Source organism: Trachypithecus francoisi, unplaced genomic scaffold (assembly GCF_009764315.1).
Source record: "Trachypithecus francoisi isolate TF-2019V2 unplaced genomic scaffold, Tfra_2.0 Lachesis_group14, whole genome shotgun sequence".
Lineage (NCBI taxonomy): Eukaryota > Metazoa > Chordata > Mammalia > Primates > Cercopithecidae > Trachypithecus > Trachypithecus francoisi.
The window spans coordinates 51,248,294-51,389,120 of NW_022681459.1; the positions used below are offsets into that span (position 1 = coordinate 51,248,294).

The 140,827-nt window shown below is 51.8% G+C and overlaps 4 protein-coding genes and 1 non-coding gene across 30 annotated transcripts; 3 read left to right on the plus strand and 2 right to left on the minus strand.

Moving 5' to 3' along the window:
* The first annotated feature begins 2,131 nt into the window (after positions 1-2,131).
* RABL2B (RAB, member of RAS oncogene family like 2B) lies at positions 2,132-17,697 on the plus strand. Of its 13 annotated transcripts, XM_033233360.1 has the most exons (10): positions 2,134-2,381; positions 2,528-2,776; positions 4,359-4,522; positions 7,391-7,420; positions 8,957-9,036; positions 9,888-9,967; positions 15,170-15,281; positions 15,627-15,724; positions 16,052-16,135; positions 16,302-17,697. In XM_033233360.1, exons 3-10 carry the CDS (start codon positions 4,416-4,418, stop codon positions 16,398-16,400), a joined length of 690 nt encoding a protein of 229 aa, XP_033089251.1. In that variant the 5' UTR covers positions 2,134-2,381; positions 2,528-2,776; positions 4,359-4,415; the 3' UTR covers positions 16,401-17,697. The 13 variants fall into 13 exon arrangements, with proteins under 13 accessions (XP_033089259.1, XP_033089260.1, XP_033089258.1 ...); XM_033233368.1 differs by lacking the exon at positions 2,528-2,776 and having other exon boundaries at positions 2,132-2,331; positions 15,630-15,724; XM_033233369.1 differs by lacking the exon at positions 2,528-2,776 and having other exon boundaries at positions 2,132-2,331; positions 4,363-4,522; positions 15,630-15,724.
* Positions 17,698-28,862: 11,165 nt separating this feature from the next.
* On the minus strand, positions 28,863-36,789 carry ACR (acrosin). 2 transcript variants are annotated; one of them, XM_033233371.1, is made up of 5 exons: positions 36,672-36,789; positions 35,438-35,641; positions 34,934-35,217; positions 30,113-30,258; positions 28,863-29,666 (listed from the first exon to the last, which is right to left on the minus strand). In XM_033233371.1, exons 1-5 carry the CDS (start codon positions 36,746-36,748, stop codon positions 29,118-29,120), a joined length of 1,260 nt encoding a protein of 419 aa, XP_033089262.1. In that variant the 5' UTR covers positions 36,749-36,789; the 3' UTR covers positions 28,863-29,117. The 2 variants fall into 2 exon arrangements, with proteins under 2 accessions (XP_033089262.1, XP_033089264.1); XM_033233373.1 differs by having other exon boundaries at positions 36,676-36,756.
* A 5,277-nt stretch (positions 36,790-42,066) lies between these two features.
* SHANK3 (SH3 and multiple ankyrin repeat domains 3) lies at positions 42,067-102,421 on the minus strand. Of its 5 annotated transcripts, none has more exons than XM_033233377.1 (24): positions 102,267-102,421; positions 100,392-101,039; positions 99,845-100,048; positions 97,486-97,557; positions 95,503-95,611; positions 95,279-95,430; positions 95,029-95,196; positions 94,787-94,903; positions 94,214-94,291; positions 93,130-93,196; positions 83,880-84,153; positions 80,917-81,110; positions 79,839-79,952; positions 74,713-74,788; positions 74,374-74,456; positions 73,760-73,884; positions 73,525-73,657; positions 72,473-72,553; positions 63,708-63,731; positions 60,018-60,148; positions 59,355-59,439; positions 52,769-55,022; positions 44,538-44,554; positions 42,067-44,328 (listed from the first exon to the last, which is right to left on the minus strand). In XM_033233377.1, exons 2-24 carry the CDS (start codon positions 100,677-100,679, stop codon positions 44,081-44,083), a joined length of 5,094 nt encoding a protein of 1,697 aa, XP_033089268.1. In that variant the 5' UTR covers positions 100,680-101,039; positions 102,267-102,421; the 3' UTR covers positions 42,067-44,080. The 5 variants fall into 5 exon arrangements, with proteins under 5 accessions (XP_033089268.1, XP_033089267.1, XP_033089265.1 ...); XM_033233376.1 differs by having other exon boundaries at positions 44,473-44,554; XM_033233374.1 differs by having other exon boundaries at positions 42,067-44,554.
* LOC117096244 (cysteine-rich PAK1 inhibitor-like) lies at positions 64,948-67,347 on the plus strand. Of its 9 annotated transcripts, XM_033233387.1 has the most exons (5): positions 64,948-65,401; positions 65,728-65,951; positions 66,658-66,823; positions 66,877-66,911; positions 67,068-67,342. In XM_033233387.1, the coding sequence occupies exons 1-5, from the start codon at positions 64,975-64,977 to the stop codon at positions 67,317-67,319; spliced, it is 1,104 nt and encodes a 367-aa protein (XP_033089278.1). In that variant the 5' UTR covers positions 64,948-64,974; the 3' UTR covers positions 67,320-67,342. The 9 variants fall into 9 exon arrangements, with proteins under 9 accessions (XP_033089278.1, XP_033089279.1, XP_033089271.1 ...); XM_033233388.1 differs by having other exon boundaries at positions 66,658-66,911; positions 67,068-67,265; XM_033233384.1 differs by having other exon boundaries at positions 64,977-65,951; positions 67,068-67,347.
* LOC117096819 lies at positions 87,882-87,985 on the plus strand. The gene has a single exon (XR_004442655.1). It is a non-coding gene; the product is annotated as a U6 spliceosomal RNA (small nuclear RNA).
* Positions 102,422-140,827: the final 38,406 nt, after the last annotated feature.

The window sequence follows — 140,827 nt, forward strand, 5'->3', positions numbered from 1 at the left end:
TGGTGTCTCAACGAACTAAAACACTGCCTAGCACAGGTGCACCATCAACCTTATTCGCTAAATAAACCTCTGTATATTTTATTCATCTTTGATTGTGGAAATGATATAATGAACAAAAAGATGTTTTATAAATTGAACTAAAGACCTTTGAGGTGTCTTCACAGGATCCTATCTGGTGGACCCCCAAATCTGCCAACACAGAGAAGTCATTCGCAAACATGTGCAGGGCAGAGGCCAGACAAAACCATCTCTCAGCCTCAGAGTGGCCTGGCAGTCACAGGAACGGCCATGTGGGGTCTGGCCTGTACGAGGAAGTCAGGCTTTTGGTTTGAGGCACCCTACTGCACCACAAAACCAAGTTCTGCCTAACAAAGAAAAAACAGCCCACTCACTCTCCCTAATATCCCAGGAGGTAATCTAAGAACAATATCTGCTTGACACCCCTCCTCCTCCACCCTCCATATCCAAGCTATCACCAAGGTCCTGGCAATCCTACCTCCTAAATATCTCTCAAATCCACTTCTCTCCCTTCGGAGTCCAGGCCACCAGCATGACTTCTGCATGTGTGTAGCAGCCTCCTCGCAGGATCTAAAAATGCAAATCATAGGCTCTGTGAAAAGAAAATCTTGGGGCCCCAAAATTACTAAGCTAAAGGGAAAAGTCAAGCTGGGAACTGCTCAGGGCAAACCTGCCTCTCATTCTATTCCAAATCACCTATCTCCACACTAAGATAGGTGCACATCCAATCGCCTCCTTTGGAGAGGCTAACCAGAAACTCAAAACAACGCAACATTTGTCTCTCACCTACCTGTGACCTTGGAAGCCCCCTCCCTGCTTCCAGTTGTCCCCACCTTTCTGGATGGAACCAAGGCACTTCTGACATGTATTGACTGACGTCTCATGTCTCCCTAAAACCAAGCTGTGCCCTGACCACCTTGGGCACTTGTCGTCAGGATCTCCTGAGGCTGTCACGGGTGCACGTCCTCAACCTCGGCAAAATGAACTTTCTAAATCACCTGGAACCATCTCAGATACTCAGGGTTCACAGCTCCCTTTCCCGAATCCTCCCAGGAGCCCTTCGTGGGCGCCCAGGTCCTGCATGCTGTTGTGGCCGAGGCTCACCTGGAGCAACTCAACTCTTCCTTACAGCCTCATGAACTTTTCAGTTCCTAAAGCTGTTTAGCCTGTGAAAGGAAAATGAATCTGAGGGCCCAAAAATCACTAATCTAAAGGGAAAAAAGCTGGGAACTGCTTAGGGCAAACCTGCCTCCCCTTCTATTCAAAGTCACCCCTCTGCTCACTGAGATAAGTGCATATCTGATGGCCTCCTTTGGGAAGGCTATTCAGAAACCCAAAAGAATACAACAGTTTGTCTCTCACCTACCTGTGACCTGGAAGCCCCCTCCCTGCTTCAAGTTGTCCCGCCTTTCCCAACGGAACCAACGTTCATCTTACATATATTGATGTCTCCTGTCTCCCTTAAATGTATAAAACCAAGCTGTGTCCTGACCACCTTGGACACATGTCGTCAAGACCTCGTGAGGCTGTGTCACGGGCGTGCGTCCTCAACCTTGGCAAAATAAACTTTCTAAATTGACTGAGACCGTCTCAGATATTCGGGGTTCACAAGTCCATGCATGGGGACGTCCCCTGGGGTAGCGCCCCTCCTCCACTGAGCTCACTTGCGTCCTCCTCGTGCGTTTTCTTCACAAGAAATTTCACAGCTACTTGGTCCACACCTATCGGCCCTACAGGAACCGCTGTTCTCCACAGGCACATAGGCGGCGTACCTGCTGGGCTGTGTCGAGAGGACCAGGTTCCTCTCCTAATTCCCGCTCAGTTAATAGCAAATGTCGACAAGTCGAGAAATTTGCTCAAATTTACCCCATCAAATAAATAAAAAATGGAGAAAGCGGGACCTGCGCCCCCACCGCTGACGTGCTCACCCCTCCACTCCCTCTAGGAGGGCGGAACCCACTGAACTCTCAGTACCAACCACACCCACAGCCAGGAGACCCAGTACCGCACTTGGCCGCATGCGCACTCTCTGCGGCCCTCCCGCCAGGCGCCGCGCTGGGCAGCCCGCACCCCAGCGGGGTCCTTCAGGCCTTCTGCCGGGCAGCCTCCCTCGGGGTCCTTGCGCAGTTGCGTAGCAGCTGCGAGGACGCGGGCCGAGCCGGAAGCAGAGTGCGCTGCAGCGCGAGCTGGGCCGGCGGGCGTGGTTTGAGACCGCGCAAAGTCCAGGCGGGCGGCAGGGCCAGAGGGGCCGCTGGCCGCGGGCAGGCGACCTGCAGCGTCCCTGGTCTCTCCAGCCCTCACTCAGGACCGCACGTGAGGCTGGCTTAGCACGCGGGATCAGCCCCTCAGAGGCTGCCCTAGAGGTCTGGGCGGGAGGGCGTCCCGGTCGGGGGAAGGACGGAAAGGTGGCTTCGTGAGGCTGTTGTCGGGGGCGGGACAGGCAGCCTGGCGATGCCTGGACATGGTTGGTGCCCAGAAACATTTATCGAAAGATAGCTTGCCCACTTAGATCGCAAGGACAGCGACAACTAAATCCTCGCCCGTAAGCGGTAGCTCACGACTGTAGTCCCAGGGATGCCGAGGAGGGAGGATCGTTTGAGTCCAGGAGTTGAGGGCTGCAGTGAGCCGTGATCGCGCCACTGCACTCCAGCCTGGACGACAGAGTGAGACCCTGTCTCTAAACAAAAGAAAGAACCTCTTCAAGCATGGAGCCGTGCAGCTGGATTTGGCTTTCTGTCGCTGTCTCTACAGGGTACAGGTGAAAGGGGGCAGACCCCTCACCATGCTTTCCAAGCATCTGCCGCTTCCCAGGAATTGTGTCCCTGGATAAACAAGGCGAAGTCCCTGGCTGTGCAGAAGCAGTAGCTGTGTGGTGGCACAGTCAGGAAAACTTGGGGACCCTGTTGGTATTTTCTACCCCTGACCTGTGTGCATACTTCTGTCGTTGCTCTTACCACAGTAGACTCTGCTATCATTGTGTCTTACATCCCCTGAACCCTGTGCAACGTCTGCTCATGGTGAATGCTCAGTAAGGTTCACTTATTGCTGCTATCTCGTCATCATATCATTTCTATGTGCCCACTAGCTAAGAGTCTGGACTGTGATTACATTCTCAGGAATGTTTGCAAAGTCATATTTAGGTGTGAGGAGAGTAAAACAGAGCTAGAGATTATGTTGTACACAGCCTTTGGCACTGGATGCCTGGTGAATGTCTTGCGCAAATGGGTAATGTGAGGAGCAGCATTTGGGATGCACAGGACTTAAAGTATTTGTATATAACATGTTATTGATGCCTGTGTGTCCTACTCTGCTACTCCAAGTCTAGTAGTCAATTGCATACCATATCTGAGTCCAGCACTGAGGGAAGCAGTCTAGATGGAGGTACAGCGGGGTATAATCAGCATTTAGGAGATACTTGCAACTAATAAAGGTTGAAACACCACTGGAGAAGGGGGTTAGGGGAATTGCACGTGTTGAGAGACGGAGAGGCAGGTACAGATTACAGTAGGATGGAAAATGAAGGGGAGGTAAAAGGCATGAAGAAGGCAAAGGATCACAAGTGTGGGTCAGGCATATTTGACTGTGTGTCAGTGTCATTCAGTGGTGAGAGCTCAGGCTTTCTGGCAGACAGTGTCTCCTGTCAACCATGTGACTGGGCACTGTTTTTTTGTGGTTTTCTTTTTTTTTTTTTTTTTTTGTCACTGTTTCACAAGTAAGGAAACTTTTGTATGTTGAACTTGTAAATACAGGCCGGGCACGGTGGCTCATGCCTGTAATCCCAGCACTCTGGGAGGACGACATGGGCAGATCACTTGAGGTCAGGAGTTCGAGACCAGCCTGGCCAACATAGTAAAACCCTGTCTCTACTAAAAACACAAAAATTAGTTGGGCGTGATGGGAGGTGCCTGTAATCCCAGCTACTGGGGAGGCTGAGGCAGGAGAATCACTCAAACCTAGTAGGTGGAGTTTGCAGTGAGCCAAGATCGCGCCACTGCACTCCAGCCTGGGTGATAGAGCAAGACTCCATCTCAAAAAAAAAAAAAAAGAACTTGTAAATACAGAATACTGTCTCTCCAGGTGGTCATGGGAGGTGTGACCTTAAGCATACCTGCAATAGGAATATATCATAGGGAAAACCACCCTAAGAGAATCTTCTGGGTACAAGGTTACAACCCCAAGGCTCAGCATGTGGCAGGCAAGTTGGTGATGAATGGAGAAGGGGGTGAGCGTATTCTTGGGCCCCTCTCTCGTTGGCTCATTGTCTCTCCTGTCCAGGAAGAGGAGGAAATAAATTTGGTTGAGGGGACTTCTCTCTGACAACATCCTGTTGTTCTTCCCAGATAGTGACAAGACCCTCCCCTCCCCTGAGCTCGACCCCTCTCTACAGCTAGGAGCCAATGGCAGAAGACAGAACCAAACCCACTGAGCTGGACCAAGGGAAGTATGATGCTGATGACAACGTGAAGATCATCTGCCTGGGAGACAGCGCAGTGGGCAAATCCAAGTATGTTGAGAGATTAGGGAAGAAATATCAGCCCCAGAGAGGGTCTGGGTCATTTAAAAAGTCCTCCAGAGGCAGAGGAGCATGACTTCTTGGGGCTGGTGAAGGAGCAGTCTTGGCTGGAGTCCAGATGTTCACGGAGGAACGAGGGGAATCACGAGAGCAGTTGTGTGTGTTGGGTGGAGGGGGCAGGTCATAAGGACTGAGGAATTTGAGTGTTTCCTCTGAGCCCTGAGAGAACATGTGGAGCAACTGAGGACATTGTATGTGGTTTGTGGGCTGAGGGATGGCAAGGGCGGGGAGTGGGAATGGAAAGTGACTATGCCACCGTGACAGATTGGGTAAAGGTGGTGAAGATGCTTTCTTGGAGGGACTCTCTAAGATAGAGAAAACTGGGTAGAACTGACGATTGACTATAATCATTGTGAAGATTGGCTTATTCTTTGAATGAATTTCAGTGCCTACATGCCACCCGGAGAGGTGAAGGGAGGCTCTGCGGTGCTGGCGGATTGTCTCCATGAGATGTCCTATTTCTTATACCTAGGACTGGTGAGGGCACATGTCCATTTCTGCCTTCATAGCATGAGGGTACACTTGCCCCTGCCCAGAGAATTTGTTACGCTTATTTCCCAAGTACTCCAGGCCCACCTTGTTTTCTACCTTCATTTTTAGAAACATGTCCTTTGACTCAGGTAGCTGTGAATAGTTCTCTGGGGGCTTTGCTGGTTTTTAGGCCATCTCCATGAATTTGAATTCTTTCTCTCTCCCGCTCTCTCTCTCTCTTCCGCACCACACAATCACACACTGCAGCTCTGGTTTAGTTTTTTTGTTTGTTTGTTTGTTTTGAGATGGAGTCTCGCTCTGTCCCCCAGGCTGGAGTGCAGTGGTGTGATCTCAGCTCACTGCAACCTCTGCCTCCTGGTTTCACGCCATTCTCATGCCTCAGCCTCCTGAGTAGCTGGGATTACAGGCACCCGCCACCATGCCTAGCTAATTGTTTTGTATTTTTAGCACAGGTTTTGCCATGTTGGCCAGGCTGGTCTGGAATTCCTAACCTCAAGCGATCTGTCTGCCTTGGCCTCCCAAAATGCTGGGATTACAGGTGTGAGCTACCGCACCCGGCCAACAAGACGTGGCTTTCTGATTCCATCTTTAAGAGTAGTTAGGTCCACATGTGTTGTCTTTTTTCTTTGATAGCTGTATAACTTGACCTTTAGGGTCTTCCATTCCTGTTAATAATTGCCTATCATCGTTGTGCAAAGAGGGCACAGGCACACACCCCCACCCCCAACTAAGGCCGCATGGTGTGAGTACAGAGTAGGGTGATGGGGGAAATTTACAAGCAGAAAAGTCACAGCATATGACTCCGTGGGTCCCAAGCTCTCATTATCCTGAGGGAGTTGTGCTTAGGCCAATAGTAAACAGTGCCTACTCTAAATATTTTTGGGAAAAGAACACAGGGAACATCTGTATATGTGACAGAGACAGAGGCAGCTTCCTAGAGCCTCCGAAGATAGGCCTGCTCTGTTGTTAAGCTCAGGCCTGCCGAGCTGGTTCTCTGCTAAGCTGCAGAATGTCGGGAGGGAATGAGTCTCTGGGGCTTGTTTTTCTCTCCTTCATCCTGTCTTCCAGAGGCAACTTTTCCTTAAGAAAATCCCTCTGTGCCTGTGTTTTTATTCTTTCACTGCTTCTGCTTTGATGAGGCAAGTTTATGGATCTCTCCTCTTCCTCCTCCACTTCCTGAGCACGTGCCCTCTCAAGACAGTGTTCTGAGCTTGGATCTTTTTCATTTACCATCTTAACCTCTGGCTGCGGAAATTTCTTTGTGTAATTTTCTATGTAATCTAAGAAGATGGTGTGTTTTCTTTATAGTAAGGGTACTGTTTCTTTATAGTTACAAAATCAATCTATCTTCCTTTTACAATTGAAGCTGCAGTTTAAAGTCAGAAGTATAAAATCATGGTTAGAGTGTATTACACTGACAGACAGGCAAGCAGTGACCCTACAAAACATGAGGGAAAAATGTTGCAATGTAAAGAGAGTGGTCAGGGAAGGCCTAGTTGTAAAGGTAACATTGGGTCAAAGACTTGAAAAAAGCAAGGAGTACGCCTTGCAGATATCTGGCAGGAGCATTTCAACAACAAAAGGAGGAAATGGCCAGTGGCTAGAACAGAGGGAGAGAAAAAGAAATGGGAGAGTTTGAACTGAAAGAAATGGGGAACCACTGGATGGTTTTGCACAGAAGAGTGACAAAGTCTGCCTAATTTTTTAACAGAATAACTGACTGCATTCAGAATAGATAGTCCTCTCAATAACCAATAGATCAAGCAGGTTCTCTTGTCTCTGCCTCCCGAGTAGCTGGATTACAGGCATGTGCCACCACCCTGGCTAATTTTTTGTATTTTTAGTGGAGACAAGGGCTTCACCATGTTGACCAGGCTGGTCTTGAACTCCTGACCTCAAGTGGTCCACCCGCCTTGGCCTCCCAAAGTGCTGGGATTACAGGCGTGAGCCAGTGTGCCCGGCTGGGAAATGGCTTTTGAACGGAAGGCACAGCATTGGCCTGGCCTCTGTTTCTCTGTGCATAACACAAGGGTAATTGTATGTGCAGCGCTGTGCTGTGGTGAAAATAACAGATTTGAGAGCTTCACATGGACTGGTGTGTGTACTCTGAGTGACATGAGCTGTTTGGTTATGACGGGTTGGTAATGCTGATTCCCAGGTGCCAGACTTGACCTGGAAACTGTGTGACTGTGGAGCGAAAGGGGGGAAACACAGGTGGCTTCCAGCTTGTCAGCCTTAGGGTGATAAAGTTTGGGACAAGGGAGAGATGGAGACGCCATCTGACCACTTTTCCTGTTCTGCTTTCAGACTCATGGAGAGATTTCTCATGGATGGCTTGTATCCTTCAAGGTTTGAAATACCCCTTTTTCCTGTGGGTCTTCCCACGCTCATGTATCAGTGCCCCACTGCCCACCCCTTTGTAGCAGCAGCCCAGGAAGGAGGATTGGGTAAGTGAATGCACAGGTTTTGTTCCACACTTGTTTCTTGCCGATTGATCCACATGGCATTGTACAATCAGTGCTGTATATTTTGGAGCTTACTCATATTTGGATTTGTTTTATATTAAGAGGGCAGTACAATGGCAAACAGCAAATGGTTTGGATCTAATGCCTGGATTGAAACCCCAACTCCTCCTCCTCCTTAGTAGCTCTGACACTGGCCAAGTCATTTAACCTCAAAGCTTGGGCCCCCTACTGTTGAAAAACATCTCTGATATGAATGAACTTTGAAAAATAGGAGCTGCCAGCCCCACCTTCCTCCATGAATTATTCTATTGTATAGGTTTGGAGTGAGTTCCTCCCTGCAACTGGGAGATTTTTAAACAGCTTCGGCCGGGCGCGGTGGCTCAAGCCTGTAATCCCAGCACTTTGGGAGGCCGAGACGGGCGGATCACGAGGTCAGGAGATCGAGACCATCCTGGCTAACATGGTGAAACCCCGTCTCTACTAAAAATACAAAAAACTAGCCGGGCGACATGGCGGGCGCCTGTAGTCCCAGCTGCTTGGGAGGCTGAGGCAGGAGAATGGCGTAAACCAGGAGGCGGAGCTTGCAGTGAGCTGAGACCCGGCCACTGCACTCCAGCCTGGGCGGCAGAGCGAGACTCCGTCTCAAAAAAAAAAAAAAATAAAAATAAATAAATAAATAGATAAATAAATAAATAAACAGCTTCCCAAGTGGATCCACTGAAAAGCACAGGTGAGAAGAGCCCCTGGAGCCTGCTGCTCCCTGCCCTATGCTCTGCACCCCAGTGCTCAGTTGCCTTAGGATCTGAGTATGTGTTACTCCACCTTGTACCAAGTGCTTCTGCACACCCAGCCCACCTGCAACACTTGGCTCTGCTTTTTACACTGTCCAACTTCTTGCAGCCTCAGAAGGTGTTTATCCCCAGAGTTTAACCCTTTTTCTCAGGGTTTCACACATAGGCAGACTCCAAACTGATAGATGGCTTGTCAGCTGTAAGGCTTGTGGGAGCTTTTGTCCCTGGAATGGTCATGTTGCTACCTAGGGTCAGGGTTTCCTTTCTAGCCTGGGAAAGCTCCATCAATGATTGAGTTGGGGTTTCCGCATTTGCATTTTTCCAACTGCATGATGCCCTTTATGACACTTGTCTGTAAAATCCTGTTCTGCGTTTTACCTCAGACTTCGATGACCAGAACACACTCCCGTCTCCTCCCACCCCTCACTCTTCCATGGAGCTTGTACCAGTGATATGTGAAGCTGATCCTCTGTCTGCAACATTCGTTTGATTTAAAATCTCGGTAACTCCAAAGAGAAGAGGAGGGAGAGGATCCATTTCATCAAACCAAACACCCCTGCTCCCCACTCCTTCCTTACCTCCCCTTTTATTGATTTTGGTCCTTAACCTGAGTGCAGTCAGCCACAGCAGCTGTCCACGTACGCCCTGACCCTGTACAAGCACACTACCACGGTAGATGGCAAGACCATCCTTGTGGGTAAGTGGCACAGGGCCAAGCCATGCTGACCCTCAGGAAAGAGGAAATGGGAGACGAGGGGAGATGAGAGAATGTTCATAAGGAGAGAGTCCAGAGGGAGAAAATGAGACCCCAGGGAGGGATAAGGGGTGGTAGAGAGAACCCAGAGAGCCAGGAGCCTCGGGAGGCCATGGAAGGTGGAAGGAGGCACACAGGGGCCAAGTCCCAGCCCTCTGACCTGGCGTCCAGGGCGGCACCTGTGCAGGACAGGGTTCAGGAAAGGAGAAGTCAGGGGGCTGTACCCACCTCAGGGAAGAAGAACTTAAGAGGCCTTCGACAAGGCTGTAGTTTGCCTAGCTTCAGGGGTTCTTATTCAGCCAGTTTAAAAAAATAAATGTGGTCAGAACATTATCTACCACATCGGGCTTTGACCTTCCATCGGGTCATAATCCTCTCCACACAGCCTGCCTGACTCTGTCTACCATCTGTGGTCAGCGCACGTGAGAAGTTGGACTAGTTTAGAACTTAGAGGACCCTGCATATCATGTGGGAAACGGGGAACCTATCTTCTCCCTCCTTGGGCTTCCAGTGTGTGTTGTCCTTCCTCCTGGCCCCTAACCCACGGTCTTCCCATACAGACAGGTGAACACACACCTCTCTCATCACACTCAGGTACACTGTGTTGAAGACACACGTGTGGAGCTGTGTGGTCTCTGTTTCTCCCTGTGTTCCCCGTGTACACTCACACACGTGCTGTGGTTTGTGCCACATGTGTGTCGTATTTTAGTGACTTGCACAGAAATGTACCAGGCATGTGGGTCTCTGTGATCTCCAGCCCCCAACAGACAGTCAGAGCTGTGTTCACATTGCAGACTTTTGGGACACGGCAGGCCAGGAGCGGTTCCAGAGCATGCATGCCTCCTACTACCACAAGGCCCACGCCTGCATCATGGTATGAGACGGGGTGGAGGTGGACAAAGGCACTGGGCAAGTCTGGCCTGAGGGGTGAGGGGCCTAGCAGCCCTGGGCCCTCTTAACCAAGTCTGGGTGTTGTGGGAGGGGGTCTCAGGGTCACCCGGGGATGTTTCAAACCACACCTGCTCCCCAGAGCTTCTTAGTGAGAAGGTGCCAGGTGAGCTCTCTGGAGGTGGGGATGGGTGGAGAAAAGGTGGAACAGCAAGCTCTGGGCTTCACCATCAGGTGTAGCACCCAAGAGGCAAACGTGTGCCAGAGACAGGGCCACAGTCCCTCTGATGGACCCACCCTGTCAGACAAGCTCCCAAGGCCTCTCTCTACTGTTGCCTGCTGCTTTTCCCTAGGGGGCACATGCTGGGACTGAGTAGATGCTGCGGGTCCCAGAGAACCTTCTCTCTCAGGCCAGCCCCTTGCCTCCCTCCGAGCCTCCCGTTTTGTTGCCTAGGACGCAGTCCTTACGGTTCCACCCCAGTGGCCAGAGTGTGGTAAGTGCCTGAAATGCAGCCGAGGAAAAGGCTAAGAAAGGAAAAAGGAGCTCTGTAAACCTGTGTCCTATAGAAGTTCCTACCCGTGAATTCCCTGGCTTGGTTCTCAGGCCACCACTTTTAGATGCTGAAAAGGAGCATGTTTTTCTTTTGAGCCACTTAAAAAACATTTTCATGGCTGGGCATGGCGGCTCATGCCTGTAATCCCAACATTTTGGGAGGCCAAGGTGGGTGGATCACCTGAGGTCAGCAGTTTGAGACCAGCCTGGCCAACATGGTAAAACCCCGTCTCTACGAAAAATACAAAAAATTAGCCAGGCATGGTGGTAGGCACCTGTAATCCCAGCTACTTGGGAGGCTGAGGCACAAGAATCACTTGAACCCAGGAGGCAGAGGTTGCAGTGAGCCGAGATTGCGCCATTGCACTCCAGCCTGGGCAACAAGAGCAAAACTCCATAAAAAAAAAAAAAAAAAAAAAACCCACATTTTCATGAACATCATCCATCTACACTGCAGGAAGTAATACACTAGTCTTCTGAATTATGAACCTAGCAATTGTCACCAAGTGAAAACCTTAGTCACTAAAATTTCTTGGAATAGCATTCAAGGTCTCGCTTTAACACAAAACCCCAAAACTTGGTGGCACAAAACCACCATTTTCTGATGGATCGGGAATCCATAATGTCTGAAGTCTCAGCTAAGAAAACTCCAAGGCTGGGTTCCAGGCTGGAACTGCCTGGGGCATCTCCCCACGCACACACTGGTACTTGGCTGGACTACCAGCAGGTTCTGCTCCCCGTGTTTCTTCGCAGTTTGTCCGTTGGGCCAATTTGGGCTTGCTCACAGAGTGTCAGCCAAGATCCCAAGATCAAGCATCCAAAGAGAACCTGGTGGGACTTGTATTTCCCTTTGTGGCCTAGCCCTGGAAGTAACATGGCATCTCTCTGGCCATAGTCACAGAGGGAAGAAACAGATGGCATCTCTCAGTGGGGAATCAGAGTCACATGATTACAAGAACACATGGGATGGACAGGTTGCCACCATTGTTGGCATGTATTAATACAGTCTGCCATGGCACTCCATAGCATTTAGACACCCACCTTTCTAGCCCTACCTCCCACTTAGTGATTGTCTATAAGTATGCACAGCCTTACTTTGGCACTGAGAGGGATGCATGGCTGAGCAGGTGTCATCTCATCTGTAAGAAGCAATAGCAGAGGGAATCCAGAAGGAGCTGCTGTGTTCTGCTCATTGTCACCTGCTCCTCTGCACACCTTCCTTCATGCTCTTCCCTCAGCCTCTCCCCAGCTCACACCCCTTTACTTGAAACTCTGCTCATTTTTCAGGCCCTGCTTAAATGCCATCACCTCCATGCAGCCTCTTCTGATGTTTGTCATTAGAATTGTTCTTCCCTGTGTGCACCACCGATCACTTCCACAGTGTGGATTCTGTCTGTGATGCACATGTGCAGGAGGCCAGGAGTGCCAAGGCGGAAAGACACAATGCTTCCCCTAGGAACTTACTGACTGGTGGGCACAGTACAGATACCAGGGGTGAAGACAGTGAGGATTCTTCCCTTCTGACCCTTTGCAGATGGTAAAGGAAGGAGCTCATCAGCTGATTCCCCCCACTGCCCCTTAAGAACAAAATCCCTTGAAAAATTCCAAAAGCTTTAACTCTGATCACTGTTAAGGTACTAAACAAGAGGATAATGGGGTAAGGCAAATGGGGCTAGTGTAGTGCAGCAGTCTGACCCTCAAGAGCAGAGGAGCTTGGTTCTAGCCGGTTTGGTTTCGGGCCTACTCTGGCATTTGGTATTTTGAGCTCACCTCTCTTTTTCTTTTGGAGTGACTGCTTCCTGCATCTGATGCATCTCCATGGGCTCCCTTCAGACCCTCTTCTGAAGGCCTGGGGTGTCTCTCCTGCCACCATGCCTGTGTCTGCAGGTGCCTGCCACCAGCCCCAGTCTGTTGCACGGGCCCTGGCGGGTAGAAAGCACTCACCTTCTGACCACACGGGGAGCTGAGGGTCAGAGACGGAGGAAGGCTCGACCCTCCACCTTGAAACCTTGAGATGGGGATGCTGCTCATTCTAGCCAGCTCCTCCTCGGCTCTCCAAACAAGGAAAGGGTGCTCAGGAAACCAGACCTGGACAAAAGGCATCTGAGCCTGGTGTGAGGCAGATTCCGGAAGTTTCGTTACAGTCATCCTTTATAAGGAGTCTTCCTCGGGAATTCAAGACAACCTGGTGATTCATTGATATTGGCCTATGAAAGAGAATCCACATGGACTTCCTGCCGCCTCTTGAGGTGTGACAGCTGCTGACCCTCCCACCACCACACAGGGCGAGCCCCTAGCCCTGAGCTTGAACCATGTTCCTTGCACAAATAGCTGGGTGATTTAGAAGTGAGGTCAGCTGTGCCAGCAGTTACAGGGTGGTGGTTGTCTGTAACTTTAATCCACTGACTGTTGTGCTAGGGCAGTTCGGGCTGGACACTTGGGAGGAGCTCCCGTGAAGGGCACGAAGTTCACTGTAGCAGCAGCTCAGTTGTCTTTCAGAGTTCTGCCCTTAGAGCTGGTTTACAGTGCTCATCCTTCTTGCTGATATTTTAAAATAGGTAAAAACAGGCTGGGCACGGTGACTCATGCCTTTAATCCCAGCACTTTGGGAGGCTGAGGCGGGCAGATCACCTGCAGTCAGGCGTTCCAGACCAGCCTGACCAACATGGTGAAACCCTGTCTCTACTAAAAATACAAAAATTAGCCAGGCGTGGTGGTGCGCACCTGTAATCCAGCTACTCAGGAGGCTGAGACGGGAGAATCGCTTGAACCCAGGAGGTGGAGGTTGCAGTGAGCCAAGACAGCACCACTGCACTCCAGCCTGGGCAACAGCAAGACTCCATCTCAAAATAAATAAATAAATATAGGTAAAAACAATAAATTATAAAAACATAATACAATTATGAACTACAAATAATAAAACAAAAAATTTTAAAAAGGTTTAGAGAGCAGTCACAGTGGCTTCTGCCTGTGATCCCGGACAGTTGGGAGGCCGAAGCAGGAGCGTCACTTGAGCCCAGGAGTTGAAGACCAGCCTGGTTAATATAATGAGACCTCATCTCTACAAAAAATATACAAAATTAGCCAGGCATGGTGGCATGTTCCTGTAGTTCCAGCTACTCAGGAGGCTGAGGTAGGAGGCTCACCCGAGCCCAGGGAGTCCAGGGGGCAGTAAGCCAAGATTGTGCCACTGCACTCCAGCCTGGGGGACAGAGTAAGACCCTGTCAAAAAACAAAAACAAAAAGCAGAAAGAACAAAGAAGTAAACAAAAGCTTAAAATTAAATCAGCCAGGTGCAGTAGCTCATGCCGGTAATCCCAGTACTTTGGGAGGCCTAGGCAGACAGATCACTTGAGGTCAAGAATTCAAGACCAGCCTGCCCAACATGGCGAAACCCTGTCTCTACTGAAAACATAAAAATTAGCTAGACATGGTGGCGCACGCCTGTAGTCCCAGCTACTGAGGATGCTGAGACAAGAGAATCACTTGAGCACAGAAGTCAAAGGTTGCAGTGAGCTGAGATTATGCCACCACACTCCAGCCTGGATAACAGAGTGAAACTCCGTCTAAAAGAAAAAAGAAATCAAGGCCTGTTGTGGTGGCTAACACCTGTAACCCCAGCACCTTTAGAGAGCCAGGTGGGAGGATCCCTTGAGGCCAAAAGTTTGAGATGAGCCTGGGCAACATAGGGAGAGCCTGCCTCTACAAAAAAAATAATTTAAGAATTAATGGGTGCATGCTACTTGGGAGGCTGAAGTAGGAGGATCCCTTGAGCCCAGGAGTTTTGAGGTTCCAGTGAGCTGTGATTGAGCCACTACAGTCCAGCCTGGGTGACAGAGGGAAACTCTGTCTCTAAAAAGTAAAAAATAAAAGTAAATCAATAGTAACTAAAGTAAAACTCTAGAAACATTTACAGTTACTACAGAGGAACTTTAAAACAGTTTAAGCAATAAATATAAGAGTAGACTAAAAAACACGGAAGTTTACAATTTCTAACAGACTATATCAATTGGCAAATTGATTCAATTTATGATTGCTAAAATAGGTGAATAAGATTAGATGACAAGATAACAAAAAAGGAATACGTTATTTATTTATTTATTTATTTACTTATTTATTTATTTATTTATTTATTTTCAGATGGAGTTTTGCTCTTGTTGCCTGGGCCGGAGTGCAATGGCATGGTCTGGGCTCACTGCAACCTCTGTCTCCCTAGTTCAAGCAATTCTCCTGCCTCAGCCTCCCAAGTAGCTGAGATTATAGGCATGCACCACCGTGCCCAGCTAACTTTTTGCATTTTTAGTAGAGACAGAGTTTCACCATGTTGGCCAGGCTGGTCTCGAACTCCTGACCTCAGGTGATCAGCCCGCCTCAACCTCCCAAAGCGCTGGGTTTACAGATGTGAGCCACCACACCGAGCCAATAATAAGATTTTTAAAAATATTTTTGCATCTGGAGACCCCAGGGGGCTTCCCTGAGAAAGGAGAGCCTCTGTGGTCAGAGAGGCTGCAATTCAGAGCATTCCCACAGACAACGCCATGTGCTCATGCTCACCTGCTTAGGTGTGTGAGTCACCTGGAGATGCGGTGCAGAACATTGACACCTGAGCTATCTTTCTTCCTCTGCCCTTTGCAGGTGTTTGATGTACAGAGGAAAGTCACCTATAAGAACCTGAGCACCTGGTACATGGAGCTTCGGGAGTTCAGGCCAGAGATCCCATGCATCGTGGTGGCCAATAAAATTGATGGTGGGGCCATCCCTGCCCCTGGGTGTTAGCAATTCACTGGGGACCCACCACCACACGCTTCCTCCCCCATTCCTGGGCAGGCAGCCTTCAGTGACGGTCCTCCCTCCCACGATAAGATATGACCCTTGGTTACTTGCATTCTTCCCACCTTATAAAGAAGCCAGCTAAGCCAACCTGCCCTCTTCCCATGACACAGATCCCTAGTAACTGAACTCTTTCTAGGACATGTTTCCTAGTCATCCCTGCCTATCCCACTTTCTGGAATGAAGGCCTCCAGTGGCCCACCCTCCAAACCCTCTTCCCTTCCCTTGACAGACAGACCAATGTCCTACCTTCTCTCTACAGCAGACATAAACGCGACCCAAAAAAGCTTCAATTTTGCCAAGAAGTTCTCCCTGCCCCTGTATTTTGTCTCAGCTGCTGATGGTACTAATGTTGTGAAGGTATGGTCGGCTGCAGAGGTAACTAGCAAGGTCAGGGTGCTAGGTGGTAAAGGGAAGCTGTGAAGAGAAGGGCTTACTGCAGGTGTGATGGAGAGAATGGGAACAGTGCATGGGCATGGATGGCAGGGAGGGGAGAAGCTGATGAGCCTGGACTTGAGGCAGAAGTCCATTGACCATACATAGGTCAGGGTGACAGGGAGAGGCAAATGGCGGGGTAAGGTTGCTGATTTTAGGAATGGAGTATTGTGTAGTCTCACAGTGGGGCCAGTGGGGTGGACTGGGCAGAGTCCAAGGCACTCCCATCCACCATCTCTACCTCACCCGCAGCTCTTCAATGATGCAATTCGATTAGCTGTGTCTTACAAACAGAACTCCCAGGACTTCATGGATGAGATTTTTCAGGAGCTGGAGGTAGGTCAGGCCCACATTTCGGGTGGGGTGGAAGAAACGGCGTCTCTTCAGGGATAGGGACTACAACGCAGTAGAGTGGCTCTCGCCTAACTTTGCCCCACTAAATGTCCCAGACCTGCGGCTGAGCAAATGTAGGGCCAGGCCTCACCTGCAACCTTGTTCACAGAACTTCAAGTTGGAACAGGAAGAGGAGAATGTGCCGGACCAGGAGCAGAACAGCAGCATCGAGACCCCATCAGAGGAGGCGGCCTCTCCCCACAGCTGAGGGCCTGGGGCTAGGGGTGGGTGGAGCCTTTTTAAAATACCCTTCCCTTCAACAGCTCTCCAGCTCTGAATGGAGGAACTCTCTAGGCCATCCCCTTTTCTACCTCCTGCATCCCATCCATCCGATTAGCCTCCCACATTCAAGGCCCTTAATGCAGGGATGAGGTCAGCACTAGCAAACTCTGGACTGGTGGAAGAAGTCCTCACCAGATCTCCTTGAAGCAGAATTAGGGATCAGTATCATTAACACCTTCCCCACCCCCTCCCCCCAGGCGGGCAGTGAAGAGAATCAGAAAACATGATTATGTGCCACTTTAATAAAGGAAATTTAGGCGTTTTTTGTTTTTTTGTTTGTGTTTTTTTCCTTTCCAAAGCTCACCTCAGGGACAATTCCTTGTGCTTCTGCCAAGGTAATGATTAACCCCCACCCACAGCTGAATCTGTGAGACCTCATTCTTTCCCTATGTGGTCTCCCATCATTTTTCCTCTTCATTCTCCCAATCATCTGGTCGGTTGGTTGGTTTGTTCGTTTGGAGACAGAGTCTCACTCAGAGTCGCCAGGCTGGAGTTTTGTGGCGCAATCTCAGCTCACTGCAACCTGACTCCCTGGTTCAAATGATTCTCCTGCCTCAGCCTCCCGAGTAGCTGGCATCACCACACCCAGCTCCTTTTTGTATTTTTAGTAGAGTCGGGATTTCACCATGTTGCCCAGGATGGTCTTGATCTCCTGGCGTGATCTAGCCGCCTCGGCCTCCCAAAGGGCTGGGATTACAGGCGTGAGCCACTGCGCCCGGCCCCAATCGTCTGTTCTTAAACAAATATTTTTGAGCAGATAGCTATTCATTCCAGATTTCTGTGTGTACCCACGCTGTTTCAGGAGCTCTTCTAGGTAAAGCTGAGATCACAGGAACATTAGAGTTAAGTAAAAGCAGGTGACAGGCTTAGCTATAGTTAGGAATACACAAGCTTTGTTGGTGAAATCCAGAGTCCTTACAGCCACACCACAAGGTACATCCATTTGGACTATAAGAAGCGCTTCCTTTAAAGTTCTATTTCAGCATAAAGAGGCTGTCTTTTTTTTTTTTTTTTTTTTGAGGAATAGTTTTACCTCGTGCCTCCTGTGGGAGGCTGAGGACTGCAAGAGGAGAGCTAGCAGATATGCCTGTTCACCCCTCTCTGGTACTTGTGGCTTGCTAGTATGTTGTTATTATAATCTCGGGCATTCTTTGTATTGTGTTTATTAATAGGGTTTTGTTTTTATTGTTTCCTTTTTTACAGTAAAGGCTGAATTACATAAACATTGAGTAAATATATGTGCTTTGTGGCTCCGAAGTGTGTAGTGAGCAAAAAGACAAAAGAATTTTTTATAGAATTTACATACTATAACGTTCACCATCATATTGGTTTTATGTGACAATTTTGTATCAGGTTCCTTAGAAGCTGACCCTGAGAAGGCCATTGTTCAAATGACTTATTAGGGTCATTCTCAGAAGAGTGAGGCGGGCAAGAAGCAAGAAGCTCAGCAAGGTTGTGGTCTCAGCTGGAGGCCGGCTTCACCACCCCACCCCACCCCACCCCATCCCAGGGCAAATTGCCCTACAGAGTTAGTCCTACCTCAAGACCGGGGGACTTTTGTACCCTTCAGCCAAGGATGTGAGGTGGAAGGGGGCCTTCTGTTTCAGTAAGGTCAATTCTCTGGGGAGAAGGGCAACTGTGCGCTTCCTTCATCAACACTTAAAGCAATTGGAGGATGAATGTTTAGGCAGGGTGCCAGCAACATCCACAAGCCAGATCCACCTGTTTCTTAAAGTTCATTCCATCCAGGTAGAGCTGCTCCATGGTTCTAACTGGTCACCAGTCCTGGGGGAATGTACAAGAGAACAGTCAATGGGAAAGGACAAACCATAGCCCCTGCGATTATAGTTGGACCCCATGCAGAGACTGATACTTGTCACCTCTCATCCTCTGTCTGGCACTTTTGCTGGTCTAGGTTGTTTGCCTGGTGGGTGGATCCTGCTGCTCTTGTCTAAGGGGGTCTGAGCCTCTGCTTACTATGCCTTTATGAGGCAGTGGTTGTTACACTTACATAGTTATAGCTAGACATGCAGGTACCAAGAGATAGCATGAACCACCTGAGTACCAAATACATTGCTCCCTACAAGCAGGCATTGCTCATTGGGTGCAAAGCTTCAGTTATGCCAGAGGGAGAAGTCCTAGAGACCTCCGGTACAGCATGGTGACTCTAGTTAACAACACTGTATTCTATACTTAAACATCTACTGAAAATAGATCTTCTGTTAAGTGTCCTTATCACAAAACATAAGAATTAGAAATGAAGAGAGAGGGAGCAAACGTTTTGAAGTGATGAATATGTTTATGGCATTGATTGTGGTGATGTTTTTATGGGTATATACTTATTTCAAACTCATCAAGATGTGTACGTTAAATATGTATATCCATAAAATGGTTTTTAAAAATACATGAAGCAAATGCACATTTCTCCAAAGAAAATATACAAATGGCCGATACGTACATGGAAAGATGCTCAACATCATTAGTCGTGAGTGAAATGCAAATCAAAACCAGAACGAGATGCCACTTACTGATAATGAAAAAGATAATAGCAAGTGTTAATGAGGCCATGGAGAAATTGGAACCTTATACACTGCTGGGAAGGAAGTAAAATGGTGCAGGCACTTTGGAAAACAGTTTGGCAGTCCTCGAACGGTGAAACATCAAGTTAACCATATAATCCTGCAAATCTACTCCCAGGGTATACACTCAAGAGAAATGAGAAGATGTGCTCACAGAAAAGCTTGTGTATGCGTGGGCATAGCAGCACTATCCATAATAACTAAAAAGTTGGAAACAGTCCAAATATCCATAAAATGTGGTATATCCACACAATGAAATATTACTCAGAAATACAAACAAGTGCTAATACATGCTACAACATGGATGAAACTGAAAAATATGCTGAATGAAAGAAGCCACATATAAAGCACCACGGGTTGTGTGATTTCCTTAATATGAAATGTCCAGAATAGGCAAATCTACAGACAGAAAGATTACAGACAAAAATAATGGATTAGTGGTTGTTTAAGGTCGGGGGTTGCGGGTGAAACTGGGAAGGAATTTGGTGGGGGCCAGGAAGCTAGGGGTACAGATTTTCTTTTTCAAGTAATGAGAATACTTTAAAATTCATTGTGAGCGGGCACAGTGGCTCACGCCTGTGATCTCAGCACTTTGGGAGGCCAAGGTGGGCAGATCACTTGAGGCCAGGAGTTCAAGACCAGCATGGCCGACATGGCCAAACCCCGTATTTACTAAAAGCCCAAAAATTAGCTGGGTGTAGTGGTGCATGACTGTGGTCCCAGCTACTTGGGAGGCAGAGATGAAAGGATTGCTTGAGCCCAAAAGTCCAAAGCTGCAGTGAACTGTGATTGCACCACTTCACTCCAGCCTGGATGACAGAATGAGACCCTGCCTCTAAATAAAATAAATACATAAATAAATAAGAGAAATCCAGCAGCATATTAAAAGGATAATACACATGACTAAAGTGGAGTTTATCCCAGGAGTGCAGTGTCAGTTAGACATTTAAAAATTATTTAATGGGGATGGGCTCGGTGGCTCATGCCTGTAATCTCAGCACTTTGGGAGGTTGAGGCAGGCGGATCACGAGGTCAGGAGTTCAAGACCAGCCTGGCCAACATGGTGAAACCCCATCTCTACTAAAAATACAAAAAATTAACCAGGCATGGTGGTGCATACCTGTAGTCCCAGCTACTCAGGAGGCTGAAACAGGAGAATCACTTGAACCCACGATGGGGAGGTTGCAGTGAGCTGAGATCACATGCCACTGCACTCCAGCCTAAGCGACAGTGCAAGATTCCATCTCAAAAACAAACAAACAAAAAAATTATTGCAAGCAAAAAAAGGATAAACTAAATCTTGCGGTACTGGATAAGAGGTAAAAGTATTATTGTGACCTCTCATTTAGCTTTATATATATATATATATAATAGATAGATACAATAATAGATACAGGTATGTACATGGGTTAGTAAACAACATATATTACCTAACTGTCTCATCCAGCTTTGAGGGCTTAGAAGTAACACATCTCAGCACTGACGAGCACACCCAGTGTCCAGATCTTAGTTTCTAAAAAAACACTTTCCAGTGAAAGACCCAGGTTACTTTAGAGAAATGGTGGATTCCAGGGCTGAAGCAGGAGAAATACAAAACGAGCCTATAGCATCTTATTATATCAGAAAGTAAGGATGTGCTCAAAAAACAAAATGAAGCCAGGTGCAATGGCTCACACCTGTAATCCCAGCACTTTGGAAGGCTGAGGTAGGAGGACTGCTTCAGGCCAGGAGTTCAAGACCAGCGTGGGCTGTAACATAGCAAGAACCTATCTCTATAAAATAAAAATAAATTAGTAATAATTTTTTTAATTTAAAAAGTGATGGAGGCATGTCAAAAGAACTCAAGAGCCAGTGTGAAAGGGCTCCCAATGGGCAAAGCTGGAAAAATGTGAGCAACAAATTATATAATGTCATATTGTTTATAGTCCACTGTATAAAATAAATACACATTAGGGCTCTATACTAATATAATGAATAGATGAATAATAAGAGACAAATCTTTCATACAAAAAAATTAAAAATACTATGTGTAACTCCTGCCATCTACAGGGGGTGGACCCAACACCCCCAACCACCATCACTACAGAGAGTGGGCTGGACTGAGTGGCCCACTTCTAAAGAAGCGCTTATGGAAAGCGAGCAGCAGTGAAACCCGGAGAACACTGCCCTGACCAACGGACCAAGGTTACTGTCATCACTGTTGTCATATGTATGTTGTAGACTCCTGATAGGATGTGATGAGGATAATCTGTCTCTTTGAGACTCTTTCCCAAAACTCATAATCCCAATATAATCATGAGAAAAATATTACACAAATTCAAATGGGGGGGCATTCTACAAAATAACTATCCCTCAAAATTGTCAAGGTCATATAAGAGCAAAGAAAGACTGAGAAATAGTCTCCAACGAGAGGAGTAAATCTGTAACAATCTGCGACAACTATAAATCTAAAGTTGTTCTAAAATAGTTTATTTAATACACCAGATTAACAAAGTAAAACAGGAAAAGTACATGATCATCTCAATAAACGTACGAAAAGCTGGCAAAATTCAACACTCATTACTGTGTAAAAAATAAAAATGTAAACCTCTTAGCAAAAATATAAACCTTTATATTTTTCTTAAAGAAGAAAATATCCTCAGCCTAATAAATGGTATTTGTGAAAAACCCACAGTTAACATCACACTTAATGGCAACAGACTGAAGCTTTTCATGCTTAAGCTCAGGAACAAGATAAGAATATCCACTCTCACCACTTTCATTCAGCATTGTACTGGAGGTTCTGGCTAGTGAAATAAGGCAAGAAAAACAAATAAGGGCTTTCAGATAGAAAAACATAAATAAGGTTGGGCATGGTGGCTCACACCTGTCATCCCAGTACTTTGGGAGGCTGAGGCGGGTGGTTTACCTGAGGTCAGGAGTTCCAGACCAGCCTGGCTAGCATGGTGAAACCCCGTCTCTACTAAAAATACAGAAATTAGCCAGGAGTGGTGGCACATGCCTGTAGTCTCAACTACTCACGAGGCTGAGGTAGGAGAATCACTTGAACCCAGGAGGCAGAGGCTGCAGTGAGCCAAGATTGGGCCACTGCTCTCCAGCCTGGAAGACAGAGTGAGATTCCATCTCAAAAATAAATAAATAGATAAATAACACTGTCTTTATTCACAGAAGACTTGATTGTCTATGTCGAAATCCAGTGGCAGCTACAAAGAGAGCACCAGAATTAATAAATGAACTTGGCAAGGTTTCAAGATACGTGGTAACCACACAAAAATCAATTGTATTTCTGTATACTGGCAATCAACAATTGAGTATCAGAATATGAAATATTTAGAAATAATTTTGACAAAATATGTGAAAAACCTGCACATTCAAAATTACAAAACATTGCTGAGAGAAATTGCAGCAGCCCTAAAGAAATGAACAGATATACTGAGGTCGTGATTCGGAGGACGCAGTGTTGTTAGGGTGTCATGTCTTCCCAAACTGATCTGCAAGCTCAACATAATCACAATGAAAACATTAGCAGATTCTTTTCAACTGGCAAGCAAAAATTGTATATATTTATGATCTACAACATGATGTTTTGACACATGTATACATTGTGGAATGGCTAAATCAAGCTATTTAACATTATCTCACGTTATCATTTTCTTTGTAGTAAGAACACTTAAAATCCACCCTCTTGGCAATTTTTATGTGTACAATATATTGTTATTAACTATAGTCACCATGATGTGTAATTACATGATGTGTAATACATGTCTTGAACTTACTACTCCTGAATAACTGAAATTTTGTGTCCTTTGACCAAAGTCTCCCCAATCTTCCCACCCCCCAGCCTCTGGAAACCACCCTTTTACTCTGTTTCTATGGCTTAGACTTTACTACACTCCACATATAAGTGACATCATACAGTATGTATCGTTCTGTGTCCGGCTTATTTCACTCAGTGTCCTCCAGTTCATCCATATTGTCACAAATAGTAAAATCTCCTTTTTGATGGCTATGTAGTATTCCATTGTGTATATATATCACATTTTCTTGATCCATTCATTTTGTTGATGTATGCTTAGGTTTATTCCATATCTTGGCTATTAACAGTGCTGCAATGAACATGGGAATGTAAATATTTCTTTAACATACTGATTTCATGTTGAAATCTATAGTCCTTTAGATGTATATGCAGTAGTGCGATTGCTGAATCTCAGCAGAATTTTTTTTTCTTTTTTGAGATGGAGTCTCGCTCTGTTGCCCAGGCTGGAGTGCAGTGGCATAATCTCGGCTCACTGCAAGCTCCGCCTCCCGGGTTCACGCCATTCTCCTGCCACAGCCTCCTGAGAAGCTGTGATTACAGGCATGCACCACCAAGCCTGGCTAATTTTTGTATTTTTAGTAGAGACAGGGTTTCACCTTGTTAGCCAGGATGGTCTCGATCTCCTGACCTCATGATCCGCCCGCCTCAGCCTCCCAAAATGCTGGAATTACAGGTGTGAGCCACCGTGCCCAGCCAGAATTTTTACTGTAGAAATCAACAGACTGATGCTAAAATTCATATGGAAATGCAAAGGACCTAAACTTGCCAAAACAGCTTTAAGAAAGTACAAAAGTTGGAAGATGTATACTACCTGATTTCCAGACTTATTGTAAACCCATTTGCAGTAAGACGGTGTGGTATTGGTGTCAAGATAAACAAATACATGAAAGGAACAAAATAGCTCAAAAGCAGAGCCAGACATATATGAACAACTGATTTTCTTCAGAGGTACAAAGGCATTTCAGTGGAGAAAGGAGAATCTTTGAACATATAGTGCTGGAGCCATTGGACATCTTATACCAAAGAATTATCAGCCGGGCGCAGTGGCTCATGCCTGTAATCTCCAGCACTCTGGGAGGCTGAGATAGGCGGATCACCTGAGGTCAGGATTTCAAGACCAGCCTAGCCAACATGGTGAAACCCTATCTCTACTAAAAATACAAAAATATATATATATATAGCCAGGCGTGGTGGTGCATGCCTGTAATCACAGCTACTTGGGAGGTTGAGGCAGAGGTTGCAGTAAACCGAGATTGTGCCACTGCACTCCAGCCTGGGCAACAAGAGTAAAGCTCTGTCTCAGAAAAAGAAAAAAAGATTTTTCAATCCACGTTCATACGAAATACAAAAATTAACTCAAAATGGATCATAAACCTAAGTGAAAAACCTAAAATTCTAACATTTCTAGAATAAAACATAAAATAACATTTTTGTGACCTCAGGTTAAGCAAAAATCTCTTAGACCATACACCAAAAGCATGATCCATGATTTCAAGATACATGATAACCACACAAAAATCAATTGTATTTCTGTATACCAGCAATCAACAATTGAGTATCAGACTATGAAATACTTATAAATAATTCTGACAAAATATGTGAAAAACCTGCACACTCAAAACTATAAAACATTGCTGAGAGAATTGAAGAAGTCCTAAATAAATGAATAGATATACCGAATAACATATAATAGATATAAAGAATAAATTGATTAGTTGTACTCCCTTAAAGTTTAAAAATGCTGTGCTCCAAAAGACACTGTTTAGAGAATTTAAAAGCAAGCTTTTGACTTGGAGAAGATATTTACAATGCATACAACTGACAAAGAACTTACATTCAGCATATAAAAAGAACTCTTAAAACTCTATAAAAAGATGACAACCAAAGTTTTTAAATAGGCAAAAGATTTGAACAGACACTTCCCCAAAGAAGATGGATGGATGACAATGAGCACATGAAATAATATGCTTGACATCACCAGCCATTAAGCAAATGCGAATTTAAACCACAATGAAATATTATCACACACCTACCAGAATGACTAAAATTAAAAAGACTGACCATACCAAGTGTTGTCAAGGCTGTGGAAGAGTCGGAACTCTCATATACTGCAGGTGGGACTGCGAAATGTTGCAATCACTTTGAAACAACACTCTGGAAGTTTTTTTTTTAAAGTGCTTCTTAACATATACCTACCAAATGGCCCAGCCATTCCTCACATACATGGTTAGCCAAGAGATATGAGCGTGTACGCCCTTACAAGTGCTTGTATTTGAGTGCACATAGCTGCTTCATTTGGAATAGCCCAGACTGGAAACAACCCAATGTCCGTCAATGGGTAGATAGGAAAACAAACTGTGGTATAGCCGTGTGATGAAATACTCAGCAATGGAAAGAATAAATCACAGAACCACAAAGTGAATCTCAAAATGATTATGCTGAGCGAAGGAAGACAGATTTTAAAAAGGGCTTGCTATGGGGTTTCATTTCTATAAAATTATGAGAAAGGCAAATCGATAGTGAGACAAAGCAGATCAGACATTGCCTGGGGCAGGAGAGGGGACAAGCTGGAAGGATTGTACAGTACCGCAAGGAAACTTGAGGGAGTGATGGACGTGTTCACTCTCTGGGTTGTGGTGATTGCTTCGGGGGTGCATTTGTATGTCAAAACTTACACCTATCAAATGATCCAGCCATTCCATCCCTAAGTATTCACCCGAGAGACATGAAAGCACATGTCCATGCAAAAACCCATGTATAGTGTTCAGAACTAGATCACTGATGATTCTTTACCAAGAATGGAGTTTCTGGAGTAAACTCCATTAAGTTAACTTCTGTTTCTTGGTCAGTTTTCTACATAGTAAGGATGAACCATTTTCATTTTTTCACATTTCCATTGTAAATTTTCTAAGATTGGATTCACCAGAACGTTCTCCCTTGCAAGTATTGTAAGATTTCACATATTGATGAGATACACAACGAGGACTCTGCCTCTGGAAGTGTCAATATTGTGCATGATCCCGGCCATGCCCACTGTTCTGGCATCAGAGTCTTGCCCTGTACAGTTTAGACACTGTCAAACCATTTTCTTTTATTTTTGCTATCAATAAGCTTCATTATGAATTCGGTTTCTACAAATACTTTTCATTTGCTTAGGCGCCCCATGAGAAAACAGTGAGCACACCTCTCGGATGTCCAGGTGGGCACACCCCTCAGATGTCTAGTTTTAGTTTGTCACACAGCTGGTCATTCTTCCCTGTTTCTCCTGTCACTATGCACAGGAGACGCCTGCTTCAGGATCTGAAAGTTTAAGGGTTAAACTACCCATAGGAACATGAAGGCAGATCAAAGAGTGTCAATTTTAAAAATGAAAATTGGAACATCTATTACATTGGTAAAGATAGACATGTTTGACAAGAACAGTGTTGACTTAGATGTAGGGAAATGGACACTCTCATGCATCACAGAAGGCTAAACATTCCTTCCTAGGAAAGAACTGTGGCACTTTGTCTTATAAGTGTCCCTATTGTGGAAGATCAATGTAGAGACATAAGATGGGCCTGCACACTAGCATAGAAATATCTCTATATTTGCTACATGGAAAAGCAAGTCATAGAGCAGTACAAATGGTGAAAAATCAGGAGATTATGTGATACGTCACCATATTACACCAGGAATCACGGCTTGAATTCTCCATCCAGTCTATGGTCTCCCATAGAGTGCTCCTTGAGAGTAGGCCCTGTCTCTCCAAGGAGATCCAGATGTCAGCTGTAGGTGATAGATCCAGGGTAAGATTTTCTCCGTCACTGGGGAGAGAAGAAACTAAGGACAAGGAGCATTTATGGGGAGACAGAACCAAGAAAATCAACTCTGGATCCCAGAAAGCTCAGAAGAGAAGCAGTGAAGTCTCTGGGGTAGAAGAAAGCTGCTGCTGCTGTAGCTCAACCCCAACTTGTCCAAAACCCCTTCGTGACCACAGCCAGCACACCTTGCCCCACACATCTGTGTGCAAGCCCACCTGGCTCTGTGTCTGGCTCGGGGTCATTGAGGGTGAATCCCAAGCTGCTGCTGTTACAGCTTCTGCACAGGGCCTTGCATTTTGTATGCTTAATATTTAGAGAATGTCAAGTGTCTGGCACCAGGGTATAAAGATCATATGCCCAGTAGGAAGATTAAGAAACTGGCTTTAGGAGAGAGAGCCTAAAAGTCAACAAAATGAATTACCAACTCCAACTTCAGCAGCACCAGCTCTTAGCCAAGGCAGATAGAATGTTTTAAGTGTGATCAACTGTTACTATCCTACAGCGCTATGGGCCATTCGACTCAATATGCAAGCCCTCCTATGTGGCCAAAGCATTTCAGGGGTCATAAGAGGAAAATGGCAGGCACCAAAGTGCCCCTGCAGGTAAGCATAAGAGTATGCACCAGCAGTCACCACCAGCTGGCCCATGAATGACAGCCCACGTTCATGCATGTTTCTGGTGTGTCAAGCCCTGCTTTGATGCTCCGCATCTGTCCTTCTTTCATGGTCACACAGCCCTCTGGCACATCTTCCCCAGAGCACAGAGCTTATGAGGGGTGGAGCAGAGTATTTGTTTGAACGTAGGTAGACCAATAAATTTTAAAGATGAAGATTCACAGCTGCTCCATCCTGGTGGGCACATCCCTCAGATGTCCAGGTGGGCACATCCTAGGCGTGGTCCTTTGAGCTTTCTCAGTCAGGGTTCCTCCCACCTGCCATGGCACCCTCTCTGCCACCTGTCTTGGTAACCGGGGCATAGGACCACCTTGCACTTGACTGACACAAGCCGCTAGGTGGACACACGTACGAGTGAAAACTTGTTGCAATGACTGCGCAGCCAAGAGCCAAGGTTTTCTCTCTTTCTGAGACCTGCCATCTTCAGTCTCACAAGGGGTTAAACCAGCAGTCCAGTTTTGCATTTTTATTCCCTGATAAGAGCGAGCAGTTGGCCTGAACCTATCAGGATTTCCTCTTTTTTTTTTTTTTTTTTTTGAGACGGAGTCTCACTCTGTCACCCAGGCTGGAGTGCAATGGTGCAGTGGTGTGATCGTGGCTCACTGCAACCTCCGCCTCCGGGGTTCAAGCGATTCTCCTACCTCAGCCTCCCAAGTAGCTGGGATTACAGGCACCGCCACCACACCTGGCCAGTTTTTCTGTGTTTTTAGTAGAGATGGGGTTTCACCATATTGGTCAGGCTGGAGGATTTCTTTCCCAGGATTTTGCAAATAGATGTGAACAGTTCCAAGTACTCTATGCTGCTGCCCCCAGCATGGGGCAGGGTGGGGCAGGTACTCTATGCAGACCAGGGTCATGCCTTGCCTGGGTTCCTCACCATTCTTGGTATCTGCTTCTGGCCTTTCCTATTGGTTCTGTGTGACATCTTTTCATCCTTATCACTTAAATGGCTCTAACTGGTTTCTGTTCCTTGCAATGGAAGGTCTTAAAATAAATAACCCCAAATCCTAAGGAAGCCATTCAAAGCTCACTCAGGGGCATCCAAAAAGTATTCCCCATTGCAATTCCTGGAAAGCTCTAGCAAAGAATACATTTTTAAATTTGCTCAAATCCAGGAACTATTAAGATTTAACTACAGGCAAGTAATGAACAGCAAAATTGTGTTTGGTAGTAGACACTCGTTGTTTTGGTGGCCCAGTGGCCTCCTTAGCCTTTGTGTTCTGCGGGATTCAACCTTCATGCAGAATCTTCTCTGTGGGCGTCGACACCACCAGGAGAACACAGCCTCCTGATAGAAGACTTGGACCCACACCCCTTCTTTCCCAGTCAGCTCACTCCCAGCTGCTGTTTTGGAGGCCCACCCCCTTTGACTTGCACATGCAGCGATGGCTCTTTTATTTTCACCATTTGTCATTTTCCCTAAGTGAGAAATAAGTACCATTCCTGGTCTACAGCCCCAGGTCACCTCATTACAGCATTAAAAATCCAGATTTTAAAAAACACAATTGGCACTAATGTACAAGCAATTCCACCTTATTGTAGGGTGAAGGAGAGAGGGTAGATTTTTTAGGGGAAATTTGGATTTGAGTTGGGAGGGGAGATAGGAAGAAGTCCAGAAAGCATCTCTTTATGTATATGCATGTATACATACAGATATGTGTGTATGTGTCTGTGTGTGTGTATATATATATATATGTTTATTTATTTATTTCATCTTTCCTTTTTCTCAGCAATGAAGCGCTCACTGGGTCGGTTGAGAACCGGGTCAGATCAGGAGGTAAAGGTCAGTTCTGGGAGCTCTGTGGTCTCCACGTCATAATGGTTCTTTCCGTCGGAATAGGTCTTCCCCTTCAAGGCCTCTATGAGCTGCTGTAGGCGCTTGGCAAAAGAAAGTCCTTGGGGAGGTTTTGTGGTAGATGAGGGTGGAGGTGGGGGCGGGGGCGGGGGTAAAGGTGAGGGTGGAGGTGGGGGTGGGGACAGGGGTGGAGGTGGGGGTCGAGGCCGAGCTGAAGGTGGTCGGGATGGAAGTGGTCGAGGGGGCGGTTGGAAATACCAAGGAAGGTGAGCAGAGATAGGGTGGGAGGAGGGGAGTCGAATCGGGGGCGGTCTAGTGGTGCGGGCTGGAGGGGTGGCCGGTTGAATCATGTGCAGAGCATTAGAACCGATCTTGGAGGCAATCCAGTTCAGATAGGGCCAGGTGGCCGTGTAGATTCCGGGGCGCTTGGCACGGGCACAGCCTACCCCCCAGCTTGTGATTCCCACGACCACGTAGGCGCCTTCCTTGCTGTCTTTGCACATGAGAGGCCCGCCGCTGTCCCCCTGCCCAGAAGGACACAGAGGTCACGATCTGCCTGAACCACTCTTTCCCTGCCAAGAGGGGTCAGAAGGCTCTGGGAGGACAATTTCCACAGTCACATGGTTTCCTGCTGCCATAAACACAAGTGGGTGTGGTAACGTTTGAGGGGGTGTCAAGGGCTTCATTTGGGATGTGAGGAGGGTGTGGATTGTCAGGGCTTTCCTTGCAGTGAGATGAGCAAGCTCACGTGTCCATAGGGGCACATGGCAGGGGCTGCCAGTGGCTGCCACCGCTCATCCCCACTGTGACTGTAGGTGCTAGAAAAGGGACCAGGGAAGCAGTCACTAGAGAAGGGCCCTAGGCAGAGGGGTGGAGATAATGGAGTTTGGGGATCCAAAATGAGGATGTTCTCAGGGGCCGGGAGAGTCCCAGAGGGACCCAGGGGCCCAGAAGCCAGAAGGAAGGTTACCTGGCAGGTGTCGATCTTGCCTAAAGGATACCCCGCGCACACATTGGTTTGCTGAATGCGCCCATTGTACCACTGGGTCGAGTTACACAAGTCCAGGTCGATGAGATCCACACGCGCCTCCATCAGCATAGATGATGGCCTGGGGGCTACAGTCAGACCACTCAGTGGTCAGTGATCATGGGAGATGCAGACAAAAGCCCTGCCTCCTTGCCCCACCGAACCCCACCCTCTGTGACGCTCCAGTTAAACCTCAGACCCATCCAGTCAATGCCCCGACCTCTCCTTATACACCAGAAAGAGCAGACGAGAGGTGATGGGAGGAGGTGGGGAAATGTTATCCAAATCAAGTCCAGAGGAGCGAGGAAGAGAGGAAGGCAGGGTGGAAGCCCATGGACAGGTAGATGGAGAATGGGCAGTGGAGGGTGGGTGTGCATATTAACGGTGGATTATGGAGGTTAGCTGCAGTATTACCAATAACACCTAGTGTGCACTAAGCACTCACTGAGTCACATGGTCCCGTTATTCCCATTTTGGACCAGAAGGCTGGAGCACCGCCCACCCAGGTCACAGCAGAGATGTGGTAGGGCTACAGCCTGGCCTTAGGACTGCTCCTCTCCAGACTCCAGTCTGAGACACACTGTCCACTCCCACAGTCTGGCTGTAGGCCACCCTCCCTGCTTCTCGTCCCTCATCAGGACTCCTCGGCTCAGCTGTGGACAGGATCTGCTGGAGTTGGATCGATAAGCGCCTCCCCATATGCTACAGATCTGTTCCGAGAAGACTGCAGGGGAAGCTCGGGGCAGCGCCTCCACACACTGGCAGACCTGGCAGGGGCAGAGGCGGTTGAAACGACCCTGACACGGAACTTCCTTGAAAACCCTGGACTCGGCCGGGCGTGGTGGCTCACGCCTGTAATCCCAGCACTTTGGGAGGCCGAGGCGGGTGGATCACAAGGTCAGGAGATCAAGACCATCCTGGCTAACACGGTGAAACCCCGTTTCTACTAAAAAAAAAAAAAAAAATTAGCTGGACGTGGTGGCGGGCGCCTGTAGTCCCAGCTACTTGGGAGGCTGAGGCAGGAGAATGGCATGAACCCAGGAGGTGGAGCTTGCAGTGAGCCGAGATGGCACCACTGCACTCTAGCCTGGGTGACAGAGTGAGACTCCGTCACAAAAAAAAAAAAGCAAGCTCTGGACTCTCTACCATGACCTTTGGGTTAGAAAAACCCAGTGCTACGGTGCACGCAGTCAGAGTTGCTCCTTTTCAAGGGGTCTCACAAACAGAAGGGTCCCCAACAGCAGCAGCCACTCTGGCCCCCACCACAGCAGCACCTACAACCCAGGGGGTGGGTCTGGACATCACCTGCAGAGCAGATGGGAGCAGACTGAGGTAGGGACAGACCCAGAACATAGCTGCACAGGCCAAGACGGGAGACAGGGAACACAAGAGTGATGTGCACAGGGCTAGACACAGGCAGGTGTCTGGTAAGCAGCTGCTGAACGAGTGTTCCCTGGGCTTAGCTGCTACCTTTTCTTACCATCCAAGCAGCAGTGAGAGTCTTGTATATGCACTGCCCTTGGGGTAAGGGTGACATTGAAACAACAATGACAACAATCCTGGGGCTTATTAGCCATTAACAAGACTTCTTTTTTTTTTTTTTTTTTTTTTGAGATGGAGTCTCACTCTGTTGCCCAGGCTGGAGAGCAATGGGGCGATCTCGGGTCACTGCAAACTCCACCTCCCGTGTTCATGCCATTCTCCTGCCTCAGCCTCCCAAGTAGCTGGGATGACAGGCGCCCGCCACCACGTCCGGCCAATTTTCGGTATTTTTAGTAGAGACGGGGTTTCACCGTGTTAGCCAGGATAGTCTTGATCTCCTGACCTTGTGATCCGCCCGCCTTGGCCTCCTAAAGTGCTGGGATTACAGGCGTGAGCCTCCGTGCCTGGCCAAGACGACTTTTTAAATCTATGGCAGAGCCCATAGTCTTGAAAGCCATGGGTTTTGTTGTGAAGAGCCAGGTGTCCTGAAACAGAAAAGGGTTTTCTCAATCCCAACACCTTGGCAGGTTTTTTGTTTGTTTTTGTTTGTTTTTAGATGAAGTTTCACTCTTGTTACCCAGGTTGGAGTGCAGTGGCACGATCTTGGCTCACCGCAACCTTCACCTCCTGGGTTCAAGTGATTCTCCTGCCTCAGCCTCCCGAGTAGCTGGGACGACAGGCGTCCACCACCACACCCTGCTAATGTTTTGTATTTTCAGTAGAGATGGGGTTTCACCATGTTGGCCAGGTTGGTCTTGAACTCCTGACCTCAGGTGATCCACCCGCCTTGGCTTCCCAAAGTGCTGGGTAAATTATGGGAATGAGCCACTGCACCCCGTCGACACCTGGGCTTTAAATAACAAATGCTTAAAAGCCTGCTGGGACTCAAAACCCAATGGGAAAGAAGCAATACCTGAGGATAGCTCTTCCAGCCCCAAAGCAGATGAGTTGACGGAGGTGGTAAGACTCGGAAGGTCGCCGGGCGCGGTGGCTCAAGCCTGTAATCCCAGCACTTTGGGAGGCCGAGACGGGCGAATCACAAGGTCAGGAGATCGAGACCATCCTGGCTAACACGGTGAAACCCCGTCTCTACTAAAGAATACAAAAAAAACTAGCCGGGCGAGGTGGCAGGCGCCTGTAGTCCCAGCTACTCGGGAGGCTGAGGCAGGAGAATGGCGTAAACCCAGGAGGCGGAGCTTGCAGTGAGCTGAGATCCGGCCATTGCACTCCAGCCCAGGCGACAGAGCGAGACTCCGTCTCAAAAAAAAAAAAAAAAAAAAAAAAAGACTCGGAAGGTCTGAAGGAATCGCAGGAGCTGGAGCCTGGGGGTGGAGGTGGTAAGACTCGGAAGGTCTGAAGGAATCGCAGAAGCTGGAGCCTGGGGGTGGAGGTGGTAAGACTCGGAAGGTCTGAAGGAATCGCAGGAGCTGGAGCCTGGGGGTTTCTTTAAGACTTGGGCTTATGGGTAGAGAACGTGTTTGCAAAAATGAAAAAAAACAAAACAAAAAACAGAAACAGAGCTATCCTATTAGGTTTATGGGAATTCCAGAACAAAAAAGGTTTTGTATGGCATCCAAGATGTAGCTAGGAGACTACAATCCTTCTGAGTAATAGAATAGGACAGCAACAACTGGTAGTGGGGACCCTAAGTTCAGCCTCCCAGGACCACAGGGACCCCCAAGAGCTGTGGACATCGTCAAACAGGGGACAGAGCATGGCAGGCGAAGGGGCTGCACAGAGGCCAGGGCAGAGTCAGAGGGGATGGCCATGTGTCAAGCGAGGCCAGTGAGAACAAGGACAGCTGGGATGAGACTCCCTTCCCTGAGGGACAGGAGAGGTGACAAACCTGTCAGAAACTTAGACCACCTCCTCAGAGAAGGAAATAAGAGTTAAAGGAAGAATCCTCAAATTATTGATTTTTTGTTGTTACCCAAAAAAGGCTGCGTTTTAAACTCAAATGACTGAATTGCCTTGAAATAAGAAGCCTCATTATCCATTATCAAGGAAAAAAAAAAGATGGAGAGCTAAGTTAATTTCAGTCACATCTTCACATCTCTACTGTGACTGGATAAGGACTCACCACTTATGGAAAACTGGAAGCAGAGGTCACATGCAGAGATCAAGTCCTACTGGGTCTTGTCCTGCTGGCAAAACCTTGCCACCCATAGCTGCGATTTAATGGGGTAACCTGTTGCTTCTGGGATAAACAGTAGTACTGGCAAAACCTTGCCACTACAGGCGCCCGCCACCTCACCCGGCTAGTTTTTTGTATTTTTTTTAGTAGAGACAGGGTTTCACCGTGTTAGCCAGGATGGTCTTGATCCCCTGACCTCGTGATCCGCCCGTCTCGGCCTCCCAAAGTGCTGGGATTACAGGCTTGAGCCACCACGCCCGGCCAAGTAATGACAATTTGTTCTAGGTCACCCCTGGGGCCCTCCGTGAGCCTGGTCTGGTACGGAAGAAATTCCCCCTACTCTCCTAGAACTCATCTGGTGTCAAGTGTGTTAGGTAGTGTTGGATGGACAAGAGATCTTCTGGGAATCAGGGTAAAGAGAGACAGCTTGGTTACAGACAGAGGTCTAGAGCGGCAGCTACACCCATCTTGAATGGAGAGGTACCTGGTGGACACTCCAGGAAGCCTGAAATAGAGGAATGCCTATGACCCACAGAAAGCCACACCGACCACCTGTCCCCTTCCCAGTCTACAGAGCAAACGTCAAGTAACGCGGATGGAGAGGGTAGATTTGGTGCTATGACGGCCCCAGAGGCAGCTGCTGATGGTGACAAAGACAGCCTGGAAGCAGGAAGACTGGGCCCTGGAATCACAGGTGTCAGGAAGTGGTCAGCTTGGAGACATCTGATCCAGCCCTTCCATTTACAGATGAGGAAACCGAGGCCCAGAGAGTGGAAGGCACTCTTATACAGCCACATAACCTTATCTGGAGCTCTTCTCCAAAGGCTGTTTCAGGGTTGCTCCTTGTTTCCAGGGTCCAGCAGCTTGGGCCCCGGGTGCCAAATACAGACACAGCCTCAACCCCATTCTAAGCAATGCTGCAGTTCTGCCTGCACCTGCCATCAGTCCTCCCGTAGAAAGCAAGACAAGTCACCCATCGTGTGACCTGGCACAGGGGACTATGGAAGGCCACAGTGATGTCTCTACATATAGCGCCATAAGGAGGATGAAAGTTGCTTGGCTGGGTGTCAAGAAGTGACCACTGCACCTCAAAGACCACCAGGAGAATGGCCAGCAGCGTCCCCCCTTGGAGGTGCTCCCATACTCACCTTTCTCTTCTATATATCCCCAGCCAGCCACCCAGCAGATCTGGGGGCCTCTGGGGGGGCCTGCCTTGAAGTGGGGCAGGCAGCCCGGCCCAACGAAACGCCCACACGAAATGGGAGGGGTGATCTTCACGAGGGCAATGTCGTTTCCCTCTGTTGCAGAGTTGTATTTTTCATGAATGATGATTTTCTCCACGTATCTCTCTTGCAGAGGCGCCTTTACTGGTTTATTATTCCCGTATGTAATTTCCTTTGCTCCGAAAACCAGTCTCCAGTCATACACTTTACTGTGGGCACAAAGGTAAGCCAGGTCACAACTGACTGGACAAAATCCTGGTGACAGTGACCCTCAGGGCCTTCCCCTAGCAAACTTCTGGACCAGCCCCCAGAGTCTGGCAGCCACCTGACCCAGAGCCCCAGGGAGACTCTGCACAGCGTCCCTGGGGGAACACCCCTCTCTGAGAAGAGCCGTTCTGAAGACCTCCCTCTGTGCATCCCTACACCTACTTTTTGCCAACGAAGCAGTGAGCAGCAGTGAGAACCCATCGCGAATTCAGCAAGCTGCCTCCACATGCGTGGTACCTGTGACTGCTGTACGTGAAGATCTGGAGGCTGACCATCCAGGGCCAGGCCCCATGCTGTGCAGCCTTCCCGCCGACGATGCGGACACCACCTTGTGGGTTCTGCCTGAACCGTAACCCACAGGGGCCACTGGGGAGAGACCAGGACACAGTCAAACCTAGCATGAGCACAGCCTGTCCTTGTAACTCCACAACTGAGGGGAAGCAGGAACATGGGGTTGGGAAAGCAGGAAGAGCTTCCGGCTTCCGGGAAAGCAGGGGCAGCCTGGGCTATGTAGGACCCGCAGGCTCTAGGAAATGGTTCTGGGGCCACGACTTCTCCCGTCTTGTGGGTGCAGTCACAGGTGGAGAAAGAGGAGGCCACAGGAAGCCAGGACAGGCTGTACGGGCCCTGAGGGATGGCCCGTCCCTGGGCAGAACAGGAGGGTAGAGGTGGGGATGCGGGGGATGTGGGACCTGGGGATAGAGGGGTGTAATGGCCTGAGGTCTTTAGAACCAATCCTGGGTCGGAGACTCAGGGAAGAGTCAGGTGATGAAGGAGGTCCTGGGGCTGCAGGACTGGATTGACAGTGATGGGAAGAGGGATAGTAGCCAGGGGCAGATACTGTGGCCCACAGGTGTAGGGGGCACACTGAGAGCAGTGGAGGTCTAGAGGTGGAGGCTCTGGGAACTGTGTCACAGGTGGGAGGCCACATATAGCTTGGCAGGTGTTGGTGTTTTGGGTACCTTGGAGTGAGAGAGTCTACTGGGGGTTGGGGCGCAAGTAGTGTGAAGCGATGATATCCTGGGGCTGTTGGGCGCAACCACGGGTTGGGACGTCGCAGCCCTCTGGGGGGGATAAGGGCTCCCAAAATCAGGAGTTTGTGTCTTCAAGACAGTGGGGTCAGTCGCTGGGGGAGTGGGAGAGGCACAAGGAGCCCGAGGTGCTGAGGGGTCCATCTCTGGAGGAAACCATGAAAGTTGAGGGTCTGGGGGCTCCAGGCTGCTGATTGTGGGAGCAGGGGGCTCCAGGTTAGGCATGTGGGTCACAGGAGCTGTGAGACCCGGGGACTGCTAAGGCCCAAGCCCAGCCTCCTTTTCCCTAGCCCTGGACAGAGGGAGTCAGGGTGGGACCTGCTCCTCAGAAGATCCTTCCCCCACCAAGATGCCCTGACACTTACTCACACGTGGCGTTATCTTTAGCAACCACGGACACTGCCAAGACCAGCAGAATGGCAGTTGGTAGCATCTCAACCATACTCCCGGTGCTGCCTGACCTGAGAGCCTAGTGACCTCACAAAGCTCCGTGGCTGCCTGGCCAATCAGCAGGGGTGACCTCCCACCGCACCCCCAGCAGTCGAGCCAGGTAAGAGCCCTTCACCTTAACTGGTTTGTGCCGAAGAGACTTCCTGCCTTCCTGCATAGGCTCCCCCCACACCAGGATGATGGCGGACTCCTGTGCAGCCTCACTCCCTCTGTCCCAAGGCCAGGGTCTCCATTCCCAGTTACTCTTGCGAGGTCCCCACATCACCCAAGGCTCTGGCTTTGTGCAGGGTCGGGGTCTGCCTCTCAGGTATGCTGTAACCACTGCAGACTCACAGACTGAGGAGCGGCTCAGCCCTTCAGTGATGAGACAGTGCAACATGTTTGTGGATCAGAGGAGTCGGGGTCAGCAGATTAATTGATCCTTAATTGCTGTTGGGGAAAATTTATTTTCCTCTTCCAAGTGCATGCTATCAACACACTTTTCCAAGAGCCATTTTGAATTTCCCTAATTTACAACTGCAAAGCCCACCTTCTTGTCCACTGCAGAATATCATAAGGTCTCCCACTATCCTGAGTGTCTCCTGATTGCCTTTCTGTGACTGAGGTGGAGCAAGCAGCTACCTGAATATCATGAAGCATCATTTTTCCCATCTGACTATCAGGAACTAGCATCTCACCTACCAGAGTGTGGCAAAAGCTTATTGCAAATGCCTGAATGTTGAAACATTTTCCATCTCCTGCAAGGGTCAGGAGGTCACACTCCTACCTGCCTGAAGGCAGTTTTACCTCTTCCACCTGAATGTAAGATCTCAACCAGCCTGAGGGTCAATAGGTTGCACACCACCTAAGTGGGTGTCAGAAGGTCCCACGTCTCCAACCTGAGTGTCAGGACATCTCATCTCATCTCTTCCTGAGTGTTGAGTTTTCAAATTATCAGATGATCTTGATTTTTCTATTTTCTCTAACTGAATGTCATACTTATGACATCCTCAAATGAATGTTCAGTAAGTCTCATATATATTACCTAGTATCAGTGAGTGATCACCTCCTTCCTTGAAAGCAACAACTCTGTCTTTCCACTTCAATGCCAGAGGTCCGCATTGCCTCCACCTACAGGTTAAGAATTCTCATCTACACCACCCAAGTGTCACCTTGTCGCATTTTCTCTACCTGAAAATCAAGAGGTCTTACATCTTCTAGCTGAATGTCCAGAGGTTGTATTTTTCCTATATGAATATTCTGAAGTCTTTACTGACATACTGGAGTGTTGGGAGATCTCATTGCCCCCATCTGGGTGCCAGGGCATGTCCTACCCTCTACTTGAATATAGTCTCATATCCCTGTCTAAGTGGCATGGGGCTTTCATCTCCTTTGCCAGAGTGTCATGAGATCTCCTCTATTCTGGGTGTCCAAAGTTCTCATCTCAACCCCTTGAGGTCTGGAGGTGTTCTCACCTCTTCCTGGTTGTCTGGAGGTCTCATCTCCCTTACCTGAGAGTCATGAAACCTCCTATCTCCTATATGCCCTATCTGGTCAAGACACTTTATTTCCTCCATCTGAGTGTCAGGAGATTTTTTTTACCTTTATGTCAGGTAGCCTTACTTCCTCTAGCTGAAGGGCAGGAGGACCTGTTTCATGACTTGTATGTTAATAGGTTTCAGCTCCACTACTGAGTGTTAGGAGGCCTCACTTATTTTAACTGACCACCAAATTGTGTCTGATAAATAACCAGAAAAAGACTTTGGAAATACAGTTCAAGAAATGGCAAGAAGAATTCAAGAAGTGGGCCCAAGTGCAAACAACATTCATGCCTGTAATCCCAGCGCTTTCAGAGGCTGAGGCAGGAAGATCACTTGAGCTCAGGTGTCGCAGACCGGCCTGGGCAACATGGCAAAACCCCGTCTCTATAAAAAATACAAAAATTAGCCAGGTGCAGTGGCGCCTGTGTCCCAGCTACTCAGGAAGCTGAGGCAGGAGAATCATTTGAACCTGGGAGACAGAAGTTGCCGTGAGCCAAGATAGCACCATTGCACTCCAGCTTAGGCAATGGGGGTTAAACACCGTCTCAAAAGAAGAAAAAAAATATTAAAGTTTTGACTGTTAAAGAAAATATTATTCAAGTTTTTTAATGGATAGCACCTATTTCTTTACAAATGTTTAGGAAGTATCAATAACAAAGTCTGAAGACCCAATGTCATCATGGTCTAAGACTATTATGGTTTGACTCTGCAAATCTTACCCACTTCTGATTCTAGAAGGGGCTGCCAGTCACTGTGCCTGCCCCTGGCTATAGTGATGGTTGCAGGAAAAGTACCTGGCCCAGCCCATTTAATTTTCTCATTTAATCTAATGGAAGCAACAGACATCTCAACTCAGAGTGACTTTGTTTGACCTTCTTCATGCTGTTCCAAGAGCGAAGGAGAGATGGGTGACAGGTCTGGGGCCAGAAGGTGGGGTCCCATCCGAGGGCATGGTTCAGGCTGAGGCAGAGTGCCCAGCCCAGGGGGCAGGATGGGGGCTGCCCCTCAAACTCCTCCCTGTTCTCTGCTTCCACCCCAACCCCCAAGGACCCCTCCAGCTCATCCCAGCCATTCTTGCTGCTCCTGCTCACCCCAACCACCCGTTGCCTTCGCCAGCCATATCCACTTCTGTCCCCATTCCTTATTTACCCGGGCCATCCAACTCCCACCCCAGGTTTTCTCACCCTGATCTCCAATCCCTTCCAGCCCCTAATCGCCTATTCTTCCGTTCCTGTCCCCACCGCCCTCTGTGAGGAGCAGAAACCTTATCCATCCATCCTCAATGTCCAGCCAGCCAGGAACACAAGAAGATCCCAGAGGGAGTCAGAATGGTTGAGGCAGTGAAACCTTGAGGGCCACAAAGGGGTGGGTTTCGGGTCTTCACCCAGGGGAAGCAGGTGCCTCAGGGGTGGTTTAAGCGAGCAAGTGAGGGTCTGCATGGTGCCATGGAGAAGGACGGAGGCCCTTTGAGGCTATGGATGATGACAGCTTGAAAACCACCCTCAGGCTGGGCAAGGTGGCTCACGCCTGTAATCTCAGCACTTTGGAAGGCTGAGGAGGGTGGATCGATTGAAGCCAGGGGTTCTAGACCAGCCTAGGCAGCAAAGTGAGGCCCCCATCTCTACCAAAAAAAAAAAAAAAAATAGCCAGGTGTGATGGCCCACGGCTGTGGTCCCAGCTACTTGGGAGGCTGAGGCAAGAGGATCGCTCGATTCCAGGAGGTTGAGGCTACAGTGAGCCACGATCTTGCCACTGTATTCCAGCCTGGGTGACAGGGTGAGACCTTGTCTCAAAACACAACAAAAGCAGCCTCCATGTCCTGGCCCGGCCCCAAAGTTGTCCACAGGTCTTGGGAGTGGCTGGGGGCTGCCAGCCCACAGGAAGAGCAGAGGCCACACAATTTCAAATTTTCAACATTTCCTAATCTTCATCTCATTTTCGGATTAGAAACTGAGGCCATCATAAGGAAAGGGCTGCACAGGAAGTCAAGGAGGGGGGCCATGCAAGGGTCTGAGTGTGGGAACAGGGGGCCCCTGACTCGCTCTAGGCCTGAGTGTGCGGCATCAGGAGGGTGGGTCTCCCCAGGCTGCAGCTGGAACCCTGGGTCTCCACAGGAACTCGGAGTCTGGGACTCATGGCACTTCTCCACGGTGCCACTGGCCCCACCCCTGGCTAGGGTTAACCTCAGAGCCAAGGTATGCGATTGTCATTCTATCATATTCACGTGCCACCTCAACCCAGTGTATACAGGCTCTGAAACCACTGCCCCTCCTGTAAGCAACCCTCCCCTCCAGGGAGGTCACATCTCTGCAGCCCCGGCCCTCTCTCAGAGCTGAGTCCTGTGCCCTCTACTTTCTCACGGCTCCCTCTTGATTGCCTTTGCCCACTTGCCTTACTGTTTACCCTTCAAGACATAGCTCACCACCTCCTTCCACTCAGCAGGGGTCTCTGTCCCTCCTGTTGGCTGGCCACCCCCACCAGGTGCCACCCAGGACATGTCTTTTTTACCTCATTATCGACTGCTTGTGACTGCCTGTGGGCTCCTGCAGGACAATGTCCTGTCTCTGGTGCCTGGCTCGGGGTGGGAACAAAAAGTAAACCTCACATCCAACTGGCCAGACAACCCAAGGTGAAAAGCACCAACTTGCTCTAATTTGAGATAGCACCAGGGCTGTGCAGATGCAGAGACTGACCTCTAACTCAGACTCCAGGGAGGGCGGGTCAGAGAAGACATCCTGGAAGACAGGATCCAGAGATCAGCCTCCAAGCTATGTATGCTCGATGCAGGCGAACGATGGGTGATCCAGGCAGAAGGAGGAGGGCATGTGTGACATAGAGCCCTGAAGCGTCATGGTGGCTCAGGGACTGCAGGAGGTGAGGGGAGACTGGCGAGCAGCATGTGTGCATGCAGAGGGGGCAGGGGATGCTGGCAGGATCACAGCAGCACTGGCTGGGCCGGACTGGCTCATGGGGTCCATCCACCAGCTGCATTTACAGACAGGCTAGTGTTTGTGAGCAGAGGGCAGAAATGGAAACAGAAAAACTAATGAATCAGCAGGGAAGGACTGAGGCCTAAATTTGGTCTGCAGCCGTGGGGTAGGACAGTTGCGAGAGATGTGAGGGGGTTCCAAGACAGGAGCAGCAGAATTTAAAAACAACTGGACACTGGAGGGAGCAAGTCTTTTTTTTTTTTTTTTTTTTTTTTTGAGACGGAGTCTCGCTCCGTCGCCCAGGCTGGAGTGCGGTGGTGCGATCTCCACTCACTGCAAGCTCCGCCTCCTGGGTTCACACCATTCTCCTGCCTCAGCCTCCCGTGTAGCTGGGACTACAGGCACCTGCCACCGCGCCCGGCTAATTTTTGTATTTTTAGTAGAGACGGGGTTTCACCGTGTAAGTCAGGATGGTCTCGATCTCCTGACCTCGTGATCTGCCCGTCTCGGCCTCCCAAAGTGCTGGGATTACGGGAGTGAGCCACCGCACCTGGCCAAGCAAGCAAGTCTTAAACCCTAGCCTTAAAACCTGGCAGAGGTCATGGGGGACAAGCGGCCTCCAGCTTAGGCGATGCTACTCAGTGAGTTGGTAAACAGAGAAAAGCCTTCGGTGCAGGGGGCATGGGCTGAGTTCCAAAAGACTCGGAGAAGATGCTGGAAGATGCCGGGTGCTTAGGCATGGAGGTCAAAGATATGGATCCGGGAGTCACCCGTGCATGTGGTCCAGGCTGAGGAGGTTTGTGTGGCCTGTATGAGGGACAGAGACAAATATCCCCTCAAGCAGGCAACTGAGACATGGCTTCATTTCTTATAAATTTATTACATAATAATATTATAATAATTATCAATAATAATATAAGAAACATAGATCTCTGTGGGGTGTATCACAACGTCAGGGTCAGGAGGCCTCAGGACTGGAGCAGGGGGTGAAACCCCCCGGATGGAACTCCATACAAAAGGAGGTGAAGCGGAACTGACCCTGTAAAGTTAAAAACCCAAATTGAACGGAACCAAAACCCACAGGTGAGTGTGAGACCGAGTGTGTATGTGGCAGTCTGTTATAGTGACTGCTGCTGTGTGACCTGGACTGTTGGCGGAAGGGTGAGTGGGTGTGACTCTGCGCCCAGGGAGTGGGGCCAGTGGGCCAGGGCGGGGCGGGCAGGCACAGACCGGCGTGCCAGGCCCCTGGGTTGTGAAAACTTCTGTTTTCTGTCTTTTTTTTTTATTTTATTAAAAAAAGCTAGAAATATAAACAGAAACTTGTGAGTGACGTGGATGGAGCTTAGTCCAGACTCCAAACCCTAGGTTTAAAAACGTCCCAGGGCCCCCACCCCACAGGTCATTGCTGAGTGTGAGGAGTCACAGTGTGGGGGGCTGGGCACCCTCGGGGGTCTTTGACTCTCCCCAGGGCCAGTGGTGGCCTGACTCTAGGGGTCCCCCTAGGATCCCCTCAGAAGCCCAAGGTGGGGGCGCTGCCTCCAAGGGGCCCTTGGGGCCTCCCCAAGCAGCAGGGATTCACCAGGGACCCCCGCTCAGGCTGGGTGAGGCTCTGGAAGGACAGGCTGGGCAAACAGCAGGACCCAGGGTGAAGGATGGCCTCTGACTTTCTTTGGAAGAGGAGACAGGGTGCTCTCACAGGCACACCCCATGCATGCACACTGTGCACGCCTCCACAGCCCCACGCTAGTCCAGAGCAGCCCCTGGGCCACTCAGTAATCAGGCACACACATGGCTCCCACGTGCTCAGACGCACCCAGTTTCACCCACACACACAAAGGGCAGGACAGGAGACTTTGGGGTCCAAGGCAGGGAGGCTTCTCTGCTGTAGTTGCCCAAGAGCATGGGGACCAAACTGGCCCCCTCCTTGGGGAGAGACCCTGTGAGGAAGATGGCTGCGGTGGAGCGGCAGGGCCCTGCCCTCACCTCCCCCCCCCGGCCGATGGTCTCCCAGGCCGGCTGGTCCCGCGGGTGCACAGCAGGACCCGCGGCCTGCCGCCCCTCCCCCCACGAGCAGCACCTGAAAGGTCGGTGGGGCACACTAGAGCTCAGCGAGGGGAGGGGCCGAGCTGGGGCCCCAGGGCGGGCCACTAGGGCCCTGGCCAACCCCAGACCAGCTGGAGCGTCCCCTGCCCCGTTGTGGGGTGGCAGTGGCAGTGAGGGGCCGGAGATGGAAGACTGGGCAGCTGCAGTGGGACCAGTGGAAGTAGAAGGGAGGGGAGAGGAAACTATTACGGACAGAGATATTTGTTCCTTTTCTCGTTCCAAATATAGAGTGGATTAAAATATGCAAAACAGGGGGGCTCCTTGGCCCCCATCGAGAATCCCAATGTCTCCCCCCTCCCCCCGAGTCACCAAGGCGGGTCCTGACCTCGCATGCTGGACTAGGTTCCCCCTCTGGGAGAATGGCCACCAGGAGCTGTGAAGGCGGTGGTCAGGCTAGAGCACCCCACCCCCGGCCCCTTCCGCCCCAGCCTCCCTGGTCCACGCCCTTCCTGACTGTGTGCTGGGTGGGCTGGCGGCGGTGAGAGCACTAAGCAATGTACAGGGCGAGTCTCCGAGCAACTGCAAACAGGACGATTCATGCAACATTCCTGGCCCGGGCGCCGTCGTTAGGGGCAGGCCGAGCCCGCGGCCCGGGGTGGGGGTGGGGGGCCCTGCCGGCAGGGCACGGCCGGGGCGGGAGTGGGGGTGGGGCGTCAGCTGCCGTCCAGCTGCCTGAGCGCGCGCTCGATGTTCATGCGGTGGCCCACGCGCGTGACGCCCAGCTCCACGAAGTCGTCCTTGGTAAGCGCGGGTAGGTGCGCGCCTTCTATCTCATGGTCCTCGAAGCGGTCGCGGTGCTCGCCCAGGTGGATGCTCTCCAGCCAGTCGCCCACGTCGAACTTGCTCCAGAGCTGCAGCGGCTTCTGCTGGAAGGGTCGGCGTGGGCCGGGGGCGCCGGGGCCAGGGCCGGACGCGGGCGAGGGCAGCGGCGACGGCGAGGGGGAGCGGCTGCGCGCGCTCACGCTGCGCACCACGAAGCGCACCTCCTTGGGCTCGTGCGGGATGGAGAGGCTGGACGACTTGAGGATGGTGGGGGGCGTGAGGCCGAAGGGCCGCCCTGCGCCCCCCGCGCCCGCCCCCAGCCCCTCCACCCGCTCCAGCGACGCGGGCTTCACCGGGCTCGGGGCGCGTCGCGCCACGGGGTAGCGGCCGCTGGGCCTCACCGAGTAGGAGGCCCCGCCGCCCGGGCCCCCGGGGCTGCGCTGCGCTGAAATGGAGCTCAGCTCACCGAGGCTGCTGAAGAGCCTGCGGAGGGAGAGGGGTCAGCGCCAGGTGAGGGGCGCACAGCCAAGGGGGGACGGGCGGAAGGGAGCGGGCAGGGTCCAGGAGGAAAAGGGCTGGGGCTGGGGCTGGGGGCTGGGGCTGGCGGGAGTAGCCCGGCCAGAGGAAGAAATAAGGGTGGGATCCTATGGTTACCCTGGCCCTTTCGTTTGGCCCCTGGGACCAGAGCCAGTGACTGGCTGGAATATGAGGAATGACTGGTGGCCCCCTCCACTCCATCCAGGCTCCAAGTGCAGCCCAACCAAAAGAAAAGACAGCCTCTCATGGCAAAGGGCTGGCTTCTCCCTCCTGCCAGCGTCCGACACTGGCTCTGGGCATGGCGGGATCCACAGATGCCCTGGACGGTAAGACTTGGGCAGTACCCTTCACTGCCCACCCCCCACACAGCTCTGCTCTCATGAGAAGACCCAGGGGACCCTGGGCTCGTTCCAGGGACAGCTGAGTCGTGATAAAGGCTGGCAGCAGCACGAGGTTGAACAGGTCCGTGACACAGGAGACAGACACCAGGCAGGGCTCGTACCCGTATGGAGCAGCAGCACATGCAGGGCAGGTGTGAGGCCGTGCACACCCACAGCACAAAGGCAGCCTCCTGCACAGACAGCACACAACAGCAGCAACGGTGCCCACACGCATTACAGACATGCCGCAGTGGCAGCAGCACACACACGCAGACACGCAACACGCACACATGCACGCACGCACACACGCAAGAACCGACAGCAGCTCACTTCCCAGCCTCACCTGACAGGACCCTAGAGCTCTAGCCCCTCCTTGGCTCTGCCGTGGTGGGAGGCCTACCTGAGGTGATAGCTCCACAGAAAACCCACTCCCATGTCCCCCCATTCCCATCCCTATCCCCACTGGGTCAGGGGAAGCCTCAAGGGGCTGTCAGTGGCACCAGAGCCTCTCACAGCCACGCAGAGCAGAGACCCAGGCAGACAGGCACAGCGTGTGGACGGCAAGAGGCATGGGATGAGCATGCTCACTTACACAGCCGGCGCTCGGGACCACGGCGCAGCTCGACAGAGCAGCCACATGCAGATGGGCAGGAGAGAGCAATGAGAGAGAGAGTTAGCCGGCCAGGCCCACGCGACCCACAGCTGCAACCACACAACGGGCAGCCAGGTGTGGAGGGAGGAACTCAGGTGCAGAGGGCCCAGCTGCTGTGGGAGGGACAAAGTTGGAGCTGCTGGTGGAGGAGAGGCGCCTGTGCAAGTCTCCAAGTGCAGGTGAACCACAAGCGTGGCCGCAGTGCTCAGCAGGTGCCTGGCGCCTGGGGGTGCTGAGCCCCTGACATCCTCTTTGGCCGGACCCCTCTCCAGTGGCCCTCTCACCCCCTCCCTGCCCCTGCCAAGGCTGAGTCCCCCCGCCACAACCTCTGTGCTGTCCTCACCACACAGCATCACCAGTGCCTGCTCCACACAGGCATGGGGCTCCCCTTAAAGCAGGTTTCGTCTTTTGTCTCCCACCTGTGGGAGGTCAGCCCTCTGTGGAGATCTGAGCTCTGTCTCTCCCATGGGACCTCATTTCTGTCCTCTCCTCAGCCTCTGTCCCTACTGCCTCCTCCCAGCTGCTCAGATCCAGAGCAGAGCTTCCTGAAGAGACCATACTATGCCCCTCAAAAGAAAGGGGCTTCAAGAACACCTGAGGTGGGCCTTAGCACAGGCACCAACCACCAGAATAAGCTGTCTTTGCTCCCACTGGATCTGGCCTCCATGGATCCACCTGCACAGGGAGGCAAAGTGGGGAAGCAGCCAGGGTTGGGAGGGAATTCCCGAGGGGAGGTGCTGGGTGGTGTTAGGTCAGGGGGGCCCCCTGGGGGTGTGTGCCCAAGTGGTGGTGACTGCTGGAGGGGTTTGCCAGGGGAGACTCCGAGAGAATCACTCTGAGGGACCTGACTGGGGACACCCAAAGAGGAACAGGACCAGGAATATGCACCTGGTCTCTACGCACCAGACCCGACACAGTGGCCCTGGCCTGGGGACCTGCATCACAGGATGGACACCTATCCTGGCCCTGGCCCTGCCCCTGCCCCTGCCCCTGCCCCAAGGCTTAGCTTTCAATGGAGTTGTGATGGCAGGTGTACCTGGAGTCTCAGGTGTGACTGAAGCACACTGATGAGTTGCAGGACCACAGAAGTGAAGGCAGAGGCACAGGGCAGGCGTGGGCAGCACAGCCGGGAGGCTCGGCTGGAGCCCAGAGCAGGGTCTGGGCTCCAGGAGGTCCAAGCTGGGCAGAGCAGAGTTGTGCCTGTCTGGGTAGTACTGGCAGGGGCTGAGCTGGAGACCTGGGCAGAGGGCAGGCTGGCTCCAGAGGCACCCAGGGAGCCAGAGGGCAAGAGACGTGAGGAGAGCCAGTCACATTGCTCCCACCTCCCAGAGCATGCTGGAGATGTCAGGAGGCCAAGAGGAAACGCCCAAGGACGGCTGTACCCTCCAAAGGCCCCAGGGCACAGGAGGGAGGGGCCTGGGGTCACCCATGGCCCAGGTGTCTGCTTCTTTCTCTTGGGGAACAGGGTACTGCCCACACCATCCCCAGGGCACAAACCCGAGCAGTCTCCATGTCTGACTTCCATGTTTCCATGGCCTCCCTGCACACCCACCGTCACTCTCAGCCATCTCGCCACCTCCCTGGCCAGGCTCCGGCGGCTGAACAGCCGCACCACAGCACCTGCCAGCCTCCCAAAGAGCTTCTGGGCCACCTCCCTTCTAACACATGATACCTCGCCAGGCACCATCACCCACGAACACCTCCAGCAGCCGCCCTGAAGAGGCTGAGTTCAGACCACGCTGAGGACCCCACGGCCCCACGTCTTTCCACCTACATTTGAATCCTGCACTGTCTGTTTCCCAGTGACTCTCAGCCAGTGAGAGAGGTCTGGCCTTGCCACACCCTCCCCACTCCGACCTCTGCCCCGCAGTTGCCCAGGCCGTCAGCAAGACCCCGCTGCTGACCTGTTCATCTGTTTCCCTTCGAGACATTCTTTCCTAGGCCTCTTCCTTCCTAGATGGATTTTTGGAGTTCCCCTCTTCTTAGTTTGCAATTTCTCCTGGGCAGCATTATCCACTCACACCGTTTGCTACGGCCAATGTGCCCAGGAATGCTACATGTAAGACCCAGATAGTCTCTGATGAGTTCAACACCTCTACTGGGGTATCCACACATGTTCCTCCATCCCTAACTCAGTGAATGGCACCCTGTCATTGCCACACACAGAGCCTGGGAGCCACCATCAGCTCCTCTCTTTACCCTACAACCAATGACCAACTCCTAATATCAACCCAGACCTCCTCCTTCCCCCTAGCCATTTCTGGATCCAGACCGTTCATGGTCTCAGGCCCTTCACTCCACTTCTTACCAGTTCTCCTTGCCTCCTGGTACCCAGCACAAAGCCAGAAATATCAGATGCACTAACAAAATGCAACAATAGTACGACATGTCCCTGCCAGGCGTGCCCAACTCGGTCAGCCCACTGGGACCAACAGGCGGGAAAATGTGCACACTCCGGCCCTGGTTACTGCCTCGGGCCTTCTGCCACTGCACTCACATGGGGTAGGTCTAGGCCTGTGGCCTTTGGAAACTAGGGCCCTCATTAAGGGAACTAATTCTCAGAGGAGCACAAAACCAGACATGGGCTCTCAAGCTTCTGGTGCATCCTCTGCAGTAACATGTCTTGCTCCTCACACCCCACCTGTTTCCAGCTCCAGCTCTGATGGGCCCCAGTGTCCTATAACCCCTCCTCTGTACCTCCTTCCTACTCCCTGAACAGGCTTCAGGGATCCTGGGAACACACCTGCCCCAGCTGCATGTGGCCTGCAGGGTCCCCACTGGCAGGCATGTGACACATTCAGTCTGGGTTTCAATAGAGCAGGCCCTACTGGCCTTGGCCCTGCTTACCAGTGTGATCCGCCAAGCACACAGTGCTTTGTTCACATCCCTGACAAATATATTAGCAGGCAGGGTCTGCAGCAGGCCATTAGGGCAGGGTTTCTTGACCATTTTGAGGAACACGGGTCTTCTGTGAGATCTAGGAACTGACTCTAGCAGGTCTGGAGACCACAGCACACAGTGCCCTCCTCCACATGAGCTTGTCAAAGGCACCAGAAGTACTGCAGCAAATAACCTCTTTTTGTGTTTCCAAAGCTATTTTGCCATGAACTTTACCTACAAAACCAGATGTTAGAGTCCCATGTAAAGCTAAGTACCAAGGCAGGAGTGAGCCTCGCTGTGGACCTCAGACCCCACCTGGGATTCAGATCCGAGCATGGGGCCTGGAAGACAAATGGAGTTTAGAGCCAGGTGTGGAGCCAGGGTCTCAGAGACAAGTGTGAGCCTCAGACAGCTGGGGTGCCTGTGGCCAGTTGTAGGGCTCAGAGTCAGGTCTGAGTCATGCCCAAATGCAGCCTCAGAGTCAGGTGTGGGGCCCAGAGACCAAGGAGGGGCTCTGGGCAGATGAATGGTCTGTCCAGCAGGGCTAGACTTGGAACTGGGAGCACAGAGCAGGTGAACAATCTGGGATCAAGGATTCAAAAGGCCAAAGGTCCTGCACCTTCCAGAGGCAGCATGAGAGTGCCACATTCTCCAGCTTCCCCTGAAAATCAAAGGTGGCCCCAGAGATGATCATTTTTCCACAGGTTACCGAGGTTGGGTTCCATGACATACAGGACAGCTTAACTTGCCCAGAAAGCTCTCAGGCCCCAGAACACCTTGTGGCTAAGGTACATCAGGAATGAGTCATCTGTGGAAAGGTGAGTAGGCACTCCCTTCCTCGTGGTGTCGGTCAGGGAGGAGAAGGATGGGCCTGGCAGACAAACACTGTGGAACACAAGGGGCTGGAGACACGGCTCAGGATATGGCCCTGAGGGTAACCTAGCGCCTCTGCCAGGACTGGCCCTGGGAAGGAAACAGTCATACCTGGATGTCAGAACCTCCCACACTTGAGACAGTTCCACCAGCAGTTTTATCCCTAAGTGAGGAGTGAGTACCAGACTCCGGCCACTAGGGGCTGCAGGACAAGAGCTGACAACAGCCGTGGTGGGCAGACAAAGGACCAGATCTGAAACAGGACCGGACTCAGACATCACCAAGTGTCCTGTGCTCCGGCCCGCTGCCTGCAGCCAGAAGCACCAGAAGTTAAGGGCCCAGGATGGGCAGTGGGGCCCCCTCCAGACGGCTGCAATTGAGCCCAGGTCTGAAGGCAAGAAGGAACACAAGAGGGTGAAAGGAAGAGTGAGCTGGAGCAGAAGGTAACACAGGCAAACTGAGAAGGAAAAGCAGGTCTGGGTGGGCCACTCAGGTGGCACCGGGTGCTGCTTATGACACACATGACCATGAAACAGAGGGGTGAGTCTGATGCACACACCTGCCACTTCTAAGTGGAGGGAAAGCCCATTGTGTGTCATCAGAAGGGATTTCACAACAGCAGCCCTCGATTACGGCAGCCAGAGAGCAGGGCTCATGGTCAGGCAGACCACCGCTCTGTCTGCAAGGAAACTCTGTGGTACCTCAGTTTCATTGTCTGGAACATGGAGATTCTGTTAGGGTCCGTCTACTGGAATGGTGTGAAGACAAACTGATATGGCAGGACCGTCTCCAACACCGCATCCAACAGGCTTAGACTCCACAAAGGACTCTACGACCTAGCCTAGGTGTCTGAGTGCCTGGGTGTCAGTGACAGCAGAGACAATGGCAGCTCACACCAGCGAGGGTCCACAGGCTCCAGCCCTGGGCCTGCTGGGTGCTTCACAGGTGATGCTGTGGGCAGCCTCGCGACAGCCTGTGCAGTCGGCTCACTGTAAATACACTTCACAGGGGAGAGATGGACATTCAGTGGCTGATCTAAGACTACAGCACTAAGCTGTGACCTGCTGAGCACTGACATCATGGCCCTCTGATGGCTCCAAGCCAACGACCAGCAAGGAAGTGAGTTGCTGACGCCGGTAGGGGCCGTGTCACAGCAGCATTGCTTGTTACAGGCTGTCCAGCATCTGGTTACTCCAGGGACAGCACTGGACGTCCATCTGGAGAGCCCCCGACCCTCACTCTCAGCACCTGCTTGCTAGGTGGGTGGATCCATCCCCCGGCTCCTGGGAGAACAGAGGACTCAAGCCCGGCCGGTGACAGCCCTATGTCCCCAGACCCCAGTGATCAGTCAGGGAAAAGCAGAGGACCCACAGGAACTCAATCAGAGATCAGAATTTTGCAGGAACTACTGAGTAAAAAAACAGACATCACGTAAGGGTGAGGGCTGCTGGTATGTCCTTCCCCATCCCACATCTGAGAAAGAAAAACTAACAGGGTCCTGGTGAAAGCCAGGGCCAAGGGATAAGAGAACCTTACCCCGACCAAGACAGAACGCTAAAGAGCCCTGTGGGAGGATGAACTCAGAGAAGGGGAACAGAGGTTCCGGCTGAGGAATCCCCTGACCCTGCCCTGCAGCTGCCTCACAGGAGAGGACAGGGCCAGTGATGAGACCTGGGCCCACCTGAGCCCAACCACGGGGGATCAACACCTGATGAGTCTGAACACTGAGTCGGTCCTTCTGTGGGTTTTCGTCCTAAGCCACCTCCCTAGATCTCAAATCACAAAAAACAGCATTTGCATTTTGCTTTGTTCTTTCATCCATTTAACAAATGTTTATTGAAGGCCTGAACCAGGCCAGGCACTGTGCTATGCACTTTTTAAAATAGCTTTGATTTTCATCAAGACCAAGAGGCAGAGAGGAGCGGAGGGAGAAGCAGACAGGGAAGATGGGGGGCTGGTCCGGTATGGGTCAGGAGACCCCAGCCTCAGGGGTCTGGTCCTGCACAGAGGCCCAGGACCAGGCTGCTGCTCATTCTGATTATAACACCCATTCTATGGGCACCTGCAACACCACAATGCTGGGAAGAAGGCTTTCTAGTCTGGCTGGGAGTTAGAAGAGGCTAAAAAGAGAGAGGACCCCAGAGCAATTCCCCAGGATGACAGGAGCTAGAGGCAGCATCCCGGGACTTGGGGAGGCCTCATGAGCTTCCCAAGCTCCCACTTGTCTTTTGAATCCTGAACTAAAGAAGGCAGAATGGCCAGGCCTTTGTAAGACCTGTAAAGTCCTTAAGTTCTGAACATGTTGCTATGCTGTGAACTCTGTCCTCCAAGGCTGACAGTACAGGGCCCACTAGATTGGTCTTCTGGGAGGCAAGGAGGAGGAGTCAAGAGGTGGCATCCACATTCCCCACCCCCAGACCCAAAGAGGGGAGGGGAGACCTAGGGGCACAGAAGGCAAAAGCAGCTTTAAAAAGGCAGACAAGGGGGCGGCTGGGGGATGACCAGCTCTGCCAGCAGCATCCATGCAGCCCATGGGCCTGAAGGGCTCCTCTTTGGAAGGAGCCTTGGGAGTGGGGTCCTCAAGGAAAGACCTATGGGATCAGCCCAGGGCTCTGGGAGCTGTGACAGCCTCAGCAGCAAGCCAGGCCCCTGCTCAGATCCTTCTGGATAGGGGCAGGACAGACAGGGAAGTGATGAGGAGAAGGCAAGAGGGCAGATGGCGTGACTTCCATCTATCTTCTTACTGCACTTTAGAAATGACACATGGGAGTCCATGTTTAAGGGATTCTAAGGTGGTGCCAAGAGACAAATGTTTCTAGGATGGGAAACAGAAAGTTAGTGGCAGATCCCCCAAAAGAAAAGGAGTCCATGTGCTCCAAGCTGCCAAAGGAGGCAAGGCAGGAGGCAGCTCTAAGGCAGAGGGTATCAGCCACACTGGGCAGCCACGTGGCCACAGAGGATGGGAGGAGGGAGACGCACCTCCAAAGTAAAACACAAAACAACCCTTAATGGTAAAGACAGCCTGCGTCAGGAGCCAGAGAACCCACAGGAATCCCTGGGGCCAAGAGCCTCCAGGAGGGCCATGGACACTCATGTCCAACCTGAGTCTCTGAGGGAAGCCCAGCTCCCATTTCTGGCACCAACAGGGACACAGTGAGCACCAACCCTGATGTGTCAGACGCCCAGAAGAACCTCCTCTCTCAGGCAGGCCAAGCAAGACCGGATTCAGAGGTGGATGGTGGGGGTGGGTTGGGGGTTGCCACAGAAGGAATGGAACAGAACAAGGAGGAACAGGAGAGCCAGAGAACAGACAGGAGGAAGGACAGAGGGGGCCACCGACAAGGCACGAATCCCTCCCCACACCGCCCTGCTCACCGAGCTGCTGCGATGGGCGACTTCTTGGCAGGGTCCAGCAGGCTGCCCAGGCCACCAACTGGTTCCTCCCCCAGGGAACGCGTGTCTTTGTTCAGCTGCTGCAGGCGGGAGCTGAGCTCACTGATCACAGTTGGTTTGTCGTCTTCAGGCCCAGGGAGCCCCCGGCTCTCCACGGGGTCCCCCCATAGCTTGGACCTTCTCTGGAAGAGGTAGCGAGGACGGGCAGGCCCGGCGGCAGAGGCCAGCCCGGCAGAGGCGGCATGGTGCTGCTGGGCCATGAGCTCGCTGTCCGAGGACTGCTTCAGCAGCGGGTCCCTGAAGGTCACCGGCCCCTTCCCCAGCGGGGACTTGAGCTTAGGCTTGGGAGGCACTGGTGGCTTCTCGAGTAGAAAAGTGTGTCCGTCAGCGAAGGAGGTGTGGGTGTCGGTGAGTTCCCCGCTCTCCGAGCTCAAGGTGGACATGCTGGACACCGTGGAGATGGTGCTTGTGGTCTCCAGGTGGGGGTCACTGGAGCTGCGTGTGTCAGCCTCCTCCACCCCAGAGTCGGCTGCAGACTCAGGGGCAGGGGGTGGCTCACTGCTGGGCTTCCCTGAGGCCGGGCTGGGCACCGTGGTGGGCGAGGGGCCCGGGCCAGCAAGTGGGGTGGCCAGCAGGACCCCGTTGGCAAACTCTTCAGGGGGTGGCACCAACCCAATTCGGGCCAGCTCCTCCCTGGTCTCCTCATCGCTGGACGACAGCTGGGCGGGTGGCAGGTTCACAGCAAACACCAGCTCTGGCTCTTCCTCTGAGCTGCCCTGGCCTGGCCCGGGGTCTGCTGGGGTGCCGCCAGGGGGCTGGGCCCGGGGGCTGGGCAGGGGCTCTGCCACAGCTGCTGACTGCATGGGGGCCGGGGCCAACTCCGGGGTGCCCGGGCGCTCCTCTTCGGCCCCCGCCAGCCTGCTGGGCTCCTGCCCGTTGCTGGTGGCGTGCACAACAATGAGGCCAGCTGGCCGCTGCAGGGATGTGTCCAGGACGCTGAGGATCATGGACTTCTTGTCCTCGGGTGACTTCCGCTCCTCCCGGGGGGCCTTCTCTGCCTCCCTGCGAGCAGGCACAGGAATCCAGGCCGGGCTCCGTGGGGAGAAGGCTGGGGGAGCCAGGGACCCTCGCTCTGGGTCCCGGGCCTGCACATCCACAAACAGGGGTCCGGGGCGGTCGGCGTCGGGGCTGTGCACGGGTGTCGGGGACCGGGAGGGCGCCTGGGAGGCCAGAGCCCGCTCTCGGGCAGCCAGGGCAAGGGCCAGGGGTGAGCTGGGGTCCAGGGGTTTGCCGGTGAGTGGGTGGATGAAGGTGGAGCCCGAGGGCCCGAGGCTCGGGCCGCTGACCAATGGCTTCAGAGCAGACACCGGGGAGGGCAACAGCAAGTCGCGGCCGGCGGTGGGGCCGGTCCCCAGGAGGCGCTCGTCGATGGAGCGGGAGGGCTGTAGGGATGGCAGGTCCGCGCTGGGGGCGCTGCCCTCGATGGCGCCCACGGACAGGAACACAGTGGAGCGGCGCCGCTCCTCCAGCCGCCGGTCCTTGGCCGGGCCCGGGCCGCCGAACGCGAGCCCTGGGCCATCGCCCGCGCCGTAGTCGAGGCCGCCCGGGCGGGGACCGCGGTGGGTCGGGGAGGGCTCGCGGGCGAAGCTGCCGCCGACGGGACCGGGGCTGCCCACGGCCAGGGCCGCGCGCTCCTGCGCGTCCTCCACCTGCAGCTGCTTCACCAGGGGGCTCTTGCGGCGCTGCGGCTTGGACGGCGCGAAGAGGCTGGCGCTGAAGGCGCCCAGGTTGGCGTAGGGGCTGTCGGGGCCGGGCGGCCGCGGCCGGCGCTTGGGTCTCTCGGGCGGGGTGGCCGCGGGCGGGGGCCGAGGGGCGTCGCCCACCTCGGGCGCCGAGTCCTGCAGGATGATCATGGAGCGCGCGCGCTTCTGCCGCTCGGGATAGGGCAGCGGGCCAAGGGCCGCACCCGGCTCGTACAGGCCGGCAGCCCCTGCGCCCAGGCGCGCCTCCAGGCCGGGCTTGAAGCTGGAGCGCACCGTGTCATAGGCTCTGCCCGGGGGGGGCGGCGGCGAGAAGGCTGGGGGCGGCCCCGAGTCGAAGTAGTAGGGCGCGGGCGGGGGAGGCGGCGCGGTCTGCGGCGGGGGCGGGATGCCGCGACCCTCGCGCACCGGGTCTTGCATCGAGGTGCTCCGCGGGAAGCGCCCTTCCAGCAGGGACGCCAGCTTCTCGTCCTCCCCTGCGGACGGAAGGGCCGGTGAGGCCAGCCAGGGCGCTGGGGCGGGGGCGGGGGGGGGGGTGCTGCCTTCCGAGAAGCTCCTGGGGACCCCGGCACCCCCTCCCACAGAGGCCAGCCTTGCCCCGACTCCACCCCGGGGCAGCCACCGTCCCGGACACGACGGACGCCCACGGCAGAACCCAGCGCGGCGCGAGGCGCTAGAATGCTCGGGAAGATGGGGTTGGGGCCAGTGGTGGGCGGGGAATGGAGAGCAGGGGAGAAACAGGGAGCCCAGAGCACGGGCTCCGAGCAAGACCCCAGTCTGCGCTGGTCCCTGGACGTCCAAGCTCTGTGCCCCAGGCCCAAGGCCGCACGGGGAGGGTTCTTGTGAGGAGAGCAGGAGAGAGGTGTGCGTTCAGTTACAGGATGGAGGAGGGTCCCCGAGAAAGGACACAAACTCTGATGACCTGGGTTGGGGCCAAGACCTGCCCAAACCCAGGGACATCAAGCAGGCCCTAAGAAGATATCCCAGGAAGGCAGGGACAGCCCCGCAAGACATGCAGACAGAACTGGTGAGGGGCTTGGAGGGGCCAGTACAGGGCTCCTCACCCCAGAATGAACAAGGCCGATGCAACCGGAGGTGAGAGGAAGATGGTCGGAAATAAGCAGGAGTGAGACACTGGCAGGATGAGGGTTAGGGCTGTGGCCACTGAAGCCAGGCCTCAGGCAGAGAAAGAGCTAATGCCCAGGTAAGGAGGTGCCCTGTGGAAAAAGCCTTGAGAGGCTCCTTCCAGAGATCCACATGGGTGGGTGATGCAACCACAGTGGCTGAAATTCAGTCACGTTGGGTGACTGGGTGAAGGGAAGAATGGATAGATGAATTAAATTGGGAACTGCAGACTGAGCACCCAGCATGTTTCATTTTAACCCTACTGGCAGCGTGACCCCAGGCCAATCCCTGAGCCCCTCTGAGCTTCAGTTCTTCTATGGTCAAAACAGGCTTAAAATGAACCCCCCTCTGCATGCCTTGCTCAGACGTCATTGTTAGGATCCTGTACAAGGGCTGGAGTGCTCAGGGCTCTCATGATCCTGCTGTCCAGCCAGAACCTGGCACAACCTTCTGAGCACCCCTGTGGACATCATGATGTGGACACATGTGCTGTAGGTGTGTTCAGTGAGGCTGCAGGGGGCGGATGGCCCCACACCCATGCACCCAGGTCTCGTGGTGCCCCTGTTCCCAGCCTCACTGAGACTGGTCAACATTTTTATGAACTTGCTACAATATAGGCTGCCCGTTCCTGACTGCATCCTCCTCCAGCCACCGCAGTGCTAATACGGCAATACTACACTGCTTATTGCTGGGCATAATATCTCCTTGTAGCCAAGGTACCAAGGGTGGGCTTTTGTGTACAGAGCTAGGCTTAAATTTTAGATCTGCTAGGTACTGACATTCCTTAACCTCTAGGAACTTCAGTTTCCTCATGCCAAGAGGACAGCCTGCACCTACTGTCGGGCAATTTCACCTTTACAGTACAGGGCTGAACTGCAGCAGTATCCCAGGAAGGGGCCCGAGGTCATCATCATCGTTATTTGTAGGTCTGCCTTCCCCCCACCCCCAACCGCTGGACACAGAAATTGTGCCTAGTTCGTCCTGGGTCTCCTGCTGTGTTCCCTGCACTGTGTATGAACGCGCAGCGAACACCCACAAGCCTATGTGTTAGATGGAGCGACGCAGAACGAGCACACCTTGAGGATGTAGAAGGCGGGAGTGACGTGCAAAGATGAAATAAGGGGAAATTTAATGCTAATAGCATGCCAAGTTCTGACTTAGGGTAAAGAAAAGTCACTTGCCTCAGCATGGAGTGGGGAATCTGTTCTGATACCATCTGGGGTGGGGGTGGGACCCCTTGGGGACAAAGGCAGACCCTCTTTGTCTGCCTAGATAATAGCAGAGAGACTAACACTGGCAGCTGCTGAGCACTCCCAGCATGCCACGCAGTCCTAGCCTGTGAATGCCGCCTACCAGGCGAGCCTCAGAGTGGTCCTTGGAGGTGGAATCGGTGGTCTCCATGTTTATGGATCAAAATCCTGATGTTTCAAGGGTTGCATTGTGTGCCCAGGACAACAGAGCCAGGGCATGGGGCAGGGGACTGGGGAGTCTGACAACCCAACCAACGTGCATGTTGGCAGCTGAGGCCCAGCAGGCCAAGGGGAGCCAAAAAGGAGCACCTGTCAACCCATTCATCAACCGAGCCCAAGAGGGTGCCTGAGGGACCAGGGCAGAACTGGCAGTCCTAGGAGAGTGGCTCAAGGCCTGCAGGGCAGGTGCATGGACCTAGACCTGCAGGGTCAGGCCCAGGAAGCAAGAGTCAGAAGACCCAGGTCAAGGGAGGCAGAGACAAATGTTTCCAGATGAAGCAAGAGAGCACTGGGGCCGATCTCCAGGGCCCCGAGGCAATGAGGAGCACACAGAGGATAAAGCTGGACAGATATGGAGTGATAGCAGCAGCTCTGTGAAAAGCCTCATTTGGCCAGAGGGATGGACTAGAGGGCAGAGCCAGGGCAGGCAGTCATGAGAACAAAGCCATGGCCCAGCTGCAAGGCGATGAGACCTGTGCGGGGCAGGGCCGTGAGGCCACCCACCCAGACAGGTCAGGTGAGGCAGAGGGTAAGAGAGAAACCATGGAAGACACTCAGGGCTCAGGCCAGGGAGAGCAGAAGAGAGCGTTTCTCAGCTCCAAAGTAGCTGCAGCCTCACCAGCCTTCTTCCCCACAATCCCACCTACAGAAATAACTCTCGGCAGTCTCTGAGGGACCAGTCCACACACCCATATGCCTTTTCCACACTGCTCTGTCAGTTCGCCCCATTATCCCCCAGAAACTCCCATTTATCTTGCACATCTTAGCTCAAAAGTACCCCCACCCCAACACACGCAGCCTTCTGTGACACCCAGGTGGGCCGGGAGCTCCCCAGTGGGCTCCATTGGTCCGTGAGCCCAGACACCCACCATGTGCCCGCTGAGTTCTCTGCACACATCACATTCCCCAACCAAGCCCCAGACTTGGCCCAGGATCGGCCTTGTGTGAACACAAATTGGCAGGGTGCTGGGGCAGGTGAGGAATCAGAGTTTGGGCAGCTGTGTGATCTTGCGCAGGTCATTTACCCTCCTTGCTTCAGTTTTCTCATCTGTACAATGGAGGTACTAGTGGCCTCAACCTCAATATGGTTATTCTAAGTATTAAACACTCAGTGTCCAGCCCGTAGTAAGTGCTGAGAGGTTTACTCCTATGTGTAACAGATGCGGGGGTGTGCTGGGGTTTGTATGGACAACAGACGGTCAAGTGGGCAGGTGTGTGGGTGGACAGATGCACAGGTGGGCAGGGGACAGGAGAGTGGATGCCTAGAGGGATGCACAGTGGGCAGGGCTTGTCATCTGGGTCAGGAAAGGAGACAGTGAGTGTGGGGTGTGATGGTGGCTGGGGAGTGGTGAGGCACAGAGGGGAAGGAGGCTGAAGACATAGCCTTGAAAAGGTCCCATATTTGGGAGGCTGGAGCGGCAGGGTCGAAACAGGTGCCACCTGAGAAAGGAGGGGAAAACCAGGAAGTGTTGTCCTCAAACTCTGGGGAGGAGCGTTTCATGGAAGAAGGAGCAAAGAAACCGCATGCCAGCTGAGGTCAGCAGGAGTGCTGGCCATGTGTCCATGGGGAGGAAGGCCCTGGAGGCCACCGGTGACCCTGGTGGGAGCAGTTTCAATTTGGGTATGGAGAGAGCAAGTCTGCTGCAGGCTGAGGAACAGGTGAGGGATGGGAGATAGACGGCAAGCAGAGGTGACTTTTTGGGGAAACTGGCTGTGAAGAGGGGGAGAGAGAGCAATACATGGAGGAGTAGGGGAGAGGCAAGTTCAGGGGAAGGGGAGTTTTAGGGTCAAAAACTTCACATGCACTTGGGCTGCAGAGAAGCAATGACGATGGAGGCCACTGAGCTGGGGAGGGGTGAGGCTGCCCATGGGAAGGATGAGAGGCGATGGGGAGGTGGGGGTGCCCAGTGGACAGTGGCAGCTGGGGACAGGGGTAAGGCTACCCATGGGAGGGATGAAGCGATCGGGGGATGCCCACTGGACTGGGAGTGTCAGCTGCCCGGGGGGAATCTCTGGGTTGGGGAAGGCCTAATCCCCACACGTCCATCAACATATGAGATCCTTCAGCTGGGGCCAGGAAGAGGCAGGACTCAGAGGGAAACTGAAAACCCCAGTTACCAGCAGGGAGAGACAGGGTCCTTCCAACCCAAATCCACCCTGCCAGCTCCAGCCCCATTCCTCCCAACCCCATGCAGCCCCACAGCCCAGCCATACCTACAGACTTGGTCCGTGGAATCCCCTTCCGCAAGGAGCCTGGCAGCTTCTCTGGGCCTGGGAGGCCCTGGCGTTCAAACAATGACTGTGGGGGTCAGGGAGGGGAATATGGAGGTTCCAGGGCACTGGGGGCCCCCAGTCCTCCTCCTAAGCCAGAAGTGATACCCCATTGCTCTCACTCCAGTGGCAACAGTGCCTGTGGGTGCCTGGACCCAGGAATCATGTCTGGGCTCTGCCCTCAGGGAGCAGGGGATGTAGCCCATTGGAGCCTGGGCTGTGTGGGCAGTGCAGATGGTGGTACAGTGTAGATGGTGTTGGGCAGGGTGGGTGCAGACCCTGGCTGAGGGTAGGTGAGGAGCCCAGAAGGCGCCGGGTCGGCAAGTGGGCAGGGAACAGAGACATGCTTCGCCGAGTTCTCAGCAGAGCTGGGGTACCTTGGTGGTCTCAGGCGTGAGCCAGGGACTGCCTGAAGGCAGAAGCACCAAAAGCCACAAAACCGAAACCAGCAGGTGCTGAGCTGTGGTCATTTAGGGGGCAGAGACAGCCCCAAGAGTCTCTGAGAGAGGCTATAGGGTGCACACACCCCTCTGGAGGGGGTGGCCCAGGACAGACTGACCCCCATGCCTGCCCATCCCAGTGCTCCCAGGCGCCCGTGGCCCTTACACTGATCTCGGCAGGTGTGATCCTCCGACTGGTGGGCCTCTGTTTGACGGTGGCAGCTCTGGAGTCTGCGTCTGCGATGTCTGGCCTCAGCGTTGGCTCTGCAGCGGCTGCCAGCATCTCGTCCAGCTTCTCTGCACAGCAAGGAGGCTCCATCTCAGCTCCTGGGCCACCTGCTGCTGCACTGCCACGTCCTCCCCAGCCCGGCCACCCGTGATGCTGACAGAGGCCACTACTCCCCTCCCTCCTCAAGCTTCCACCCCAGGCCCCCAAGACAAGGCCCTCACCCCAGAACTGAGACCCCACCCCAGGCAGCCTCTCTATCCTCAAGGAGACTCCAGGTGACCCCGTGGACCCCACTTAAGGAAAGGCCACTCTGACCATGAGGGAGAAGACCAGGGCAGGTGACAGACAGATAACTCAGAGACCACAGTCTCCCTGGATTTCCCTCCATTTCCCTTCGTCCTGTCACTGTTCTCACCACATACAGGCCACTCTTGGCTCTCCGCACTGCACTGGAAGGGAAGCTGTTTACAGTGGGTCACAGCCCTAGGACAGACCCTGATACACAAGCAGGTTTCCACAAACGATCACAGTGACTTGGAAACTCTGTTAAACTAATACGTATATCTAAGGACCATCAGAGCTCTGGTTGGATGGCTCCCCCAGGACATCAGTAGCTCTTGCCCCCTGTGGGTCCACTGAGGACCAGTGCATGGGGCATGCAGCAAGGGCTGGGGCAGCACCCATGTCCACCTGGCTGCTGCACCAGCCGTCATTCAGCAGCCACACTGCACCCCACCCATCACTCAGGCTCCACCCAACCCCAGGCCCTTCTCCACTCTTTGGGGCTGTGCCAACCCTAGAGGGACCCTGTCTGGCCACTCTTGTCTTGGCCCTTTGTTGGAGAATTTCAATGGTCAGCCTGGACACCTCCTACTCCTTCCAGCTCCAATCTGCAGCTGTTCACAGCACCTGCTGGTTCTACCTCTGCAATCTGCTTAGCATTGCTGGAAAAAGGAAGTAACTCCCCAAGACTGTCCTGTACCCAACCCAGACCAGACCCACCCTGTACACTATGTCCTGAGTTAAGCTCTTTGTGACCTCTGTGTCCTCATCTGATAAAACAGGCATAAAAACAGCGCTAGCTTCATGTGTCTCTAGAGAGAATTAGCACAGAAGAAAGGCTTAACAACTGTGCTGGCACTAGGCACAATTCAGCACAATTCATGTCTGGGTGGCTCATCTCCCCAGACAGCTTGTGGGTCTGCAGAAGAAAGCAAATACTGTTCTCTGTGTTCCATCAGTGCCCAGCCTGTGCTCTGAACAATGCAAGAGTTTACAGGCAAAATAGGCTCCAACTGCAGATATCTGGGCCTGTGCACGGCTCCCAGTGCCACCAGGTGACAGAGGCCCAGGTACAGACCAGGGGTTGCTGGTTTGAGGGGACTTCTCATTTGCTTTTATCATGAAGTAAATGATTTATTTTTGGGAGCTGAAGTCACCATCGCCACCATTTGTTAAGTTCTTGGTGATTTCTAGAGTATGCGGGACTTCATGCAAACCACTCCTCTCATCCCACAACTACACGAGGATTTTATCATCACCTTTATCCAACCCAGGAGCAAACTGAAGCTCAGAGAGAGAAATTGCCCCAGATCACTGACTAGGAAGTAAGAGATGAGACTTAAGCACCATACTCCCCAGAAACTGCAGAAGTAAAGACATGAATGGAGAGAAAACTCCGTGAGGCACACACGGCTCAGCATCACGGGTGACACTTTGCCACCTGAGCCACGGGCTAGGAGAGGCTGTCTCTCTAGGTCCGAAAGACCCATCCCGGAGACCTGCAGCGGGATGCACATAACGTTTAGTGAGGCAGCTGCTTCTGGTCATCGGGTGATGGTGCTGGAGCCAGGTGAGAAGTGTTTTCAAAAGGGAAAAAATTAATCAAGAATTCTGCAAATTACAAACTGATGAGGTTGACATAACTCTCCCCCCAATATTAGAGAATATATTCTTTTTTTTTTTTTTTTTTTGAGACGGAGTCTTGCTCTGTCGCCCGGGCTGGACGGCAGTGGCCGGATCTCAGCTCACTGCAAGCTCCGCCTCCCGGGTTCACGCCATTCTCCTGCCTCAGCCTCCCGAGTAGCTGGGACTACAGGCGCCCGCCACCTCGCCTGGCTCGTTTTTTGTATTTTTAGTAGAGACGAGGTTTCACCGTGTTAGCCAGGATGGTCTTGATCTCCTGACCTCGTGATCCGCCCGTCTCAGCCTCCCAAAGTGCTGGGATTACAGGCTTGAGCCACCACGCCCGGCCTAGAGAATATATTCTTAAATAAATTATTTTAAATAATTAAGGGAAATGAAGCCCATCAGGAACCAAGTGGACCCGCTCACTCCCAGGGCCCTCTGGGTGCATGGCAGGGCACAGCTGGGTTTGCAGCTATTTGATCAATAGGGCCCCAGCCTACAGGATGATCAATTAGCCATCACTTCTTCCACAACTGGAGCAGCACCTGGGCTGCAACATGGCACCCTGGGAGCCCCACTAACGAGCTGGAGGGCGGAGCCAGAAGATTCCAGAAATAGCTTGTGTGTCTGCCCCAAAGGCGTGCAGAAAAGGTCACTGGAGGAGACCTTGTCACCTGTTTTTAATACCTGAGAAGACACTGGGGAAGCCCTTCACCTGGGCTGGGGCAAGAGGCAGCAAGGGGGCCGCAAGAGGGCTGGGCCAAGGGCCTGGCAGATGTGTCCTCACCCAGGGAAAGCCCCGTGGGTCCAGAGAGAGGAAGGGATGGGCGTCAGGTACACGGATATGGAACAAATATACAGGCCTGGGTGGAGAAAGCCACCTCAAGCCTCTGTCTGGGCCCTGATTCCCATCCACCCGAGAGGCAGAGGAGGCTGCCAGAAGCTGGGTCCCAGGACCTCACCAGACAGTGGACCTCAGTACCCAGGCCCAGGTGACTGTCCCCACCTGAATGCTCTCTTCCCTGCAGCCAGGCTGAACATACAGGACATACAGGGAGCAGCCCCAAAGGGTAGAGGGAGGACTGAACGGGGGTTCAGGAGGGTAGTCAACAGCCTGGGGGGCTGTTGGCCAGGGTAGCTCCAAGCTCCTTCCCCAGTGCTGTGGGACTCAGACCCCTGTTCTGAAGGGGCCATCAGCTCTGGGCTTGGCCCTACAACCAACCAGCACGGGAATACGTCCCACAACCCAGGCACAGGCCCCGAGAGGACCAGCAGAAAGAAGCAATGTAGACTGGGGCCGCGCACACCAACATGGCCCAGTCTCCCTGCTCCCTAGAGCTCCCCCTCTGGGACCCCAGAGCCCTTTCCTTTCTGCTCTCTGGGCCATGGCGCATGCAGTGGCCTCCATGGAACTCTCCCAACTCCTCCCCACGGGCTGCCTCCATCAGGCCATCTGCACAGCTCACAGGCCCCAGGCTCACCTGAGCCCCCACGGCCATCACAGTCCCAGAGGGTCACACCCCTGGGAACTCCCCATTCCATCCTTGCAGGTCCTTCTCTCATGCCCCTACCAGATCCCCAGGGAGAAGGCAAACAGGAGGCTGCAGACCAGGCTACTGGGCCACCCTGACTTGCGCTGGAACCTCCTCACACACCAGCACTCCCCCAGACAGGGGTCAGGCAAAGCCAAGGCCCTCGGGACACAGGCAGATGACTCACCCCCTTTTCTTCTCCGAATGGAGGCTTGGAATCAAGAAACAGAGTAAAGGGAGTAAGAGGCAGGCTCGGCACCCAGGCCCCATTATCCACGCTCATTTCCCCACCCCATCCCTGTCACCACCACCTCCCCCAACAACCATGACCTCCCAGATCTGCCCCCAGCCTACACCTCTTTATCAGAACATGAAGAGCAAATCTGCCCAAATGTGGAATCCGTTGGTACATGCCTCGAAATCCAAGGAGGAAACAACCACAAGCAGGGGCCACACGCATGCAGGTGCACACAGCACACGTCTGCTCACCCACGCACAGACGTGTGCCACACACGTGCAGGTGCACACAGCGCACGTCTGCTCACCCACGCACAGACGTGTGCCACACGCATGCAGGTGCACACAGCGCACGTCTGCTCACCCACGCAGACGTGTGCCACACGCATGCAGGTGCACACAGCGCACGTCTGCTCACCCGCGCACAGACGTGTGCCACACGCGTGCAGGTGCGCACAGCGCACGTCTGCTCACCCGCGCACAGACGTGTGCCACACGCGTGCAGGTGCGCACAGCGCACGTCTGCTCACCCGCGCACAGACGTGTGCCACACACGTGCAGGTGCACACAGCGCACGTCTGCTCACCCGCGCACAGACGTGTGCCACACGCGTGCAGGTGCACACAGCGCATGTCTGCTCACCCACACAATGTGTGCCACACGCATGCAGGTGCACACAGCGCATGTCTGCTAACCCACACAATGTGTGCCACACGCATGCAGGTGCACACAGGGCATGTCTGCTCACCCACACAATGTGTGCCACACGTGTGCAGGTGCACACAGCGCATGTCTGCTCACCCACACAATGTGTGCCACACGCATGCAAGTGCACACAGCGCATGTCTGCTCACCCACGCACAGACGTGTGCCACACGCATGCAGGTGCACACAGTGCATGTCTGCTCACCCACACAATGTGTGCCACACGTGTGCAGGTGCACACAGCGCATGTCTGCTCACCCACACAACGTGTGCCACACGCATGCAGGTGCACACAGGGCATGTCTGCTCACCCACACAATGTGTGCCACACGTGTGCAGTGCACACAGCGCATGTCTGCTCCCCCACACAATGTGTGCCACACGCATGCAGTGCACACAGCGCATGTCTGCTCCCCCACGCACAGACGTGTGCCACACGCGTGCAGGTGCACACAGTGCATGTCTGCTCACCCACACAATGTGTGCCACACGTGTGCAGGTGCACACAGCGCATGTCTGCTCACCCACACAATGTGTGCCACACGCATGCAGGTGCACACAGGGCATGTCTGCTCACCCACGCACAGACGTGTGCCACACGTGTGCAGGTGCACACAGCGCATGTCTGCTCACCCACACAATGTGTGCCACACGCATGCAGGTGCACACAGGGCATGTCTGCTCACCCACGCACAGACGTGTGCCACACGTGTGCAGGTGCACACAGCGCATGTCCACACACCCACGTACAGACGTGTACCACATGCATGCAGGTATACACAGCGCATGTCTGCTCACCCACACACCGATGTGTGCCACACGCATGCAGGTGCACACGGCATATCCGCTCACCCACGCACAGATGTGTACCACACGCATGCAGGTGCACACAGCACATGTCCGCACACCCACGCACAGACGTGTGCCACACGCATGCAGGTGCACACAGGGCGTATCCACTCACCCATGCACAGACTTGTGTGCCACACGCATGCAGATGTACACAGCACGTGTCCGCACACCCACAGACGTGTGCCACACGCATGCAGATGCACACAGCGCGTCTGCTCACCCACGCACAGACGTGTGCCACACACGTGCAGGTGCACACAGCACGTGTATGCTCACCCACGCAGACGTGTCACACGCATGCAGATGCACACAGCACGTGTCCTCTCACCCACGCACAGACGTGCCACACGCGTGCAGGTGCACATAGCACTTGTCCACACACCCACACACAGACGTGTACCACAGGCATGCAGGTGTACACAGCGTATGTCCGCTCACCCACACACAGATGTGTGCCACATGCATGCAGGTGCACACAGGGCGTATCCGCTCACCCATGCACAGACGTGTACCACACGCATGCAGGTGCACACAGCACATGTCCACACACCCACACAGACATGTGTGCCACATGCATGCAGGTGCACACAGCACGTGTCCACTCACCCATGCACAGACGTGTGCTACACGCATGCAGGTGCACACAGCCTGTGTCCACACACCCACGCACAGACATGTGTGCCACACACATGCAGGTGCAGTGTATGTCCACTCACCCACGCAAGACGTGTGCCACATGCATGCAGGTGTACATAGCATGTGTCGCTCACCCAGGCAGACGTGTACCACATGCATGCAGGTGCACACAGCACATGTCCGCACACCCACGCACAGACGTGTGCCACATGCATGCAGGTGCACACAGCGCGTGTCCACTCACCCGTGCACAAATGTGTGCCACACGCGTGCAGGTGCACACAGCGTGTCCGCACACCCACGCACAGACGTGTGCTACACACATGCAGGTGCACATAGCGCGTGTCTGCACACCCACACACAGACATGTGTGCCACACACATGCAGGTGCACACAGCGTATGTCCACTCACCCACGCACAGATGTGTGCCACATGCATGCGGTGCACATAGCATGTATCCGCTCACCCACGCACAGACGTGTGTGCCACACGCATGCAGGTGCACACGGCGTATCCGCTCACCCACGCACAAACATGTGCCACACGCATGCAGATGCACACAGCGCGTGTCCGCTCACCCACGCAGACGTGTGCCACACGCATGCTGGTGCACACAGCGTGTGTCCACACACCCACGCACAGGCATGTGTGCCACACGCATGCAGTTGCACATAGCACGTCCGCTCACCCACGCACATGCATGCAGGTGCACACAGCATGTGTCCACTCACCCATGCACAGACGTGTGCTACACGCATGCAGGTGCACACAGCACATGTCCGCTCACCCACACAGACGTGTGGCACACGCATGCTGGTGCACACAGCGTGTCCACACACCCACGCACAGGCATGTGTGCCACACGCATGCAGGTGCACACAGCACGGTCCGCTCACCCACACAGACGTGTGGCACACGCATGCAGATGCACACAGCACGTGTCTGCTCACCCACGCACGTGTCTGCTCACCCACGCACAGGCATGTGTGCCACACGCATGCAGGTGCACATAGCACATGTCTGCTCACCCACGCACGTGTCTGCTCACCCACGCACAGGCATGTGTGCCACACGCATGCAGGTGCACATAGCACATGTCTGCTCACCCACGCACAGGCATGCAGGTGCACACAGGGTGTCCACACACCCACGCACAGGCATGTGTGCCACACGCATGCAAGTGCACACAGCGTATGTCCACTCACCCACGCACAGACACGCAAACACACAGAGATATGCACAACTCCATCATGCTTGGCTCAGTCAAAGGTTTGTTCAGAAAAAAGGCAACACCCCATAGAAAAGAAGTTCAGGTGTCGCGGAAAACCAAGGTGGCCACCTGTGTGTTCTGTTCAAAGTCGGTCTTAAAATAAAAGGCAAGGCAAATGTGTTTGGCAAAGAAACCTTTTCCAGGACAAGGCCACTCACACAGACGCTGGGTGTGGCACCTACCCTGATGTTTTCATCACAAAAGAAAAAAAAAGGGGCCCAGACATTACAGGGAGTCCAGATTTCTCCTGGGAACATGAATGCACAAGAAGGGCTTGGACCTGCCAGGGCCTTCCCTGGCCTGGGTCTCCACTGACCTGTGGCCCCAGCACATTCCTGGTACAAGCTGAGTGGACATGCATGTGGTGACCATGAGGAGTCCCCAGTGCTGAGGGGAGGAGGGGTGCTCTGCCCTCTCCTCTCTCTCACCACCTGTCTCAGGAGGGTCCCCACCCAGCCCCTTCCTCTCACTCCCATCTCTGCAACCCTTCATTTTCCAGGCACCAGCCTTTGCTCACCCCATTCCCCCAGAGAACACCCCTTCCCTCCCCTTCCCCCAACAGGGCCATGCCTCTCCCACATCCTCTGAGCAGCAAGCAGCCACCTGGACAGGAGCCTCCGCCTTGCACCTGCTTTCTCTGACACCTCAGTTTTCTTTTTAGGTGTTCAGGCACCTTCTTGATAGACTATGAATCCTAAAGGGCTCTAATAGCTCTTGACAGTGTGAGGCAGTTCTGATGTGTTCTTGCCAGCAATGACCAACAGGCCTCATTTCTATCTTCTGAAAGCAAAAACACTGGGTTGTGGGATGGTTCCTTTGGTACCTGGGGAAACCCTGAGGCTGGCATGGCTTCCTCAAATCAGGTATTTCCACAGGGGACTTCCAGAAGCCCTGCTGGCTTCCCAGGACAGCCGTCTTCTGGGGACAGGGTGGCTTCCTGAGCTCCAGAAATGTGGGTAGAGGCTCTGTGCTAAGCTGTCCCTTCATCCTCCCCCAGACTCTGCTCAGGAAAAAGCCTGGAAAATTATGGTGGCCTGAAGCTGTGAGCAACTCTTCTGGAAGACCAGGGTCTGTAGAATGACTCCAGCAACCTGTCCTGAGGCTTGTTGCAGAAGAGGGAACACCCAGCCCAGAGGAGAGGGGAAGGAGTTTCTTCCATCCACCAGTTTCTTCAGGTAGAAAAGCCCAGAGGGCAAAGCGCAGTTCTCTCATTTTCACAGGGCAGAGTCCCTGGGTCCCAGGATTATAGATCTCAGGCTGCCCAAAAGCCTCGTGGTGCCGAATAGAAGAGTTCCTTCTGGACATGCAGTTGATCGTGGCTATGTGACAGCCTCTGGCAGAAGAATCCTGGGACCCAGCTGCCTACCGGTGTTTATTGATCAGTTTGGATCTTCAATTGACAGGTCAGCTCCCCGTGACTGACCTTGGACCCTTATGACCCTAGGGCCAGAAGTCTGCTAGCCTCTCTGCCTCACTCCTGAATGAGTAGGATTAGCGGGGTATAGAATTCTAGGTGGAAAAGAATTTTGCCTCCACACTTTGAAGCTCTTCTTCCATCATCTACTGTCATCTGCTATTGCTGTTGAGAAGTCTGTTGTCAGCTGAACCACTGCTCCCGTCTAAGACATCCAGCGGCCAGTCTCTCTCTCTCTCATCATTTTTTGTTTTGTTTTGTTTTGAGACAGCGTCTCGCTCTGTCACCCAGGCTGGAGTGCACTGGCACGATCTCGGCTCACTGCAACGTCCACCTCCCAGACTTAAGCAATCCTCCCACCTCAGCCTTCTGAGTAGCTGGGACCACAGGAACACACCACCATGCCAGGATAATTTTTGTATTTTTAGTAGAGATAGGGTTTCGCCATGTTGCCCAGGCTGGTCTCAAACTCTTGGACTCAAGTGATCCACCTGTCTTGGCCTCCTAAAGTGCTGGGAGTACAGGCATGAGCCACCCCACCCAGCCTCTCTCACTGTTTTAAAGATTTCTGCTTGTTCACTGCATTCTACAGTTTTACTATGAAAGATGTGGATACAGATTTGTTTTTATTTCCTTGCTGAGACTTATATTTCTTTTTTTTTTTTTTTTTTTTTTTTTTTTTTTTTTTTGAGACGGAGTCTTGCTCTGCCACCCAGGCTGGAGTGCAGTGGCCGGATCTCAGCTCACTGCAAGCTCCGCCTCCCGGGTTTACGCCATTCTCCTGCCTCAGCCTCCCAAGTAGCTGGGACTACAGGCGCCCGCCTCGTCGCCCGGCTAGGTTTTTTTTTGTATTTTTAAGTAGAGACAGGGTTTCACCATATTAGCCAGGATGGTCTTGATCTCCTGACCTCGTGATCCGCCCGTCTCGGCCTCCAAAGTGCTGGGATTACAGGCTTGAGCCACCGCGCCCGGCCGAGACTTATATTTCTTTAAACTGAAGACTCATGTCTTTGTTCAACTTGGGAAATTCTTTTTTTTTTTTTTTTTTTTTTTTTTTGAGACGGGGTCTCGCTCTGTCACCCAGGCTGGAGTGCAGTGGCCAGATCTCAGCTCACTGCAAGCTCTGCCTCCCCGGTTCACGCCATTCTCCTGCCTCAGCCTCCCGAGTAGCTGGGACTACAGGCGCCGCCACCTCGCCCGGCTAGTTTTTTGTATTTTTAGTAGAGACGGGGTTTCACCGTGTTAGCCAGGATGGTCTCGATCTCCTGACCTTGTGATCCACCCGTCTCGGCCTCCCAAAGTGCTGGGATTACAGGCTTGAGCCACCGCGCCCAGCCAACTTTGGGAAATTCTTAAGCCATCTCATCTCCAAATATTGCCTTCAGGCCTTGCATTAGGTAGATGCTGGGATTTTCCCAATAGTCCCACTGAATTATCTATGTGATACGTGTCTCCTAACTGCTCTTTGATACTTTGTATCTCCTTATAGTTCGGTGCTACATTCTGGGTAACCTCAGATTTATCTTCTAACCTGCTGTTTCTTTCTTCACCTGGGTCTAGTGTACTGTTTATCCCAGCTGTGGCTTTCTTTTTTATCTCAGTGACTATACTTTTTGTTTCAGTAACAGTTCTTTAAGGATCCTTCTGGCCAGGCACAGTGGCTCACGCCTGTAATCCCAGCACTTTGGGAGGCTGAGGTGGGTGAATCACAAGGTCAGGAGTTCAAGACCAGCCTGGTCAATATGGTGAAACACCATCTCTACTAAAAATACAAAAAATTAGCTGGGTGTGGTGGTGGGCACTTCTAATCCCAGCTACTCTGGAGGCTGAGGCAAGAGAATCACTTGAACCCAGGAGGCGGAGGTTGCAGTGAGCCGAGATCGCGCCACTGCATTCCAGCCTGGGCAACAGAACGAGACTCAGTTTCAAAAAAAAAGAATCATTCTGTTCTAAAATGTGCTTATTCTTTTTTTGCTTATTTGTTCTGTCCTGTTCTCTCACTAGTCCAGTTAGTTCTTTTAATCTTTTTGACAATTTACTTTATTTTAATGTTTTTCATATTATTCTCTGATTTCTAGTTCTTTCGACGCTAATTCCAGTTGTTGGGCTTGGCTTTTAACTTTCCCACTTCTCACAGGTCCAGCCACGTCTCCCAGCCTTGTGGGGGCCTCAGGACCCCAACTCCTTGCCCTTGGGTACTAGATAATGAGCTACGGAAGCCCCTGGCTTTGGTTTCTCTCCTTTTCATTTTGAATTATCTATATGAGGTTTTTTGTTTTTTTCTTTTGGTTTTATTTTATTTGGAATTGCTATGGTGAAAATTCTGACCATGTCAGTCCAATGCATGTTGGTAGCTGTTCTCCACACTGAACTAAACTGCAGTTAAGACCATCTGCTCAGCCTGTGGCCAGGATAGGGTCAGGGCTCAGTTCATGAGTAAGGTCAGGGATTATTCTGGGGGCCAGGAAAAGGGATCCTTCTATGGCTAGGGTAGAACCAAGACTGAAGCCAGGGATGGGGCTCAGCCTAGAACCAGAATGAGGTCCATTCCTGTGGCCAGGACTTAAGGGTTCAGTTTAGGACCAGAGTTGGGGTTCTTTCTATGACCAGAGGCAAAGTAAAGTCTGGGAACAGAACTGGGCTTAGACCACAGGAAGAAAAGAGCCTCATGCCTATAATCCCAGCACTTTGGGAGGCCAAGGCGGGCAGATTACCTGAGGTCAGGAGTTCGAGACCAGCCTGGCCAAAATGGTGAAACCCTGTTTCTACTAAAAATACAAAAAAAAAAAAAAAAAAATTAGCCGGGCGTGGTGGCAGGCACCTGTAATCCCAGCTACTCGGGAGGCTGAGGCAAGAGAATCACTTGAACCCGAGAGGTGGAGGTTGCAGTGAGCTGAGAATGCGCCATTGCACTCCAGCCTGGGCAACAAGAGTGAAACTCTGTCTCAAACAAAAAAAAAAAAAAAAAAAGAAAGAGCCTGTCAACTGTCACGTATACTGGGACATGCCCATGACGAGGCTGTTGATGGCCACATGTACAGCACATACCCACAGTGAGGACAACGGTCACACGTACTGGGACATGCCCGTGAAGAGGCTACTGATGGTCACATGTCAGGACATGATCAAATATATCTGGACATGCCCATGACAAGGTTGTTAATGGACACATATATAAGACCTGCCCATGAAGAAGCTGCTGATGGTCAACCACAGCTTGTGCCCAAAACGTGCCCCATCGAAGCCCAGCACACTCCTGCTCCCCCCCTGCCACACTCGAGGTCCTGCCCCATCGTCCAACAGTGTGCCTGTGGCCTGTGGGGTCAGCAGGACCACCTGGCCAATGAGGGCACAGACACCAAGAGGGTAAAATAAACACAAAGCTGACACAGCCAGTGCCTGGCAGAGCCAGAGTGGACCCCGGTCACCTGACTACTGCTCTTTCTTCACTTGGATGAAATGCAGGAGTAGTAAAGTCAAAGTGGAGATGTGGAAAACCAGAGGCAGTACACACACACAAACATGCACACACATGCAAACGTACTGGTGGGCCAGGCCCTGCTCCCGTCATCTGTCCCGGACACCCCACTGTCCATCCCCAGCCCCTCACATCTCACCCCTTCCACATGCCATCCCCCTCCTCACCCTACAAGCGCCAAATGTCCCCATCACGCCAGCACCCACCCATTCACCTCTGACCTGCTCCTACATCCACCTGTCCTTCCTCCCCTCTGGCTTGACTCCCTGGCCTCCCATACTACCTGTGCCTTCCGGCCCTGTCTGCCCATCATGGACTGTCCACCTGCATCCACCTCCACGGCCACCCCCGCCACTCACCGAGTTCCTCAAGCTCAGCTGTCATGGACTTGGAGCGCAGGGTCAGTGTGGTGCTGGGGGCCCTCTTGGGGGGCGGTGGGGCTGCAAAGAAGAGGGAGGCCTTGGACCTCCTGTCCAGCAGCAGGCGGCGCGGTGTGGCCAGGTGCAGGTGCCACTTGCGCTCCACTGCCTGGATCTCCTCGTACTCCCGCGAGGATGAGTCGCACTGTGCCAGGATCTTGTTCAGGCTACGGCTGGACGCAAACTTCTTCATGGCGCAAGGAGCTCAGGGAGTGGGGGGGGGCCCGGGCGATCAGGGCCTCAGGGGCCCTGGGAACCCCCAGAGCCAGGGCCTCAGGAGACAATCAAGGGTGCTGGTGGGGGTCACGGTGCCAGCTGGCTCTGGCCTGAACACCCACCCTGCAGGCTCCGAGGGCTAAGCGAGGGGGCACCAGAGCCATGAGGTGGGGGCTGGGAGGGGTCTCCTTGCGGGCGGGGCTCCTGCTGCTCCAGAGCTCCCCCCAGGCCCGGGTGGTCACTGCCCCTTGTGGGGCCAGGGTGTGGTCAGCCAAGCCACGGGCCTGGGCTGGGCCTGGCCGGCAAAGCCTCCTGGGCCCAGGCTGTGCCGCGTCGTCGCGGGGAGAAGACGCTTTTCCTCTTCCCTCAGGTGCCGCCTCCCCCTTCCCTCCGACAATAAGCAGCGCGGCAGCGTCAACCTCACAGTTGCTATGGCAACCCCGGCCTCCAGGCAGCTGCTGGCGGTGTAGGGAAGGAGGGCTCTGCCGTGCCAGGGGCTGGGGGAACGCCGGGAAGGAGGGGGCAGGGATCTGAGGAGGCACAGCCTGAGGTCAGGGGTCAGGGGTCAAAGGCCTCAGGCCAGGGGACAGGACTGGCAGTCTAACACCAGGGATTGGGAGGGGCCCCAGCCCACACATGTGGGTGGTTCATCAAGGTTCAGGAATCTGATGTCAGCAGTTGGGGGTCAGGGATGGGAAGAGGAATGTGGGCCTGAAGTCAAAGGGCTAAGGTCAGGGGAAAGTGTGGGCACAGAGGCCTGAAGTGTGACCCCTCACCTCTGCGCCGAGCCCCGTCTTCTTCTGGCTTCCTTGTCACAGACACAACCTTCATGACGAGGCGGTTACCACCCTGGCGGATCAGAGCCACCACCTGCTTGTGTCCGACCTTCACCACGTTCACCCCGTTCACCTGGGACAGACAGGCAGCTGGGTGGGGACGCCCCCAGGCACGTCCGCCACAGGGTTCAGGGGTCAGCATCCCACTGGGCAGGGCCGGCCAGGACGGCCTCACCTCGATGAGGAAGTCTCCCGTGCGAAGCCCAGCCCTCCAGGCCACGCCCTCCACGTCCACGGACTCAAGGTACTGCAGTGCCGGGAAGGCTGGCGTGGGCGTGAACTCCTCGATGGGGGTCTCTGCTGCGGGGGGCAATTAGGAAGGCGCTTCACCAGTGAGGTTCAGGTGGGGGCGGCTGCCACACAGCAACCTCCGAGTGGCTCAGCACAGAGAAGAGATGACTGCAGGGGGCAGTGAGGCGGGGCTGGGGAGGGCCACGGGGAGCCACAGCGCAGGGACTAGCCGGTCCAGGGATCTTAGACATGACCCTCTGCGAAACCCCCTTCGCCCACGCCAGAAAGGCCCCCACTCAGTCGGACTCTAGAGCAAAGACAGTGGAAAACAACGAAGGGAAGGAACTGCCGCCTGGGCCGGGACACTGCAAACCACGACGGTCCGACCGCAGCAGAGGAGCAAGGAAAGCCGGGACCAAAAGTGGGGAGGCGCAGGGGCAAGGCAGGGAGGGAGTGTGGGGTAGAGCAGAGTGGGGGGCAGAAGCAAGAAGCTGAAGACATTCCCGAGCAGTGTGCAGCCCCTGCCTGCCTGACACCCTGGCACCCACTCCCCATTACCTTTGGCTCCCCGGAGCACAAAACCAAAACCCTCATGGTCCCGTTTCTGCAGGACAGCCACTTTGTCATCAATGACATAATCGCTGAAGAAGGAAAGCAGGGAGGAGTGAGGTAAGTCCTGCCTCGAGGTTGGCCAGCCAGCCACAGTCCACCCTGCAGTCACCCCGGGACTGACGGGCCAGGGAGCAGAAGAGAGGCCGGCCGGGTCCCTTCCCTCACCCTCCTCTGACCTCTTCATACCTGGCCTCCTGGACCAGCTCCTGGCCTCCCTCTATACTGCAGGTCCTGCCCCACGTCCCATATATGCATGCTCCCGCCAGCCAGTGTCCCTGCGTGTACCTGTGTGACGTGAGGCTGTCGTAGGAGCCCACTGTGTAGTGGCGGAAAAGCCGCTTCGTCCGGTCCTCTCGTGTCTCTGAAGGGAGTATCAAGAGCTGATGGACAGTTGTGGCCTCCAGCTGGCCTGCCTCAACTGCCCTCACCTATGCTGGTCACCAGTCTCTGCCCACACACACCCCCTTGGCCTGGTTGTGTCCAGATGGAAGTAGGGGGCCCCAAATCCTAGAGTCCTGGGTCCAGAGGTAAGAAGGCTGAGGGGATGATATAGGGAATTCTGACCTCTGTGGGTCAGGGTTCAAGAGGGGGCAGCAGCTCATCTCTTTCCTAAGTAGCTGCTGAACACAGGAGTCCAGACAAGGCCAGAGCCATCCACAGAACATCGGTGAGCCCCAAGGCTGCGAGCAAAGAGGGGGGTGTGCATATACGTGTGTGTGACCCGTGGTCATGTGTGGATGCTGTGCTCATGCACGTGTCTCTGTATGAGCTCACTGTGTGCAAGTGCTGTGCTCATGTGTCTGCGTGACCTGCCGTCATGGGCACGTGTGAGGTGTGTTCATACATGTGTGTACATCTGTATCTGCATGACCCACACTCGTGTACAAATGCCGTGCTATATGCCTACATGCACTGGCATGGAAGCAGCATTTTTCCAGCATTCTGTCTTCACCAACTTCTTCACAACAGCTCCTTGATGCTCAACCTCATGGGGTTCCTTGCTTCAGACTGTCTCTGAGTGGAGCAGAGGATCCAGGTGTTGGGGCTGGGTCCCCTGCCCTGACCTCAATGCATCCCACAGAGCTTGGTCCCCAACTGTCCTCTTAATCTCAAAGTCCCACATGGCCAGCACCAAGCTAGCCAGCTGTCTGACCACCACTCCACCCTCACTGACCAGAAGGTTCCAGCCACACCTCCAGCCATGACCTCTCTGCTCCGACGGGATCCTCCAGCTGCCTGTAAGCCCCACCCGCCAGCCTTCCCAGCCCCGCAGCTCCTCTCTCCAGGACCACAAAGGCCCCGCAGGCAGCAGCACCACTGCCTCGCTTTCATCCCTCAGCACCTTCCTTGTTTCCTCTCTTGGTAGCGTTTCTCAAGATCCATGTTTTCCTTCAGCAAGTATATACTGAGCTCCTACTGTGTACCAGCTCTGCAAATACAGCAGAGAAGAGAACAAAGTCTCTGCACTCGTGGGGTTTATCATCTGTTCAGGGAGACAGGATAAACAGGATAAAGACATAGCATGTGAATACTGGCAAGTGCTCAGGAGACCAGAGAGCAGATCAGGGAGGGCAGAGGAAGGCACACAAAGGCCTCACCCCCACGGGAGGGCTGAGTAGAGGCCGGGGATGGGAAGCAGCCTGTGCCTATGTGGGCAAAGGGCTTCCCAGGAGCGGGGGTGGTCGGGGGAAGCCCACGGCAGGCATCAGCCTGCAGCATTTGAGGGAGTTCAGAGCCTGTGCAGCTGGAGCACAGGGAGCGAGAGAGTGTGGCAGGAAATGAGATCAGAAAGAGAACCTGCAGCTTTCGATGACCTGTTTCCCCCACTAATTGTGAGCTCCTTGAGGGTAAGGACCACATGTTCTTTATCTCTGTGATCCTAGCGCCCAGCACAGCACCTGGTGTGTGGTAGGCATTCTGCATGCTCACTAGGAGAGTAATGGGTGGACAGGTGCATATGAGATAGATGGACAGAAGGGTGGATCGAAAGGCACTGGACCAGTGGATGGAGGGCGGGAAGGGGAGGGCAATGGGCGGATAGGTCAAAGAGCAGACAGATACATGGGTAGATGGATGGATGGACTGGGTGGGTAGACAGGTAGGTGGAGAGGTAGATGGATGAATGGATGGATGGAGGAAGGGAGGGGTGGTGAATTGGGTTGGCTGGTGAGTCGACGGATAAGAAGATGATGGTGGGATGGGTGGGTGAGTCAAAGGACAGACGGCTGTAAACATAGGTGGAGCAGTGGCCGGATGGAAAGAGGAAAGGGCACCTATTCCTATCAGAAGACACAGATATCAAAAAAGTATTGGGCTGGATTCCAGGTCCCAGCTACTAACTTGTGTGACTGTCAGTAAGTCAACAGTCCCCTCTAAGCCTGCCCATATAGAATACAAAAATTCCAACTTGGAGGAGCCCCTTGGTTCTAATGACCTATTATCTTATCCTGGCATTCCCCAACCACACCTGCACCCCTCATCCTGCCAAACCTAAGGCTAGCTCAGGCCAAGCCTCATCACCGCTCAGGTGGGGCATCAGACCCCTCCTTTCCCCCATCACACCCTTCTCTATGTCGACAGAGCCACATAAGTGTCATGGTGCTGCCTGCTAAAAAACCCCCCAAACTTGCACTTGACCAGCCTCCTGTTTTCAGATGTTGTCAACCAAACAAATTGTGTATATTACATAACACAAATTCATTTTTCCAGCTTTGTTAATAAGACACATAACAGCCAGCTGCAGAGAAAATGCCCAACACAGCCATCCCCCACTACCCACCCAAGTGCTGACCTTACTGCAAAGAAAGGGAAGGAGGGAGGGGAGGGAAGGCACAGGGCCCTGCTCATGCTGGGCTTCCAGAACACACCTGACCTCACCTCTCCATTCCCTCCCTCACAGCTCCACCCTCTGCCTGCCAGGAGGTGCTGTGGGAGACTGCTCTCTGCTCTGTAAGTGACCAGGACTCGTCTCCCGATCCCACAGCAGGCACAGGCCCTGGGCACCAGCCCCTGCATGCACAGGGACTGTGTCCCCTCCCTGACCTTTAAGTCCTTTTCTGTCCCCACTCCAGTCCCAGAAATGGATTTTTTTGGGGGGGTGGGGGGAGTGAATCTGGGCCTGCTGGAAGCAGGTTCCTGTTCCTGGGCTGCACTCTGGCCTCTGGCAGAAGTCGGCCCCGGGATCCCAGAGCAGAGGCTCTGCGCAGCGTGGTCAGCCGGGCCTGCAGCCGAGGTCAGAGGGGACTGTCACTGCTCCCACTCCCTGCCCTTCACAGGCACCCTCCGCAGGTTCCTCTTCTGCTGCCCACTCATGAAATACTCTCGTCTACCCCGGGACCTCTGACACTCACTCCCTGGGTCACACACACCACGGCTGCTGCCTGGAGCCCAGACCCGAACCCCACATTGGCTGCTCTGCGAGCCCACATTGGCCCACTCCTCTCCACAGCTCTGCTCTGCCCATCCCGGGCTTTGATCCTACACAATCTGCACAATCAGACGCTGCTGCTGGGTTCCGTCCGCCATGATGCCACGCTGTCCCTTGACTCCATGGCCACCTGACCACCCTCGTGGTCCCCACGCCAGCCTTGCCCGTCACCCATGCAGATGTTTCACTCACGTAGAACTTGCTACCTATGTTGCAAACAAGACTTTGCCCCTCAGGGCTGTATGATCCCCTACAAATGGAATAACAACAAGTGGCCCCACCTCTCGGGACTGCTGGGATAAGTCAACGACTTCTACATGTAGAAGTGCTAAAACTGTGCCAGGCACTCAGAGCAGACCTTGCTGACACATACAGCTGTAGAACACACACCAGCCCTGCACACACGGCTGTCCCCTCAGCCCCATCCACTGACCACCTAGAGGACTCAGCTCAGACAGTGCCTCTGCTTTGAGGCCCTCTCTGACTCCTTCAGGTCAACCCAGGGAGCTCCCACGCTCACACGGCCCCCGTTACAGCCACTGCTCCCACAAGGCTTCCAGCTGAGCCTCCGTGATCCCGGCTCCCAGCACAGGGCCCAGCACATGACAAACACGTAAAAAACATTTGCTGCTCTCCAATTCTGACTCCAGCCTAAACCTCCCTCCCTCTCCGTCAGCTTCAGACTTAGGTCCAAATGCCCCTCACTCTACACAGTCCTCAAACCAGAACCTTCCTCATCACCACGTGGGGGAGCTCAAGACCCGCTCCGCCACAGGTGTGGATCCCCCCCACCTCTCCTTCCCCTCCCCTCTCCCATACTGTCTGAACCAGGGCCCAAATCTCTGAAACCATTTCCCATCTGGACCCTGTCCTATCCACCCTCCATGGGCTGAGAATAGGGGGCCAAGTCCCTTCCACACTCTAAGCCACCAGGAGAGCCGTCAGAGCAAGGCAGGACAAGGACAAGGAAGGAGGAAAGGGCGCCTGCTCAGGAAAGGGTCAGTGGCCAAGCTCCTGCCTCCCTGGGCCTCTCCTGGGCTCAGCACAGGGCAGGGGTCCAGGCCATACAGGGGTGGAGTCGCTGGGAAACTCTCATCCCAAAGATGGGGACACAGTAACCCCAGGCCTGAGCCCTTCACATGCAGAGAGAGGGTGCATGCACCCTTGATCCAGACATACCACCGATGACCCCCAGTGACTGTCACTCAGGAGAGGTTTGCTTGGCCCACCAGCTCTCCAGGACAGAAGCACATGCATGGATCTGGAGGCCTCCTGGGACCCCTGAGGATTCCTCACAAGGGCACCCCCAAGATATGCACCCAGCTCCAGCCCAGGGGCCGCCAAAGGACCAGATGGTCAGCAGGGCTGGACAGCGGCCACACACCAACCCCAGAAGCTGCAGCCTTCACCTTTACATCCTCCCTGCAGGCTGAGGACCAGCCCACCTTCACCTGCTGCCCTCAGACTATCCCTGCCCCAGGGCACTCACCAGGGCACCTCCAGGCCCAACTGGCCTCATTTCCTCTTGGCTGCTCTGGGCCTCCCTGCTCTGCCCACTTGGACAATCTGTCCACTTTGGAAAAACGCCTCTTTTCTCACACTGACCTCCTTACATGTCTGCCAGCTACGCAGGAATCATGCGTTCCCCACACCTGGTGTTTCTGAAGGACTGTGCTGATGGGGTGCGAGCCACTGGGAGTCAGTGTGGGATCACGCAGACAGAGGCCCCGTCACGCATGTCCTATGTGTCTCCACTGCACGTGAAGTGTCAGGTTACATACACGCATGTTCCCAAATATATGCAGAGTGTGTACACACGTGTCTGTGTCATGTACACAAGTTTGCGTCTACTTTGAGTGTTTGAGTTTACCTCTAGTCTTTTCTCTGTGAATATCCACGTGGATTTAGCACCAAGAGAGACCAAAGGGAAACTGGAAGGGGTGGTCCCCTTGGGAGCTGCCCAGGGGGCCGTGGGGTCACTCACCAGGCCGTGGGTCATGCTGCCTCATCTGCACCTCCTCCACGCAGTCGGCCGGGAACCAGCCCGTGCGGCCTTTCACGGTTCCCTCCCAGAAACCGCCCTCCCCAATGCTGAGCACTGGAGGAAGAAGCCAGACAGGCCATCAGTGGGGAGCAGAGCTGGGCACCCACCCTACTTCAGGAGCAGGTTCTGCCCACTCACCCCATGCCCTTTCCCTCCTTCCCTTCCCACTTTCTCCCGGCTTTTTCCCTGGGAAGATTTTAGGATCCACACAGAAGAGAGAAAGGAACAGATGGGCTCGTCACAGGGTGGGCATGTGGGGGACAGAGAGACACACAGATGGACATACTCGGGGAGGGGTGCAGGCAGGGGCAGGGGCCACACTCCTGCTGCTGCCTCACCCCCAGCTGACCACGCTCCCCAGCCCCTTCAACCGACCCCCATCCTGGCTCTGTCACCCACCCAGGGGTCACTGCCAAGAGCTCGGGGTCATCGTGCTGTGGCCAGTGGGTGAGGCCACGTGATGCACCAGCTGGGCTGTTTCCACCTCAGCCGGCCCTGAGGCTAGGACCCCAGCGGTGACCCCGAGACCCCCATAATGAGAGGGATTTGTCATGGCACGCAATTCCCCCAGAACACAGGAAGCCCCAGTGACAGAAGCCTGCATAACACAAACACCCACATGACGGTCACAGACACCCCACGACGGCAAGGGTCCCCCACATCGCAGGGGCCTCCAATGGATAAGCTGCAGAAGTGCCACGGGAACCCCGCAATGCAAGGAAGCTCTGTAATGGGACAGGGTCCTTCAGGCAGAGACCCCGGGGGACACAGAAACGCCTATGGCGAGAGAGGAGTCTCCGTGGTGACACAGGGAGCCCGGAACGACAGAGCACCGGAGGGACCCGCACGGCAGGAACCTTTCCCAGGCAGAGCCCTTCACTGTGACACCAGGGATCCCACAAGGGCCCAGGGCCGCCCCGGCGGAGGAGACCCCAGAGCCATCGCGCCGGCCCGGCCCGCACCGCGCGCGGCGCCGCCCCCTCCCCGCGCCGGGCCCGCCCCCCCGCGCGCCCCTCACCCTTCACGGCCTCGCCGCGGTGCAGCGGGATCTCGCCTTCACCCTGCGGGCTGTGCGCCTTCACGGCGATGAACTTGCGGCCGGGGACGGCGCTGTAAAGTTTCCGCTTCGGGCCCCGGGGCGGCGGTGCGGGGGGCGCGGGGGGCGCGGGGCCGGGGCCGGGCGCGGGGCCGGGTCCGCCGGGCCCGCTCGGGCTGTAAACGAACACGTAGGTGACGGACGCGATGCCGGGGGGCAGCGGGCACGCGAAGCCGGCGCCCGGGGCCTCCATGGCGCGCGGCCCGGCCCCGCCGCCGGCCTCACCGCAGCCGCCGCCGCAGCGCCCGCCGCCCGCCACCCGCCGCCCGCCTGCCCGCCGGGGGCCCGGCCCGGGGCCGCTCCATGGGCCGCGCCGCCGCGCCCGGCCCGCTCCCGCCAGCGCAAGAGCCGCGCCCGCTCAGGGCTCCGGGACCGCGGGGCTGCGCTCCTGGGCGCGCCAGGCTCGCTCCATGCCGCGGCCGCCCCGCGCCCCGCCTCCTCCGTGGCCGGGCTCCTCCCTCTGCGGGCGGCGGTGGCGGCCCTCGCGCCCTCCCTCCCGCCCTCCCCTCGCCGCCGACCCCTGGCAGGGGGAGTTCGGACGCGGACGCGGGACGGTGGTCAGGGCAGCCTAGTGGGAGCGGGGGATGAAACGGGGGCTTCGGGCACCAGCAAAGCCGCCTGGAGCCGGTGAACGGGAGGGAGCGGCACCCCCGCCACCCCCCGGGTCCGGGGTCCGGATCGCTGGGCGCCCAGTCCCCCTCTAGGCCTGTGTCCCCTCGTCCTGGACACCGGCCCCTGCCCACGCCCACTGCGTGATGCCCACTTTCCGCAGACCACTCCCCGACTGGGGCAGAGTCTGAGCTCTCGCTTCTCCACTGTGGCTCTGCTCAGAAGCCTGCACTGGCTCCCTAGTACCCAGGCAGGCCAGAGCCACATGCTCTTCCAAGAGCCAGGCTCCCTGGGGCTTGGGAATTTGCTACGCTCTAGTCACACAGGGGCACCTTTCCTTCCCCTCCTGTGGGCTGTCCATTACGCTGTTGCCAACACCTGAACTACTCTAAAATCCTGACCCCTGGGCCAGCTGTTAAGTGACCGGCTCTCAGCCCAAACTCGCCCCGCCCTGCCCTGTGTGATACTGGGGCGGCTGCTGGGGGTCGGGGCACGGCTCCGGCACAGCCGACAGAGGGCGCTGCGGAGCCGCCGCCGCCTGAGACCCGCGCAGCGCAGGGCCCAGCCTCGCCTCCCGGAGAGGTGACCACCCTCCTAGGGGCACCGAACTTCCTCAGCCCCTCCCGAGAGCTGCAGACCTCGTCCACTCACCAGGGCAGCCCCATACGGGGATCACTGCCCATCTAACTGCTGCTTAGCCCGGGCCTCAGCTGTCAACCTCCTGAGACCCACACCTCTGACACGCCAGGCACCTAATAACTGTTTGCGAGAAAGGAATTCTGCCGTCCCCACGGAGCAGGTGAGCTGCAGCCCCTCACACAGCAGGTCTTAGTTTTGTGTCTGCTGAAAGGATGAATGAACACACACAAAAAATGAATGCAGGGAGGAGCCTGTGGCAACATGTGGCCTCCAACTTAGGAGCTGCCGCTCTGCCGGATGGAAACATCCGGAATGCAGAATGTGTTCCTTTAGCCACTGGGCCGCACCGCCCTTAGAAAACCCGCGGGTCTATAAAAAAGCTTCAGGGGAGAATTGAGATTTGTGGCAGTCCAGCCAGCCTTGCAAGTCCAACAAGTCCGGGCAGAGAGACAGACACGGAGACATCGCTGAGACCAGGCTGCAGAGCAGAGGCAGCAGCACAGGAAGGGGCGCCTTCCATAGGCCCTGCTGCACCCTGAGCCCTCTGCTGAACACTCAGGCTTAGAAAGTTGGGGATTGGGTCTACCTGGGGCCCAATGAAGCCGATCCCTAGCTCTCTGACCCTGGACCCATCACAGGCCCCACCTGGGTACCAGGACACTCATCTGTAACATGGCAATAATAGAGCATGAACATGTACGTCGTCAAGGTTAAGCGAGCTAGTATACCCATGCCATTCAGCCCAACAGCGGGCATGGACTGACGGAACTGTAAAGGCCGGCGGCCATCCTGACAACAACATACTGTTTATGTAACTCTTTCACTCAACAATGTCTGCCAAACACCCTCCTCAGTGCCTGGCTCTGATGAAACTAGGAAACGAGAAAGACAGTGTCTGCCTTCAAGGCATAGGGAGGGCAGGTGCTTTCACCGGTAGTTGCTAGGCTCTGCCAGGTGATCCCTCACCTGCCCAGGGCATTCTGGAAGGCTTCCCAAAGACAATGACTTGGGTAGGATTATTCCCACTTACTGATGAGAAGCCCAGGCACAAAGTGGCTATCTGAGAGCCAGTGCCCACCTCAGCACCCAATGCACAGCCCATAGAGGCCAGTGGGCTCCAGTCCAGGCATCCCTGCCTCAGGGACCCAGGCCTCAGGGTGAGGGTAAAGAGCAGAAGCCACAGAGTCCTGCAGATGCACCAGGGCTGGGAGAAACCCTGACTATGCCCTGGAGGCAGGGCGGGGCTTCCCTGTAGATTTTGAGCCCTCGGGAGCGGCAACTCCATCCCTGACCCCTCTACCACAGGTCACCAGCCCTGACTCTTCCCAGCCATGTTTGACACTACAGTGTGTTTTCTAAATCAGAGGTGGGAACATACCCTCTCCACCTAACACTCCCTCAGCTGCCCACTGTCCTCTTGGCAAGCCCAGCTCCAACCGCAAACCAGGGTGAATGTGCCTGTCCCCACCTCCAGAGATACCTTCTTCCCTTCCCCAACCAGGAAGCCCTAAGCCCATCACTACACAGGTGCTAGGCACCACCAGGCCTCTCTCTGCCTCCCAGTGCTGGCTCCTCCTGGCTCAGGTGCCAGCACCCCACCCTCCCCACACCTCCAGGGCCTCCCAGCCCCCTCCTACCTGATCTTGCTCTGGCTGCCCCTGCCTGCTAAGGGGCCACTGATGTTGCTCTCCTGGTCGGCATCCCGGTCACGATCTTTCTCCTCTTGCAGTCGCTGGAGCAGCAGCTGGTGGGGGAGGCTTCTCAGCGAGGGTCCAGGAGAAGCTGCTGGCTGTGCCTCCCCCTTCAGGTTGATATCGCTGGCTGAGCGCTGCAGAGGCCGAGGGGATGCCAAGCCACTGGGGCCAGCCAGTCGCCGCCGCTTTGCATAGCTGGGGGTTTCCCTGAATGGTACTGGGGTAAGGGGGCATAGGTAAGACTCTGAAAAGCCAGCTGGGTGACCAACTTCTCCAGTTTGCCCAGGCTTTCCAGATGTTAAAACTAAATCCTGTGTTCCAGGAACTGCCTTGGTTCCAGGCAAACCAAAAGAGTTGGCCACCCTACAAATGAAGCTAGCATTAAAGGGCCACATCCCAGTCAAACTGCCTCTCACCCTAGCTTCAGAGTTGTAGAAGCCTGCTTCTCCTCTCAGCCGAATGAGGCCTTGAGGATGCTCAGATATGCTCTAAGAACTGCATTTCACAAGCTTAGGAGAGACAAAACAGGCTACATGTGACAAATCTCACCAGACTACTGCCGAACAGGACCATTTGTAGTTAACTATAACCAGGGAAACTATAAAAGACATTCTAGACCAGGGATCAGCAAACCTTTTCTGGAAAGAATTGGACAGTAACTACTTAAGGCTTTGCAAGCTATATGGTCTGTGTTGCAATGACTCAACTCTGCCACCGCAGCATGAAAACCACCACAAACAACATATAAGCAAATAGGTGTGTTTGTGTTCCAATAGAATTTTACTTAAAAAGCAGATAGTGATTAAAAAGTATGATCAAGCTATATGCTACTTACAAAATAATCACTTTAAATCCAAAGACACAAATAGGTTCAAAGTGAAAGGATAAAAAAAGCAATCTAATGTAAATAGTAACCAAGAGAGCTGGGTGGTTATGTTAATATCATACAAAATAAAATTTAAGATAAAAACTGTAACAAGAGACAGAGAAGGACATTGTATGTTGATTAACAAATATTAACATATACAAACCGAACAATAGAACATCAAAATATGATACAAACAACACAATTTAAGAGAGAAATAGACAGTTCCACAATAATAGTAAGAGACTTTAATATCTTACTTTCAATAATGGGTAGAACATCTGGAGAGATCAATGAGGACATAGAAGACTTAAACCGATTAGACTTAACGATACATACAGAACATGCCACCCAACAATGGCAGAATATATTCAAGAATTCTTCTCAAGTACACATGGAACATTCTTCCAGACACACTGTTTGGCTGCAAAACAAGTCTCAATAAAGTTTTAAAAGACTGAAATCATACAAAGTATATTTTTCAATCACAACAAAACAAAGCTGGAAATCGAGAAGTGAAAGAAAACTGGAAAATTCACAAATATGTGGAAATTAAACACCATACTCCTAGACAACCAATGTGTCAAAAAAGAAATCAGGCTGAGCATGGTGGCTCAAGCCTGTAATTCCAGCACTTGGGGAGGTCAAGGCAGGAGGATCACTTGAAGCCAGGAGTTTGAGACCAGCCTAGACAACACAGTGACACCCCCATCTCTATAAAAAATAGAAAACGATAGCCAGGTGTGGTGCTGCACCCTGTAGTTCCAGCTACTCAGGAAGCTGAGGTGGCAGGATGGCTTGAGACCAGGAGGTTGGGGTTGCAGTGAGCTATGATCAAGCCAGGGCACTCCAGCCTGGGCCACAGAGTGAGATCCCATCTCTAAAAAAACAAACAAACAAAAAAAGAAAATAAAATAAAAAAAGAAAAAAAAAGAAATGAAGAAATGATAAGGAAAATTAGAAAACACTTTAAGACAAGAACAAAAATACAACATACGGAGCAAAAGCAGTACTTAAAGGGAAATTTAACGCTGTAAACACTTTTAAAAAGGAGAACAATTTCAAATCAATAACCTAATTATACATCTTAAGAAACAAGAGAAGGCCGGGTACGGTGGCTCACGCCTGTAATCCCAGCACTTTGGGAGGCCGAGACGGGCGGATCACGAGGTCAGGAGATCGAGACCATCCTGGCTAACACGGTGAAACCCCGTCTCTACTAAAAAAAAAAAAATACAAAAAATTAGCCGGGCGAGATGGCGGGCGCCTGTAATCCCAGCTACTGGGGAGGCTGAGGCGAGAGAATGGCGTAAACCCGGGAGGCGGAGCTTGCAGTGAGCTGAGATCCGGCCACTGCACTCCAGCCTGGGCGACAGAGCGAGACTCCGTCTCAACAAAAAAAAAAAAAAAAAAAAAAGAAACAAGAGAAGGCCAGGTGTGGTGGCTCACGCCTGTAATCCCAGCACTTTGGGAGGCCGAGGCAGGCAGATCACCTGAGGTCGGGAGTTCGAGACCAGCCTGACCAACATGGAGAAACCCCGTCTCTACTAATAATACAAAAATTAGCCAGGTGTAGTAGTGCACGCCTGTAATCCCAGCTACTCAGGAGGCTGAGGCATGAGAATTGCTTGAACCCGGGGGCGGAGGTGGCAGTGAGCCGAGATTGCGCCACTGCACTCCAGCCTGGGCAACAAGAGCAAAACTCCATCTCAAGAAAAAAATAAAATAAAAAAGAAACAAGAGAAGGCCAGGCTCAGTGGCTCATGCCTGTTATCCCAGTACTTTGGGAGGCCAAAGCAGGAGGATCACTTGAGCCCAGGAGTTCAAGACCAGCCTAGCAGCATAGTGAGACCTTGTCTGTATGAATGAACAAATAAAAGAGACTGGGTGCAGTGGCTCACGCCTGTAATCCCAGCACTTGGGAGGCTGAGGTGGGCAGATTACCTGAGGTCGGGAGTTCAAGACCAGCCTGACCAACACAGAGAAACTCTGTCTCTAAAAAACACAAAATTAGCTGGGCGTGGTGGCGGGTGCCTGTAATCCCAGCTACTCGGGAGGCTGAGGCAGGAGAATCGCTTGAACCCAGTTGGCCGAGGTTGCGGTGAGCTGAGATCGCACCATTGCACTCTAGCCTAGGCAACAAGAGAGAAACTCCATCTCCAAAAAAAAAAAAGAGAGAGAAGAAAAGAAGAAACTAGAGAAAGAAGAGCAAACAAAAGAAAGAGGAAGGAAGCAAGGGAAGGACGGACGGACTAGAGAAAGAAGACCAAAAAGAAACAAACAAGCAAACAAGAGAAAGAGCAAACCAAACGAGCAAAAGAAAGAAAAGCGAGCTGAAGGAAGGACACAGTAAGATTAGAGTGGAGATAAACAAAAGAGAAAACCAGTGGAGAATCAAGGAAATAAAAGGTTGTTTCTTTGACAATATCGACATAATTGACAAACCGTTCGCTAGATTGACTAGTAAGGAGAGAAGATGGACAGAAATAACTAAAATCACAAATGAAATTTGGGGACTAACTACCAGTATTACAGAAGTTAAAAAGGAATATAATACTATCAATTATATGCCAACAAATAGAAAAGCTAGATGAGGTAGACAAATTTCTAGAAAAACACAAATTACCAAAACTGACTCAAGAAGAAATAGAAAATTTAAACAGACCTATAACAAGCAAAGAGATTGAATCTTGAACCACAAGCCTCCCAACGAAGAAAAGTCCACCACCAGATGGCATCACTGGTGCACTCTACTAGAAATTTAAAGAATTGACACAAATTCTCAAACTCTTCCAAAAAGCAGAAGAGGAGAGAACACTCCCTCATTTCATGAGGCCAGTATTACCCTGATACCAAAGCCAGATAAAGGCATTACAGGAAAAGAAATCTACAGACTAATGTAATCAATATAATACATCACATTAATAGAGAAAAGGGGGAAAAAAAATGATCATTTCAATTGATGCATAAAAAGCATCTGCCATAATCCGATACTCTTTCATTATGAAAACACTCAGGAAACTAGTAATAGAGGCTAGTAACTTCCTCAACATAAAAAGGAAATTTATTAAAAATCCAAAGTGCTTGTTTCAGCAACACATATACTAAAATTGGAATGATACAAAGATTAGCATGTCCTCTGCACAAGGATGACATGCAAATTCGTGAAGCATTCTATATTTAAAAAACAAAAAAACAAACAAGAAAACATACATAGATAGCATCATACGCAATGGTGAAAGACTGAATGCTTTCCCCCTAAGATCAGGAACAAGGCAAAGATGCCTGCTTTCACTACTGGTATTTAACACTGTACTGAAAGTTCTAGACAGGCAAAAAAAAAAAAAAAAAAAAGGTACCCAAATTGGGAAAGAAGAAGTAAAACTATCTCTATTTGCAGATGGTGTGACCCTATATATAGAAAATCCCAAAGAAGACACCAAAAGAGCTACTAGAGCTAATAAATAAATTCAGCAAAGTTGTAGGCCACAAGATTAGCACAAAAAAATCACTTGTTTTTATACACCAGCAATGAACAATCCAAAAAGGAAATTAAGAAGATAATTCCATTTATAATAGCATCCAAAAGAAGAAAATACTCAAGAATAAATTTAAATAAGGAAGTAAAAAAATCTATATACTGAAAATGACAAAACACTGCTTAGAGATAACCTAAATAAATAAAAGGACATCCCATGTTCATTAATTGGAAGACAATGGTGTTACAATGTTAATGTCACCCAGAGTGATTGACAGATTCAATGCAAAATTCCAATGCCCCTTTTTGCACAAATAGAAAAGCAATGTTCAAATCTATATGGAATTGCAAGGGGCCCTGATTAGCCAAAACAATAACAAATAAGAAAAACAAAGTTGAAGCACTCAAACCTCCTGATTTCAAAAGTTACTACATGGTGGGTGCGGTGGCTCATGCCTGTAATCCCAACACTTTGGGAGACGGAGGTGGATGGATCACCTGAGGTCAAGAGTTTGAGACCAGCCCGGCCAACATGGTCAAACCCCATCTCTACTAATAATACAAAAATTAGCTGGGCGTGGTGGCACACACCTGTAATCCCAGCTACTTTGGAGGCTAAGGCAGGAGAATTGCTTGAACCTGGGAGGTGGAGGTTGCAGTGAGCTGAGATTGCGCCATTGCACTCCAGCCTGGGTACAAGAGCAATACTCCATCTCCAAAAAAATAAAAATAAAAAGTTACTACAAAGCTGCAATAATCAAAACCATGTGGTACTGGCATAAGAATATACATGTAGACCACTGGGATAGAATTGAGAGTCCAAATAAACCCAGGTATCTAGGATCAATTCATTTTCAACAAGGGTGCCAAGACCATTCAATGGAAAAAGAACAGTCTCTTCAACAAATGGTGCTGGACAATTGGATATTCACATGGAAAAGAATGAAGATGGCTCCCTACCTCACACCATAAACAAAAGTTAACTTAAAATGCATCGGTAACCTAAATATAGGAGTGAAAACCGTAAAATTCTTAGAAGAAAACCTAGAGGATAAACCCTCGTGACCTATGACACCAAAAGCATGAACAACAAAAGAAATAAATAAATACCTTGAACTTTATCAAAATTAAAAATTCTTGAATATCAAAGGACATTAACAAAAAAGTGACAAGGATCTCCTATTCTACAGAGAAAATATTTACAAATTACATATTCCATACAAGTTTAGTATTCAGAATATATAAAGAACCCTTACAGGCCGGGCGCGGTGGCTCAAGCCTGTAATCCCAGCACTTTGGGAGGCCGAGACGGGTGGATCACGAGGTCAGGAGATCGAGACCATCCTGGCTAACACCGTGAAACCCCGTCTCTACTGAAAAAAATACAAAAATCTAGCCGGGCGAGGTGGCGGGCGCCTGTAGTCCCAACTACTCAGGAGGCTGAGGCAGGAGAATGGCGTGAACTCGGGAGGCAGAGCTTGTAGTGAGCTGAGATCCGGCCACTGCACTCCAGCCTGGGTGATAGAGCAAGACTCCGTCTCAAAAAAAAAAAAAAGAAAAAGAAAAAAAAAAAAAAAAGAACCCTTACAACTCAACAACAACAAAAATAAATGACCCAATTTAAAAATGGACAAAGGACTTGACTTTTCTCCAAAGAAGATATACAAATGCCCAATAAGCACATGAAAAGATGCAGAACATCATTAGTCACTAGGTAAATACAAGTCAAAAACACAATGAAATACCATTTCACACTTACTAGGATGGCTATAGTCAAAAAAAAAAAAAAAAAGGATAGTAACAACTGTTGAAGATGTGAACAAATTGGAAGCCTCTTATATCACTGGTGGGAACGCAAAATGGTGGAAAACAATTTGTCAATTCCTCAAGAAGATAAACACAGAATTATCATATGATTCCAAAATTCCATTCCTAGGTATATACCTAAGAGATTGAAAATAGGTATTCAAACAAGTACATGTACACACATGTTGATAGCAGCCATATTCAAAATAGTCAAAAGGTAGACACAACCCACATATCCATTGACAGATGAATGCATAAACAAAATGTCATTTATACCAACAGTGAAATATTATTCAGCCATAAGCAGGAATGAAGTAGTGATACATCCTACAAGGTGAAGCTCAAAAACATGTTGAGTAAAAGCAGCCAGACACTAAGTGTCACATATTATATGATTTCATTGACATGAAATATCAAGAATAGGAAAATAATAGTCCACAGAGACAAAAGTGCGTTAATGGCTGACAAAGTTGGAGGGAGAGGGTAATTAATGCAGAATTATTGCTTAATGTGTCCAGGGTCTTATTTTGTGGTGATGAAAATGTTTTGGAATTCAGTAGAATTGGCTGCACAACACTGTGAATATACAAAATGCTACTGAATCATTCTGGCCTAGAAGTGGTCACCTCTGCTTCCTTGCCTCTGTCACGTCAGGCCACTCTTTGGGTCCACACTATCTCTTACCCTCTCTCAGGCACACACGCCCAGGCACAGGTGTGTTCTCATGGGCATGACACCACCCTGGAGAAGCAGTTCCCCAAGGTACTCATCAAAAGCACTGTGGGATACCAATTCTGCCCCCAAGGCCTGTCAGTCCAGAGGGGGCAAGCAGGGCTGTCAAGAGGCAGCAAGTTATCCTGTCCCCTGAAGGGTGACACAGGTCCCAGTCTACCAGATCCCACCGGGTGGCACCTTCCCACCAGAGAAGGCGGCACCTCCTTCCAGTTCCTCTTACGTGTACAGGCCCCACTCTGGGACCCCAGTGGGGTAGGATGTAGCAAGTCATGACTGTCATGTCCTTGGAGCAAATGTGTACAGAGGGCATGAGAGTGACAAGGGCAGACCCTGAATCAATCACATCTGAATTAACCCTCTCTGTGCCTCAGTTTCCTTCTCTGTAAAACAGTCTAATAATCACTTCTTGGGAGATTGTTGAGAGAGCAAATTGAGATAAGGGGCTTGTATTAAATCCTGACAAAGATGCTGCCTGTACTCAGGGCAATCTGGAGGTGTCAGCCTAGTGTCTGTGTGTGACACCTGAGCAGGTAAGGGTGGCGTTGGCCCACAGAGCTGATGACCACATCAGGATGAACTGACACAGATGCCTGCTCCTTACCACTCAGGGACGTGTGTCTAACCCCAACCGAGCAAGCACACCTGGGTTGGATGGCCAGTAAGTCACAACCATGGTGACTCCAAGAGCCCTGGGGTATCTGTCCACAGCACACAGACGAGGGGCAGATGGGGCCTTCCCGCCCTCCCTCCAAGCAACTAGACCAAGGCCACCGGCCAGAGTCCAGCCCCACCCAGGATCAAATGCCATAGGAAGCCACAGGGGGAAGGGGATGCAAATGACTGTAAGAGACCATATTTCACTTAAGAGAAACTGAGGCGCAGAGGTCCTAGACAGCTTTCCCACGGTTAGACAATTACAGGTAGAAGAGGAGGCCCCACACATGCACAAACCAGGGCCCTCCAACACTAAGGGCCACATCCAAAGCACCAGCCCAAACCAGAAGTATCTGTTGCCCCTTACGCAAACCCCAAACCTTCCCACAGTTCTCCCCTGACCTGACCCTGGACTCCGACCCTACCCATCCCACTGGCCCAGTTACTTACTCAACACACACTTCCCTGCAGTGGCCTTGAGGGCAGCTGTGGCACTCACTGAGGGTCTGCCACAGCCTCAGATTGTTCAACTAACACAGCCTGGGGTGGAAGGGCTCATAACCAAGCCTTACAGGGGGATGTTCAGGGGGAACTCTACAGAAGAAGGGCTCTTAAACATGAAACCGACCTTAATCTTTACCCCAGCCCAAAATTCAACTCCAGCCCTGACCATAACCTCACACTAGAAGCAAGTGAGATTCCAACCCTAACACCTGCTCCAAATGTTTGCTGCCCACTGTCACTTCAAATTAAAACAAAAACAAAAAACGGGGATACCCACAAGTAAACACTCATGGCAGGAAGGGGGTCCTGGGAGTCCATGTTCCAGAGAGAGGCACAGGCAGAAAAGCCTGGACCACCCAGGACACGGAGGGATCAGCAAGGGAGCTCCTGTGCAGCCAGAAGGCTGGCAGGGTCCTCAACAGGACGGTCCCAGCCTGGCCAGCAGCAACTCTCCCACAGGGGAGCCCACCCTCTCCAGCAGCCACACAGGATGGTACCAGCCTGGCACCACACCCACCAGAGACCTCCCAGAGGCTCGGGTGCCCTGGCTGAGGCCACGTGTGTGTCTCCTGGTTTTCCTTCCAGGACCGTGAGGCACGCACGCACCAGGCACACACCAGCAGGGGGCTCAGAGCTCCTTGCCCTGAGGACGACTATGGCACTATTCCCAGCCCCATTCTGCTTTCCTATCACTGTTTTGTTTTCCTTATGTGTCGTTTATGTGATCTTTTCATGTTGAGAGCTTGCTACGGACCACCTAGACTCACACTTGCTCCAGGGTGAAGTGAGGTCCACCACCCCCATGTCTTCTGCTGGCCCTTCCTAGGATTTAACGGGAAGCAGGGACTCTGACCCTAACTTCAACCCTACTCTCAACCTACGCTGTCCCCTAAGCTGAATGCCATAGCCCCGGCTCACAGCCCAAACCTCACCATGCTCTTCTCCCAGACCAAAAACAACGTTCACTCAACACAGGCCCCGCGGCCCATTCCTCATGCCCGCAGTGGCCACTCAGAGCCCACTGGCCACAGAGTGCAGATGTGGGGTAAGGGGACCCTTTGTTATGTCACCACTGACCCCCACGTCTGCTAGGCCTCAGAAAACCACACGAATCTACATTCAACAGGGCCGCCCAGGTGGGCAGAACTCACCAACATCCGAGTCTTTGTGGGTCTTGATGACCTCTGCAAGCTCAAAGTTCCCTGCGATGATGGCCACCTGAGGGAAAGGGGGGTCAAGGCGTGGAGGAGCACGGAGGGGGCTGAGCAGCACCAGCTTTGCCTCCCCAGCCAGCCCCAGCTGCTCCTTCTCGAGCTCCTGTGTGGAGTCTTCCTTAGTTGGGGGCCCCAGAGACCCCAGCCCATTCCTCTTCTCTACTGACACACACTCCTCTATAACTGGGATGCCACAGGCATGCCTCATAACTGGAGTGACCCGCCATCTGTGTGCCTGGGACTGAGGGGCTACCTGGACAGGAGAAGTTCAGAGCTAAAACCAGCAGTCCCAAGCAAACGGGCACACTGGTCTGTCCCAACATGCAGCCAGGTTTCCCATCTCAGCCAAGGCCCCATCGCTGCCCAAGCTGCCAAGCTCATCCTCCCCTTCCTGTGACCCTGCACCCAGTCATCCAACAGGCCCTGGCGTATCTGCTTCCCGATGTGCCCAAACCCCTCTGGCAGCCCACTGCTGCCTCCACCTTCTATGACCACACAATTCAGCAGCCTGACCACTCTTCCCACACCTCACTCCTACTAAAAATAGAGTTCTGTCTCCGTTCCTGGTCTGCAAACCCCCACGATATTCTCCAGACTCCCCAACAAACTCCCAAGTCACAGAGACCACGTCCACCTGGTCATCAGTGCCAACCGACCCGCAATTACATCAGCGGCTGGGACCACACCCCTTCTCCAGTTTGGCTTCTGCACCCCTGCTAGTCTCTGGGAGGGGGGGTCAGACCCACACCTGTCACCCCAGTCTTCTCATCCTCCCTGTCCCCCGCCCCAGAGCCCTTCTGACCCTCCTCTTCCCCTGCCAGGGGGATGAAGGGAACATCAGCACCAAACACCTCCTCATGTGCTGAGCTTGTCCCCCCACACCTCCTCGTGGGCAGTCCTGGGGAAGGTGCTCCCTTAGGGCCTTCCAGGGAAGAACCAAGGTTCAGAGAAGTCAGGTCACACGGGCACAGAGACAGACACCTCTGGGGCGGCCTCGCACTCCTGTAAACTACGAGTGTACCTGGAAGGCTGTCTGGCTGTTGTAGTTGCGGACATCCCTGTTGGCTCCACGGAAGAGCAGGACACGAGCACAGCTCTCCTGTTGGGAGAAGAGGGGATCACAGCTGGATGGCTGGAGAGACCATCCGAGCACAACAGCACATGTGCACACAGGAATGCACACATGGCGTGCGCAGGGCACAGGCTCACATACACAGACTCACACCTGTTTGTTCCATGTATACTGAGTGGCACAGGGACAAGCAGGTAGGTATACACGCTCAGGTCTCATCTGGCCCACAGGGCCTAGATGTACCCAATTCATACCTGGTTATTCAGAACACACGTGCACACATGTGAAGTCTGTGTGTGTTCAGAGAACAAATGTGCACACATAGGCCTATGAGGCTGTGCTGCAACCACAGCTTACTGCAGGACACAGAGCACTTACATATACCATGGCACACAGGCAGGGATGCACATACACAATCACTGTACAGGGTCACCGGTGTGCACACACACGCGTACACCCCCAGAACAGGCAAGTATATCCACACTCGCTGGTGCAGGCATGTGCAGCACACACAGGTCGCACCTGGTTGTAGAGGGCACAGATGTGCAGGGCTGTGTTCCCCGAGGCGTTCTGGGCCCCCATGTTGGCCCCGTAGAACAGCAGGTGCTCCAGGTGCTGCACGTGCCCAAAGCGGCAGGCCTGTGCGGGGAGCAAGGTGCTGTAGGGTCCCTGGGCAGAGGCTAGGGCCCCCACCCCTACAGACAGAGCCAGGACCCCACACCCAGCACACACAGGCCGGGACCCCACCTCAGCTCCCTGCACACCTGGTGGATCTCCTGCCAGCCATTCTCATCGGTGGTCCCCAGCTGAGCGTGGTCGTGGAGAAGCAGCTCACAGCAGAGGGCATCCCCACCCCCCAGGGCGCTGTGGTAGAGGGGTGTCAAGCCGCGGCTGTCCTTGTAGTCAGGTGAAGCCCCCAGGTCCAGCAGGGTCTGAGGGTGAGGAGCCTCAGTATCTACACCAGGCACAGCAGCCCCCAGCCCCGTCACCAGGCCAGGCCCAGCCCTCACTGACCGTCAGCGCTGCCGCATTCCGCTGGCGTGTGGCACAGTGCACGGCAGTGAGCCCATCGCGAGTGCGGAAGTCCAGGTGGGCACCGCCATTCTTCAGCACCTTCAGCAGGTCCGTGGCGTTGTCCAGCTGGGCTGCGAGACTCAGGGGGCACTCTGGGTTCAGAGACAGATAAGGGTCAGGCTCCCAGCTGCTCAAAGGCCATGCCCCACCCCTGCTCTGCTCACCTCCTGAGTCAGGGTCATGGAAGTTGGGGTCCAGCCCCTTGTCCAGCAGGCGGGCCACCTTGTCCGTGCTATGCAGCTGGACATAGTCCATGAACTTCTTCAGGTTCGCCTGGAACACCGGCCATCAGTCAGCCTGGCACCAAGGTCTCTATCATCTGAACATTACCCGCCTTCCTCCTGCAAGCCTCAGGCCACCTTCAGGCGTCCCCTGCCACATCCCTACCAATCTGACCTGTCACCTGACTTCGCAATTGTCACCCACAGCCCTGCACTCCCACCACGGCCCCAATCCCCACTTGGGTGGGCCCATGCACAGCTCAAAACCCTTCCTTGCATCCTGATAGCCAAACCGGTCACGACTGTCAGCTTGCACCCAAGTAGCCCCTCACCAAGGCCAGGTCACCCTGGTTGAGCCCCAAGAAAGTCCCCTACTCCAGGCTCAGTCACTGCCCTGGCTCTGTCTCTCTGGCCCTGCTGCCCCAACCTGCCTGGCCTAGAAGAGCCGAGGTCCACCCAGGCAGGAACCAGCCCCACAGCAGCCCTGAATCCTCAGCACCCTGAGATGATCTGCTCCTTCTCCGGTGCATCTTCCTCTCCAGCTCACCCCACGGCAGACCCCCACCCTAGGGACCCCTCCTGTGACATGACTGATGGCCTTGTACTCATTCACCCAGTTTATTCACTCGCCCCACAAAACCTGACTTCCTCAGCCGGCACTACGGACGCCACACACACAAGGCAAGGTGCCCTGGCCAAAGGCCTGGGCCTTTCCATAAACCCCCAATGTACATCAGAAATAGGGGAGGGTGCCATAGGGACCCCTGCCTTGGGAGGCAACCTCCTCAGGAGGGCCAGGCAGTGAAAGAGGAGGAAGTGCTCACTACCAGGGTGAGGGAAACGCCGCTGGAGCTCAGGCAGGCAGAAACACGGGGCCATGTAAGAAGTTTAGGCTCATTCTAAAAACTAACGAGACCTACTGCAGAGTGAGTCACTCATGTCTTGTTGGTCACTGAAGAGAGATCTGGAGGGAGAGGTGGCCATGGGGGAGGAACCCAGGCTGACAAGGTCAAGTAAGGGCCAGTGGCGGAACAGGGGAACCCTTCCACAGTGGACTCTGCCCAGGCATAGTGCTAAGGCCATTGACCACCACATGCCCTGGGGCAGCAGCAAAGTCTGGCACAGAAGCCTGAAGTTCCAAAGTCACTGACGGGACTATTAGGGCACAGGGGTGACAGTTCTGACCCCTCTCCTGGGCTCCAGAGACTGCCCATAAAGTATCCAGCAAGCAAGTGCCTGCTGGCCTGTGAGCTGGGGATGGGAACCCCTGGGGAGGGACCAGGGCACCCACCCTGCCCCTCTGATATTTAGAGGTAAATAGTTAGGTAAAGAGAAATAGTAAGGTGCCTCCCTCAAGAGCATTTGGGGTCAGGCCCAGTTAGGGGTGGCACCCAGCAGTAAAGACCCCTCACAGGTACGCGTGGGCACAGGGCCTGGAATCAGACAGATCTCGGTTCAGCCGCAGCTTCACCGTCTACACAGGTGGGCACTCTTGTCCCCATCTGTGAAATAGGGTATCATAGTCCCTCTGGAAGAGGATTAATGAGAGGTCTAATTACAAATGCCCAGTACTGGCTGACCACTCAGTGCTAGGTGCCTTGTCCCAACAGCCATCATATCAGATGCTTGTCCATTCCCTCTCCCACCCAGCTTCTCACAGGACACGCCAGCCCCTAAGCCAGGGGTGTCAGCAAGAGTCTGATCTACCTGGAACACATCACTGTACCACCTGTCCCCCAGCCATGGGGCCGGGAATCTGTGCCCAGCCCTCCAGCCACACCCAGTACCGGCTCTGGGCCCCTGATGATAGGGACATAGACTGAGCTGAAGCTGGGGGACTGTGGTCAGCCCCAAGCTGGGGTGGGGGACAGCAGGCACAGGGAGGCAAGAGGGAACCTCAGGAGCCCCCTCCCCGTGATCCTTTACCTTTGTATGAAGCTTTGCAAACTGCTTATCATCAATGAGGTTCTGGGCATAAACTCGCCGCTTGTATCGAAACTGCTCAGATAAAGAAAAGGTAGAGAAAATGGCCCCACCCCAGCTGAGCAAGGGAGTCCATGCACAAACCCCGTCCCACTCATGCTGGCCACACCGCACCCCTTACTGCCCTCCTGTACACACTATCAGTGCAGCAGAACCCAATGCCACACAAATCCAGATGCACATACTACCACGGTGGACAGAGCTAACAGCTGCCATGCACCCACCACACTCAGGCATGATGCAGCGCGACGGAAGGCACATGCCTAGCTGCCCGCAGCCTGCACTGTCCTGTCTCCTTCCCATCCCCAGGATTCTCTGCAAAATCCCACTCCTCTCTGAAGGCCTGATTCCAGGCTTACCTTCCTAGACGTCCCCCTACACTCTCCAGGTAGAACTGACCCCACTTTCCTGTGCCACCATGGAGGCCCGCCCAATTTTGAGCTCAGCTCACAAGATCCTTATTCAATGTCCATTGCAGCTGGGCACCCCCCTCCACCCTGCCAAACTTCAAGACTTTCCACAGGACTGACCCAGTTTGTGTCCCCATGCCTAGCAGGGCACTCAATACATCTTCACACCATGCATGGGTGAGCAAAGGAGGGGACTTAGGTTGGCCTTCACAAGACTTCACAGCTGGAGAAAGGAACAAATGTGCACACAGATAGCCCTGCTCACACCACACACCCCTCTGGCACTCACTCCTGCTCACACTCCTCCCTGGAGAACATTGCTCAGCATCCACACCACCCATGCTGCTCAATGCATACACTGTTCAAAACTACACACACCACACACTCTGTATGTGCTGCACACAGCCCACACTGCACACACTGCTCACTGTATACTGCACATCTTGCTTACCACAATCACAACCCCACTCACACTACACTCACTGCCTTACACTGCAATGCTGTACACACTGCTTATTGCATGCAGTGTACACACTGCACACACTGCGCACTACACACACTGCACACCACTCACTGCACACACTGTACATGCTCATTGCCTACTTTGTGCACACTCACTGCACTGTGCCCACTCACTACAGAGGCTCACGGCACACAGCACACACCACTCACACTGTACATGCTGGGCACACTGCTCACCCACTGCACACACTGTGCCCGCTAACTGCACACACTGCCTGCTCACTACATACGCTCACTGCACACAAAGCACACTGCTCACACTGTACATACTGTGCGCACCTTGCCTGCTCACTGCACACACTGCACACTGCCCATACTGTACATCCTTTCTGAACACACTACCTGCTCACTGCACACACTGTGCCTACTCACTACACACACTGTGCCCACTCGCTGCACACATTGCCTGCTTGCTGCACACACTGCACACTGCTCACACTGTACATCTTTACTGCTCACACTGCCAGCTCACTGCACACTGTGCCCACTCGCTGCATACACTGTGCCTGCTTCACTGCACAAGGTGCACACTGCTCACACTGTACATACTATGCATGCCTTGCCTGCTCGCTGCACACACTGCACACTGCCCATACTGTACATCCTTACTGGGCACACTGCCTGCTCACTGCACACTGTGCCCACTCGCTGCACACACTGTGCCTGCTCACTGCTCACACTGCCAGCTCACTGCATACACTGTACCCACTTGCACACACTGTGCCTGCTACACTGTACATACTGTGCACACCTTGCCCGCTCACTGCATGCACTGCACACTGCCCATACTGTACATCCTTACTGGGCACACTGCCTGCTCACTGCACACTGTGCCCACTCGCTGCACACACTGTGCCTGCTCACTGCTCACACTGCCAGCTCACTGCATACACTGTGCCCACTTGCACACACTGTGCCTGCTACACTGTACATACTGTGCACACCTTGCCCGCTCACTGCATACACTGCACACTACCCATACTGTACATCCTTACTGGGCACACAGCCTGCTCACTGCACACTGTGCCCACTCGCTGTACACACTGGGCCCGCTAAATGCACTGTGCCCACTCGCTGCACACACTGCCTGCTCACTGCTCACACTGTACCTCCTTACTGCTCACAGTGCCCACACGCTGCACACACTGTGCCTACTCATTGCGCACACTGTGCCTGCTCGCTGCACACTGTACACGCTCCCTGCACTCTGCACACAGCACCCCCCCCCCACACACACACACACACACACTGCCTCCACCCTCACCCATCCCACTTGTGTTCCCCACTGCCGTGCCCTTCACTGGTCCCGCCACGGAGCTTGGTGGTCCACCCGGCGCGCTCTTCAGCTCACCCCCCCGCCGGCCACTTACCTCCAGGTAGGGCAGGGGCGTGTCCAGGTTGGGCGGGTACTCCTGCAGGAGCCGCTCCTCATCCAGGAACTTGCCCGCGCGGCCCCGGGAGGGCGGCTGGAAAAGCCCATAGTTGAGCGCGTCCTGGAGGCTGTGGTTGAGGGCGCAGAGCACGCGCTGCTTGGCGGCCCACACGGGCGCGGCCGGGTCCAGGCGCAGGCACTTCTGCAGCGGAGCGGGCTTGTGAGCTCAGGCCCGGGGAGCGAGGACCCGCCCCGCTGGCCCCACGCGGGGTGCCGAGCCCCGGCCCCCGCCCAAGGAGTCCCGGGCTCGGGAGCCGGCGCCCGGGACCCCGCGCCTCCGCGAACCGCGGTCGAAGCCCCGCCCCAGGGGCCGGGCTTTCCCGGGGCCCCGCCCTGGCGATGGGGAGGGTCCCGGCGGAGGCGGCGGGGGAGGGGTGAGTAGCCGTGGGCCGGGGGTCCCAGGCGCTGGGCGCGCCCGGCGGGGGTGGGGGAATCCCGGGCGGGGAGCGCAGGGGCACGGCCGGGCCCAGGGCGGCGGGGCTCACCGTCTGCTGCAGGTCCGGGATGCCGACGCGCACGACCACAGCGCTGGCCCCGGGGCCGTCCATCCCCGCGCCGGGGCCCGGGCCGGGGCCGCTCGCGCCGGGGAACGGAGCGCCCGGGGACTCCGCGCGGCGCCCCGGCCCCCCCTTCCCCCCCGCCGGAGCCCCGTCGGCCGCGCTGCGCGGGAGGGGGCCGGGGGGGGCCGGGGCCGGGGCCGGCGCGGGGGACAGCGGCTCCGGGGGCTCCGCAGGGGCGGCGGCGGCGGCGGCGGCGGCGCGGCTCAGCTGCATCGGCCCCGGCTCAGCTCGGCGCCTGCCTTCCCCGGGGGCGGGGGCGGCGGGGGGAGGGGGCCTGAGACGGGAGGGAAGCGGGGGTGGCGAGGGGGCTGCGCCGGAGGCGGGGGCCGGGAGGGCTCAGGGCCAGTGTGGGGGGGTTACTCGCGGGGTCCCAGGTGGGGGTGGAAGGTGTCTGCGGAGGGCGGGGGCCAAGCCACAGGGCGAGGGGCCTGGGGGGCTGTGCCGGGGTGGGGGGGAGTCCTAGGCCTCGGTGGGGGGGGAGTGGCTGAGCAGCAAGGGCCGCGCCGCCCTTCCGCAGCGGGCGGGCATCCGCGGACCACCGGGGATGGTGCGGCGGAGGAAGGGGTCCCGGAGCTGGGGTGGGGGCCGCGTTGGGGCACGAAGACCAAGGTAGGGCGAGAAGGGGAAAGAAAAACAATTAATTTCCGGAGGTGGCGGCTTCTCCCCCCCACTCCACCGACCCCCAACTCCAGGCCCGGAGGAGATGGCGGGGACCACCCCTGCCCCAGGCCTGGGGGTCGGACGACGGGGACCTCCAGACCGGGGAGGGTCCAGGGCCTTCCCACCGCCTTGGCGAGAGGCCCTCCGAATTAACCCTTTCGACCACGCCCTGCCGTGTTCAGCGCGGCTCCCCCACCCCAGCCTAGTTTGGGGAGTTTGCTCCGGACTTCCCCGAAGGCCCCCTGGCCGGTCTGGATCCAACGCCTGTCGCCCCCTCCCCGTCACCTTAGCGACGACGGGATGGGGGCGCGACCTACGGGGAAGGGCCTAGGGGAGGGGGCGCTACTAGTCTCCACCTGCGACTGGGAAGTGAATTTTAGTTTTACGCGTTGTCGTGGCAACGCGGGGGGGGTGATGAGTGGGCGGAGGAGGGGGGAGCTCAGTAAAGAAACTAGCTCAGGCACCGCCGCCCCATCGGGGCGCACCAGGCCCCCTAGCCCTGAGCGGCCTCTCGGAACTGTACAGCACTGCGAGCCCCTGTGCCACCAAGAGCAGCCCCTAAGTCGAAATAGCTCCGACTCCTCCAGAACTCTCCCAACCCGCTTTGCCTGGCGTTCCCCACCCCCCACTCCCGCCCCCGAGCAGCCCCAGATCCTCGTAGAGGAGCCGCTGGCCCCCTGAGGGCAGAGCCTGAGAACGTTCACAGAAGAGCCTGGCCGGGGGAACCCTTCTGCCTAAGGAGGAAAACAGCCTCTAACCCCCAGCCTCCCCAACAGCAGCTCCAGATCACCCACAAAACGGATTTTGCCTGAGCCTCCCAGGAATAACCTTGAACTGCTCCGGCCCCTATAGGCCTAGAAAAACCTGCCTACCCTCTCCCCCGCGCCACAACCTGGACCATCCTAAACACCCTGACCCACACAGAACAGAGCGTGACACTCCCTCCAAGAACAGCCCCCAGTGCCCCACAGATCCACCTCCACCGCCGCCTGCTCACCCCGGAGCACCCCCGACTCCATATAGAGTGTTTCTGATGAGCCCTCTCCCCTCAAAACAGCCTCGGGCCAACCCCAGAGCCGGACCTCTCTTCCCTGGGACCAGCCTGGCTTGCTCCTCCCGCCTACCCAGGACACCACTGACCCAGCAGAGCGGAGCCTCCAGTGCGGTGTGTGGGTCACGTCCTGCGTTCTCCCCACTCCTGGACGGTTGCTCCCTGCCCAGGAACTGTGGTCCCAGCATCACAGACCTTCCACCCCTCTGTCCAGGCCCCTCCCAAGGCCACTGGCCTGGCCTGAGTGGTGCAGCTGAGGGACTCCCAGGGGAAGGGGCAGGATGGGAGGGGTGGGGGTCCCGGGAGCAGGGAGCAGGAAGGGGCCCTGGAGGCTCCCTTATCTGCAGGAAGCACCTTGGAAGGCCCGAGGGCTGGATTTCCTGTGGCCCAGCCCTGGAGAGAGGAAACTAATGCTTCCTGGCCCACCTCGTGTCTCCACCGTCTTCCTGCCCGTGTCTCTCCCACCCCGGTCACCCAGGCCCCCAACTCCCTCCCAACCCCTCTTTCAGCCCTAACCCTAACCCTCCTTGCCATCCCTCACACCACAACCTCTACCTGCCTTTGCTCCCAGGTGCCGGCCCTTCATCCCACTGTAGCCAGCACAAGGTGGTGGATGGGGCCTCTGAGTCCACCAGTGATGGACTCTCCACAGCCAGGTCTTCCACAGCCCTGGGCCTCCTCCCTCTCCCTTGGGCTCTCCCTGCAAGCCTGCCCTTGGCTGGATGGACCCAGAGACCTTACAACCCCCAACCCTTAGACTGGACCTCTGGGCCCCACCAGCCACCTCCTGCCAACCCACCAGCCCAGCTGCATCCAGCCACCCAGGCCAGCACTGGGGCTGTGGCCACTGAGCCTTTCAAGAGAAAATCTCACATCTTCACCAACTAGCAGCCCACAGATAGATGCTAGACCACAGATGGTCCCCAGACTCAGCTGGGTCAAAGACCCACTGCCCAGGGCAACACCAAAGCCCCTGCCCAGTGCCTCCCTAAGCCTGGGTTCTGCACAGTGCCTGGCACGCGTGATGCTCACATCGTGAACAGAGTCCAAGCCTGAGTCACTCCCCAGCTCCACCGCCACCCCGGCAAGCAGCAAAAATAACAATACCCACAAGCACTCACACACATGACGTCCTCCGGGTGGGTTCCTGGAGAGGAAGCCAAGGGACACGGGGTGTCTTTGCCCCTTATTTTGTTGAGAATAATCCCAACGTTCCCCACGGCCTCCCCGAGCTTCCTGAGGACCCTCCCTCAGGCCCACCAGACCCCACCTGCCAGGCAGGGCCACCCTGGACCCAGGCCTACCCCCTTTTCTCTCCTGTCTCTGACCTACAAGGTGGGGATTTGCAGGACACCATGGCCCCTAGGCTTTCCCTTCCTTCCAACGGCCAAAATTCTGGAAAGATCTGTCCTTCTCACCATCCCCACTTCTTCCCCACCTGCCCCCACACACATTTAGACACAAATAGGCCTCACAAGGCCTGGGAGAGCTCATGTGGGCAAAGCACCCAGAATAGTGCTGGACACAGGGGTGGGGGGCCAACAAAGCCCTGGATGGACCCCAGCCCACTGCCTCGCTGCCACCCCCAGGCTGAGGCCACTGCAAGGGCCCTCCCTGCCTCAGCACTTACTGTGACACCTCCCAAACCTCAGCCCTTCTGTCTTAATACACTCTCCAGCAAGGGGACTCACACCCCCTCCCGCCCTCAGGACCTCGGGTGGGCCTGGGTTCGCCCCCCCGCTGCCTTCTCTCTTACCAGAGCTGTTGGCCTCACTTCAGCTGCACTCAGAGCTGTCCCCTCCCCACCCCCCAGTATGGCTCCCCCGGCCCCTCTCACTCACTCCCTACCCTCCCTCTCGCTCTGCCCACAAACCATGGGCGACCACTTCCTTGGAAAGATCACCGAAGGCAACGCCAGCACCCTGTGCTGCGAACCCCACGGGCACGTTTCTGTCCTGTCCCATCTAACTTCCCCGGAACCTTCACCTCCCTTGGCTTCCACACCTCAGTCAGGGGAGACGACCCTCTGCTCCCAGGCCATCCCCTCCACCTTCCTCTCCCAAGTGGGCCTGCCTGGACCCACACTGCTCCGCTGCCTCACTCTGGTCCCTGCCTTCCTTCTGAGGCCCCTTCTAGCATACTCTGACTCACTTATTTGTGCTTTAGTGTCTTTCTTTCCCTGCCAAAATGTAGGCACCCAGTGGAGAGAGACCTTTGCCGGTTTGGTTCACTGAAGTGTCCAAGCCCCTGGCACAGCCCTGATGCATGGCAGTGCTCCCACTGTGTGCCAGGTCAGCACACCAGCCTCCATCTGCAAGTCCACATCCAGCTTCCCCTCTCCAGATCAGTCCCTCTCCCAGACTCCAGACTCCAGACTCCAGACCAGCTTGTGTAAGGCAGGCATCCTTGAATACACAGTATTTGCAGGGAGTAAAGTTTTTATGGCATCTAGTTATTGAATATCTATAGGTATATTTAGGTTCCATTTTATCTTGAATCTTATTTAAGTTTTATTTTTCTAGGAATGTAAATCTATTTCTAAAGAATTAGCTTTTCATTTTTTGATATCTCTGCTTTCTATTTTATTCTGTTCTTATGTTATTTCTTTACTTTTTTTGAGTTTTTATGATTTTTTTTTTTTTTTTTGAGATGGAGTCTCGCTCTGTTGCCCAGGCTGGAGTGCAGTAGCGCAATCTCGGCTCGCTGCAACCTCCACCTCCCGGGTTCAAACGATTCCCCTGCCTCAGCCTCCTGAGTAGCTGGGATTACAGGCACCCACACCACACCCAGCTAATTTTTGTATTTTCAGTAGAGATGGGGTTTCACTATGTTGGTCAGGCTGGTCTCAAACTCTTGACCTCGTGATCTGCCCATCCTGGTCTCCCAAAATGCTGGGATTACAGGTGTGAGCCACCGCGCCCAGCTAATGTTTGTATTTTTAGTAGAGACGGGGATTTCACCATGTTCGCCAGGCTGGTCTTGAACTCCCGACCTCCGGTGATCCGCACACCTCAGCCTCCCAAAGTGCTGAGATTACAGGCGTGAGCCACCGCATCCAGTCTGATTCTTTATCTTTTTTTTTTTTTTTTTTTTTTTTTGAGACAGGGTCTCGCTCTGTCGCCCAGGCTGGAGTGCAGTGGCCGGATCTCAGCTCACTCCAAGCTCTGCCTCCCGGGTTTATGCCATTCTCCTGCCTCAGCCTCCCGAGTAGCTGGGACTACAGGCGCCCACCACCTTGCCCAGCTAGTTTTTTGTATTTTTTAGTAGAGACGGGGTTTCACCGTGTTAGCCCGGATGGTTTCGATCTCCTGACCTTGTGATCCGCCCGTCTCAGCCTCCCAAAGTGCTGGGATTACAGGCGTGAGCCACCACATCCAGCCTGATTCTTTTTCTAAATGGAGCTTAATGCTTATTAATTTTCAGTGTTTCTCTTTTGTCTTTTTTTCTGTGTTTCTTCATAAGCCTATAAATTTCCAAGTACCACTTTCATTATGTCCGTTAAGCTCTCCTTTAAAAAAAATTTTACTTTTTAAAGCTAGTCAAGTGAAACAGTGAGAGTGAAGAAGGAACAAGTAACTGTGGCTAGTTGTGATCAGTTAGCTGTAAACGCCACTGAGTGCACTCAGACCAGCCTGTGTTTTTTTTTTTTTTTTTTTTTTTTTGACAGAGTATCACTCTGTTGCCTAGACTGGTGGGATCATAGCTCACTGCAGCCTCCCACTCTCCCACTCCTGGGCTCAGGCCATCCTCCTGCCTCAGCCTCCCGAGTAGTTGAGACTACAGTCACACACCTGTTCCCTTAATTCTTGATAAGTAGTAGTTTCATTAGTTTTGTTCTGAATTTCTTTTTTTTTTTTTTTTTTTTTTTGAGATGGAGCCTCGCTCTGTCGCCCAGGCTGGAGTGTGCAGTGGCGTGACCTTGGCTCACTGCAACCTCCGCCTCCTGAGTTCAAACAATTCCCCTCTCTCAGCCTCCCAAATAGCTGGGATTACAGGTGCCCACCACCACACCCAGCTAATTTTTGTATTTTTTAGTAGAGATGGTTTCACCGTGTTGGCCAGGCTGGTCCTGAACTCCTGACCTAAGGTAATCCACCCACCTCAGCCTCCCAAACTGCTGGGATTACAGGCATGAGCCACTGCCCCTGGCCGTTTTGTTCTGATTTTCTAATACCAATTACCTATTTTGGCTTAGGAATTGCTGAAAAGTATGCTTATTTGTATTTTCAAATGCATATTGTTTTTTGTTGGGGGAAGACTAACCCCTGGATATGGATAATTTATTATATATGGTCAGAGAAGGTATCTGGATAATACTGATTATTTTGAGGTTCTGTGAAGACTTTCTTTGTATCCTTCTACGTGGTCCATTTTTGTAAATGTTTCCTATTTATTCAGTAGGATATCATAGATTGATTCATATATATGAATCAGTAATTCATATCTATGATACATATTAATTCATATATATTATATTCACATATAACACCATTAGATCAAGCTTGTTTATTTTATTCACATGTTCTGTGTACTTTCTAATATTTTGTCTGTTTGATTTATAAATTACTGAGAGGAATGTGTTTGTATCTCTGCTCTGGCAGTGGCTTTGTCAGTCTCTTCTTGAAATTTTGCCAGTTTTGGTTTTATAGACTTTATGGCTTTGTCATTAAATGCTAACAAGTTTAAAATTATTACAGCTTCCTGGTAAATTCATCCTTTTATCATTATGTGAGACCATTCTTTATCTCTAATTAAGCTTTTTGTCTTAATTTTATTTTTTCCAGCAGTTAATATAGCTACAGCAGACTTCTTCATGGCCTCATATATCTTTCCATCATTTTCCTTTTATCCTTTCTGTCTTTATATTCAGTGTGCTTCCTAAATAGCATGTACAGTTAGATTTTTTTAAAACCCAGTCTGACTTTTTTTTTTTTTTTTTTTGAGACGGAGTCTCGCTCTGTCGCCCAGGCTGGAGTGCAGTGGCCAGATCTCAGCTCACTGCAAGCTCCGCCTCCTGGGTTTACGCCATTCTCCTGCCTCAGCCTCCCGAGTAGCTGGGACTACAGGCGCCCGCCACCTCGCCCGGCTAGTTTTTTTGTATTTTTTTTTAGTAGAGACGGGGTTTCACAGTGTTAGCCAGGATGGTCTCGGTCTCCTGACCTCGTGATCTGCCCGTCTCGGCCTCCCAAAGTGCTGGGATTACAGGCTTGAGCCACCGCGCCCGGCCACAATTTTTAATCTTTAAAAGTATGCGTATTGTGATTAATGATATACTTTAACTGATTTTTACCATCTTATTTCATGCCATTTGCACTTTTTTTCTCTGCTTCTTTTTTCTCTTTCTGCCTCTATTGGATTGATCAAGTTTTCTTTATTCTCCTTTCCTCCAACTCCCATTGGCTTGGAAGTTATGCATTCTCTTTCTGTCATTTTTATAAATACCCTTAAACTTTGCACACGCATAATTAACAAAGTCTAAAGTTAATTAGTATCTCTACCTTCTGTATAATAAAAAGACTTTAGAATAGTTAACCTCCAATCGCTCCTCTCATCCGGATGTCCATGTTGTTTTTATCTCCAAATTAGTCGTCTCTTACTTTCACTGTCGAAAAATAAATGCTTCTTTAGACTTAGTTACATGTTACTGAGTTTTGTTTTGTTTTGTTTTTGAGACAGAGTTTCACTCTTGTCGCCTAGGCTGAAGTGCAATGGCTGGGTCTCAGCTCACTGCAACCTCCGCCTCCTAGGTTCAAGCAGTTCTCCTTCCTCAGCCTCCCAAGTAGCTGAGATTACAGGCACTTGCCACCACGCCCTGCTAATTTTTGTATTTTTAGTAGAGACGGGGTTTCACCATGTTGGCTGGGCTGGTCTCGAACTCCTGACCCCAGGTGATCCACCCGCCTTAGCCTCCCAAAGTGCTGGTATTGCAGGCGTGAGCCACAGCACCTGGCCTTCTTGCCTCTCATTCTTTCCTTCTAGGTTCAATTTTCTTTTTCCTGAGAGTACATCCTTTAGACTGTATATATTTATTTATTAATTATTGAGACAGCATCTCACTCTGTCACCCAGGCTAAAGTGCAATGTTGTGGTCTTGGCTCATTACAACCTTTGCCTCCTGGGTTTAAGTGATTCTCCTGCCTCAGCCTCCCAAGTACCTGGGATTACAGGCATGCAACACCATGCCCAGCTAATTTTTAAAGTTTTTTGTAAAGACAGGGTTTCCCCATGTTGCCCAGACTGGTCTCGAACTCCTGACACTCAAGCAGTCCACCTGCTTCAGCCTCCCAAAGTGCTGAGATTACAGGCATGAGGCACTGTGCCCAGCCTCTTCTTTATTTTTAATCATTTCAAAAATATTTATTTTAAAATTTCTGGTCAATAGTTTCATTATATGAACTTTTTGATGGTCTGATTCTGCTTTTTGTGGTGTGGACTGATTCTTATACTTGGGGGATTGTTTCTGTGAGAATTTTATGACCAGGAGTTATAAGCTCGTGTTGGGTTTGGATCTGTGTAAGTACCTGAATAACCCGGATGTGTCTCTTGTGCCGCTAGCCCAGCACTTCTTTTATGTCAATGCCTTGGCCTTGTGGCCAGGACCACAAAGGGTCATATAATTCAAACTCCAAAGCTGGCAATAGTGACAGTTTCACAGAAAAACCTTTTTTGCTTGGAACCACCACAAAGATTTATGGAAAATGTTTAAATGAAAAAGAAATGTGCAGTGAGAATTATGAAAATGGATTGTTCACTAAGGTTTTTGAGCACATACATGCCCTTCTAAGTGTATTACACGTATTAGCTCTCATTCAGTCATCACAAAGTCACTCAGGGAGCCACTGTTACTGTCCTCATTTAACAAACAGGTAACTTGTCCAGGGTCACTATGGCTAGTCAGTAGAGAAGCCAGTGGCCATGTTGCCCAAGCGGGGCCAGTGTGAATCCTGTTCTAAGATTGTACGTCTCTTAAAATGAGGAGACTGGTTCCACTCTTGGGATCTATAGGAGAGCTGTGAACTCAGGAGCTGCTGGTGACCGAGTCGCAGCCTTGAGAAGAAAGCCACACTACAGCCGGCGTCTGGGGCCCTACCACCCTGAACACACCTTACATCCAAAGCTAAGCAGGCTCGAGAAGAAAGCCACACTGGAAGAAATACAGATTGGGAGACAGGGAAGGTTCTGAAGGGGTTCAAGTTTCTAATTTTAGTCCCTGAAATCTGCAGTTTGGTTTCAAGGAACAATACATTTCCCAGAGAAGTTCAAGAGCTGGACTTTGGAGCAAATGCCCAGCTCAGCCACCAAATACCCAGGTGGCCTGGGAAAGCTTCCTAGCCTTCATATGTCTCCATGTGTGCTCAGCTAAGCTGGGGACAACGTACAAACTGTTTAATTTCCTCATTCATTCTGGCCAGATGGCAGACCTGGTTGAGATGCAGGTATCTGCCTTCAGAGGCTCACAGGTCAGTTCTCAGCCTCCTGGGCCATTGTGTGGGCTAGATGGGGTGAGTGTGTGTAAAATGCTTAGCCCATGCCTGCATCTGGTAAACAGTCTAAATTTTATCATCATCAAAAGCTAGTTCAAATTTTGGAGTGTATTCTAATGAGTGTGTTCTCCATATCTAGCAGCAAAACAGCAGTGTAAAGGAATGGCTGATCTTTGTTGTATATTCTTAGAGTGTTAAATTTAAAATACCGTTTTAACATTGAAATGTGGAATTAGCCGGGCGCGGTGGCTCAAGCCTGTAATCCCAGCACTTTGGGAGGCCGAGACGGGCGGATCACGAGGTCAGGAGATCGAGACCAGCCTGGCTAACACGATGAAACCCCGTCTCTACTAAAAAACAAATACAAAAAACTAGCCGGGCGAGGTGGCGGCGCCTGTAGTCCCAGCTACTCGGGAGGCTGAGGCAGGAGAATGGCGTCAACCCGGGAGGCGGAGCTGGCAGTGAGCTGAGATCCGGCCACTGCACTCCAGCCTGGGTCACAGAGTGAGACTCCGTCTCAAAAAAAAAAAAAAAAGAAATGTGGAATTAGTTGGCCAAGGTGGTTCACACCTGTAATCCCAGCACTTTGGTAAGCCAAGGTGAGCAGATCACTTGAGCTCAGAAGTTTAAGAACAACCTGAGCAACAAAGTGAGACCCATCTCTACAAAATTACAAAAATTTGCTGGACGTGGTGGCACGTGCCTGTGGTCCCAGCTACTCGGGAGGCTGAGGCAGGAGGATCACCTGAACCTGGGAAGTCAAGGCTGCAGTGAGCTATGATCACACCACTGCACTCCAGCCTGGGAGACAGAGTGAGACCCCGTCTCAAAGAAAAAAAAAATGTGAAATTAAAAGTGAGAAATATTTGTCTAGTTAATTTCACATTTAGGATTCTGATTATCTTTTCATTCAAGATTATGTGTTTTGCCTGTGTTTACCTCTCCACTCTCTCAAAAGCCACTGATAATTTAAGATCTATGTACCTATTTTTATTGTAGTAAAAAGCACATAACATGCAGTTTACCATCATAACCATGTTTAAGGGTACAGCACAGAGAGACAAAAAGAAGGAATTCCTTGTTCTGCTGTTTTCCCCTTATCAGTGCTGTGCTTGACTAGTCTTATAAAGTTAAAGATTAAAATTTTTTAAATTATATATATATTTTATTTATTTATTTATTATTTTTTTTTTGATACAGAATCTCATTCTGTCACCCAGGCTGGGGTGCAATGGCACAATCTCAGCTCACTGCAACCTCTCTCTCCCAGGTTCAAGCAATTATCGTGCCTCAGCCTCCCAAGTAGCTGGGACTATAGGCGTCCACCACCATGCCTGGCTGATTTTTGTATTTTTAGTAGAGACCGGGTTTCACCATGTTGGCCAGGCTAGTCTCCAACTCCTGGCCTCAAGTGATCCACCCACCTCGGCCTCCCAAATTGCTGGGATTACAGACCTGAGTCACCGCACCTGGCCCTAGAACTATGTATATTTTTAAATAATAAATCCATCCTAGTGTTAGAACGATCACATGGGTTATGATTGGAATGACCCAGATGGGGTCGGAGATGAAGAAGCCAGCAAAAGCCAGAGAGTCGGCCGCACCACGCAAAGGGTTAGGGCTGCTGGGGAGTGGCTCATTGGCTGCTCACATAGCTTCTTTCCTGAAGTGTCTGTTCTAGTCTATTGCCATTTTTAAAAACTGAGTGGTTTGAGTTATTAAAATTTAGGAGCTCCTTATATAATCTGGATACAAGTGTTTTGTTGTGTTTTTTGTTGTTGTTGTTGTTTTGAGACAGAGTCTCTCTCTGTCCCCCAGGCTGGAGTGCAAATGGCGCAATCTCAGCTCACTGCAAGCTCCGCCTCCCGGGTTCACACCATTCTCCTGCCTCAGCCTCCCGAGTAGCTGGGACTACAGGCGCCGCCACCACACCCAGCTAATTTTTTGTATTTTTAGTAGAGATGGGGTTTCACCATGTTAGCCAGGATGGTCTTGATCTCCTGACCTCGTGATCATCCACCTTGGCCTCCCAAAGTGCTGGGATTACAGGTGTGAGCCACTGCGCCCGGCCCTGGATACAAGTTTTTATAAGATATATGTATTGCAATAGTTCTCTAATTTCTTGGCTTGCCGTTTCATTTTCGTAATAGCCTCTTTCAAAGAACAAAAGTCTTCCATTATTATAGAATTCAATTTATCTTCTGTGTTTAATTGTTCTCATATTCTCTGGGTTCACTCTAAAAAATCTTTGCCTACTACAAGATCACAAAAATTTTTTCCTGTGTTTTATAGTTTTATTTTATTTTATTTTATTTATTTTCTTTTCTTTTCTTTTTTTTTTTGAGACGGAGTCTCGCCTTGTCACCCAGGCTGTAGTGCAGTGGTGTGATCTCAGCTCACTGCAAGCTCCACCTCCCGGATTCATGCCATTCTCCTGCCTCACCCTCCTTAGTAGCTGGGACTACAGGCATCTGCCACCGTGCCCAGCTAATTTTTTGTATCATTTCATTTTTTTTAAGAGATGAGGGGCCAGTCCCGGTGACTCATGCCTGTAATTCCAGCACTTTGGGAGGCCAAGGCGCGTGGATCACCTGAGGTCAGGAGTTTGAGACCAGCCTGGCTAACGTGGCAAAACCCTGTCTCCACTAAAAATACAAAAATCAGCTGGGCACGTTGGCGCACGCCTGTGTTACCAGCTACACAGGAGGCTGAGGCAGGAGGATCACTTGAACCGGGAGGCAGAGGTTGAAGTGAGCCGAGATCACGCCCCTGTGCTCCAGCCTGGGCGACAGAGCAAGAATTTGTCTCAAAAAAAAAAAGAAAAAAAGAAAGAGACAGGGGTCTCATCATGTTGCCCAGGCTGTGTAGTTTTACATTTACATTTAGGTCTGTAATCAATTCCAAGTTAATTTTTGGTTTTGGTGTCAAGAAAAGGTAGCTGTTCATATTTTGTTTGGGAGGAGCATGTCCAGTTGTTTCAGAATCACTTTTAAGATTTTTAAATTTAGTTTTTATTGTGGTAAAATATATGTAACAAAATTTACCATTTTAACAATTTTTAAGTGTACAATTTTGTGTCATCAAGTGAACTCACCACCATCTCCAGAACATTTTCATCACCCCATGTTAAACTCTACTCATTGAACAGTAATTCCTCTCGTCTCCTTTCCACCCAGCTCTTAGAACCATGGTTCTGCTTTCTTTCTCAATGTGTTTGACTATTCTAGGGACCTCTCGGCAACATTTTTAAAGACTTCCTTTTCCCATGAATTGCCTTTGCACTTTTGTTGAAAATCAGTTGACCACATATGTGTGGGTCTATTTCTGGACTGTCTCTATTCTTTTCCTTTGATCTGTATAACTTTCTTCAATTCCATACTGTTTAATTTCTGTACTTTATAGTAAGTCTTGAAAGCAGATAAGTCCTGTAACTTTGTTCTTTTTTTTTTTTTTTTTTTTTTTTTTTTTTTTTTTTGAGACGGAGTCTTGCTCTGTCGCCCGGTCTGGAGTGCAGTGGCCAGATCTCAGCTCACTGCAAGCTCCGCCTCCCGGGTTCACGCCATTCTCCTGCCTCAGCCTCCCGAGTAGCTGGGACCACAGGCGCCCGCCACCTCGCCCGGCTAGTTTTTTGTATTTTTAGTAGAGACGGGGTTTCACCGTGTTAGCCAGGATGGTCTCGATCTCCTGACCTCGTGATCCGCCCGTCTCGGCCTCCCAAAGTGCTGGGATTACAGGCTTGAGCCACCGCGCCCGGCCTGTTCTTTTTTAATTTGTTGGCTATTCTAGGTCATTTTTATTTCTGTATAAATTTTAGGATCAACTTGTCAATTTCTAACTCCCCAGGAAAGCCTGCTGGGAATTTGACTGGTATCACATTGAATCTATAAATATACTGAGAGAATAGACATCTTACTAACATTGATTTTTCTATTATATGAACATAGTATATTCCCTCATTTATTTCCTTATTTATTTTGTAGGAGCAGGGTCTTGCTTTATTGCCAAGGCTGGTCTCAAACTCCTGACTTCAAGCAATCCTCCTGCCTTAGCCTCCCACATATTTTGGTCCTCTTTAATTTATCTCAGCAATGTTTAGTAGTTTTCAGTGTGGCGTTCTTACACATTTTTGCTAAATTCATTCCTAAAAATTTTGTGTTATTTCATGTATTACAAATAAAAATTTTAATATAATTTAATTTCATTTTCTAATTTTTTTTTTTTTGAGGCAGAGTTTCGCTCTTGTTGCCCAGGCTGGAGTACAATGGCATGATCTTGGCTCATTGCAACCTCTGCCTCCTGGGTTCAAGTGATTCTCCTGCCTCAGCCTCCCAAGTAGCTGGGATTACAGGCACCCGCCACCATGCCAGCTAATTTTTTTATTTTTATTTTTATTTTTATTTTTATTTTTTGAGACGGAGTCTCGCTCTAGCCGGGCTGGAGTACAGGCCGGATCTCAGCTCACTGCAAGCTCCGCCTCCCGGTTTACGCCATTCTCCTGCCTCAGCCTCCGGAGTAGCTGGGACTACAGGCGCTCGCCACCTCGCCTGGCTAGTTTTTTGTATTTTTAGTAGAGGGGTTTCACCGTGTTAGCCAGGATGGTCTCGATCTCCTGACCTCGTGATCCGCCGTCTGGGCCTCCCAAAGTGCTGGGATTACAGGCTTGAGCCACCGCGCCCAGCCATTTTATTATTATATTTTAATCAGCATGTATTGCAATAGATGGGTTTTAGCTTATATTGTTGGAAATCTGCTTTTCTTATTCAGCCACAGAACTGAGCACACATAAATGCTAAATGATTGCATGCTGGATGGATAATCAATGAATGCACACATGAACAGAAGGAACTTTTATGTCACATGCACACACCCCAAAGTTGAGGCACTGGGGATAGAGCAGTCTTGGCCAAGCACATCCTATCATTCACTGAGGATTCTGGCATCTAGGTCATGGGTTGCCTGCTCACCCCCAGGGCTGATATCATCCACACCCCTCCAAGTGACCCCTCACACCGTGGCTTACAGGTCCTCAATGTCTCACTGACTGACAGCCACAGTTCCGGTATAGATTACAGACCCATGTGTGGCCACTTTGAGTGGAAAGGGATTTAATGCAGGGAGTTGGTACCTACAGAATCATTGGGAAGTGTCTAATACAAGCTTCTAGAAATACATCTCCCAGAAATAACACCGTGCGACGGGTGCCCCTGGAGGTGGCTCTGCCATAGTTGACAAACTTGAGGAGTCAGAAAGCTGATGTCCTAACTACTGGCTCAAGATAGAACACACTTCTCAGCCAGGGCCTCTGTTTCCCAGTCCCTTTCGCAACTGGGTTGTGTCATGGGTCCTGGAATTTATTTGGGTAGAAATGATATGTGTACCACTCCCAAGCCTGGTGCATAAAAACGCCCTGCCCAAACCTGCACACTTTCTCTTCACCCTCCTGCTGGCTGGCTATGGACTTCCACGAGGCCCTTAAATCCACATCAAAAATAGCAGTGGTTCAGCTCAGCCATGGTCGTTCAAGCCTATGATCCCAGAACTCTGGAAGGCCGAGGAGGATTGCTTGAGGCCAGGAATTCAAGACCAGCCTGGACAACAAAGAGACCCCCGTCTCTACCAGAAATACAAAATTAGCCAGGCATGGTGGTGAGTGCCTGTAGTCCCAGCTACTTGGGAGGCTGAAGTGGGAGGAATGCTTGAACCTGGGAGGTAGAGCGTGCGGTGAACTGTGATTTTGCTCCTGTACTCCAGCCTGGGTGATAGAGTGAGACCCTATCAGAAAGAAAGAAAGAAAGAGGCCGGGCGCGGTGGCTCAAACCTGTAATCCCAGCACTTTGGGAGGCCGAGACGGGCGGATCACGAGGTCAGGAGATCGAGACCATCCTGGCTAACACGGTGAAACCCCGTCTCTACTAAAAAATACAAAAAACGAGCCGGGCGAGGTGGCGGGCGCCTGTAGTCCCAGCTACTCGGGAGGCTGAGGCAGGAGAATGGCGTGAACCCAGGAGGCGGAGCTTGCAGTGAGCTGAGATCTGGCCACTGCACTCCAGCTTGGGTGACAGAGCGAGACTCCGTCTCAAAAAAAAAAAAAAAAAAAAAGAAAGAAAGGAAGGAAGGAAAGAAAAGCAAGCAAGCAGGGAGGGAGGGAGGGAGGGAGGGAGGGAAAGGGGGGGTGGGGGAGGGAGGGAGGGAGGAAGGAGATAGATCTTTATATTAAGCCACTGAGATTTTGAGTTTTACACGACAGAGTAGTTGGTGTTTCCTCAGCTGATAAAGGAGGGGAGCTGCAGGAGCCTGCCTTGGGCTTCCCACCTTGAGAGCCCTTCTCCGAGTCAGCAGAGCATGTGCACACTGGCCAGCTGCTCAGAATTTCTACTCAAATAACGTATTTGAGAACTGGGGAGATGGCCGGCACAGTGGCTCACACCTGTAATCCCAGCACTTTGGGAGGCTAAGGTGGGCAGATTGCTTGAGCTCAGGAGTATGAGACAAGTCTGAGCAACACAGGCTCTATAAAAAATTTTAAAATTAGCTAGATGTGGTTCGTGCCTGTAGTCCCAGCTACTCAGGAGGCTGAGGTGGGAGGATTGCTTGAGGTCAAGGTCGAGGCTGCAGTGAGTCGTGTCTGTGTCACTGCATTCCAGTCTGGGTGACAGAGCAAGACTCTGTCTCAGAAAGGAAAGAAAAAAGACAACCGGGGAAATTAACACAAGATGGATTCGCACACCCCCACGGTGTCCGTTGTGCGACAGACTGTGACCCAGAAGCATGTCTCACTTGACCCCAAACCCTCCTCCTCTGACCAAGGACTGTGGAGGCATCATAGTGTCTGGGAAGAGGTGTCAGCTCAGACCCAATGCTCAGCAATCCCTGAGAGCCTGGGCGTCCCTTCCTCCAGGACATAGCCATCCTGCCAAGGGCTTCGCCTCCCTTCAGGGGAGCCTGGGGGAAGCCATCCACAGCCTTGGGTGTTTCCGTCGATGTGTCCCTCTAGCAGAGGGTCTGGGAATGACTCACATCCAGGAATTGCAAGAGGAACTTCAAACCCCCTGCCCTGCGAGCCACCCCAGGCCTGAGACCCAGGGTTTTTCCACCACTGCTGCCCCTTCACCCCTGTGCTGCCCTCTGCTTTTGTCCTGGAGGGCAACTCCTTGGCAAATGAGTCCAAGGTCTGTGAGGCCACCACTCTGCCTGCCCAGCACGGTGACCTCGCCTGCCCGGCTGACCATGTGACCTCAGCCCACCCAGGGTCTCCTCACTTGTTTCCTGGCAGCATTGTCCCGTTTGTCCCCAGCAGCCTTCCGAGAGTTTGCTCAGGGTGCTGTCACTCCCCTCCCCACTTCACAGTATGCCCCTTAACATCTTGGTGAGAGGTGTCCTGCAGGCCATCTCACGGGACAGTTAGGGGATGGCAGAGCGGGTGAAGCACGATCCATTCTTGTCTCCTTCAGGCTTTGGATGCCTTTTCCCCCGTAAACCAAGGAGTTTCTAGTATGTTACCTTCATTCCCCTGGGCTGCATGGGTCTTGGTTTTAAGAACCAGAGCACAAGCAGTCCCCTCCCAGACAACCCACCAGCCCTTCCAATCCAGGACCTGTGGTGATTTTGCCTCCGTTCCACCTGATTTAGGATCATTTTCCTCCAACATCCATTCCTCTGGATTTGGCTGAATGAGATTTGCAAAATGGTGCAATGAGTTTGGTGTCTGTTGTCTCTTCCTGGGTTAACGTTCCCCTGCCCTGCCCTGAAAGACTGGACTATGACCTACTCATGGGTTCACCCCACAGACCTTGCGTTCCTTGAGCTCTTGGACCTGTGCAATGATGGCTGCCTCTCCTCCCATCATGGCCAGATCTGCCATGGGCTTTGCACTGGGGAGGTCTTGGCTGCCACAGACACCAGTTCTGGAGGCTGCTCTCTGCAGCCACTTCAGGGCATAGATCTGCTTTAGAAGGGCTTCCTTCTGGGCTCCGCCTAACTCCTTGAAAGCACTGGAAAAGCCGAGCGCAGTGGCTCACAACTGTAATCCCAGCACTTTGAGAGGCCGAGGTGGGCAGATCACGAGGTCAGGAGTTCGAGACCAGCCTGACCAACGTGGTGAAACCCCATCTCCACTAAATATACAAAAATTAGCCAGGCATGGTGGCACGTGCCTGTAATCCCAGCTACTCGGGAGGCTGAGGCAGGAGAATCACTTGAACCCAGGAGGAAGAGGTTGTACTGAGCCAAGATCGTGCCACTGCACTCCAGCCTGGGCAACAGAGTGAGACTCCGTCTCAAAAATAAAAAATAAAAATAGGCCGGGCGCGGTGGCTCAAGCCTGTAGTCCCAGCACTTTGGGAGGCCGAGACGGGTGGATCACGAGGTCAGGAGATCGAGACCATCCTGGCGAACACGGTGAAACCCCGTCTCTACTAAAAAATACAAAAAAACTAGCCGGGCGAGGTGGCGGGCGCCTGTAATTCCCAGCCACTTGGGAGGCTGAGGCAGGAGAATGGTGTGAACCCGGGAGGCGGAGCTTGCAGTGAGCTGAGATCTGGCCGCTGCACTCCAGCCTGGGCGACAGAGCAAGACTCCCTCTCAAAAAAAAATAAAAAATAAAAAATAAAAAATAAAGAAACCACTGGAAAAGAACGTGATCAGTGCAGAACTTCCTTCTGAGAAGAAACTGGCATGTCTGGGCTGGGCAAGGTGGCTGAACCCTGTAGTCCCAGCACCTTGGGAGGCCGAGGCAGGCAGATGGCTTGAACCCGGGAGTTCAAGATCACCCTGGGCAACACAGTGAGACCCCATCTCTACTAAAAATACAAAAAATTAGCCAGGCTTGGTGGCCCGTACCTGTGCAGTCCCAGCTATCTGGGAGGTTGACGTTGGAGGATCGTCTGAGCCCAGGAAGTCGAGGCTGCAGTGAGCTGAGATTGTGCCATTGCACTGCAGCCTGGGCGACACAGCAAGACCCTATATCAAAAAAAGGAAGCTGGGTGCAATGGCTCACACCTGTAATTCCAGCACTTTGGGAGGTCGAGGCAGGCGGATTACTTGAGGACAGGAGTTTGCGACCAGCCTGGCCAACATGGTGAGACCCCGTCTCTACTAAAAGTATAAAAATTAGCAGGGAGTGGTGGCACACACCTGTAGTCCCTGTTACTCAGGCAGCTGAGGCAGGAGAATCGCTTGAACCCAGGAGGCAGAGGTTGCAGTGAGCTGTGATCACATCACTGCACTCCAGCCTGAGTGACTGAAACTCTTTCTCCAAAAAATAAAATATATATTTTTTTTGTTTTGAGACGGAGTTTCACTTGACTCTCCTGCCTCAACCTCCTGAGTAGCTGGGATTACAGGCGCCCGTCACCACTCCCGGCTAATTTTGTATTTTTAGTAGAGACGAGGTTTCTCCATGTTGGTCAGGTTGGTCTCAAACTCCCAACTTCAAGTGATCCTCCCATCTTGGCCTCCCAAAGTATTGGGATTCCACGCGTGAGCCACCGTGTCCAGCCAAAATAAAATTTAGAAAGAAAGAAAGGAAGAGAGAGAGAGAAAAAGTAGCATTCCTGATAAAATGGTAATTTTGTGAACTGTTGGGCTTGCTTTTGGGCACCCACCCAGCGGACGACTGTCACTCACAGGCCATGTGACCTGTAACCACAGGGTGTTTCTGTGTCGAGGCTGATGGTGGTTTTTGTTCCTTCCCTGAGTGAATCTTCAAAGGGGTCCATCAGGGCCTTCACCTTGCACATGAGACTAAAACAAAGCATGACCCTTGGTCGTAACTCACCTGAAAAGTTGTCTTCAGCAGTCTTACAGTCTCCTCACCCAAATAATCCCTATCAGGCCTCAGGTCTCAGCTAAATGCCCCCTTCTCTGGCAGAACCCCCTGTCTGGAGGTTCTCATGGCCTGACCCAATACCACCCATCACTGCATAATGACAGTAACCATAATAACAACACCGGTGTGCCACATGCAGCCCTCGCTAAGCATCTGGCTCATGTTGATGCATTTACCCCTCCCACCAACACAGTGAAGTAGGTACTGTCAGAGGCATTTGAACCAGAGCAACTCCATCGTGAACAGGGGCTGTGTAAAATAAGGCTGAGACCTACTGGGCTGCATTTCCAGATGATAAGGCATTCTAAGTCACAGGATGAGACAGGAGATGACACAAGAATACAGTTAAGAAAGACCTCACTGGCTGGGCGCGGTGGCTCCCGCCTGTAATCCCAGCACTGTGGGAGGCTGAGACGGGCAGATCACGAGGTCAGGAGATCAAGACCATCCTGGCTAACACGGTGAAACCCCGTCTCTACTAAAAATACAAAAAATTAGCCGGGCGTGGTAGCAGGCGCTGTGGTCCCAGCTACTTGGGAGGCTGAGGCAGGAGAATGGTGTGAACCTGGGAGGCAGAGCTTGCAGTGAGCCGAGATCGCGGCCACTGCACTCCAGCCTGGGCGACAGAGCAAGACGCTGTCTCAAAAAAAAAAAAAAAAAAAAAAAAAGGACCTCACTGATAAAATAGGTTGCCACAAAGAAGCCGGACAAAATCCACCAAAACCAAGATGGCGATGAGAGTGGCCTCTGGCCATCCTCACTGCTGCACTCCCACCAGCACCACGACAGTTTACAGATGCCATGGCAGTGTCTGGAAGTTAGGCTATATGGTCTAAAAAGGGAGGCATGAACAATCCACCCCTTGTTTAGCATATCATCAAGAAACAACCGTAAAAACGGGCAGCCAGCAGCCCTCAGCGTTGCTGTCTATGGAGTGGCCATTCTTTTCACTCCTTTACTTTCTTCATCAACTTGCTTTGACTTTACACTAGGGATTTGCCTCCAATTCTTTCTTGCACAAAATCCAAGAACTCTCTCTTGGGGTCTGGATCAGGACCCCTTTCCGATAACAGTACTATCGTAATACGTTTGCTGGTGAGGAAGCATCCGTGGGAACTTGCCTGACTCAGGGCCATCCAGGAGCCGGGGAGCAGCAGCCTGTGAATCTTGAATAGCTGAGACAGATCTCAGTTAATTTAGAACGTTTATTTGCCAAGGTCGACACGTGCTTGTGACATGACCTCAGGAGGGCCTGATGACTTGTGCCCAAGGTGGTCAGAGCACAGTTTCGTTTTATACATTTTAGAGAGACATGAGACATCCATCAACATACGTAAGATGAACGTTGGTTCGGTCCAGAAAGGCGGGACGACTCAAAGCAAGGGCAGGACAACTGGAAGCGGGGAGGGCCTTCCACGTTGTAGGGAGAGAAGAGACAGATGTTTGCGTTCTTTTGAGCTTCTGACTAGCCTCTCCCAAGGAGGCAATCAGATATGCATTGATCTCACTGAGCAGAGGGTGACTCGGGATACAATGGGATGCCCTAAGCAGTTCCCAGCTTGACTTTTCCCTTCAGTTTAGTGATTTGGCAGCCCCAAGATTTATTTTCCTTTCACATTTCCTCTTTTTCTTTTTTAACATCTTCTGGAGAAAGTGTTTCATAAGAAAATGAGTCTCTGGTCGCAGGTTTTGTCTGATCTCTCGTGGCTAGGATGGCTTATTCCTGGATAGGTAAGTCTCAAGTTATTATGAAAGCTAATTTTTAACAAGTAGTGAAGTCTCATGTCCTGTGAAGAGAAAATAGGGGAAGGAAGGGAGAAAAACAACAACAAACGAGAGAACAATCCTGGAAAATCAATATAGGCCACATTACTCTGAAGTCCATACATCAGTAGGCAGGTATGAAAGTGGCTTATGTATGTAAATAGGTTGCTGGTATTTTCTTCTGAAGTTTAAACTGTCTATCTTCAGTTCGCAGGGCTTTAAGAAAGCATAGCTTGGCCGGGCCTGGTGGCTCACGCCTGTAATCCCAGCACTTTGGGAGGCCAAGGCAGGTGGATCACAAGGTCAGGAGATTGAGACCATTCTACCGTCTCTATTAAAAATACAAAAAAAATTAGCCAGGCGTGGTGGCAGGCGCCTGTAGTCCCAGCTTCTCGGGAGGCTGAGGCAGGAGACTGGTGTAAACCCGGGAGGCGGAGCTTGCAGTGAGCCAAGATAGCGCCACTGCAGTCCAGCCTGGGCGTCAGAGCGAGACTTCGTCTTAAAAAAAAAAAAAGAAAGCATAGCTTAGTTTTCAGTGACTTCAAATTAAGAAAAATGGGGGAGGCCAGGCTCAGTGGCTCACGCCTGTAATCCCAGCACTTTGGGAGGCCAATGTGAGCAGATCACGAGGTCAAGAGATTGATACCATCCTGGCCAACATGGTGAAACCCCGTCTCTACTAAAAATACAAAAAAAAATGGCCGGGTGCGGGGGCTTACGCCTGTAATCCAAGCACTTTGGGAGGCCAAGGCAGGTGGATCACGAGGTCAGGAGATCAAGACCATCCTGGTTAACACAGTGAAACCCCGTCTCTACTAAAAATACAAAAAAATTAGCTGGGTGTGGTGGTGGGCACCTGTGGTCCCAGCTACTTGGGAGGCTGAGGCAGGAGAATGGCATGGACCTGGGAGGCAGAGCTTGCAGTGAGCCGAGATCGTGCCACTGCACTCCAGCCTGGGCGACAGAGCGAGACTCCGTCTCAAAGAAAAAAAAAAATTAGCCAGGCATGATGGCACACACCTGTAGTCCCAGGTACTTGGGAGGCTGAGGCAGGAGAATCACTTGAACCTGGGAGGCGAGGTTTCAGTGAGCCAAGATCATGCCACTGCACGCCAGCCTGGTGACAGAATGAGACTCTATCTAAAAAAAAGAAAAAGAGAAAGAAAAATGGGGAAAACCAGAAGAGAAAAATTGAAAACATTATTTTGAAGACTTGTAGCCAAGAAAAATTAGAATTCTGTTCAAACTGTAGAAAATAATAAAAATTGAGGCCGGGCGCGGTGGCTCAAGCCTGTAATCCCAGCACTTTGGGAGGCCGAGACGGGTGGATCACGAGGTCAGGAGATCGAGACCATCCTGGCTAACATGGTGAAACCCCGTCTCTACTAAAAAATACAAAAAACTAGCCGGGCGAGGTGGCGGGCGCCTGTAGTCCCAGCTGCTCGGGAGGCTGAGGCAGGAGAATGGCATGAACCCGGGAGGCGGAGTTTGCAGTGAGCTGAGATCCAGCCACTGCACTCCAGCCTGGGCGACAGAGTGAGACTCCGTCTCAAAAAAGAAAAAAAAAAAGAAAAAAGAAAATAATAAAAATTGAAAAACATTAGGCAAGACTAGAATCTAACAACTGGTGTACTATAGGTTTTGAAACATAATTTTTCTCTCTCCAGTTTCCCATTTTTACTAAAGACAAATCATGGTGAGATTGATTTGCTCTATTGTACTTGGCCTGATTCTTTGTATACAGTGTGGCAAGAATAATTTTTTTTTTTTACATAGGCTTTTAAATTGGCTTTGATAGAATTTTGTTCCATAGATGGAATCTCAGATAAGACTTTTTAAAAGTCAAGCCCAGCATGGATTGGTATCATCAAATACTATGAGTTGGGTGAATTCCTCTCCTCTTGAAGTCCCAAGATAATCTTAGTGTCCCTGGGCCTGCCAGAAAGTGACATTCTTTTTTTTTTTTTGAGATGGAGTCTTGCTCTGTCGCCCAGGCTGGAGTGCAAATGGCACAATCTTGGCTCACTGCAAGCTCCGCCTCCTGGGTTCACACCATTCTCCTGCCTCAGCCTCCAGAGTAGCTGGAACTATAGGCGCCCATCACCACGCCCAGCTAAATTTTTTTTTTATTTCATTTTTTAGTAGAGACAGGGTTTCACCATGTTAGCCAGGGTGGTTTCAATCTTCTGACCTCGTGATCCGCCCGCCTTGGCCTCCCAAAGTGCTGGGATTACAGGCATGAGCCACCGCACCCGGCCAGAAAGCGACATTCTTTACTTACCACAGGGACTTGACTTTACATTTTCTTTACTTTACCCTGTACAGGGACTGTGGACAAGGTCTAAGGTCAGTTTTCCCTCGGGGCTTTTATCGACTCCATAAGTCAAGTTTGATTCCTTAAAGGAAAGCACACTTTCTATATAATTTTTATACCAATAAGCCAAACTATATCATTCTTTTGACTTTAGGAAAGCTAATATCTTAAAGGATTAATTTGGTCAGAAAAAGACATAATTTATAATTTGATTTTGGAAAGTTTGTCAAATATCAAAGGTTTAAAACACTTGATATCACAGGGCATTGTAAAATAAGTAATTCAAGGATTCAAGCAAATCAAGTAATTCAAGTAAATCAAGCTCAAGGATTAAAAAAAAAGAGGCAAAAGCTTTCATTCTTTGAGAGAGAAGACTTAATTTTCCAAACAATAAGCCTTAATTTAAAAAAGCATGAAGCCAGTTAAATTTGTTTTTCAAAATTTTATAAACAATCTGTAAAATTTTAATCTTGACCATAACATACAACTTCCACAAGCCTTTTATAACCTTTATTAAGGAGTCAGTTAAAGCTTCAAGAAAACATATTAATCTGACACAGGACTCATATTCCGGTCTTGCATCCGTATGCCTTTGACAGTAATGATTAATTTACAGAGAAACTGAACTTATTGATCTCTCAAATCGGCCCTTACACCCTCACATGTCCACCTCTTCCACACTCATCCTTGGGCCTTCAGAAGTTGAATTGCTTTAGTTTCTGTGTCTCAGGAATGCAGTTTATTTGGCACTTTCTACCAGGCCCGAAAATGGGGCTTGAATTGCTGTCAGTGTTTAAGATTTAGCAGGACTTGGTGTCCTTTTTAGGCCCAGGAGTCAAAGTCCTATAACTCAATGCCATAAGGACTTTAAAACTATATACAGAAGGATACACGGATGTAATATCCTTAATTTAAAACATTTTTTTAAAAATCTCAGTTTCGGCCGGGCGCGGTGGCTCAAGCCTGTAATCCCAGCACTTTGGGAGGCCGAGACGGGCGGATCACAAGGTCAGGAGATCGAGACCATCCTGGCTAACATGGTGAAACCCCGTCTCTACTAAAAAATACAAAAAACTAGCCGGGCGAGGTGGCGGGCGCCTGTAGTCCCAGCTACTCGGGAGGCTGAGGCAGGAGAATGGCGTGAACCCGGGAGGCGGAGCTTGCAGTGAGCTGAGATCCGGCCACTGTACTCCAGCCCGGGCGACAGAGCGAGACTCCGTCTCAAAAAAAAAAAAAAAATCTCAGTTTCTTCCTAAGCAAATCACAACTTAATAATAATGGCATAGGAATTGTTTTGATGAACCATAAAATGTGTTAGGCCAATTACCAGAAGGTAAAAGAAAAGACCTTCTGCACTGCACAGAATGTTATGTTGGAAGAAAACATTTCCTTTATACCTTTAAGAAAATATTGTTGGCTGGGTGCGGTGGCTCAAGCCTGTAATCCCAGCACTTTGGGAGGCCAAGACGGCGGATCACGAGGTCAGGAGATCCAGACCATCCTGGCTAACATGCTGAAACCCCGTCTCTACTAAAAATACAAAAAACTAGCCAGGCGAGGTGGCGGGCGCCTGTAGTCCCAGCTACTCCAGAGGCTGAGGCAGGAGAATGGTGTAAACCCGGGAGGCAGAGCTTGCAGTGAGCTGAGATCCGGCCACTGCACTCCAGCCTGGGAGACAGAGCCAGACTCCGTCTCAAAAAAAAAAAAAGAAAGAAAATATTGTTAGCATCAAGCCACAAAAAACAGAACTCAAGGAAAAAAACTTATATGAGCTGAAAATGAGTTTAAGGAGAGCATTACTATTTTGCATCCTTTAAGAGGGGAGAGAAAACAAAAACAGCAAGATGCAATAAAAGTTGAACGTTGCATTAAAAAATTAAATCTCTTATAATTTATTAAGTCAATTAATCCTTTAAGAACATTTCATTGTTCTATCCAATTATTTAGTGTGCAAATATTTTTTTTACATCAAGCCCAATCTCTAGAAAGACCAGGCCGGGCGCGGTGGCTCAAGCCTGTAATCCCAGCACTTGGGAGGCCAAGACGGGCGGATCACGAGGTCAGGAGATCCAGACCATCCTGGCTAACATGCTGAAACCCCGTCTCTACTAAAAATACAAAAAACTAGCCAGGCGAGGTGGCGGGCGCCTGTAGTCCCAGCTACTCCAGAGGCTGAGGCAGGAGAATGGTGTAAACCCGGGAGGCAGAGCTTGCAGTGAGCTGAGATCCGGCCACTGCACTCCAGCCTGGGAGACAGAGCCAGACTCCGTCTCAAAAAAAAAAAAAAGAAAGAAAATATTGTTAGCATCAAGCCACAAAAAACAGAACTCAAGGAAAAAAAACTTATATGAGCTGAAAATGAGTTTAAGGAGAGCATTACTATTTTGCATCCTTTAAGAGGGGAGAGAAAACAAAAACAGCAAGATGCAATAAAAGTTGAACGTTGCATTAAAAAATTAAATCTCTTATAATTTATTAAGTCAATTAATCCTTTAAGAACATTTCATTGTTCTATCCAATTATTTAGTGTGCAAATATTTTTTTTACATCAAGCCCAATCTCTAGAAAGACCAGGCCGGGCGCGGTGGCTCAAGCCTGTAATCCCAGCACTTTGGGAGGCCAAGACAGGCGGATCACGAGGTCAGGAGATCAAGACCATCCTGGCTAACACAGTGAAACCCCGTCTCTACTAAAAAAATAAAAATAAAAATCTAGCCGGGCGAGGTGGCAGATGCCTGTAGTCCCAGCTACTCGGGAGGCTGAGGCAGGAGAATGGCGTAAACCCAGGAGGCAGAGCTTGCAGTGAGCTGAGATCCGGCCACTGCGCTCCAGCCTGGGAGACAGAGTGAGACTCCGTCTCAAAAAAAAAAAAAAAAAAAAAAAAATAGAAAGACCATGTCATTTCCCTTTAATTATAGACAACTTTTTTTTTTTTTTTTTTTTTTTTTTTTTTGAGGCGGTGTCTCGCTCTGTCGCCCGGACTGGAGTGCAGTGGCCGGATCTCAGCTCACTGCAAGCTCCGCCTCCCGGTTCACGCCATTCTCCTGCCTCAGCCTCCCGAGCAGCTGGGACTACAGGCGCCCGCCACCTCGCCCAGCTAGTTTTTTGTATTTTTAGTAGAGACGGGGTTTCACCGTGTTAGCCAGGATGGTCTCGATCTCCTGACCTCGTGATCCGCCCGTCTCGGCCTCCCAAAGTGCTGGGATTACAGGCTTGAGCCACCGCGCCCGGCCTAATTATAGACAACTTTTAAAAATTTTTGGGTTTTTTTTACAAATCCTCTTGTGATTTACACAGACCATTCATGACATGCTTGGACTTTCTGGTTTGTCTTGAACATCCCTTTCTTAAACAACCAGTCATTGTACATAAGACTAAATTTACCATACAAGATTCTTTCTCATATTACATTACTTCTTTTTAAGCTTTCTTACAAAAAATAAAACTCTTTATTTTTTGCTTTCTTTACATCTCTCTTATTTCCTGGTTCCTTTTCCCTTGTTTTATATATAACCTTTAAATGCCCTTTCAATTAGACAAAAATGGTTCACCATTTTAAAAAGGACACACATTTTTTAGAAAGAACGTTTTCCTACAACATATTTTTATTGGAAAATACCCAAATAATGAAATATCCATTATTTAATTTAATATAACTTTAGGTTGGGTGCAATGGCTCATGCCTGTAATCCCAGCACTTTGGGAGGCCAAGGAGGGCAGATCACCTGAGGTCAGGAGTTCAAGACCAGCCTGGCCAACATGGTAAAACCTCATTTCTACTAAAAATACAAAAAATTAGATGGGCGTGGTGGTACATGCCTGTAATCCTAGCTACTCGGGAGGCTGAGGCAGGAGAATTTCTTGAATCTGGGAGGTGGAGGTTGCAGTGAGCCGAGATTGTGCCACTGCACTCCAGCCTAGGTGACAGAGAAAGACTCTGTCTCAAAAAAAAAAATTAATATAACTTTAGATTCTAAATTATGATGAGTTTGTCTGCAATTACTTGTACCATTACCTTTACCTAATTATTTTAATCATTTACCTAGATTATTTAAGAAAATTTATGAAAACTGCAATAGACATTGTTTAAAGTTATAGAATCACCATTTGCAAAATTATAACTGAGAGAGTGAAAAGATTTGACCTAATTGACTCCATCTTGCTTCTAACCTCCAAGCTATCTTTGTTCATTCCTGGGTGTAGGCTGAACAAACTTTAGGAGGAAGTTAGTTCATAGTTTAGCTTTGAAACAAAGACGGTAACAATCCTTTCCCAAAACAAACCTTATGGCCTGTGAACTAGACCACCTAAAGCCACAAGATTACAAGTTATGGTAATCTTACTAAATTCAAGATGTAGTTATTTTCATTAAACCAATATCAATGTCTTATTTATTAAAAATTACATGAACAATTATACAAGGGTTGGGTTTATAGTTAGGGTTAGAGTTAGGGTAATCTATGTAACCCCTATGCCAATTTTGACAACTTATAGTATTTGGCAGGGATAAGTATGAAATTGCTTGACCAATAAATGCAAACAAAAATGCATGCTGGCAATTCTTAAGACATTTTCTAATATTACTTTACCAATAATTTGCTAGCTTATTTATTAAAGATTGTACATAAGTTACATAAACTTGAAAAAGAATTTGACTAGTCTTTCCTTTTTTCCTAATAAAGTATTTGATGCAAACACGGTTAATTTTTTGTATTTTTAGTAGAGATGGGGTTTCACCATGTTGACCAGGCTGGTCTCGAACTCCTGACCTCGTGATCTGCCCACCTCAACCTCCCAAAGTGCTGGGATTACAGGCATGAGCCACTGCACCTGGCTATTTTCTTAAATCAATTAATTAGAGCTCTTAATAAATTCAGTAGTGAAACATTGTATACACAACACATAAATACACAGATGTATTAGGCATGCCAGTAGAAGTACATTTTATAGATTCAAAAAGATCTTTACTTACCTATATTAGACTTTCAAATTCTTTTTTTTTTTTTTGAGACGGAGTCTTGCTCTGTCGTCCAGGCTGGAGTTCAGTGGTGCGATCTCAGCTCACTGCAAGTTCTGCCTCCCGGGTTCATGCCATTCTCCTGCCTCAGCCTCCCGAGTAGCTGCGACTATAGGCGCATGCCACCACGCCCGGCTCATTTGTTTTGTATTTTTAGTAGAGATGGGGTTTCACCATGTTGACCAGGCTGGTCTCGAACTCCTGACCTCGTGATCTGCCCACCTCAACCTCCCAAAGTGCTGGGATTACAGGCATGAGCCACTGCACCTGGCTATTTTCTTAAATCAATTAATTAGAGCTCTTAATAAATTCAGCAGTGAAACATTGTATACACAACACATAAATACACAGATGTATTAGGCATGCCAGTAGAAGTACATTTTATAGATTCAAAAAGATCTTTACTTACCTATATTAGACTTTCAAATTCTTTTTTTTTTTTTTTTTTGAGACGGAGTCTTGCTCTGTCGTCCAGGCTGGAGTTCAGTGGTGCAATCTTGGCTCACTGCAAGTTCTGCCTCCCGGGTTCATGCCATTCTCCTGCCTCAGCCTCCCGAGTAGCTGCGACTATAGGCGCATGCCACCACGCCCGGCTCATTTGTTTTGTATTTTTAGTAGAGACGGGGTTTCACCATGTTAGCCAGGATGGTCTCCATCTCCTGACCTTGTCATCCACCCGCCTCAGCCCCCCAAAGTGCTGGGATTACAGGCTTCAGCCACTGAGCCTGGTTGACTTTCAAATTCTTAATAACCTGTTTCACTACCCTAGGCAGTTGTCAGCTAAATAGCCTTAAATTTACATGTTAAAGGCAACAACTCAGGTGAAAATCAAATAGCAAAATTTACATCGTAAAGTACAGAGAGAAAAAGTCTGGTGTGCTAGAGGGAAATTAAAATGTATTTTAATTACCAATTAAACATAAAATTCTAGAAATTATAAAGGCCTTTTAAATATACACACACACACACCACACACACACACACACACAGATCTTACAGCTTTTACTTCAGAACTTTAACCATGACATAAACACAAATTCACCTGCATGCAAAAAAAAAAAAAAAATCTGTTCGCTAGAAACAGTGGTTTTTATCTTAATAGAAACATTGACTGGCTCACACCTGCAATCCCAGCACTTTGGGAAGCCAAGGCAGGGGATCACCTGAGGTCAGGAGTTCAAGACCAGGCTTACCAACATGACGAAACCCCATCTCTACTAAAAATATAAAAATTAGCCAGGCATGGTGGTGGGTGCTTGTAATCTCAGCTATTTGGGAGGTTGAGGCAGGAGAATCACTTGGACCCGGGAGGCAGAGTTTGCAGTGAGGTGAGATTATGCCACTACACTCCAGCCTGGGCGACAGAGTGAGACTGTGTCTCCAAAATTAAATAAATAAATAACAGCAGATTTAAAACAGGCAGAAAAGAAAATAGAGAAAAAGAGGACTTGGGAACTCTGTAGTTTGCAGGTTGACCTTAGAGCTCTTTTTCCTTAATGTAAATGTGTACAAAGACCATATTTCTTCCATTTTTACATAAATTCTGCAAAGCAGAGGAGCTTTAAAACCTACGGAGTGTGGCCGGGCGCGGTGGCTCAAGCCTGTAATCCCAGCACTTTGGGAGGCCGAGACGAGTGGATCACGAGGTCAGCAGATCGAGACCATCCTGGCTAACACGGTGAAACCCCGTCTCTACTAAAAAATACAAAAAAACAGCCGGGCGAGATGGCGGGCGCCTACAGTCCCAGCTACTCGGGAGGCTGAGGCAGGAGAATGGCGTGAACCCAGGAGGCAGAGCTTGCAGTGAGCTGAGATCCGGTCACTGCACTCCAGCCCGGGCGACAGAGCGAGACTCCTCCTCAAAAAAAAAAAAAAAAACCTACGGAGTGCTCAAAAGGGGATTTTCTTCTTCTTCGCTCATTCTTAGATTATCTGCTTCCCACTTTTTAAAAAATTAATTAATTAATTATTATTTTGCTTTTGAGACAGAGCCTTACTCTGTCACCCAGGCTGGAATGCAGTGCGGTGGCACCATCTCAGGTCAATGTGACCTCCGCCTCCCAGGTTCAAGTGATTCTCCTGCCTCGGCCTCCCAAGTAGCTGGGACTACAGGTGCCTGCCACCACACCCAGCTAATTTTGGGGGTGTTTTGTTTTGTTTTTAGAGATGGGGTTTCACCATGTTGTCCAGGCTGGCCTCAAACTCCTGACCTCAAGTGTTCCAGCAGCCTTAGCCTCCCAATGTGCTGGGATTATAGGCATTAGCCACTGCACCTGGCCCCCCACTATTTTTCTGAAAAGGAGGAACTAAGCTGTGGACTAGGGCTTTTGTGTGGTGGATCAAAGCGTGCTGCTTGCGGGCAGGCCTCCACAGTGTGTCACCCCCGAGTCATTTCTACCCTCTTACGTGTCTCAGTTTCTCTCTCCAGAGGCCAATGACCTCTGGGAGCTCCAAACACTGAGCGATCAGCCCTTATATGTGTTTCCTGGACCAGCCTGTTTTAACATGAATTGTTTTTGGAGATTCCCTGCAGGACCGATGCACATCGTGGGGGATCAGCCTCCCAGACACTCCCATGAGGCCCCCACCAGTCACCCAGGGGTGCCTTTCGGCTGGGAGGAGCAAAATGCCCTTTCTCTTCAGAGTTGAGAAAACTTAGTCTCTCATTTACCTATGAAAACAACAGTTCAGTTCCTCAAATACACATAGACGAGCAAAATCATGATTAATTTTGGGAGAAAAAGCAATAGAGAAGGCCCTTTAGAACGCATCTCTGGCGGGGCGCGGTGGCTCACGCCTGGAATCCCAGCACTGTGGGAGGCCAAGGGGGGTGGATCGCAAGGTCAGGAGATTGAGACCATCCTGGCTATCATGGTGAAACCCCGTCTCTACTAAAAAAATACAAAAATTTAGCCGGGCGTCGTGGCGGGCGTCTGTGGTCCCAGCTACTCGGGAGGCTGAGGCAGGAGAATGGCATGAACCCAGGAGGCGAAGCTTGCAGTGAGCCGAGATTGCGCCACTGCACTCCAGCCTGGGCGAGATTGTGAGACTCTGTTTCAAAAAAAAAAAAAAAAAAAAGAATGCATCTCTAAACTAGAATTAGGATCATTAAACAACAACTTTCTACGAGAAAAAAAAAGAACGAAAAAACAGCCAAGGCTACTTCCTGTAAACTGTGCTCAGCCACCCCTAACTTTGTAGCTGTTGTCCACAATTACACATGCCAAGGTCAAATCCTCTCACAGTACAAGGTCGTCTCTGGTACCCCCAAAGCCAAAAAGGTCAGGTCATGCGATACACGAAAACAGAGCTTTAGACTGAAGAAGAATCTGGCTATGACTTGAAACTCCACAAAGAAAACAGGGCACCCCAAAAGGAGCGAGTGATGCCTTTGTTCTGAATTTTTTTTTTTTTTTTTTTTAAGACAGAGTCTGACTCTTGTTGCCCAGGCTGGAGTGCAATGGCACAGTCTTGGCTCACTGCAACCTCCACCTCCCGGGTTCATGCCATTCTCCTGCTTCAGCCTCCCGAGTAGCTGGGATTACAGGCACCCACCACCACACCCGGCTAATTTTTTAATATTTTTAGTAGAGACGGGGTTTCCCCATGTTGGCCAGGCTGGTCTCGAAGTCCTGACCTCAGGTGATCCACCCGCCTCGGCCTCCCGAAGTGCTGGAAGGACAGGCATGAGACACGGTGCCCGGCCTGTTCTGAATTATTTAAAGGGGTTCAAGTCATTAGCATCCTTCTGTAGAGTCTTTGGTACTGCAGATGGCAAATGGGGGAAGGAGGTACAGGGTGAAATAAAATAAATGAAAGAACTTTTTTAAAAAACACAGGAAGCAAACACAGAGACCAAGTGCGTGGTTTTCTGGTTTTCTTTGTTTTGTTGTTTTTTCCTCTTCTGCAGCTGCATAGAATTTTAGCCAAATTAGACAGGCTTTGTTATCCATAATTTGGAATTCTCACTCAGATTTGACTACGTCAGGTACAGTTGGTCAAATCTGATGGGAGAAAGACCAGAACAAACAACAACAAAAAACCCAACAATATGATCGCAGAAGGGTCTAATGGGGAAATTAAGACCAGCTGATGGTTAAACGTGAGCCAAGACAAACCCCAATTTGGCTGCTTACCTAGGGATGGGTCTCAGGCTGAAGATGGCTCCCTACCATCCTAGAAGCAGGAAAAAACTTCAACCCATCTTCCCTGCTGGGATCGAGCTCAAACTGCATAAAGGAGTGACCTGCCTTACATCATCACGGAAGCAGGAAATCTTGCTTTCCTTGTTGGAAGCAAGAAAAACTCCAAAAAGAAGGGAGTTGTACAGCAAATAAACTTTAGATCTTAACCAAATTTTGGAAGATCAGGGATTCTCCGGAGAGGATGCTCCCAGACCTCAGCAAATTGTCCTATTGGTTTGAGCCATAAAGTTAGCTCATGCTGGTACCAAGCACTGATAGGAGATTTGTCCACATCAGGGGCACTCCACTCAGAATCCTCCGTGGTTACCAAAATGTGAACCCCGAACATTTGAGACGGTCTCAGTTAATTTAGAAAGTTTGTTTTGCAAAGGTTGAGGACGCATGTTTGTGACACGGCCTCGGAGGTCCTGACAACATGTCCCCAAGGTGGTCGGAGCACAGTTTCGTTTTATACATTTTAGCGAGACACAAGACACCAATGAACATACATAAGATGAACATTGCTTTGGTTCAGAAAGGCAGGACAACTGGAAGCAGGGAGGGGACTCCCAGGTCATAAGTAGATCAGATGCACATCTAGGCATCTATCTCAGTGAGCAGACGGGTGACTTTGGGTACAATGGGAGGCAGGTTTGCCCTCAGCAGTTCCCAGCTGACTCTTCCTTTTAGCTTAGTGATTTGGGGGCCCTAAGATTTATTTTCCTTTCACAAGCTCATGCCTGGGCAGAGGAGTGGAAGAGAGAGCTTGGGGGCCAGGCTGGCCCCCTGAGAGAGTGCCACAGTGGTGGGCCTGCAGGAGTCCAGGGAGCAGGATTCCAGATTGGGGAAACAGCAAGCTCAGTGGCCAGAGGCCGGAGGATGCCTGCAGCCAGCCTGGGCAGAGAGCTTAAGGGCAGCACATCAGAGAGAAAAGTGCCCCAATGGCACTTGTTAAAGCACCGTCAGGCACACGTCATTCGGGACCATCGCCAGAGGTATAGAGACCACTGGAAGGGGATTTAGCAGCCGGGGAGAGAGACTGGACTCAACCCCAAATACAGCCTGGGTCAGCAGGGTGGGGCAGGGATGTTAATGTGCTAACGGAAAACAGCAGGTGTGAAGAGGATTCTGGCTAAACCAACCTAACAAGATTCGTGCTGAGGACAGGCCAGGGTGACCAACATCACCTGCCGGGCGGTGGGAGGTGAGGAACCTGACCAGACATGATTGAAACCGCCTTTGCAAAACTGTGACTGAAGCAGTGAAGGAGATCTAACCTAACCAACTTCATCTTGCTTCTAACTTTTAAACTGTCCTTGTTCCTCCCTGGGCATAGGCTGAACTAACTTTGGGAGGAGCTTAGTTTACAGTTTAAAACAAAGATGATAACAGCCCTTTTCCCCAAACAAACCTCCTTCTTCCCTGGGGACTAGTCTGCCTTTATAGGACTAACAAATTAACCACGAGATTACGGTTTAGAAGTCACGCAGCTGGAGGCTACAAGATTCTGACCCTCCCTAAACTGCTCCTAAGATCAGTGCTTGAGATATTTTGCAGACCCTGCACTTGATGGATCAGCCAGCCCCACCCAGATCCATAAACTGGCTCATCTCATTTGTGGCCCCCACCCAGGAACTGACTCAGCACAAGAAGACAACTTCAACTTCCCATGATCTCATCTCCGACCCAACCAATCGGCATTCTCAACTCACTGGCCTTCCGCCACTCACCAAATTATCCTCAAAAACTCTTCTCCCCGAATGCTCAGGGAGACTGATTTGAGTAATAATAAAACTCTGGTCTCCCGTAAGGCCGGCTCTGCGTGAATTACTCTTTCTCTATTGCAGTTCCCCTGTCTTGATAAATCGGCTCTGTGCAGGCAGCGGGCAAAGTGAACCCACTGGGTGGTTACGTAAAGAGTGATCAGGTATTGAGGGTGGCAGGTCCTTGCTAAAACTGGATTTTACAAGGAAGTGCACAGATGGGCTTCGGAGAAGGTTCAGGAGCTGCCGTCTGCCCAAGCAGAGGAGCTTTCAGTGCCACACACACCTGCCATGGTTCTTGTGGGCAGTGGATGCCTCTCTCATCTGCTCAAGACTGTGCCCCCAAGCCGGGCGCGGTGGCTCACGCCTGTAATCCCAACACTTTGGGAGGCCCAGGCGGGCGGATCACGAGGTCAGGAGATCGAGACCATCCTGGCTAACACGGTGAAACCCTGTCTCTACTAAAAAAAATACAAAAAAAAAAAAATTAGTTGGGTGTGGTGGCGGGCACCTGTAGTCCCAGCTACTCAGGAGGCTGAGGAGTGAACCTGGAAGGCGGAGCTTGCCGTGAGCTGAGATTGGGCCACTGCCCTCCAGTCTGGGCAACAGAGTGAGACTCTGTCTCAAAAAAAAAAAAGACTGTGCCCCCCTTTCTGGGAACCTCCTGCCTTCCTCTCCCTGCCAGTGGGTTCCACAAGAACCTCCCAGTCCGTGTCTGCCACCCCCTTGGCCAGGTCATGTGTCTGCCCAGCTGGGACCAGCAGAGCCCTTTCAGAGTTGGGACCAACCACAAGGCCTCAAGGTGGTTACTGAAGGGATGAGGATGGAGCAGACCTACAAGGGTGGGGAAGGTGAAGACTACGCAGGGGGCCTAAGCTGGATCCCCACGTCTCATGAACTGCTCCAGAATCCCTCCACTCAGGCCTCGTGTTCCCGCTGAAGCAGCTGGACTCCCTACACTCTCCACGCAGAGGCTTCTTCCATCCCTTGTCCAAGGTGCAGAAAGACAAGACCCATGCCCCTCATTTCAAGGCCCTCTCCTGACTGTGGGCGTTAGTCCCAAATTAGCAATGCCCCAGGCGTCCAGAGCCACTTCCCGAACCCCAGCAGGCTGCCTCCAATTGGGGCTCTGTCAATGCAGAAAAAGAGCTCACATCTCCAAAAGGCAGGATGGCCTGCAGAGCTTGGCTTTGAACAAACATAGCTGGCAGCACCCGCATCCCCTCCTCCAGGCCGGGAGGTCAGGGCTGGGCCGAGGCAGCTGTCACGTGGGCACACACCTGAGCGGCCTCCAGAGCCCGGGGGGAAGGTGCCACCTTTTGCGTAACACTACAACCCTAAGCAGTCTCTTCTCGGGAAGAATGGGCCGGTCCTGGGGTAGTTCCCAGCTTCCAGTTGAAAGACAAGAAAGGGCCTTTGATGGTTTCCTTTTAAACGCCAATTCACAGCGCCGACCAGCTGTGATAGCTCCAATTACAGGTTCAAAGATTTCTGGGCCACCGAGCAGCTTTCTGTTCTGGCTCCAGATGGACGCGCCGGCAGCGCACCCCCGCCCCCAGCCCCGCCACGCACAGGCGCAGAAACCACACTGGAAAGTCACATCAAGGGCCTCGCTGGCAGAGACCGGCCCCTCCTGCTCCCCACAAGGTCAGCAGCAGCCTCGAGCCCAGCCCCTTCCCACCCCATCTCTGGGAGTCCCTTCAAACTTTGCCCCCGCATGGCCTCTTGTCTTGGAGCTTTCACGTTTCCTCAGGAAAATGCCAGCTCCCCACACACAGCTGGGCCTCAGTGAAAGTCCAGTCCCGAACCCTCACCCTGGTCCCCAGAGGCTCTTCCAGAGCTCTGTCCACCTTCCCACTGGCTGCAGGGTCAGTGACCAGGGAAAGCGCTCCCCATCAGGAGACCAGGTCCTGCTCCTCCTGAGGTCAGGTGTCCCGAGGGGCAATCTGAGCTTGTGGGGGAACCCGGCGTCAAGGAGCCGCCCCCGGGAACCACCCTAGGAGGAGCCACCCTGAGGGGCTGTCCTGGGGAGACCTGCAGTGGAAACTGTGCAGGGCAGGGGCTATGGAGAGGTACACCCTGGCAGGGCCCAATTACTACCACAACCTCAGGGCCCTCAGCCACACAGAATGAAATCCCCACCAACGCCCCCTCTGGGGCTCTCTCTTACACTGATGAGAAAAGAGGTAGCTCAGAGCAGAGTCTGAACTAGGTGGGGTGTGCGGCCAAGAGATAGGAGTGTGGGGCCTCAGTAATCCCGCACTTCCGCAAAAACGGCTGGGGACAATTGTTTCAGGACGCTTTGTTCCAGACCAGCTGCCTCACCATTATCTTCATGTTCTTGGAATTTGTGACACAAAGAACAATGTAGGCCGGGTGTGATGGCTCACACCTGTAAATCCCAGCTACTCAGGAGGCTGAGGCACAAGAATCACTTGAGCCCAGGAGGCGGAGGGTACAGTGAGCACTGCAGCCTGGGCAACAGAGCGAGACTGTGTCTCAAAAAGAAAGAGCAATGTGTAGCCAATGTTCTGTTTTGTTTTGTTTTTGCTTCTGAGACAGGGTCTCGCTCTGGTACCCAGGCTGGAGTGCAGTGGTACAATCTCGGTTCACTGCAACCTCTACTTCCCAGATTCAAGCAATTCTCCTGCCTCAACCTCCCAAGTAGCTGAGATTACAGGCACACACCACCTCGCCTGGCTAATTTTTGTATTTTCAGTAGGGACAGGGTTTCGCCATGTTGGCCCAGCTGGTCTTGAACTCCTGACCTCAAGTGATCTGCCCGCCTTGGTCTCCCAAAGTGCTGGGATTACAGGCATGAGCCACCGCACCCGGCCACCTCTTTTCCTTTGAAAAACAACTGTAACTGTTGCCAATCAGGGTGTATATTCAGGGCAACTTGAATCTCTGCTCCCAGGTTGCAATCCTCAAGCTTGGCCCAAATAAACCCTCTGCTTATGTTAATTTTGCCTCAGCTTCTTTCTTTTAGGTCAACATTCAGATACGCGTTTGTCATTTCCATTTGACCGTTAAACAAACTGGAGACTGTAGAGGCCAAGGGAAAACTTTCCTTCTGCCCTCTGGAGATTCACAGAAAATCAACTGACAAAAGCCAGGTTAGTAAGAGAAAAGGCATACAGATTTATTCACGCACACAGGGAGAACCAGAGTGATGACCCCTACCTCCCAGTGGGCTTCAGAAGCTTACATACCATCTTGAGGTTACAGAAAGAACAGAGGCTCAAAGCATGGCCATCAACAGTTTATAGTGGAAAATCAGGTGACAGTGGCAAGACCGGTTACGGGAGGCAGAGGAGAGGAGGCCTGGCTAGCAAAGGTGGCCTTGTTCTACAGATGAACCTCACAGGTAGCAGCCCTGAGAGAATAGATGGTGAATGTTCCTTTTAAAGGCGTCAGACTCTGTCACTCTTTCCAGATCAGGCAAGGGAGGGCCTCAGAGAAGGCCTGGCCGCATCAATGCAGATTCTCTCCACAAATGCAAATCTCCCCAAAACAGCTTTTCAGCTATTCTTCTGTAACTGTCTTGAACCATGTCAAGGAAATTTTTTGTTGTTGTTTGTTTGTTTGTTTTGGGGCAGAGTCTCACTCTGTCGCCCAGGCTGGAGTGCAGTGGCGCAATCTCAGCTCACTGCAACCTCCGCCTCCTGGGTTCAAGCAATTCTCCTGCCTCAGCCTCCCAAGTGGCTGGGATTACAGGCGTGCACCACCACGCCCAGCTAAATTTTGTATTTTTAGTAGAGATGGGGTCTTGCCATGTTGGCCAGGCTGGTCTCAAACTCCTGACCTCAGGTGATCCGCCCACCTTGGCCTCATGAAGTGCTGGGATTACAGGTGTGAGCCACCATGCCCAGCCATGGAAATACATTTTGGGGTGAAATATTTTGGTTTCCTTCTGTCCCCACTTTGAGACTTTCAGCAAGTTGCCCATATAAAAAGAAAATTGATAGCTTTGAAGAGATTTGAGTTAGAGGTTGTCAGATAAGAGATAGGCAAAGGCGGGGGAAAAAGAAATTGGGATAAGCAGAAAAGGACAAATTTAAATGTCATCTCAGCAGGGCACAGTGGCTCATGGCTGTAATCTCAGCACTTTGGGAAGCTGAGGCAGGAGGATCACTTGAGCCCAGGTGTTCAGACCAGCCTGGGCAACACAGGGAGACCCCACTGCTACAAAAAATAAAAAATTAGACAGGCATGGTAGTTTGTGCCTGGGAGGCTGATGCAGCAGGATGACCTCGGCCTGGGAAGTCAAGGTTGCAGAGGGCTGTGATCGCACCACTTTCTGGGTGACTGAGTAAGACCCTGTCTCTAAAAAATATATATGTATCATGTCATATTTTCTTGAATCAGTCTCTTAGTCCTGCGACTAGATCAGTTCAGTTAAACAGCTGTACCCTATTCCAAGAAGTGGCATTGCAGATGGGCTGGGACCTCGTACATAATTCACACAAACAGATCTTTAACAAGAAACAATTCTATGGAAACAGAAGAAAAAAAAGGTGAATGTCTGGCGTCATCCATAGACTAGCTTTTCTAGCTCTCCTCAATCTGAAGTGTCTGGAGCATCTTCAGATTACAATGGCAATCTGACAGGGTTTTGTGGATTGCAGTTCTAACTGAGTGTTCAGGTGAACTCTGAGTAGTCCATATATCATATAGCGACAGGCACAAAGGCTGTTTATATATAAGTTGCTGTGATGATTTCCCCTGAAGTTTATAAGTCATTTAGCTTCAATTGCAGGCCTTCAAGAAAAGCCATTTTAATTTCCAGTGATTTTAAATCAGAAAAATGGGGAAAAAAACTTGAAAGCGTTAGTGTAGAGACTTGGAGCAAGGAAAGAATGCAGGATTCAGTTTAAACTATAGGCAAATGATAACAACTCAAAAATAACAGTCAGTCCAGAATCTAACAACAGGTGTACTATAGTTTCTTCTAAAACGTATTTTTTCTCTCTCCAGTCCCCTTTTCTACAAAAGACAAATCACAGTAAGAACTGATTTGCAAAATAAATTTTAGTCTTATTATAATTGGCCTGATTATTTGCATAAAGTACAGTAATAATAGTGACTGGCCATTCAAGCTCTTTTAAGGTTGGCTTTGCCAGAACTTTCTCATAAGGAATCTCAGATTAGACTTTTAAAAGCATCTTGAGGCCCGGTGTGGTGGCTCATGCCTGTAATCCCAGCACTCTGGGAGGCCGAGGCGGGAAGATCATGAGGTCAGGATATCAAGACCATCCTGGCTAACATGGTGAAACCCTGTCTCTATTAAAAATACAAAAAAAAATTAGCCAGGTGTGGTGGCGGGTGCCTGCAGTTCCAGCTACTCAGGAGGCTGAGGCAGGAGAAAGGTGTGAACCCGGGAGACAGAGCTGGCAGAGAGCTGAGATCGTGCCCCTACACTTCAGCCTGGGCGACAGAGCAAGACCCCGTCTCAAAAAAAAAGCATCTCAAGTCTAGGAAGGCAACCCAAATATTTGCCATCAGACTATCCCTGTAACACCAGTACGAACTGGGTGAATTCCTCTTTCAGGTTCCAACATATCTTGTGGTTCCTGGGCCTATCATAAAGTGACATTTTTTTACTTACTGCAAGGGCAGGAACCTTGTAAGGGAACCATGTATACAAGGTTCCAGGCCAGTCTTTCCAAGGGGCTTTTTATTGCCTCTATAAATCAACCTCAGTTCTTCAAAGCAGTCTAATTATATCCAGTCAAAGCATTTGTAAAATAACCAGTGTCAGGCCGGGCGCGGTGGCTCAAGCCTGTAATCCCAGCACTTTGGGAGGCCGAGACGGGCGGATCACGAGGTCAGGAGATCGAGACCATCCTGGCTAATACGGTGAAACCCCGTCTCTACTAAAAAAAATGCAAAAAACTAGCCGGGCGACGAGGCGGGCGCCTGTAGTCCCAGCTACTCGGGAGGCTGAGACAGGAGAATGGTGTGAACCCGGAGGCGGAGCTTGCAGTGAGCTGAGAGCCGGCCACTGCACTCCAGCCTGGGCAGCAGAGCAAGACTCCGTCTCAAAAAAAAAAAAAAAAAAAAAATAACCAATGTCTCCAATTGTGTCCTGTTAAAGAAGAACATAGATTTTTTTTTAATTTTAAAAAACATAGATGGGGTCTCACTATGTTGCCCAGGCTGGTCTTGAACTCCAATGCTCAAGCAATCCTCCTACCTCAGCCTTCCAAAGTGCTAGTATTACAGGCATGAACCCCCACATCCAGCCAGAAAACAGATTCTTTTTGAACTTATGAAAATAACTATATCACCACAAAAT

What these genes read in the sequence shown, in the direction of transcription:
- RABL2B (XM_033233363.1), top strand. Translation starts at nt 4,416, where the DNA reads ATGGCAGAAGACAGAACCAAACCCACTGAGCTGGACCAAGGGAAGTAT. An exon ending in AGCGCAGTGGGCAAATCCAA is followed by an intron (nt 4,523 to 7,390) that starts GTATGTTGAGAG and finishes TTCTGCTTTCAG; the next exon opens with ACTCATGGAGAGATTTCTCA. An exon ending in ATGGTACTAATGTTGTGAAG is followed by an intron (nt 15,725 to 16,051) that starts GTATGGTCGGCT and finishes CCTCACCCGCAG; the next exon opens with CTCTTCAATGATGCAATTCG.
- ACR (XM_033233371.1), bottom strand. Translation starts at nt 36,748, where the DNA reads ATGGTTGAGATGCTACCAACTGCCATTCTGCTGGTCTTGGCAGTGTCC. An exon ending in AAAGATAACGCCACGTGTGA is followed by an intron (nt 35,642 to 36,671) that starts GTAAGTGTCAGG and finishes GTCTCTCCCCAG; the next exon opens with TGGCCCCTGTGGGTTACGGT. An exon ending in GGGATATATAGAAGAGAAAG is followed by an intron (nt 30,259 to 34,933) that starts GTGAGTATGGGA and finishes GTCTGACTGTAG; the next exon opens with CCCCCAGGCCATCATCTATG.
- LOC117096244 (XM_033233379.1), top strand. Translation starts at nt 64,975, where the DNA reads ATGTCTGCTCACCCACACAATGTGTGCCACACGCATGCAGGTGCACAC. An exon ending in CGTGTGCCACACGTGTGCAG is followed by an intron (nt 65,071 to 65,179) that starts GTGCACACAGCG and finishes ACACGTGTGCAG; the next exon opens with GTGCACACAGCGCATGTCCA. An exon ending in CGTGTGCTACACGCATGCAG is followed by an intron (nt 65,952 to 66,657) that starts GTGCACACAGCC and finishes ACATGCATGCAG; the next exon opens with GTGCACACAGCATGTGTCCA.
- SHANK3 (XM_033233374.1), bottom strand. Translation starts at nt 100,679, where the DNA reads ATGCAGCTGAGCCGCGCCGCCGCCGCCGCCGCCGCCGCCCCTGCGGAG. An exon ending in TCCCGGACCTGCAGCAGACG is followed by an intron (nt 100,049 to 100,391) that starts GTGAGCCCCGCC and finishes GCTCCGCTGCAG; the next exon opens with AAGTGCCTGCGCCTGGACCC. An exon ending in CGCCCCTGCCCTACCTGGAG is followed by an intron (nt 97,558 to 99,844) that starts GTAAGTGGCCGG and finishes TTATCTGAGCAG; the next exon opens with TTTCGATACAAGCGGCGAGT.